The 121,896-nt window shown below is 49.9% G+C and overlaps 1 protein-coding gene and 1 long non-coding RNA gene across 2 annotated transcripts; one reads left to right on the top strand and one right to left on the bottom strand.

Moving 5' to 3' along the window:
* Positions 1 to 771: 771 nt before the first annotated feature.
* itpka (inositol-trisphosphate 3-kinase A) lies at positions 772 to 114,182 on the bottom strand. The gene is made up of 7 exons (XM_072486156.1): positions 113,653 to 114,182; positions 54,284 to 54,383; positions 51,043 to 51,256; positions 25,536 to 25,740; positions 11,470 to 11,571; positions 10,949 to 11,020; positions 772 to 7,918 (listed from the first exon to the last, which is right to left on the bottom strand). Exons 1-7 carry the CDS (start codon positions 114,142 to 114,144, stop codon positions 7,712 to 7,714), a joined length of 1,392 nt encoding a protein of 463 aa, XP_072342257.1. The 5' UTR covers positions 114,145 to 114,182; the 3' UTR covers positions 772 to 7,711.
* On the top strand, positions 89,645 to 92,996 carry LOC140397460 (uncharacterized). Its single transcript, XR_011936901.1, has 3 exons — positions 89,645 to 90,009; positions 90,720 to 90,885; positions 92,354 to 92,996. It is a non-coding gene; the product is annotated as an uncharacterized lncRNA (long non-coding RNA).
* Positions 114,183 to 121,896: the final 7,714 nt, after the last annotated feature.

The following is a 121,896-nucleotide window of genomic DNA, read 5'->3' as shown; positions in this document are numbered from 1 at the left end:
GGCAGCCCGCCGTTGGCCAGCGGTGGGATCTTCCGGTCCCACCTCATCAGTGGGATTTTCATCCCCCACGCCCACTAGGAAACCCGCGGCAGGGGTTCCGCTGTCAGTAAGACTGGAAGATCCCACTGTAGAGAACGGCCAGAAAATCCCCTCGTTCATTTTGTTCTCTCTCCACAGATGCTGCCTGACCGGCTGAGACTATTCCAGCATTTTTTGCTTTTTAAATTCTGGACTTAACGTTAGTAAAGAGAACAATACTGAGGTAGCTTGCAATGCCATTCCCAACTCAGAATCCAGGAGAATTCTGCCCACATTGGCAGTTGAAGTTGTCAGGATAACTGGATGGCTCAGTGTGGTAATGGGTAAAAGATTAAAACGGCCTAGAGTCGGCTAATCCTGCACAGGAGAGGGGAAGAGGAAATTTATTATGAGGGGAATTCAATATCAAAATAGGGAGGTTATGCTTCAGTCATACAGGCCACTTGTAAAGCCACATCTGGAGTACTGTGCACAGTATTGGTCATCTTATTTAAGGAAATATGTAAATGCATTAGAAACTGGGGCGAGATTCTCCGACCCCCTGCCGGGTCGGAGAATCGCCGGGGGCTGGCGTGAATCCCGCCCCCGCCGGTTGCCGCATTCTCCAGCACCAGATATTCGGCGGGGGCGGGAATCGCGCCGCGCCGGTTGGCGGCCCCCCCCCCCCCGCGATTATCCGGCCCGGATCGGCCGAAGTCCCGCCGCTAAAACGCCTGTCCCGCCGGCGTAGATTAAACCACCTACCTTACCGGCGGGACAAGGCAGCGCGGGCGGGTTCCGGGGTCCTGGGGGGGGCGCGGAGCGATCTGGCCCCGGGGGGTGCCCCCACGGTGGCCTGGCCCGCGATCGGGGCCCACCGATCCGCGGGTGGGCCTGTGCCGTGGGGGCACTCTTTCCCTCCCACCTCCGCCACGGTCTCCACCATGGCGGAGGCAGAAGAGACTCCCTCCAATGCGCATGCGCGGGAATGCCGTCAGCGGCCGCTTACGCTCCCGTGCATGCGCCGCCTGGAGATGTCATTTCCGCGCCAGCTGGCGGGGCACCAAAGGCCTTTTCCGCCAGCTGGCGGGGCGGAAATTCGTCCGGCGCCGACCTAGCCCCTTAAGGTTGGGGCTCGGCCCCCAAAGATGCGGAGCATTCCGCACCTTTGGGGCGGCGCGATGCCCGACTGATTTGCACCGTTTTGGGCGCTAGTCGGCGGACATCGCGCCGTTTCCGGAGAATTTTGCCCCAGTTTAGAGAAGGTTTACTAGACTAATACCAGGAATGGGCAGGTTCTCTTATGAGGGAAGGTCGGACATGCTGGTCTTGTATCCACTAGAATTCAGAAGCGTAAGAGACAACTTGATTGAAACCTTTAAAATCCTGAGGAGTCTTGACAGGGGGGATGCGGAGAGGATATTTCCTCTTGTGGGAGAATCTCGGTCTAGGGGTTACTGTTTAAAAATAAGACGGAGAAGTTGGGAATATTGTTCTGTCAGAAGACAGTGAGTCTTTGGAACTTCCTCCCTCAAAAGACAGTGGAAGCAGATGTCTTTGCATGTTTTCAAAAGCAGAGCTGGATAGATTATTGATAAACATGGGGATGAAAGGTTATCGGGGTAGCCGGGAGGCTATAATCAGATCAACCATGATTTCATTGAATGACAGAATAAGGCCCGAGAGGCTGAATGGCCTACTCCCATTCCGAATTCATATGTTCATATATATGTACATACGTATCCCCTTATGTGACTTTGTGCCAAATCTTGATTGATCGGAATCCTACGAAGTGCCTTGGGACTTTGTACTACTCTTCAGAAGATGAAGAGAATTTATTTCTCTCAGTCGGTCATAGTCTGACAATTCTGTTCTGCAATGGGCAATGGAGGCTGGATCATTGAATATACGTGACATAAATGAAAATACACTATATAAGTGCGAGTACATGTATTAAGAGGAATGTGAAAGTGAGATCTATCATAGTGTCACAGTGAGGGTTGTGGGGTATATCAGTGTTACAGTGCAGAGTGTGGGATGTATCAGTGTTACAGTGCAGGGTGTGGGGTATATCAGTGTTACAGTGCAGGGTGTGGGCTGTATCAGTGTTACAGTGAGGGGTGTGGGGTATATCAGAGAATGTGACAGTGAGGGGTGTGGGGTATATCAGTGTCACAGTGAGGAGTGTGGGTATATCAGTGTCACAGTGAGGGGTGTGGGGTATATCAGTGTCACGGTGCGGGGAATATCAGTGTTACAGTGAGGGGTGTGGGGTATATCAGTGTTACAGTGAGGGGTGTGGGGTATATCAGTGTTACAGTGAGGGGTGTGGGGTATATCAGTGTTACAGTGAGGGGTGTGGGGTATATCAGTGTCACAGTGAGGGGTGTGGGGTATATCAGTGTCACAGTGAGGGGTGTGGGGTATATCAGTGTTACAGTGAGGGGTGTGGGGTATATCAGTGTCACAGTGAGGGGTGTGGGGTATATCAGTGTCACAGCGAGGGGTGTGGGGTATATCAGTGTCACAGCGAGGGGTGTGGGGTATATCAGTGTTATAGTGAGGGGTGTGGGGTATATCAGTGTCACAGTGAGGGGTGTGGGCCGTATCAGTGTTACAGTGAGGGGCTGAGGTATATCAGTGTTACAGTGAGGGGTGAGGGGTATATCAGTGTCACAGTGAGGGGTGTGGGCCGTATCAGTGTTACAGTGAGGGGTGTGGGGTGTATCAGTGTGACAGTAAGGGGTGTGGGGTATATCAGTGTGACAGTGAGGGGTGTGGGGTATATCAGTGTCACAGTGAGGGGTGTGGGGTATATCAGTGTCACAGTGAGGGGTGTGGGGTATATCAGTGTCACAGTGAGGGGTGTGGGGTATATCAGTGTCACAGTGAGGGGTGTGGGGTATATCTGTGTCACAGTGAGGGGTGTGGGGTATATCGGTGTCACAGTGAGGGGTGTGGTGTATATCAGTGTCACAGTGAGGGGTGTGGGGTATATCAGTGTCACAGTGAGGGGTATATCAGTGTCACAGTGAGGGGTATATCTGTGTCACAGTGAGGGGTGTGGGGTATATCGGTGTCACAGTGAGGGGTGTGGTGTATATCAGTGTCACAGTGAGGGGTGTGGGGTATATCAGTGTCACAGTGAGGGGTATATCAGTGTCACAGTGAGGGGTATATCAGTGTCACAGTGAGGGGTGTGGGGTATATCAGTGTTACAGTGAGGGGTGTGGGGTATGTCAGTGTTACAGTGAGGGGTGTGGGGTATATCAGTGTTACAGTGAGGGGTTTGGGGTATATCAGTGTCACAGTGAGGGGTGTGGGGTATATCAGTGTTACAGTGAGGGGTGTGGGGTATATCAGTGTCACAGTGAGGGGTGTGGGGTATATCAGTGTCACAGTGAGGGGTGTGGGGTATATCAGTGTCACAGTGAGGGGTATATCAGTGTCACAGTGTGGGGTATATCAGTGTCACAGTGAGGGGTGTGGGGTATATCAGTGCCACAGTGAGGAGTGTGGGGTATATCAGTGCCACAGTGAGGAGTGTGGGGTATATCAGTGCCACAGTGAGGGGTGTGGGGTATATCAGTGTCACTGAGGGGTGTGGGGTATATCAGTGTTACAGTGAGGGGTGTGGGGTGTATCAGTGTTACAGTGAGGGGTGTGGGGTATATCAGTGTCACAGTGACGGGTGTGGGGTATATCAGTGTCACAGTGAGGGGTGTGGGGTATATCAGTGTTACAGTGAGGGGTGTGGTGTACATCAGTGTTACAGTGAGGGGTGTGGGGTATATCAGTGTCACAGTGAGGGGTGTGGAGTATATCAGCGTTACAGTGAAGATTATGGGGTATGTCAGTGTTACACTGAGGGGTGTGCGGTATATCAGTGTTACAGTGAGGGGTGTGGGGTATATCAGTGTCAGTGAGGGGTGTGGGTATATCAGTGTTACAGTGAGGCGTATATCAGTATCACAGTGAAGATTATGGGGTATGTCAGTGTTACAGTGAGGGGTGTGAGGTATATATGTGTTACAATGAGGGGTGTGGGGTATATCAGTGTCAGTGAGGGGTGTGGGGTATATCAGTGTTACAGTGAGGGGTATATCAGTGTCACAGTGAAGAATAAGGGGTATGTCAGTGTTACAATGAGGGGTGTGGGGTATATCAGTGTTACAGTGAGGGGTGTGGGGTATATCAGTGTTACAGTGAGGGATGTGGGGTATATCAGTGTCACAGTGAGGGGTGTGGGGTATATCAGTGTTACAGTGAGGGGTGTGGGGTATTTCAGTGTTACAGTGAGGGGTGTGGGGTATATCAGTTTTACAGTGAGGTGTGTGGGGTATATCTGTGTCACAGTGAGTGGTGTGGGGTATATCAGTGTTACAGTGAGGGGTGTGGGGTATATCAGTGTTACAGTGAGGGGTGTGGGGTATATCATTGTTTCAGTGAGGGGTGTGGGGTATATCAGTGTTACAGTGAGGGGTGTGGGGTATATCAGTGTCACAGTGAGGGGTGTGGGGTTTATCAGTGTAACAATGAGGAGTGTGGGGTATATCAGTGTCACAGTGAGGGGTGTGGGGTATATCAGTGTTACAATGAGCGGTGTGGAATATATCAGTGTCACAGTGCAGGGTGTGGGGTTTCTCGGAGAGCGTCACAGTGACGGGTGTGTGGTATATCAGTGTTACAGTGAGGAGTGTGGGGTATATCAGTGTTGCAGTGAGGGGTATATCAGTGTTGCAGTGAGTGGTGTAGGGTATATCAGTGTTACAGTGAGGGGTGTGGGGTATATCAGTGTTACAGTGAGGAGTGTGGGGTATATCATTGTTTCAGTGAGGGGTGTGGGGTATATCAGTGTTACAGTGAGGGGTGTGGTGTATATCAGTGTCACAGTGAGGGGTGTCGGGTATATCAGTGTCACAGTGAGGGGTGTGGGGTATATCAGTGTCACAGTGAGGGGTGTGGGGTATATCAGTGTAACAGTGAGGAGTGTGGTGTATATCAGTGTCACAGTGAGGGGTGTGTGGTATCTCAGTGTTACAGTGAGGAGTGTGGGGTATATCCGTGTTGCAGTGAGGGGTATATCAGTGTTGCAGTGAGTGGTGTAGGGTATATCAGTGTTACAGTGAGTGGTGTGGGGTATATTTTGAAGTGTATTGCATTCAGATATTTAACTCTTCAGTAAATGGTTGAAAGTGCCAGTATTATTGTTGATTACAAAAAGCACTCTTAATGATTTCAGAACAGAAGTATATTAATCTACATCTTTCTTCACTCTTCTCTAAGTTGCAAATGTTGCAGTAATAATTGAGAATTGAATTCATTTACTTTTTAAAACTTATATTGTATGCCTCTGCACCAGTTTCCACTCCAAAAGACAGGTCTACTTAATCAATGGACTTCCACCTGCAGCTTGATGAAACAAGTTACTCTTTATGCTAAACGTAGTTGTAAGGCTACAGCATCAACTGTGCAGAGGGCACCTTCAAACAGTGTTAGCCATGGCTCATAAGAAATAGGAGTAGGCCATTCGGCCCCTCGAGCCTGCTGCCCTATTCAAACTCCAGCTTCCTGCAATATCCTGATGTCTCTTAATTCCCTCAACACCCTTAAATTATTCGACCTCTTTCTTGAATGTATTCAATGAGTAAGCGTCAACAGTTCTTGGAAGGAAAGATTCAGAGCCCTTTAAGTGAGAAAGAATTCTCCTCAACTCAGTCCTAAATGGTCAACACCTTTGCCTGAGGCTTTGACCCCATGTTCTGGATTACTCAGGCAAAGGAAACTACCCTGTCAAGACACTTAATAATTTGTTTTTTCAATTATATCATCTCTTATTCTTCTAAATTCAGGGGAATATAGGTCTCGCCTACTGAATCTCTCCTCATTAGACAATCCCCTTATCCCAGGAATCAGTCTTTGGTGCACTCGCTTCTGCGAAGTATCTTCTTCCTTTGGTCAGCAGACCGAAACTATACATGTGGCCTCACCAATTCCTTTTATAAATAGTAATAAGACTTCTTTGCTCTTCTACTCCAATCACTTTGGAACAAAAGCTAATATATCATTTCCCTCCCCAATTGATTGCTGGCCAGTATGTTAACCTTCTGAGAGCCATGTCAAAGGACATGCAAAGCCTCTGAATACAAACTTTCCCAGTATCTCGCCATTTTGAAGATATTTTGCTTTTTTATTTTTTGCTTTCAAAGTGGATGGGCTTCATACTTCACTATGTTGTATTCCACCTGCCATATCCTTGCTACTCACCCAACCTGTCCATTGTATATCCCTCCGCAGGCTCTTTGAGCTGTCCTCACCACTTAAGTTCCCACCAGATTTGTATTGTCAGAAGTCTTGGATACACCACACTCAGTCCTGTCAACGGAGTCATTAATATAGATTGCAAATAGCTGAGACCCAAGTACTACTGATCCTGGTAGTACCCTCCAAAATACAAATGCCAACCTGAAAATGTCCTGTTTATTCCTACTCTCTGCTCCCTGTCCATTAGCCAATCTTCAATTCATGATCATGTTTTAGCACCAATTTGTACAATAACCTCTTGTATACAGCACCTGATCAGTAGCAGCACAAGTCAAAAAGTGTGGGTTTAAACCCCACTCTAGAGACTTGAACAGAAAATCTTGGCCGACTCTTCAGTAGTAGTACTGAGGGAGTGCTACACTGCCTTTTTTGGAAAAAAACAGGTTAATGAGAGACTTGGTCTGTCTTCTTGGGCGGTTATAAAAGATCTAGTGGCACAACTTTGAAATGACTGTGGGGGAGTTCTCCCTCTCCCCTGGCCAATATGTATCCCTTAACCCAAAACATCAAAACAGACAATCAGGACATGATCTCTTTGCCGTTTGTGGGATCTTGCAATCTGTAATAATAACTTAGGGGACGGAGTGTTGCGTGGTGGAAAACACAAACTAGTTGCTGTGTTTTCCCACATTATAACAGTGACCAGATTTCAGAAACAATTAATTGACTGGAAAGCACTTTGCGACACCCTGAAGTTTTGAAAAACATCATATTAAGGCTAAAGATTTCTTCAGGAGGGATCAGAGATGCTTTAAACCATATTAACTCATTTTCTTACTTTGTTCTGCAGCAGACACCATTCAGAGCTTAATGAAGGAGGGTGTGGGGTGATTTGGAGTGTGGGGGGTTGGGGAAGAAGACTGAGAACCTACTGCCATCTTTTGGCTCACTTCTGCTTTGAACCCAAGATTCAGGAGTGCAGCCTGGTGAGGGAAGCATCGTATCTGATAAGGAGGGCACCATATAAACGTTCTTCTTTAGTATTCGTATCATCCATCGGTAACATGTAATTGTAATTATTTTTAAAATGCATCTCAAAATCAATCCTAGAATAATAATTCCAAACTGTCTCGCAGTACTAGTCACTAAATTTCCCATTTGTTAAGAGTGTCGCCTCCACCACACATCTTCCTTTTGTGTATCCCTTTTGCTGTGGGGGTCCAATTAAAATTCAGAGTCACCCAAGAAAAAGCCTATTGTCAGTGGAGAAACCGCCATTTTGTCTCGCCATTGAGTTTTCTCTCTTCGTCTATTCTTCCCACTACTTTGAACAGCAGTGTCCTATCCAGGCTGGTAAGCAAAGGGCCGGAGAACCTTTCAGGTGCCCAATGGAAAACCCATGGCGACGAAGGAGCTTGCCCCAGGATCGTTAGTGCACTTCCAAGATGGCGAACATAATGTCAATCATGTTGTCAAGCCCCCAGAGGTAGCCATCTTCCCGGTTGCCTTCCTGCCACGGTAGACGGTGGTTAAGAGTCTTTCCACTCGGTAGTCTTGTGGTCTTACCAAAGTCGATCAGCCATACTTTCGCCACCTCGTTCTTGTCATGAATAAAGAGCAAGGAGCTACCGATAACCTGCATCAAGTAGGAGAAGGTTGAAAGTCAAAAACATGCTTGCAAGGTTGTCCAGTTCAGACCAGTATTCTTATTTCCCACTTTTCACTGATTTTCTTTTTCTTCTCGGTGAGAAAATAACCGTAGCATTTCCATATCCAGATAAAATTTACTTTCATCAAAATGATGTGGGGACTTGGAGACGTGAAATATTAGGACTGGATCCCGCCGGCGAGATCTTCTGGTCTCGCTGAAGGTGACCCCCTCTCCCCGCCCCCTAATAACATTCAAAATGAAATTGGTAAAGTATTGGAAATGAGGAATATAAAAGGATTAGAAAATGGAGGGCCAGCTGACATGCTAGCTCAAAGGGGAAGAAATGCCTCCATTTATAATGTATATTCTAGGAATCCAATAAAATCCCCTTAAATATAAATTTCTCAGCCTGTAAGGTAGGTTACATAATAATAATCTTTTATTGTCACAAGTATGAAGTTACTGTGAAAAGTCCCTAGTCGTCACATTCCGGCACCTGTTTGTGTAAGCTGGTACGGGAATTGAACCCGCGCTGCTGGCCTTGTTCTGCATCACAAACCAGCTGGCTAGCCCACCGAGCTAATTGACCCTTGGGTGGAGAGGGATTCAGTCCAATGTGGGATGGTGACCTTGCCATGAGTTTAGGGATTGGGGAAGTGGGGAGGGGAAGGGTCTTCATGTTGAGTCTCTGTTAACAGTGGTTCAGTGCGATTATATGGCTTCCGATTCCCGCCCCACAAGGAGGGCATCCCACACCGCCATCAGTTTTGCAGTTCCCTGCACACGCTCATGAAGGCTGCCAGTCAATCACGGCAAATCTGGCAAGACGGGGCGGAATTTAATCCAGGCTGGATAGCCAGTAAAGGCCCAGCAGCAGCTCCTTTGGAGAATTATCAGGAGCTGATCAGGCACTTCAATGACCAGCGAGGTCAAGGAACCCAGGGGAGGGATTACCTTCGCCAATAGCTGACAACCAAAAAGAGCGTGGCAGCTTTACTTTGCAGGCAGTGCCAGAGGAAGAATAGTGGCTGCAGGCAATGCCCAGGATTGACTAGAGATCCAGGACACAGGTAAGTGAGGGGGAGGAAGGGGTCGCTGGCTAAAGGAGGGAGGGGGATCAGAAGAAAGGGTAGTGTGGTGACTCAGCAGCACCCGCATTCCTTTTTTTAAAATATAAATTTAGAGTACCCAATTAAATGTTTCCAATTAAGGGGCAATTTAGCATGGCCAATCCTCCTACCCTGCACATCTTTGGGTTGTGGGAGTGAAACCCACGCAAACATGGGGAGAATGTGCAAACTCCACACAGACAGTGACCCGGGGCTGGGATCGAACCTGGGACCTCGGTGCCGTGAGGCAGCAGTGCTAACCACTGCGCCACCTGCATTCCTGAGGCCATGTCCCAGTGCCTGACAACCTACGAGCCCACGGTTTGCTTACGGGGCTCGCCGCATCTCAATTCCCCAGCCTGCTGCTGTGCGAATACCAGCAGCAGTGGAATGAGGCTCTTACATCGGCCTTAATTGCCCACTGAAGGATCTCAATGGGCACCAGTTCCGGGGGCGAGGGGATGGAATGAGGGGTGGGCAGGGAGAGAGAAGACTGTCCGCAGTGGACTTAAACAGGACAGAATAGGAAGATTGCGCGTGCTCCACCCTGCACCCTCTAACCTAAATAAATGCCCCCCCCCCCCCAACCTCCAAACTAGCCTTGTGTGAGGGCAATAACTTCCACCCCTGACTTCTTTGGTTCCCAATCCTTCCACCAATCCTGTATTAGCACCTGAGTGGCACCAGTATCTCGGGTCTTCATTTTAGAGTAAAGTTAAGGAAAAGTTGGATTGATATCTTCCAGAACTCAAGAGGGAGAAGCTCTCACTGGCCATGAGGTTATTTCAGGATTACCTTCATCGCATGACTTTGTAGTCAATATAATTTCTGGAATGTGAAAATCACAGGGTGGTATTTACCCAACAACGTGTTTTCCGACGGCGGAGGTGGCCTGCCAGGGGGCTCGACCGATCCGCCATTGTAAACGGGATTTCCCATTAACTGCACCCCTCTACACCGGGAAACCCGTGCGCTGGCATGGGGCCGGAATATCCTGCTGGCGTGAACAGCCGGTAAATCCCGCCCACAGTTATCCAATATTTACTCGTGTAGAGGCAGCAGAGATTCTCCTCTGAAGTAACTCCCTCCCAATACTCATTCCTTTGTTAGGCATACCTCCTCTTCCTCCCTACGGGACTCTCGCATCGTCACCAATCAGGGAGAGGACAGGTTAAAAAGGGAAAGACATTTATACAGCACCTTTCACAACCTCCGAATGCCCCAAAATGCTTTACAGCCAGCAAATGGCTTTTGGGGTCTATTCACAGTTGTAAATTCAGGAAAGATGGCAGCCAACATGTGCACAGTAAGATCCCACAAAGAGCAATAAGATAGTGGCCAGTTTTTTTTTTTGGGGGGGGTGGGGTTGTTGGTTAAGGGATAAACGTTGTCTGGGACATCAAGGGGAACTATGCTGTCTTCTTTCAAAACTGGGCGGTGAAATCCTTCACAGCCAGGCTTTCACTCAATTAAATATCTCATTGGAGATGCAGCAACTCAAACAGTGCAGCATTTTCACGGCTTATGTTACTTAAGTGCCTGGCGGGAAACATGAACCTACAACCTTTTAATTCAGAGGCAAACGTGCTTATGCTGAGCTTGGGTGAGCTTCCACTTGCTTGGCTGGGCCACTGGCACAACACCCACAGCCTACAAAGAAAGGTAGGTTATAAAGGCTGATATCTTTAGCCTGATTATCCCTCCTGCAGAGCAGGAGGCACCAGTCGGGAATAATCACAGGCTCACCGCATCCGATTTACTTCAATGATCTCAAAATCCATGAGAATTACCGGTCCCCGACTTGTGAGCTGGTGCTTCCAGAGAGTCAGTAGTGCCTGCTCAAGGGGATCACCCCCATAACCGCTCACCTCGTAAATCTCTGCACAGTCAGTTACCAGACACATACCTCGTGCTTTTTGAAGAACTCTGATGATTCCAGAGCTTTCCGGATCTTCTTCAGTCTCGTCAGGTAGGCTTCCTTCAGATTCAAACAAAGCAGAGATTTAGTTTAGGTGGTCAGTAAGTCAACGTGGGTTAAGGTCAAATCGACACAGTCCCTGGACTGGGCAGACCTCAGCTGGCCTGAGCCCTCGGCGGATGGGGGTTGCACATGACCCTTGTTTCCATGGACAAGGAATTGGGACTCAGCCAGAGTTCCCACTCCTGATCCACGAGGCACCCACAACACCCGCCTCCTGGAAACTGCGGGTGAGAGCCGGATATGATATTTCCAACATTCAAATAGCTCGGCAGCCCCCTCAGCCCAGGCTCATATCTAAAGAGCGACTAATTGCAAACCCAACAGGGACAGAAGTAAATTGCTGTGCAGCAGAGAACTAGTTGGTGCTATTTCTCTTTCCCAGTGTGACCTTCACATTGGTGCTCTTACCCAATATTTGGTGTTCTGACCCAGTTAGCGCGACTTACCACAATATCCTTGTTTCCATTGACAAAGTCAACAAAGACCTGGAGAATCTGTTCCTTCGTTTTGGTCCTTTTGAAGTTAGTGCTGCCTGTCCTGTCTGCTTTCTGTAACCAAGAGGGAAAACATAGTGACCATTAAAATCGGGAAGGGGTACAGAAACTAGACAGATTTCAAAGCCTCAATAGAAGATATAGAGGGCCCGACTTTATTAAAGACTCCAGACACAGCAGACATCCTCTCCCCTGTAGCACCCCATACCCTCCAATAATATCCTGTATTGTAATAACTGCTACTGTGGAATTACTCCTTGGGATATCTTTCATGTGATAACTGCCTCCCCTTCTAGCTGTTAAATCTGCCTTTAGAACACCTGTTGCCTGATGAATACCTCTCACTCTTCCTTGAAATATTCCGTCTTGTGCTGCTCCTAAATCTGTGCCTCTGACACTCCTTGTAGGACCACCTCTTTGGTCCTCTGGTGACACTCGAAGCCCCTTGGAAGTGCTCCTCTCAAGGTTAACTGTAAGGCTGGCCTGTAGGTAGTGCATATTCGAATTGTCAACACTCTTCCCAAAGTCCTGTCCTCGACTCCTACATGCTATGCTACAGACTCTTCTAGGGAGGCCCAGACACAGTCGAATTACCCTGAACAGCTTAAATTAAGGATGGTGCATTCCATTCATCAATGGAATGCAATTACTTTTAAACACTTGCTTTCGGTTTACAGTTCAGACGTTTTTAAGAAGAGGTCGAGTTTACTCATCTTTCAGAAAATCAACCTGACCAGAAGTGGCTTAAACTGCCCATCCCAGGTCAGAGTGGCAGTTGCTTCCCTCGAACTTTCCCCAATTCACAGTGCAGTTCCCTCCACCTCCACCCTATGGAAAGCTTCATTCACACAAATTGCACTTCCGGACTCAAGTCCTCTTTCCCACCCAGTCATCCACTCTTCATAAACTTCAAAACATCGAAAGCTCTTTTGGACTCTCCCCTCCTCGCCTTTGCCAGCTCTGTGACCCCCACCCCTCCCCGCTCATTCACACCTTCAAATCTCTCCATCCCATTAATTCTGGCTTGTAGTCAACCCTTTCCATAGAACATAGAACATGGAAAAATACAGCACAGAACAGGCCCTTCGGCCCACGATGTTGTGCCGAACCTTTGTCCTAGATTAATCATAGATTATCATTGAATTTACAGAGCAGAAGGAGGCCACCCGGCCCATCGAGTCTGCACCGGCTTTTGGAAAGAGCACCCTACCCAAGGTCAACACCTCCATCCTATCCCCACAACCCAGCAACCCCACCCAACACTAAGGGCAATTTTGGACACGAAGGGCAATTTATCACGGCCAATCCACCTAATCTGCACATCTTTGGACTGTGGGAGGAAACTGGAGCACCCGGAGGAAACCCACGCACACACGGGGAGGACGTGCAGACTCCGCACAGACAGTGACCCAAGCCGGGATCGAACCAGGGACCCTGGAGCTGTGAAGTAATTGTGCTATCCACAATGCCACCGTGCTGCCCTTGAGAACAAATAAATCTACACTATATCATTTTACCGTAATCCATGTACCTATCCAATAGCTGCTTGAAGGTCCCTAATGTTTCCGACTCAACTACTTCCACAGGCAGTGCATTCCATGCCCCTACTACTCTCTGGGTAAAGAACCTACCTCTGACATCCCCCCCTATATCTTCCACCATTCACCTTAATTTTATGTCCCCTTGTAATGGTTTGTTCCACCCGGGGAAAAAGTCTCTGACTGTCCACTCTATCTAGTCCCCTGATCACCTTATAAACCTCTAACAAGTCGCCCCTCATCCTTCTCCGTTCTAATGAGAAAAGGCCGAGCACCCTCAATCTTTCCTCGCAAGACCTACTCTCCATTCCAGGCAACATCCTGATAAATCTCCTTTGCACCTTTTCTAAAGCTTCCACATCCTTCCTAAAATGAGGCAACCAGAACTGTACACAGTACTCCAAATGTGGCCTTACCAAAGTTTTGTACAGCTGCATCATCACCTCACGGCTCTTAAATTCAATTCCTCAGTTAATGAATGCTAGCACACCATAGGCCTTCTTCACAGCTCTATCCACTTGAGTGGCAACTTTCAAAGATGTATGAACATAGACCCCAAGATCTCTCTGCTCCTCCACATTGCCAAGAACTCTACCGTTAACCCTGTATTCCACATTCATATTTGTCCTTCCAAAATGGACAACCTCACATTTTTCAGGGTTAAACTCCATCTGCCACTTCTCAGCCCAGCTCTGTATCCTATCTATATCTCTTTGCAGCCGACAACAGCCCTCCTCGCTATCCACAACTCCACCAATCTTCGTATCGTCTGCAAATTTACTGACCCACCCTTCAACTCCCTCATCCAAATCATTAATGAAAATCACAAACAGCAGAGGACCCAGAACTGATCCCTGCGGTACGCCACTGGTAACTGGGCTCCAGGCTGAATATTTGCCATCCACCACCACTCTCTGACTTCTATCGGTTAGCCAGTTCGTTATCCAACTGGCCAAATTTCCCACTATCCCATGCCTCCTTACTTTCTGCATAAGCCTAACATGGGGAACCTTATCAAATGCCTTACTAAAATCCATGTACACTACATCCACTGCTTTACCTTCATCCACATGCTTGGTCATCTCCTCAAAGAATGCAAGAAGACTTGTAAGGCAAGACCTACCCCTCACAAATCCGTGCTGACTATCCCTAATCAAGCAGTGTCTTTCCAGATGCTCAGAAATCCTATCCTTCAGTACCCTTTCCATTACTTTGCCTACCACCAAAGTAAGACTAACTGGCCTGTAATTCCCAGGGTTACCCCTAGTTCCTTTTTTGAACAGGGGCACGACATTCGCCACTCTCCAATCCCCTGGTACCACCCCTGTTGACAGTGCCGGACGAAAAGATCATTGCCAACGGCTCTGCAATTTCATCTCTTGCTTCCCATAGAATCCTTGGATATTTCCCGTCAGGCCCGGGGGACTTGTCTATCCTCAAGTTTTTCAAAATGCCCAACACATCTTCCTTCCTAACAAGTATTTCCTCGAGCTTACCAGTCTGTTTCACACTGTCCTCTCCAACAATATCGCCCCTCATTTGTAAATACAGAAGAAAAGTACTCGTTCAAGACCTCTCCTATCTCTTCAGACTCAATACACAATCTCCCGCTACTGTCCTTGATCGGACCTACCCTCGCTCTAGTCATTCTCATATTTCTCACATGTGTAAAAGGCCTTGGGGTTTTCCTTGATCCTACCCGCCAAAGATTGTTCATGCTCTCTCTTAGCTCTCCTAATCCCTTTCTTCAGTTCCCTCCTGGCTATCTTGTATCCCTCCAACACCATGTCTGAACCTTGTGTCCTCAGCCTTACACAAGTCTCCTTCTTCCTCTTAACAAGACATTCAACCTCTCTTGTCAACCATGGTTCCCTTCACTCCACCATTGGCATCTGTGCCCTCAACTGGTTGGGTCCTTCATCAAACTCATCCACTTCTGCACCCCTGAAAACCTCTCTAATCAAGCTTAACCCCTGAGCCCTAATCACTCCTTTGGCTCATTATTTCACAGAAATCCCTTGGGGATGTTTTCTAATGTCAAATGTTTTACACAGTCATGGAGTCGATCATAGAGATTACAGAACAGAAAAGGACCTTTGGCCTATTTATGTCTGAGATGGGCAAAATTAACCACCTAACTATTCTAATCCCGTTTTCCAGCACTTTGCCCATAGCCTTGTGTGCCTTGGCATCGCAAGTGCACATCGAAATACTTCTTAAATGTTATGAGAGTCTCTGCCTCCACCAACCTTTCAGGCAGTGAGTTCCAGACTCCCACCACCCTCTGGGTGAAAAATGTATTCCTCACATTCCCTCTAAACCTCCTGCCCTTACCTTAAATCTATGCCCTCTGGTCATTGATCCCTCCACCAGGAAAGTTTCTTCCTGTCTACTCTATCAATGCTCCTCATAATTTTATACATCTCAATCAGGTCTCCTCTGCTCCAAGGAAAACAACCCCAGTGTATCCAATCTCTCTTCTGTCATGTGAGAGTACCTTTCAGAAATGGGTGTTTATAAATGGGTGTGTATATAAGTATCTGTAGTCAGAGTACCTTTAAAAATGGGTGTTTATTACTGCAGTGATGTCAGAGAGTGGGTGGAGCTGGGCTGTCTGTCAGCTTTTTACTTTCGTTTTAGGCTGTTTGCTGCAGGGTATGTTTTAGTTTCGTTTTCAGAGCTGGATAGCTGCAGTCACAGCCAGAAGGTGTATTAGAATCTCTCTCTGTAACCAAAAGAATGTAAATCGATCCTTTGGTGATTTAAAACTAATAACTGCTCTTAGTAGTGACTTTAACCTGATGTGCTTCTGCTGAAAGGTTTTTGTTCTTAAGTCTTCTGGATGTTAAAAGGACAGCTTAAGAATTACTTAGCATTGTATTCTTTGGGGTTTGTATTTGAATTAATGGTTGTTAAGATGTTCACTGTATGTTGTAAAAAGATTAACTTGAGTTCATAGAATAAACATTGTTTTGCTTTAAAAAATACTTTTCCATTTCTGCTGTACCACACCTGTAGAGTGGGCCGTGTGCTCCCCATACCACAATCTAGTAAAAGTTGTGGGTCAGGTGAACTCCATGATACACTTTGGGATTCTCTGAACCCTGGCCCATAACACTTCATAACTGAAACTCTCCAAACCAGGCAAAATCCTGGTAAATCTCCTCTGCACCCTTTCCAGTGCCATCACATCCCTACTATAATAAGGATTCCAGAACTGCACACAATACTCTAGCTGTGGCCTAACCAATGTTTTATACAGTTATACATTATATAATGCAAGTCTTGTCCATCATGAACCCAGAAACCCTCAATTGTGGAAGCCAATGAGTCCAGCAGCACATTGAGAGCCGGGATAGAGAAGCAATGGTGAGAAGACGAACAGGATAAGTGCAGTGGCAATATTCCCATGCAGTTAGTTCCCTCAAGGCAACAAATCAGCCACGGACCCCTCAACTTCGCTAATTTGACACCTCAGTAAATAGTAACCGTGCACGTTTACACCCAATAAATAGACCAGGTTCCGTCTTCACGTGCGAATCTCATGTGAACTAGGTGGGGAACAGTTTGGTATTGGTCAGTGTTGAGGTTGGACTGTCAACACAATACTGGCATTGCTCAATGTCACTCAATGACTGGTGCAGAATGTGTGGTGCTCTTTTGGGGCATTGGGACCCCTGACACACGGAAGTGGTGGCAATACTCTGAATCTAGAATATACCAATCTTGAGTGCTGGAACTATCCCTGAAATGTGCACCATTTTAAATTGTTGAAGATAACATCCATCATTGAGACTGTAAGCAGTGTGTGTATATGTTTTATTAATATAAATTTTATTGGAGCTTTTCCAATTGTTATAAATAACACAATGAAATCCTCAACTGATATAGAATAAATGCTTCAAGCACGAGTACAGAAAAAGACAGGAGGACACCGATGGTTCAGCTTGATCATTAACCTTGGTACCTCCGTTTATACCAGAAAAGAATAATAATAATAATAATAATAATAATCGTTTATTGTCACAAGTAGGCTTCAATGAAGTTACTGGGAAAAGCCCGTGGACGCCACATTCAGGCGCCTGTTCGGGGAGTTGGTACGGGAATTGAACCCGCGCTGCTGGCATTGTTCTGCATTGCAAGCCAGCTATTTAGCCCACTATGCTCAACCAGCCGGTGAACAAATAAACTAGAGAATGAGGCAAAAAAGGATGAAGCCATGAAAACAGGGTAAAGTGGCACACACCATCAAGTGTATCAGAGGCACTGTTCAGTCCCCCCCCCCCCATCGCCGGAATGCCTAAACCACTCTCCATCAAGGAAACCCCACTGACAGGGAGAAGAGGAATCGTCCAGACAGCCATAAACAGGGTATCTCCTATAGGATAGGATCTCCGCGCTCATGTTCAGGCACACACCAAAACATATCTCACCCAACTCCAATTATACCGGGGCCACCAATGACACATTATAACATCTTCTCCTAGGATATAAGACCTGCCTGTACCTTTGCAGGAACCAGTTAAGGATTCCTTAACCACAAAATAAATAAAAGAAATGCAGGAAAAATTTGCAAAGACGTTCGGGCCTGGATTCTCCCTGCCCGCCCACCGCTGGTAGCGGGTTCCCCGATGCAGTGGAGAATCAAAAAATTAGGATTGGTGCCGGGTACTGATCCGAACGTGATGCTCCAGTCCCCCGCGCACCTGCGGGAGGATGCAAATGAATACAAATGGATCTGAATGACCAATTTGCATCCATTTAGTGGACCCGGCACCCTATTCTCTGACCCTCCGTGATTCTCTGGTCCCCGAACAGGAATAAAGTAGGCGGGTTTCCTACAGGTCTCGCCAAACGTGAGCCTGACATGGTTGACCTCGCGGTAGGCCAAGGGTTTAGCTCTTTAAAAGGAGTTTACCCCAAAGTCTATCCGAGGGCCACACTCTTTCCCCCCCCCCCCCCCATATGCACTACATGCCAACCCCTCCTCTACCAGACCCCCTCCCCCCAGGAAGCTGTTTAATAAGGAGTTCCCCCCCAGGGACTCCCTTAATAGGGAGACCACCCCCCAGCACCCACTAACTGAAGAACGCCCCCCCCCCCCCACAGGGACCCCCTAACTAAAGGAGCTCCCCAACAGGTATCCCCTACCTAAAGGAACTCCCCCCTAACCAAAGGGACCCCGGGACATCGGGAACCCCCCCCCCCCCACAGAGATCCCCTAACTAAAGGGACCCCCTGACTACAGGGACCCCCCACACGCCAACATAAAAGAGACCCCTATCTGGAAGCTAGAGAGTATCTAGACGGGGACAGTGAAAATAATTACAACTGCAACACTTATCTGGAAGCTCCACGTGTCCATTCCCTGAAGAAGAACCGCAGTGACTGGTGTTTAAATCCCTCTGATCCTGTAGCTGAAAGCAATTCATTCCTTTCTAGTATTGGGCTGTGATTGACAGCTTCCTCAAAACAGCTGCAGCCTTGATTAATGGATCCCCATGGATGAGTGACTCTTAAGTGCGGAAACTCTATTTTTACAAACATCAACCACATCAGAGCGGTAGAGTGCATTGCAATCTCACATAATCACATAGCCTGTTGAATCTCTTCTGCGCCTCTCTAGTGTAATCACATCCTTCCTATTGTGCGGTGACTGGAACTACACACAGTACTCCAGATGTGGCCTAACCAAAGTTTGATACAGGTCCAATAATAAACTCCTTTAAAGTGTCCCGTATGCCTTCTTAACTACTCTATTAACCTGTCCTGCTGCCTTCAGGGATCTGTGAACCAACACCCCAAGGTCCCTCCCTAGTGTCCTGCCATTCATTGAGTGCTCCCTTGTCATGTTACTCCTTGGAAAGGCCAAAGTCATGACAGGAATGTCGAGCAGCAACCAGGATTCATCCAGAGTTTCCCAAAGCTCTTGCACCTCCGCCATGTCATCATCCCGAAGCCCCGGCAATGGGACAGCTAGGCCCCGGTGGGCCGTCTCCAACCCCTTTTCGATGAACACCAAGGACAAGACAAAGTAACGCCAGTGGTCGGGACCTTCACCTGACCCCAGGCATCGAAGGTCAAATACAATTGATTCCACCAAACTCGAAACAACCAACCTTCAAACCGAGATTGTGAAAGCACAGCAACCAATTCTCAAATAAGGCCGGGAATTCATCCCCAGCTCCCCTCAGGACACTTGCTGTCTGGCCCCATCTCCCCAAATCGACCAGGATGTTCGACACACCATGCAGCAGGATTTCCAAGGGCTGAAGGCGAGTCCCCACAAAGGAGACTGCCCTACCGACCGAGAGGATTCTTCTTCCCTCATCCATTCCCTTCAGGATATCTCAGTTCATCGGTGTGAGCACCAATAACCTGTGCCAGGGAGCTGAGACTGTCATCTACGACCTCACTCACAATGGCAGCCATCATCTCAACGGCAATGCCGAAGTGTAAGCCCGCTCACCAGTGAAACCGCCACTGCAAACTGGGCTCCACCCCGGTAACCTCCCCCGCTCACCAGCGAAACCGCCACTGCAAACTGGGCTCCACCCCGGTAACCTCCCCGCTCACCAGCGAAACCGCCACTGCAAACTGGGCTCCACCCCGGTAACCTCCCCCGCTCACCAGTGAAACCGCCACTGCAAACTGGGCTCCACCCCGGTAACCTCCCCCGCTCACCAGCGAAACCGCCACCAAACTGGGCTCCACCCCGGTAACCTCCCCCGCTCACCAGCGAAACCGCCACTGCAAACTGGGCTCCACCCCGGTAACCTCCCCCGCTCACCAGCGAAACCGCCACTGCAAACTGGGCTCCACCCCGGTAACCTCCCCGCTCACCAGCGAAACCGCCACCAAACTGGGCTCCACCCCGGTAACCTCCCCCGCTCACCAGCGAAACCGCCACTGCAAACTGGGCTCCACCCCGGTAACCTCCCCCGCTCACCAGCGAAACCGCCACCAAACTGGGCTCCACCCCGGTAACCTCCCCCGCTCACCAGCGAAACCGCCACCAAACTGGGCTCCACCCCGGTAACCTCCCCCGCTCACCAGCGAAACCGCCACCAAACTGGGCTCCACCCCGGTAACCTCCCCCGCTCACCAGCGAAACCGCCACCAAACTGGGCTCCACCCCGGTAACCTCCCCGCTCACCAGCGAAACCGCCACTGCAAACTGGGCTCCACCCCGGTAACCTCCCCGCTCACCAGCGAAACCGCCACCAAACTGGGCTCCACCCCGGTAACCTCCCCGCTCACCAGCGAAACCGCCACTGCAAACTGGGCTCCACCCCGGTAATCTCCCCGCTCACCAGCGAAACCGCCACTGAAAACTGGGCTCCACCCCGGTAACCTCCCCGCTCACCAGCGAAACCGCCACTGCAAACTGGGCTCCACCCCGATAACCTCCCCCGCTCACCAGCGAAACCGCCACCAAATTGGGCTCCACCCCGGTAACCTCCCTGCTAACCAGGGAAACCGCCACCAAACTGGGCTCCACCCCGGTAACCTCCCCGCTCACCAGCGAAACCGCCACTGCAAACTGGGCTCCACCCCGGTAACCTCCCCCGCTCACCAGCGAAACCGCCACCAAACTGGGCTCCACCCTGGTAACCTCCCCCGCTCACCAGCGAAACCGCCACTGCAAACTGGGCTCCACCCCGGTAACCTCCCCCGCTCACCAGCGAAACCGCCACCAAACTGGGCTCCACCCCGGTAACCTCCCCCGCTCACCAGCGAAACCGCCACTGCAAACTGGGCTCCACCCCGGTAACCTCCCCCGCTCACCAGCGAAACCGCCACCAAACTGGGCTCCACCCCGGTAACCTCCCCCGCTCACCAGGGAAACCGCCACTGCAAACTGGGCTCCACCCCGGTAACCTCCCCTGCTCACCAGCGAAACCGCCACCAAACTGGGCTCCACCCCGGTAACCTCCCCCGCTCACCAGCGAAACCGCCACCGCAAACTGGGCTCCACCCCGGTAACCTCCCCCGCTCACCAGGGAAACCGCCACTGCAAACTGGGCTCCACTCCGGTAACCTCCCCCGTTCACCAGCGAAACCGCCACCAAACTGGGCTCCACCCCGGTAACCTCCCCCGTTCACCAGCGAAACCGCCACCAAACTGGGCTCCACCCCGGTAACCTCCCCCGCTCACCAGGGAAACCGCCACTGCAAACTGGGCTCCACCCCGGTAACCTCCCCCGCTCACCAGGGAAACCGCCACTGCAAACTGGGCTCCACCCCGGTAACCTCCCCCGCTCACGAGGAAAACCGCCACCAAACTGGGCTCCACCCCGGTAACATAGAACATAGAACAATACAGCGCAGTACAGGCCCTTCGGCCCACGATGTTGCACCGAAACAAAAGCCATCTACCCTACACTATGCCATTATCATCCATATGTTTATCCAATAAACTTTTAAATGCCCTCAATGTTGGCGAGTTCACTACTGTAGCAGGTAGGGCATTCCACGGCCTCACTACTCTTTGCGTAAAGAACCTACCTCTGACCTCTGTCCTATATCTATTACCCCTCAGTTTAAAGTTATGTCCCCTCGTGCCAGCCATTTCCATCTGCGGGAGAAGGCTCTCACTGTCCACCCTATCCAACCCCCTGATCATTTTGTATGCCTCTATTAAGTCTCCTCTTAACCTTCTTCTCTCCAACGAAAACAACCTCAAGTCCATCAGCCTTTCCTCATAAGATTTTCCCTCCATACCAGGCAACATCCTGGTAAATCTCCTCTGCACCCGCTCCAAAGCCTCCACGTCCTTCCTATAATGCGGTGACCAGAACTGTACGCAATACTCCAAAAGCGGCCGTACCAGAGTTCTGTACAGCTGCAACATGACCTCCTGACTCCGGAACTCAATCCCTCTACCAATAAAGGCCAACACTCCATAGGCCTTCTTCACAACCCTATCAACCTGGGTGGCAACTTTCAGGGATCTATGTACATGGACACCTAGATCCCTCTGCTCATCCACACTTTCAAGAACTTTACCATTAGCCAAATATTCCGCATTCCTGTTATTCCTTCCAAAGTGAATCACCTCACACTTCTCTACATTAAACTCCATTTGCCACCTCTCAGCCCAGCACTGCAGCTTATCTATATCCCTCTGTAACCTGCTACATCATTCCACACTATCGACAACACCACCGACTTTAGTATCGTCTGCAAATTTACTCACCCACCCTTCTGCGCCTTCCTCTAGGTCATTGATAAAAATGACAAACAGCAACGGCCCCAGAACAGATCCTTGTGGTACTCCACTTGTGACTGTACTCCATTCTGAACATTTCCCATCAACCACCACCCTCTGTCTTCTTTCAGCTAGCCAATTTCTGATCCACATCTCTAAATCACCCTCAATCCCCAGCCTCCGTATTTTTTGCAATAGCCTACCGTGGGGAACCTTATCAAACGCTTTGCTGAAATCCATATACACCACATCACCACATAACCTCCCCCGCTCACCAGGGAAACCGCCACCAAACTGGCCTCCACCCCGGTAACCTCCCCCGCTCACCAGGGAAACCGCCACCAAACTGGGCTCCACCCCGGTAACCTCCCCCGCTCACCAGCGAAACCGCCACTGCAAACTGGCCTCCACCCCGGTAACCTCCCCCGCTCACCAGCGAAACCGCCACTGCAAACTGGCCTCCACCCCGGTAACCTCCCCCGCTCACCAGCGAAACCGCCACTGCAAACTGGGCTCCACCCCGGTAACCTCCCCCGCTCACCAGCGAAACCGCCACCAAACTGGGCTCCACCCCGGTAACCTCCCCTGCTCACCAGGGAAACCGCCACCAAACTGGGCTCCACCCCGGTAACCTCCCCCGCTCACCAGCGAAACCGCCACCAACCTGGGCTCCACCCCGGTAACCTCGCCCGCTCACCAGCGAAACCGCCACCAAACTGGGCTCCACCCCGGTAACCTCCCCCGCTCACCAGCGAAACCGCCACTGCAAACTGGGCTCCACCCCGGTAACCTCCCCCGCTCACCAGCGAAACCGCCACCAAACTGGGCTCCACCCCGGTAACCACCCCCGCTCACCAGCGAAACCGCCACCAAACTGGGCTCCACCCCGGTAACTTCCCCCGCTCACCAGCGAAACCGCCACCAAACTGGGCTCCACCCCGGTAACCTCCCCCGTTCACCAGCGAAACCGCCACTGCAAACTGGCCTCCACCCCGGTAACCTCCCCCGCTCACCAGCGAAACCGCCACCGCAAACTGGGCTCCACCCCGGTAACCTCCCCCGCTCACCAGCGAAACCGCCACCAAACTGGCCTCCACCCCGGTAACCTCCCCCGCTAACCTGCGAAACCGCCACTGCAAACTGGGCTCCACCCCGGTAACCTCCCCCGCTCACCAGCGAAACCGCCACCAAACTGGGCTCCACCCCGGTAACCTCCAACTGCCTCAGTCAAACAAGGACTTTCTTGAGTCAACTCGTTTCCCATTGCTAAAATCTAGCCAGAATCTTCCAGGAACATAGTGCAGGACATGCACACCAGGATCAAATAATTATGGGTTGTGTATCAGGGTTCCAAAAAAAAGGATTAAAAGACAAGTTGCACTAGAGCTTGCGAAAATGCAGCCACTCCTGCGCCCACATCATGTCACCCCATGTCCATATTTTACATGTATACATGATCATGTATGTTTGTACATGTGCATATATTATTTATATATATATATATATATATATATATATATATATATATATATATATATATAAAATCATGTGTATATAAAATGAATGTGTCCCCACACATACTATGTAACACAATCGTAATCATGAGTTTATGCTGTTTTCCAAAATTCCTGCGATGTGCTGCCACTTTTCCTCAAACCACCAGGTGGCAGAATGCTCCAACATTTTACTCTGGATTGCAGAGCTCACTGCCCAGGCAGCTGAAGGGACGGTCTTCAAGGGAAAGAGGGGCGCACAAGGGGCCAGAGCTGAAGGAGCATTGAGATCCTAGAGGGGTTGCAAGGCCATGGAGGGGTTTGAATTTTAAAATTGGAGACATTGCTGCTGGACCTGGAGCCAATGTACATCAGTGAGCACAGGGCTGACATGGGTCGTGTTGGGTGTTCTGATGCACAAATGATCCAACACGGCTGTAGATGGTACAACTCTGTTTTATTATCTTAACAACGGTTACAACTAACTGCTGGCTTGGGTACGTGCTTCACCAGCTAACCTGTGGACCCAGCCCTTTCACTATCTTGGTGAGGCACTCAGCACATGGTCTATGCCTGAGTGGCACGCTGTGAGCTCTGTGCTCTGAGCTATCTCCTGGTAGAATGAGCTGGAACTGTGGTGTTCCCTGTTTTATAGTGCGTGTGCTCTCACTGGTGATTGGCTGTGATGTTGTGTGTGTATTGGTTGGTCCAACTGCCTGTCCATCAGTGTGTGTGTGATTGCACCATGATATACTGATGTGGATATCATGACAACATGTGGATGAGTGGAGGTCAGCCAAGAGAACATTGGAATAGTCAAGTTGAAAGATAACAAAGAGATGGATGAGGATTGCAGCGGTAGGCAAATTGAGGGAGAGCGGTGAATGGGTGATTTAACTGAGGCAATTTTTGTCAGAAGTCTTACAACACCAGGTTAAAGTCCAACAGGTTTGTTTCGAATCACTAACATTCGAAGCACTGCTCCTTCCTCAGGTGAAACTTTGTGACAGAGAGGCTGTGACATTGGAAGCTCAGCTCAGGGTTAAAAAATGTTCCCGCTAAGCTGCGTGTGTGCATGACTTTGTTACAGCCTGGAAGATAATGCGTAGACTTTGCTCCGTGTTAAATACGGTGCATGTGCGGCCACACAGAAAATGTAAAGGCGACAAATATTGAAAAAAAACTGGCTGGGCGCGATAATATTTCACAGGAAACTTTGGCATCAAACAGGACGCTAAAGCTGCGACAGTCTGCTGATTGCGACGAGGCGTCAGTCTCCCTAATATTTACTGAACGATGGACAAGCAGTCTTCTGGCAGCTCTGAGACAGTTCAGGAGGTTGAGAGGCACTGATGAGGGAGAGCTGGGTGTTCTAGAAGTGGAACTGGGCAGTATGTTTCCGGATGCCTGTTGCCCAGGAGCAGAACGCAGATGAGAAATAGGAGGAGGCTGGGGAGAGAACTGCGAGGAAGGCCAGGATAACGGCGGGGGAGCAGGAGGAGATGATATTGCAGGAGATGCTCAGACAGTGACAGGATAGATAGGAATGGGACCACTCAACTGAATGGCAGAGGCAAGGAGATGGGGAGGGGGAGGTGTTTTCAGAAGGTGGGAATATGGTCTCTGGAGCAGGATGAGATACCCATGGGCGAGATGGGCTTGAAGAGGTCATGAGAGGTAACGGGAGAGAATCTAGAGTAGGATGTACTTCCGTTTACCCCCACACAGAAGCACGGGTCACTGCGCATCAGGAACCCTTCCAAGACCAGATTGTACCTTAACCCCTTCAATACGAAATCCGAGTGTTGCTGAGGAACTGAGGGTTTCTCTCCACTGCATGTAACGTGGCTTGAGGACAGCTTGGAGTGTGTGCTCCTCTGACGTTGGAGCTTGAAGGTCAACTTCCACCATCTTCTTGTACATGTCCTTCCGCAATTTTGGCTTCTCTCGAGCTTTCATCAGCTCTTCTTCCAGATACGTCCTATTGGACAAGGAGACAGAAATACTGAACAATCAGAACAGTTTCCAGTGATTCCACACTCCTCACTGTACCACTGATATACCCCCCACTGTAACACTGATGTACCCCTCACTGTAACACTGATGTACCCCTCACTGTAACACTGATGTACCCCCCACTGTAACACTGATGTACCCCTCACTGTAACACTGATGTACCCCCCACTGTAACACTGATGTACCCCCCACTGTAACACTGATGTAACCCCCACTGTAACACTGATGTACCCCCCACTGTAACACTGATGTACCCCCCACTGTAACACTGATGTACCCCCCACTGTAACACTGATGTACCCCCCACTGTAACACTGATGTACCCCTCACTGTAACACTGATGTACCCCTCACTGTAACACTGATGTACCCCTCACTGTAACACTGATGTACCCCTCACTGTAACACTGATGTACCCCTCACTGTAACACTGATGTACCCCTCACTGTAACACTGATGTACCGCTCACTGTAACACTGATGTACCCCTCACTGTAACACTGTGCCCCTCACTGTAACAGTGATGTACCCCTCACTGTAACACTGATATACCCTACACCATGTAACACTGATATACCCTACACCATGTAACACTGATATACCCCATATTGTAACACTGATATACACCACACCCCTCACTGTAACACTGATGTACCGCTCACTGTAACACTGTACCCCTCACTGCAACACTGATATACCCCTCACTGTAACACTGATATACCCCTCACTGTAACACTGATGTACCCCTCACTGTAACACTGATGTACCCCTCACTGTAACACTGATGTACCCCTCACTGTAACACTGATGTACCCCTCACTGTAACACTGATGTACCCCTCACTGTAACACTGATGTACCCCTCACTGTAACACTGATGTACCCCTCACTGTAACACTGATACACCGCTCACTGTAACACTGTACCCCTCACTGTAACACTGATATACCGCTCACTAACACTGTACCCGTCACTGTAACCCTCACTGTAACACTGATATACCCTCACTGTAACACTGATATACCTCTCACTGTAACACGGATATACCGCGCACTGTAACACTGATATACCGCTCACTGTAACACTGTACCCCTCACTGTAACACTGTACCCCTCACTGTAACACTGATATACCCTACACCATGTAACACTGATATACCCCATATTGTAACACAGATATACCCCACACCACTCACTGTAACACTGATATACCGCTCACTGTAACACTGATGTACCCCTCACATTAACACTGTACCCCTCACTGTAACACTGTACCCCTCACTGACACTGTACCCCTCACTGACACTGTACCCCTCACTGACACTGTACCCCTCACTGTAACATTGTACCCCTCACTGTAAACCTGATGTACCCCTCACTGTAACACTGATGTACCCCTCACTGTAACACTGATGTACCCTCACTGTAACACTGATATAGCGCTCACTGTACCACTGATATAACCCACACCCCTCACTTTAGCACTGATATTCCGCTCACTGTAACACTGATGTACCCCTCACTGTAACACTGATACACCGCTCACTGTAACACTGATACACCGCTCACTGTAACACTGATACACCGCTCACTGTAACACTGATACACCGCTCACTGTAACACTGATACACCGCTCACTGTAACACTGTAACCCTCACTGTAACACTGATATACCGCTCACTGTAACACTGATATACCCTACACCATGTAACACTGATATACCCCATATTGTAACACAGATATACCCCACACCACTCATTGTAACACTGATATACCGCTCACTGTAACACTGATGTACCCCTCACTAACACTGTACCCCTCACTGTAACACTGTACCCCTCACTGTAACACTGTACCCCTCACTGTAACACTGTACCCCTCACTGTAACACTGTACCCCTCACTGTAACACTGTACCCCTCACTGTAACACTGTACCCCTCACTAACACTGTACCCCTCACTAACACTGTACCCCTCACTAACACTGTACCCCTCACTGTAACACTGTACCCATCACTGTAACACTGTACCCCTCACTGTAACACTGTACCCCTCACTGTAACACTGAACCCCTCACTAACACTGTACCCCTCACTGTAAACCTGATGTACCCCTCACTGTAACACTGATGTACCCTCACTGTACCACTGATATAACCCACACCCCCTCACTTTAACACTGATATTCCGCTCACTGTAACACTGTATCCCTCACTGTAACACTGTACCCCTCACTGTAACACTGATGTACCCTCACTATAACACTGATATAGCCCACACCCCTCACTGTACCACTGATATACCCCACACCCCTAACTATAACACTGATATACCGCTCACTGTAACACTGATGTACCCCTCACTGTAACACTGATGTACCCCTCACTGTAACACTGATGTACCCCTCACTGTAACAGTGATATACCGCTCACTGTAACACTGATACACCCCTCACTGTAACACTGATACACCGCTCACTGTAACACTGATGTACCGCTCACTGTAACACTGATGTACCGCTCACTGTAACACTGATGTACCCCTCACTGTAACACTGATGTACCCCTCACTGTAACACTGATATACCCCTCACTGTAACACTGATGTACCCCTCACTGTAACACTGATGTACCCCTCACTGTAACACTGATGTACCCCTCACTGTAACACTGATGTACCCCTCACTGTAACACTGATGTACCCCTCACTGTAACACTGATGTACCCCTCACTGTAACACTGATGTACCCCTCACTGTAACACTGATGTACCCCTCACTGTAACACTGATGTACCCCTCACTGTAACACTGATGTACCCCTCACTGTAACACTGATGTACCCCTCACTGTAACACTGATGTACCCCTCACTGTAACACTGATGTACCCCTCACTGTAACACTGATGTACCCCTCACTGTAACACTGATGTACCCCTCACTGTAACACTGATGTACCCCTCACTGTAACACTGATGTACCCCTCACTGTAACACAGATGTACCCCTCACTGTAACACAGATGTACCCCTCACTGTAACACAGATGTACCCCTCACTGTAACACAGATGTACCCCTCACTGTAACACAGATGTACCCCTCACTGTAACACAGATGTACCCCTCACTGTAACACAGATGTACCCCTCACTGTAACACAGATGTACCCCTCACTGTAACACAGATGTACCCCTCACTGTAACACAGATGTACCCCTCACTGTAACACTGATGTACCCCTCACTGTAACACTGTACCCCTCACTGTAACACTGATGTACCCCTCACTGCAACACTGATATAGCCCACACCCCTCACTGTACCACTGATATACCCCAGACCCCTCACTATAACACTGATATACCGCTCACTGTAACACTGATGTACCCCTCTCTGTAACACTGTACCCCTCACTGTAACACTGTAACCGTCACTGCAACTCTGATATACCGCTCACTGTAACACTGATGTACCCCTCACTGTAACACTGATGTACCCCACACTGTAACACTGATATACCCCACACTAACACTGATATACCCCTCACTGTACCACTGATATACCCCAGACCCCTCACTATAACACTGATATACCCCTCACTGTAACACTGTACCCCTCACTGTAACACTGTACCCCTCACTGTAACACTGTACCCCTCACTGTAACACTGTACCCCTCACTAACACTGTACCCCTCACTGTAACACTGTACCCGTCACTGTAACACTGTACCCGTCACTAACACTGTACCCGTCACTGTAACACTGATATACCCCTCACTGTAACAGATATACCCCTCATTGTAACACTGATATACCCCTCACTGTAACACTGATGTACCCCTCACTGTAACACTGTACCCGTCACTGTAACACTGTACACTCACTGTAACACTGTACCCCTCACTTTAACACTGTACCCCTCACTGCAACACTGATATACCGCTCACTGTAACACTGATATACCCCTCACTGTAACACTGATGTACCGCTCACTGTAACACTGATATACCCCTCACTGTAACACTGATGTACCCCTCACTGTAACACTGTACCCCTCACTGTAACACTGTACCCCTCACTGTAACACTGATGTACCCATCACTGTAACACTGTACCCCTCACTGTAACACTGATGTACCCATCACTGTAACACTGATGTACCCCTCACTGTAACACTGATGTACCCCTCACTAACACTGTACCCCTCACTGCAACACTGATATACCGCTCACTGTAACACTGATATACCGCTCACTGTAACACTGTACCCCTCACTGTAACACTGTACCCCTCACTGTAACACTGATGTACCCCACACTGTAACACTGATATACCCCTCACTGTAACACTGATGTACCCCACACTGTAACACTGATATACCCCTCACTGTACCACTGATATACCCCAGACCCCTCACTATAACACTGATATACCGCTCACTGTAACACGGATGTACCCCTCACTGTAACACGGATGTACCCCTCACTGTAACACTGATGTACCCCTCACTGTAACACTGATGTACCGCTCACTGTAACACTGATATACCCCTCACTGTAACACTGTACCCCTCACTGTAACACTGTACCCCTCACTGTAACACTGTACCCCTCACTGTAACACTGTACCCCTCACTAACACTGTACCCCTCACTGTAACACTGTACCCCTCACTAACACTGTACCCCTCACTGTAACACTGTATCCATCACTGTAACACTGATATACCCCTCACTGTAACACTGATGTACCCCTCACTATAACACTGATGTACCCCTCACTGTAACACTGATGTACCCCTCACTGTAACACTGTACCCGTCACTGTAACACTGTACCCGTCACTGTAACACTGTACACTCACTGTAACACTGTACCCCTCACTGTAACACTGTACCCCTCACTGCAACACTGATATACCGCTCACTGTAACACTGATATACCGCTCACTGTAACACTGATATACCCCTCACTGTAACACTGATATACCCCTCACTGTAACACTGATATACCCCTCACTGTAACACTGATATACCCCTCACTGTAACACTGATATACCCCTCACTGTAACACTGTACCGCTCACTGTAACACTGATATACCCCTCACTGTAACACAGATGTACCCCTCACTGTAACACTGATGTACCCCTCACTGTAACACTGTACCCCTCACTGTAACACTGTACCCCTCACTGTAACACTGTACCCCTCACTGTAACACTGTACCCCTCACTGTCACTGATGTACCCCTCACTGTAACACTGATGTACCCCTCACTGTAACACTGATGTATACCTCACTGTAACACTGTACCGCTCACTGTAACACTGATATACCCCTCACTGTAACACAGATGTACCCCTCACTGTAACACTGATGTACCCCTCACTGTAACACTGTACCCCTCACTGTAACACTGTACCCCTCACTGCAACACTGATATAGCCCACACCCCTCACTGTACCACTGATATATCCCAGACCCCTCACTATAACAATGATATACCGCTCACTGTAACACTGATGTACCCGTCACTGTAACACTGTACCCCTCACTAACACTGTACCCGTCACTGCAACACTGATATACCGCTCACTGTAACACGGATGTACCCCTCACTGTAACACTGATGTACCCCTCACTGTAACACTGATGTACCGCTCACTGTAACACTGATATACCCCTCACTGTAACACTGTACCCCTCACTGTAACACTGTACCCCTCACTGTAACACTGTACCCCTCACTGTAACACTGTACCCCTCACTAACACTGTACCCCTCACTAACACTGTACCCCTCACTGTAACACTGTACCCCTCACTAACACTGTACCCCTCACTGTAACACTGATATACCCCTCACTGTAACACTGATGTACCCCTCACTATAACACTGATGTACCCCTCACTATAACACTGATGTACCCCTCACTGTAACACTGATGTACCCCTCACTGTAACACTGTACCCGTCACTGTAACACTGTACACTCACTGTAACACTGTACCCCTCACTGTAACACTGTACCCCTCACTGCAACACTGATATACCGCTCACTGTAACACTGATATACCCCTCACTGTAACACTGATATACCCCTCACTGTAACACTGATATACCCCTCACTGTAACACTGATATACCCCTCACTGTAACACTGATATACCCCTCACTGTAACACTGATGTACCCCTCACTGTAACACTGTACCGCTCACTGTAACACTGATATACCCCTCACTGTAACACAGATGTACCCCTCACTGTAACACTGATGTACCCCTCACTGTAACACTGTACCCCTCACTGTAACACTGTACCCCTCACTGTCACTGATGTACCCCTCACTGTAACACTGATGTACCCCTCACTGTAACACTGATGTATACCTCACTGTAACACTGTACCCCTCACTGTAACACAGATGTACCCCTCACTGTAACACTGATGTACCCCTCACTGTAACACTGATGTACCCCTCACTGTAACACTGTACCCCTCACTGCAACACTGTACCCCTCACTGCAACACTGATATAGCCCACACCCCTCACTGTACCACTGATATATCCCAGACCCCTCACTATAACAATGATATACCGCTCACTGTAACACTGATGTACCCGTCACTGTAACACTGTACCCCTCACTAACACTGTACCCGTCACTGCAACACTGATATACCGCTCACTGTAACACTGATGTACCCCACACTGTAACACTGATATACCCCTCACTGTAACACTGTACCCCTCACTGTAACTGTACCCCTCACTGTAACACTGATATACTGCTCACTGTAACACTGATCTACCCCGCACTGTAACACTGTACCCCTCACTGTAACACTGATATACCCCTCACTGTAACACTGATGTACCCTCACTGCAACACTGATATAGCCCACACCCCTCACTATACCACTGATATACCCCAGACCCCTCACTATAACACTGATGTACCCCTCACTGTAACACTGTACCCCTCACTGTAACACTGTACCCCTCACTGTAACACTGATATACCGCTCACTGTAACACTGATATACCGCTCACTGTAACACTGATATACCCCTCACTGTAACACTGATGTACCCCTCACTGTAACACTGATGTACCCCTCACTGTAACACTGATGTACCACTCACTGTAACACTGATATACCCCTCACTGTAACACTGATGTACTCCTCACTGTAACACTGATGTACTCCTCACTGTAACACTGATGTACTCCTCACTGTAACACTGATGTACTCCTCACTGTAACACTGATGTACTCCTCACTGTAACACTGATGTACCCTCACTGCAACACTGATATAGCCCACACCCCTCACTGTACCACTGATATACACCAGACCCCTCACTGTAACACTGATATACCGCTCACTGTAACACTGATGTACCGCTCACTGTAACACTGATGTACCCCTCACTGTAACACTGTACCCCTCACTGTACCCCTCACTGTACCCCTCACTGTAACACTGATGTACCCTCACTGCAACACTGATATACCCCACACCCCTCACTGCAACACTGATATACCCCACACCCCTCACTGTGACACTGATATACCCCAGACCCCTCACTATAACACTGATATAACCCACACCCCTCACTGTAACACTGTACCCCTCACTGTAACACTGATGTACCGCTCACTGTAACACTGATGTACCCTCACTGCAACACTGATATAGCCCACACCCCTCACTGTACCACTGATATACCCCAGACCCCTCACTGTAACACTGATATACCGCTCACTGTAACACTGATGTACCGCTCACTGTAACACTGATGTACCCCTCACTGTAACACTGTACCCCTCACTGTAACACTGTACCCCTCACTGTAACACTGATATACCGCTCACTGTAACACTGATATACCGCTCACTGTAACACTGATATACCGCTCACTGTAACACTGATGTACCCTCACTGCAACACTGATATAGCCCACACCCCTCACTGTACCACTGATATACCCCAGACCCCTCACTGTAACACTGATGTACCGCTCACTGTAACACTGATGTACCGCTCACTGTAACACTGATGTACCGCTCACTGTAACACTGATGTACCCCTCACTGTAACACTGTACCCCTCACTGTAACACTGTACCCTTCACTGTAACACAGATATACCGCTCACTGTAACAGATATACCGCTCACTGTAACAGATACACCGCTCACTGTAACAGATATACCGCTCACTGTAACACTGATGTACCCTCACTGCAACACTGATAAAGCCCACACCCCTCACTGTACCACTGATATACCCCAGACCCCTCACTGTAACACTGTACCCCTCACTGTAACACTGATGTACCGCTCACTGTAACACTGATGTACCGCTCACTGTAACACTGATGTACGCCTCACTGTAACACTGATGTACCCCACACTGTAACACTGATGTACCCCACACTGTAACACTGTACCCCTCACTGTAACACTGATATACTGCTCACTGTAACACTGATATACCGCTCACTGTAACACTGATATACCGCTCACTGTAACACTGATATACCCCTCACTGTAACACTGTACCCCTCACTGTAACACTGATGTACCCTCACTGCAACACTGATATAGCCCACACCCCTCACTGTACCACTGATATACCCCAGACCCCTCACTATAACACTGATATACCGCTCACTGTAACACGGTACCCCTCACTGTAACACTGATGTACCCTCACTGCAACACTGATATAGCCCACACCCCTCACTGTACCACTGATATACCCCAGACCCCTCACTATAACACTGATATACCGCTCACTGTAACACTGTACCGCTCACTGTAACACTGTACCCCTCACTGTAACACTGTACCCCTCACTGTAACACTGTACCCCTCACTGTAACACTGTACCCCTCACTGTAACACTGTACCCCTCACTAACACTGTACCCCTCACTAACACTGTACCCCTCACTAACACTGTACCCCTCACTGTAACACTGATATACCGCTCACTGTAACACTGATATACCGCTCACTGTAACACTGATGTACCGCTCACTGTAACACTGATGTACCCCTCACTGTAACACTGATGTACCCCTCACTGTAACACTGATGTACCCCTCACTGTAACACTGATGTACCCCTCACTGTAACACTGTACCCCTCACTGCAACACTGATATAGCCCACACCCCTCACTGTACCACTGATATACCCCAGACCCCTCACTGTGACACTGATATACCCCAGACCCCTCACTATAACACTGATATAACCCACACCCCTCACTGTAACACTGTACCCCTCACTGTAACACTGTACCCCTCACTGTAACACTGATGTACCGCTCACTGTAACACTGATATACCCCTCACTGTAACACTGATGTACCCCTCACTGTAACACTGTACCCTTCACTGTAACACTGTACCCCTCACTGCAACATTGATATACCCCACACCCCTCACTGTGACACTGATATACCCCACACCCCTCACTGTGACACTGATACACCCCACACCCCTCACTGTACCACTGATATACCCCAGACCCCTCACTGTAACACTGATATACCGCTCACTGTAACACTGATGTACCCCTCACTGTAACACTGTACCCCTCACTGTAACACTGTACCACTCACTGTAACACTGATATACCGCTCACTGTAACACTGATGTACCCTCACTGCAACACTGATATAGCCCACACCCCTCACTGTACCACTGATATACCCCAGACCCCTCACTATAACACTGATATACCGCTCACTGTAACACTGATGTACCGCTCACTGTAACACTGATATACCCCTCACTGTAACACTGATGTACCCCTCACTGTAACACTGATGTACCCCTCACTGTAACACTGATGTACCCCTCACTGTAACACTGTACCCTTCACTGTAACACTGTACCCCTCACTGCAACACTGATATACTCCACACCCCTCACTGTACCACTGATATACCCCAGACCCCTCACTGTGGCACTGATATACCCCTCACTGTGACACTGATACACCCCACACCCCTCACTGTACCACTGATATACCCCAGACCCCTCACTGTAACACTGATATACCGCTCACTGTAACACTGTACCCCTCACTGTAACACTGATGTACCGCTCACTGTAACACTGTACCCCTCACTGTAACACTGTACCACTCACTGTAACACTGATATACCGCTCACTGTAACACTGATATACCGCTCACTGTAACACTGATGTACCCTCACTGCAACACTGATATAGCCCACACCCCTCACTGTACCACTGATATACCCCAGACCCCTCACTATAACACTGATATACCGCTCACTGTAACACTGATGTACCGCTCACTGTAACACTGTACCCCTCACTGTAACACTGATGTACCGCTCACTGTAACACTGATGTACCCCTCACTGTAACACTGTACCCCTCACTGTAACACTGTACCCCTCACTGTAACACTGATGTACCCTCACTGCAACACTGATATAGCCCACACCCCTCACTGTACCACTGATATACCCCTCACTGTAACAGATATACCGCTCACTGTAACACTGATATACCCCTCACTGTAGCACTGATGTACCCCTCACTGTAACACTGATATACCCCAGACCCCTCACTATAACACTAATATACCGCTCACTGTAACACTGATATACCCCCTCACTGTAACACTGATATACCCCCTCACTGTAACACTGATATACCCCCTCACTGTAACACTGATATACCCCCTCACTGTAGCACTGATGTACCCCTCACTGTAGCACTGATGTACCCCTCACTGTAGCACTGATATACCCCAGACCCCTCACTATAACACTGATATACCGCTCACTGTAACACTGATGTACCCCTCACTGTAACACTGATGTACCCCTCATTAACACTGTACCCCTCACTGTAACACTGATATACCGCTCACTGTAACATGGTACCCCTCACTGTAACACTGATATACTGCTCACTGTAACACTGATATACCCCACACTGTAACACTGATATACCCCACACCCCTCACTATAACACTGATGTACCCCTCACTGTAACACTACCCCTCTGATGTACCCCTCACTGTGAGGGGTACCCCTCACTGTGAGGGGTACCCCTCTGATGTACCCCTCACTGTGAGGGGTACATCAGAGGGGTACAGTGTTACAGTGAGGGGTAAGGGGTACCGTGTTACAGTGAGCGGTATATCAGTGTTACAGTGAGGGGTACATCAGTGTTACAGTGAGGGGTACATCAGTGTTACAGTAACTGTACCCCTCACTAACACTGTACCCCTCACTGTAACACTGATATACCGCTCACTGTAACACTGATATACCGCTCACTGTAACACTGATATACCGCTCACTGTAACACTGATGTACCCCTCACTGTAACACTGATGTACCCCTCACTGTAACACTGATGTACCCCTCACTGTAACACTGATGTACCACTCACTGTACCCCTCACTGTAACACTGATACAGTGAGTGGTACATCAGTGTTACAGTGAGGGGTACATCAGTGTTAGAGTGAGCGGTACATCAGTGTTACAGTGAGGGGTACAGATATACCCCTCACTGTAACACTGTACCCCTCACTGTAACACTGATGTACCGCTCACTGTAACATTGATGTACCCCTCACTGTAACACTCATGTACACTGGAACACTGATATAACCCGCCCTCACGAGAACACTGATTTACGCCTCACTGTAACACTGATTTACATCTGACTGCAACAGATACACCCCACACTCCTCTCTGTAACACAACATACCCCTCACTGTACCACTGATCTACCCTACACCATAACACTGATATACCCCACACCCCTCCCTGTAACACTGATATAGCCCACACCCCTCACTGTGACACTGATATACCCCACACCATAACACTGATATACCCCACACCCCTCACTGTAACACTGATATACCCCACACCCCTCACTGTGACACTGATATACCCCACACCCCTCACTGTAACGCCGATACACCCCACACCCCTCACTGTGACACTGATATACCCCACACCCCTCACTGTGACACTGATATACCCCACACCCCTCACTGTAACGCCGATACACCCCACACCCCTCACTGTGACACTGATATACCCCACACCCCTCCCTGTAACACTGATATACCCCACACCCTGCACAGTGACACTGTTACAGGGAGGGGTGTGGGATATATCAGTGTCACAGTGAGGGGTGTGGGGTATATCAGTGTCACAGTGAGGGGTGTGGGGTATATAAGTGTTACAGTGAGGGGTGTGGGGTATATCAGTGTCACAGTGAGGGGTGTGGGGTATATCAGTGTCACAGTGAGGGGTGTGGGATATATCAGTGTCACTGTGCAGGGTGTGGGGTATATCAGTGTTACAGGGAGGGGTGTGGGATATATCACTGATATACCCCACACCCTGCACAGTGACACTGATATATCCCACACCCCTCACTGTGACACTGATATACCCCTCACTCACACTGATATATACCCCACGCCCCTCACTGTAACACTGATATACCCCTCACCCCTCCACTATAACACTGATACAGCCCACGCCCCTCACTGTAACACTGATATACCCCTCACCCCTCCACTGTAACACTGATACAGCCCACACCCCTCACTGTAACACTGATATACCCCTCACCCCTCACTGTAACACTGATACAGCCCACACCCCTCACTGTAACACTGATATACCCCAAACCCCTCACTGTGACACTGATATACCCCACACCCCTCACTGTGACACTGATATACCCCACACCCCTCACTGTAACACTGATATACCCCACACCCCTCACTGTGACACTGATATACCCCACACCCCTCACTGTAACACTGATACGGCCCACACCCCTCACTGTAACACTGATATACCCCTCACTGTGACACTGATATACCCCACACCCCTCACTGTGACACTGATATACCCCACACCCCTCACTGTAACACTAATATACCCCACACACCTCACTGTGACACTGATATACCCCACACCCCTCACTGTGACACTGATATATACCCCACACCCCTCACTGCGACACTGATATACCCCACACCCCTCACTGTAACACTGATATACCCCACACCCCTCACTGTAACACTGATATACCCCACACCCCTCACTGTGACACTGATATATACCCCACACCCCTCACTGCGACACTGATATACCCCACACACCTCACTGTGACACTGATATACCCCACTCCCCTCACTGTAACACTGATATACCCCACACACCTCACTGTGACACTGATATATACCCCACACCCCTCACTGTGACACTGATATACCCCACACACCTCACTGTGACACTGATATACCCCACACCCCTCACTGTAACACTGATATACCCCACACCCCTCACTGTAACACTGATATACCCCACACCCCTCACTGTAACACTGATATACCCCACACCCCTCACTGTAACACTGATATACCCCACACCCCTCACTGTGACACTGATTATATACCCTACACCCCTCACTGTAACACTGATATACCCACACCCCTCACTGTAATACTGATACAGCCCACACCCCTCACTGTAATACTGATATACCCCTCACCCCTCACTGTGACACTGATATACCCCTCACTGTGACACTGATATACCCCACACCCCTCACTGTAACACTGATACAGCCCACACCCCTCACTGTAATACTGATACAGCCCACACCCCTCACTGTAATACTGATATACCCCTCACCCCTCACTGTGACACTGATATACCCCTCACTGCAACACTGATATACCCCACACCCCTCACTGTAATACTGATATACCCCTCACCCCTCAATGTGACACTGATATACCCCTCACTGTGACACTGATTATATACCCTACACACCTCACTGTGACACTGATATAACCCACACCCCTCACTGTGACACTGATATACCCCACACCCCTCACTGTAACACTGATATACCCCACACCCCTCACTGTGACACTGATATACCCCACACCCCTCACTGTAACACTGATACAGCCCACACCCCTCACTGTAATACTGATACAGCCCACACCCCTCACTGTAATACTGATATACCCCTCACCCCTCACTGTGACACTGATATACCCCTCACTGTAACACTGATATACCCCACACCCCTCACTGTAATACTGATATACCCCTTACCCCTCAATGTGACACTGATATACCCCACACCCCTCACTGTGACACTGATTATATACCCTACACCCCTCACTGTGACACTGATATACCCCATGCCCCTCACTGTAACACTGATATATCCCATACTCCTCTGTGCAACAAGACATCACCCGTCTCTACCCCTGCCTCAGTTCATCTGCTGCTGACGTTTTCATGCATTCTTATGTTGCCTCCAGGCGTGACTGTTCCACTGCACATCTGAACAGCTTCCTATCTTCCACCCTGCTCTGCTGCCTGTATCTGACAGCTTGCCAAGTCTCATTTCCCATCACCCAACTTCTCATTGACTCCAGGTGTGGCGGTGACTAAATTTTATAATCTGCATCCTTGTTGTCCAGTCTGCCCAGTGCCTCGCTCCTCCCTATTTTGAAACACTTCAATTGCTCCATCTGGTGTAATCACCATTTTAATTGCTGCATTCAAGTGCCTTTAGCTGCCTTGAGGCTGAGCTCGATAATTGCGTCTATAAACCCTCGGTCCCTCCCATTCTCTCTCAAACGTTTAGTCACCTGTCCTGTCCTAATTTATCATTCTGTAGTCTGGCATCAAAGTTTATATTAATAGCACTTGCGCCTTGGAACATTTTGCTATGTTAAATGCATGTTGTTATTGTTGTAACAGTCTCTGAAATAGCCTCCACCCCTCACTGTAACACTCTCTGATACAGATCACACTGCTTGCTGTTTTACCGCACATTCCTGACTGTAATATTCTCCACACTCCTCACTGCAACATACACTGATATAGCCCACACCGATCACTGTATTCTCAGATTATCCTCCACCCTCACTGAAATACTGTCGTATCCCACAATCCTCATTCTCTGATGGACCGAATATCATTAAATCTCCTCATTATCCCGTTGCTGCTTCTGGGACCTTGATTTGTGCTAATTGGGTGTTGCCATTCTGCCCATTACAATAGAGTCTATACTCATTATTTCATTGGCTGGCAAGTCCTTTCGGCTGTCCTGAGATCATGAAAGGGGGGGGAGGGGGGTTGCATTTATACAGCGCCTCTCAAGACAAAAGGGGGGGGGGTTGCATTTATACAGCGCCTCTCAAGACAAAAGGGTGCCCCAAAGCACTTTACAGCCGATGAAGTACTTTTGAGGAGTGGTCATGGTTCTAATGTGGAAGGACAGCAGAAAATCTGTGCACAGCAAGCTCTCATTAACAGCAACGTGATACTGACCAGATAATCTGCCTTTGTAATGTTGTGGAGGGCTGAATATTGAGAAGGATTCCAGAGACTCCTTCGGAATAGTGTCTGGGATCTTTTATGACTAACTAAGGGCGTAGACAGGGCCTCAGTTTAACCGCATCTGAAAGTCGGCACTCCCTCAGTGCTGCAATAGAATGTCAGCCTGGATTTTAATGGTCAAGTTTCTGGAGTGGGACTTGAACCTACAATCTTTTGACTCAGAGACGAGAGTCCAACACAGTTGACTCATAAAGTGTGAAGACTATTTAAGTCCTTTCTTTCTGGTGTTTTCGCTGGGTTTAACAGTGGTTAGATTCTAAATGTCATCTCAATTGAGAGTGCTCTTACAACCCAATACCGGAAATCGGCCCTGCAGATCATAACAAGGGAGTTATACGAACATACAAATTGGCACAGGAGTAGGCCACTCGGCCCCTCGAGCCCGTTTCGCCATTCAATAAAATCGTGGCTGATCAGATTGTAACCTCAATCCCAAATTCCCCCAATAACCATTCACCTCTTTGCTTATCAAATGACTGTCTATCTCTGCTTGAAAAGTATTCGAAGACTGGGCAGAATGTTCCTGCCTCCGTAAAGTATTTTTCCGAGAATGTCAATCCAGAACCGGAACAGAATGGTGGATGCGGTCCCTCTCCAGGCCTAGAAGAAGTAGGATTCAGGCCCACACAAAGGCCTTCCACATGAAGTAACAGATGAGGTCATGGAACAAACCATTTGTTCCCAGAATGGTAAGCCGCGATGTGGTTGGGTTGTGAAAGAGTTCCCATCTCACGGAGGTGAGAGTCTTGATGGATGTGGGATGAGGGACAGAACCTTCCTGGTCAAGCAGACGCATGGTATGAAGGTGGAACAGGAACCAAAATCCAGATGATCTTGTCAAAGGTGAGGTGGTCTTGGTGTCAGCTACCCGCCCGGCAGCAGCTGGTGGCTAGTTTTAAGCAACTAGGTCCCCACTTAGGGGCACATTGGTGATGTCCATTAGAATCTTACTGGCTCATGTCAAAGTGCAGAATGTGCCTGTAGGTGACCTCCCAGTGGCAGCAGCCAGGGGAGAGGGGACCATCTAGGTTTTCTTTAACTTTTCCCCCTCAAACCCCTGGAGCCACAGATACAAGAAGGCCACAGCCACGGCCATAGGTCACCCCCATGGAGAGGTTCTCCCTCTGCAATGATATTCTGGCAGTTCTGGTCACAGTTTACTCAGCCTTTTCTGAATTGCTCAGATGGTGCCTCCCATCTTGAGGCACACTCGCGGTCTCCCGCCTACATCAGCAAGGCCACTTTTTTCCGATTGGAGCTGCCAGTCGCCTCGAGCCTCAGGTACTCCCATTTGTCCTCGTGTCTGGACAGCCTGCCTGCCACTTTTAACTGGATGCGCCCCCGGAGGCAGCTGGTTAATTGGCCAACTCTCTTAAGACCTTGCAGGCGGGTGGCCCCCATGGGGCCAGGACCTGGAAATGGTCCCGTTCCTGTTTGAAAAAACCAAGGCAGTAAAGATCCATGCCATGATGTCACTGGGACTCTGTTCTGACCCAGGGCTCACTCCCAGTTCCTCTGCAGTTGTTGTGACAATGTAGCAGGAGTCAAGCTTAGCTCAGTGGGCCGCATCCTCGCCTCTGAGTCAAAGGTTCAAGCCTCACTCCAGGGGCTTGAGTGCATGATCCAGATTGACAGTGATTCTGCCATATTAAATCTGCCCTTTCAAATGCATGTAAAATCTCTAATAGAAAAACAGCAGGGGAGATTTCCCATTGCACTAACAATCACACAAAACAGATTAACTGTTGTTGTGCACATATTGACTGCTTCCTCCATCACAACAGTTCAGGTGTACGTCACGGCCCTCAAAGCTAAAAATTTCCCAGCACATTGGAGAGAGAGCCCCTGCTTTTGTTGAAATAGATGCCACGGGTATCGCACGTGCGGACCTGGGATGGGTGACTGGCCTAGGTTTAGCACCTCAGTCGAAAGAAAACACCATCAGTGGTGTAGTACTCTCTTGGTGCTGCATTCTCTCTTTCCCCCCCGCCCCCCCCCCTCCCCCCAAGGTGCCGCACTCCCCTCTGTGCCGCACTGGAGTGCCAGTCTGGATTATGGGCTCAAGCCTCTGGGGTGGGCCCGGGATCCCACAACCGCTGACTCTAAGGTTGAGAGCGACTGAGCTGCTGGGTAGGGCTGAAAGTTGAGGCAGAGGTCCAGGTGAATTGCTTCTCTCGCACACTTTACTGAACCTCTAGTAGTGATCAGAGTTTGCTGAACCTTACATGTCACTTGGGCTTCCAAATATTCCACACAGGCCACCATGTTTTTGAATGTGTTTCAGACGCTGGCCACGTGAATATATCAGAAATCAGACTGTTCTCGCACTCTGCCTTGCACCGTACTTACAACATAAAAATGTGAAAACTCAAAAATAACTATAACAGTGAGGCTAGGGGGGGGGGGGCAATAGCAGCAAACAAGCTTGATACTATTCTTGTGGTTTCCAAGCAGTGGAGTCCTAGAGGGGAAACACAGATCCGGTGTTGATAAAAATCTACATCGTTGTCAGCTACACTCCTCTTATCGCTGCTTGGTGAGCTAGCATTCTACAAACCAGCCAATCAGAGATTGGAGGCTGCAGTACAAAAACAGCATTGCAGGTTGCATGTGGTTCTGTGTGGGGCGGGGGTGATCACAGATTTAAGAAACTGAACCATTTGTGATTGCTTCTTCAGTCCATTTTGTTACAGTAGAATGAGGAGACTTGTAAATACTCAGACAGCTTTGAAACACACTGAAAACGTAAGTGATTGGCCGTAAATGAAAGCCTTGCTGATTGAATTGTGCGCTCTGGTATCGTTTGCAGCACAGCAAGTTACTTTGACAGTCGGGTTACATCTTGCCCATATACAATTGCTGATCATTATATAGATCCCACTCCAGTTAGTCACCCTACCGGTCCCAGTCTAGATGGTCGTTGGTCTGCCCTAGTCCAATGGTTCAAAGAACCAGAGAATTCCTACAGTGCAGAAGGGAGCCATTCGGCCCATCGAGTCTGCACCGATCCTCTGAAAGAGTATCTTACTTGGGTCCATTCCCCCGCCTGATGCCCGCAACCCCATAACCCCACTTAAGCTGTACCTCTTTGGACACTAAGGGGCAATTTAGCATGGCCAGTGCACCTAACCTGCATATCTTTGGGCAGTGGGAGGAAATCCACGCAGATACGAGAAAACATACAAACTCCACAGAGTCACCCTGGTGCTGTGAGACAGCAGTGCTAACCATTGTGCCGCCCACCGTTCACTAGGCGGTCCCAGTTCAACAACAATAACTTGCATTTATGTCGCACTTTTAACATAGTAAACCCCCCAAGATGCTTCACAGGCCCATAAATCAAACAAACTGAGAGAGGGCCACATAAGGAAATTCATAGGACAGATGTGGGATAAGAGATAGGTTTTAAGGAATGTCCTAAAGGTTTTAAGGAATGTCCTAAATGACGAGCGAATTAGAGAATCAAAAACGTTTAAAGAGGAAAATCTAGAGCTTGGGGTCCAGGTTACTGAAGGCACGGCCACCAATGGTGGACAGGTGGCCAATGGGAGGCTCAAGATCAAGGCCATAATTGGAGGAGCACAGCTATCTCGAGAGCTGTGGAGTCAGATGTGGTTACAGAGATAGGAATGTGTCAGTCCACTGAGGAATTCGAACACTCGGCTGAATAGGAAACCTGACTTGCTCCTAGATGACACAATAAAGCAGAGTTTCAGCCTGTTCATGTTATGGCAGGTGGAAGGTGGGAGACTGGCCAGGCGAGCACTGGGATAATCAATTTTCTTTTTTTTTTAAAATATTTTATTGAAAATTTTTGGCCAACCATCACAGTACATTGTGTATCCTTTACACAGTAATATAACAATATAAATAACAATGGCCAGTTTTATAAACAAGAAATAAATAATATATAAACAAAAACAAAACTAAATGGCAACTGCCTTGTCCCAGATAAATATTCTCCAAAAATATGTTTTAACAGTCCAATATACAATTATCTATAACAACAACCTATACATATTATACTTATATATTAACATCCCTGAGAATCCCTCTGGTTCCTCCACCCCGCCCCCCCCCCCCCCCCCCTCTCCCGGGCTGCTGCTGCTGTCTTCTTCTTTTCCATTCCCTCTATCTTTCTGTGAGGTATTCGACGAATGGTTGCCACCGCCTGGTGAACCCTTGAGCCGATCCCCTTAGGACGAACTTAATCTGTTCCAGCTTTATAAACCCTGCCATGTCATTTATCCAGGTCTCCACACCCGGGGGCTTGGCTTCCTTCCACATCAACAGTATCCTGCGCCGGGCTACGAGGGACGCAAAGGCCAAAACATCAGCCTCTCTCGCCTCCTGCACTCCCGGCTCTTCTGCAACCCCAAATATAGCTAACCCCCAGCTTGGTTCGACCCGGACCCCCACTACCTTCGAAAGCACCTTTGTCACCCCCACCCAAAACCCCTGTAGTGCCGGACATGACCAGAACATGTGGGTGTGATTCGCTGGGCTTTTCGAGCATCTCGCACACCTATCCTCTACTCCAAAAAATTTGCTAAGCCGTGTTCCAGTCATATGCGCCCTGTGTAACGCCTTAAATTGTATCAGGCTTAGCCTGGCACACGAGGACGATGAGTTTACCCTACTTAGGGCATCAGCCCACAGCTCCTCCTCAATCTCCTCCCCCAGCTCTTCTTCCCATTTCCCTTTCAGCTCGTCTACCATAATCTCCCCCTCGTCTCTCATCTCCCTATATATGTCTGACACCTTACCGTCCCCCACCCATGTCTTTGAGATCACTCTGTCCTGCACCTCCTGCGTCAGGAGCTGCGGGAATTCCCTCACCTGTTGCCTCGTAAAAGCCCTCAGTTGCATATACCGGAATGCATTCCCTTGGGGCAACCCATATTTTTCGATCAGCGCTCCCAGACTTGCAAACGTCCCATCTACAAACAGATCTCTCAATTGTGTTACTCCTGCTCTTTGCCATGTTCCAAATCCCCCATCCATTCTCCCCGGAGCAAACCTATGATTATTTCTTATCGGGGACCACACCGAGGCTCCCGTCTTTCCCCTATGCCGTCTCCATTGCCCCCAAATTTTCAGAGTAGCCACCACCACCGGGCTTGTGGTGTATTTCTTCGGTGAGAACGGCAACGGCGCCGTCACCATGGCTTGTAGGCAAGTCGCCATACAGGACGCCTTCTCCAATCTCTTCCACGCCGCTCCCTCCTCTTCTCCCATCCACTTACATACCATTGAGATATTGGCGGCCCAGTAGTACTCACTCAGGCTCGGTTGCGCCAGCCCCCCCCTATCCCTACTACGCTGCAAAAATCCCTTCCTCACTCTCGGGGTCTTCCCGTCCCACACAAAACTCATGATACTCTTCTCAATCCTTTTGAAAAAAGCCTTCGTGATCACCACCGGGAGGCACTGAAACACAAAGAGGAATCTCGGGAGGACCACCATTTTAACCGCTTGTACCCTCCCTGCCAATGACAGGGATACCATGTCCCATCTCTTGATGTCCTCCTCCATCTGTTCCACCAACCGCGTTAAATTTAACCTATGCAATGTACCCCAATTCTTGGCTATCTGGATCCCCAAGTAGCAAAAGTCCCTTGTTACCTTCCTCAACGGTAAGTCCTCTATTTCTCTGCTCTGCTCCCCTGGATGCACCACAAACAGCTCACTTTTCCCCATGTTCAGCTTATATCCTGAAAATTCTCCAAACTCCCCAAGTATCCGCATTACCTCTGGCATCCCCTCCGCCGGGTCTGCCACATACACCAATAAATCGCCCGCGTAAAGAGATACCCGGTGTTCCTCTCCTCCCCTGAGTACTCCCCTCCACTTCCTGGAACCCCTTAATGCTATTGCCAGGGGCTCAATCGCCAGTGCAAACAATAATGGAGACAGAGGACATCCCTGCCTCGTCCCTCTATGGAGCCGAAAATACGCAGACCCCCGTCCATTTGTGACCACGCTCGCCATCGGGGCCCTATACAGCAGCTGTACCCATCCAATATACTCATCTCCAAAGCCAAATCTCCTCAACACCTCCCACAAATAATCCCACTCCACTCTATCAAATGCTTTCTCGGCATCCATCGCCACCACTATCTCCGCTTCCTCCTCTGGTGGGGGCATCATCATTACCCCTAGCAGCCTCCGTATATTCGTATTCAGCTGTCTCCCCTTCACAAACCCAGTTTGGTCCTCATGGACTACCCCCGGGACACAATCCTCTATCCTCATTGCCATTACCTTGGCCAGAATCTTAGCGTCTACATTTAGGAGGGAAATAGGTCTATAAGACCCGCATTGCAGCGGGTCTTTTTCTTTCTTTAGGAGAAGCGATATCGTTGCCTCCGACATAGTCGGGGGCAGCTGTCCCCTTTCCTTCGCCTCATTAAAGGGTCTCATCAGTATCGGGGCAAGCAAGTCCACATATTTCCTATAAAATTCGACTGGAAATCCATCCGGTCCCGGAGCCTTCCCCGCCTGCATACTCCTAATTCCTTTCACTACTTCCTCTATCTCGATCTGTGCTCCCAGTCCCACCTCTCCTGCTCCTCCACCTGAGGAAATTCCAGCCGGTCCAGGAAGCACATCATTCTCTCCTTTCCATCCGGGGGCCGAGCTTCGTATAATCTTTTATAGAATGCCTTGAACACTCCATTCACTCTCTCCGCTCCCCGCTCTATCTCTCCTTCCTCATCCCTCACTCCCCCTATTTCCCTCGCTGCTCCCCTTTTCCTCAATTGATGGGCCAGCAACCTGCTCGCCTTCTCCCCATACTCATACTGTACACCCTGTGCCTTCCTCCACTGTGCTTCTGCAGTACCTGTTGTCAGCAAGTCATATTCTACATGTAACCTTTGCCTTTCCCAGTACAGTCCCTCCTCCAGTGCCTCCGCATATTGCCTGTCCACCCTCAGAAGTTCTTGCAGCAACCGCTCCCGTTCCCTACTCTCCTGCTTTCCTTTATGTGCCCTTATTGATATCAGCTCCCCTCTAACCACTGCCTTCAGCGCCTCCCAGACCACTCCCACCTGGACCTCCCCGTTATCATTGAGTTCCAAGTATTTTTCAATGCACCCCCTCACCCTTAGACTTACCCCTTCATCTGCCATTAGTCCCATGTCCATTCTCCAGGGTGGACGCCCTTCTGTTTCCTCCCCTATCTCCAAGTCTACCCAATGTGGAGCGTGATCCGAAATGGCTATAGCCATATACTCCGTCCCCCTCACCTTCGGGATCAACGCCCTTCCCAAAACAAAAAAGCCTATTCGCGAATAAACTTTGTGGACATAGGAGAAAAACGAAAACTCCTTACTCCTAGGTCTACTAAATCTCCACGGGTCTACTCCTCCCGTCTGCTCCATAAAATCTTTAAGCACCTTGGCTGCAGCCGGCCTCCTTCCAGTCCTGGATCTCGACCTGTCCAGCCCTGGCTCCAGCACCGTATTAAAATCTCCCCCAATTACCAACTTTCCCACCTCTAGGTCCGGGATGCGTCCTAGCATGCGCCTCATAAAATTGGCATCATCCCAGTTCGGGGCATATACGTTTACCAAGACCACCGCCTCCCCCTGTAATTTGCCACTCACCATCACGTATCTGCCCCTGCTATCCGCCACTATGGTCTTTGCCTCAAACATAACCCGCTTCCCCACTAGTATAGCCACCCCCCTGTTTTTCGCATCTAGCCCCGAATGAAACACCTGCCCCACCCATCCTTTGCGTAGTCTAACCTGGTCTACAAGTTTCAAGTGCGTCTCTTGTAACATAACCACGCCTGCCTTAAGTTTCTTAAGGTGTGCGAGTACTCATGCCCTCTTTATCGGCCCGTTCAGCCCTCTCACATTCCACATGATCAACCGGGTTGGGGGGCTTTTTACACCCCCCCCTTGTCGATTAGCCATCCCCTTTTTCCAGCTCCTCACCCGGTTCCCACGCAGCTGTGTCCACCCCACCCCATTCCGGCTCCCCCCTCTCCCCAGCAGCAGCAACCCAGTAGCTCCCCCCCCCCACCCCCCCCCACCCCCCCCCGCTAGACCCCCCCACTGGCGTAGTTACACCCCCCATGTTGCTCCCAGAAGTCAGCAAACTCTGGCCGACCTCGGCTTCCCCCCGTGACCTCGGCTCGCACCGTGCGACGCCCCCTCCTTCCTGCTTCCCTATTCCCGCCATGATTATCATAGCGCGGGAACAAAGCCCGCGCTTCCCTTTTGGCCCCGCCCCCCATGGCCAACGCCCCATCTCCTCCACCTCCCTTCCTCCCTCCACCACCACCTGTGGACGAGAGAAAAGTTACCGCATCGCAGGATTAATAACATAAACCTCATCTTTCCCCCCCTTTTTCCCCCCCTCTTCGCCCCCCATACTCGCCCCACCACTTTGTTTCAAACGTTCTTTCTTAATAACCCGCTTATTCCAGTTTTTCTTCCACAATAAAAGTCCACGCCTCATCCGCCATCTCAAAGTAGTGGTGCCTCCCTCGATATGTGACCCACAGTCTTGCCGGTTGCAGCATTCCAAATTTTATCTTCTTTTTGTGAAGCACCGCCTTGGCCTGATTAAAGCTCGCCCTCCTTCTCGCCACCTCCGCACTCCAGTCTTGATATACGCGGATCACCGCGTTCTCCCACCTACTGCTCCGAGTTTTCTGTGCCCATCTAAGTCTTTGTCCTTAAAACGGAGGAATCTCACCACTATGGCTCTAGGAATTTCTCCTGCTCTCGGTCCTCGCGCCATCACTCGGTATGCTCCCTCCACCTCCAGCGGACCCACCGGGGCCTCCGCTCCCATTAACGAGTGCAGCATCGTGCTCACATATGCCCCGACGTCTGCTCCTTCTGCACCTTCAGGAAGACCAAGAATCCTTAAATTATTCCTCCTCGCGTTATTCTCCAGCACCTCCAATCTTTCCACACATCGTTTATGGTGTGCCTCGTGCATCTCCGTCTTCACCACCAGGCCCTGTATATCGTCCTCGTTCTCGGCAGCCTTTGCCTTCACGACCCGAAGCTCCCGCTCCTGGGTCTTTTGCTCATCCTTTAGCCCTTCGATCGCCTGTAATATCGGGGCCAACAGCCCCTTCTTCATTTCCTTTTTAAGTTCTTCCATGCAACATTTCAAAAACTCTTGTTGTTCAGGGCCCCATGTTAAACTGCCACCTTCTGTCGCCATCTTGGTTCTTGCTTGCCTTCCTTGCCGCTGCTCCAAAGGATCCACTGCAATCTGGCCATTTCCCGCTCCTTTTTCCATCCGTTTCCAGGGGGGATTCCCTTCTGGTTTACCGCACAGTGCTTCTAGCCGTTAAAATTGCCGTTGGGGCTCTTATTAAGAGCCCAAAAGTCCGTTCCACCGGGAGCTGCCGAAACGTGCGACTTAGCTGGTCATCGCCGCACCCGGAAGTCGGATAATCAATTTTCAATGGTCACTTCAGATGGTCTCTGCTTTGCTCCCAGTTTACCAGTTGTCCTGCTGCGTGTCAAGAATGATCGAGAATAAGCATACACGTTGGCCATTGCCCTTGCGAAGAAACAGAAATTGTGCCTGCACTATGAACCTTGACTTTTCACCCAAGTTTGTTGATGAATAAAAACCTTGATGCTCAGTCTACCACAGAATTTAGGTGTAGTCCTATCAGCAAAGCACCTGTCATATTTTAACAGTCACTACCCTACAGTTCAAAAGCATTTATTTGGCTGTAAAGTCCTAGGAAAGATGGTATATAACTGCTAGTTCCCTTCATGGCATGAGGTCGATTGCAGTTAATCAGAAATACCTATGCAGATTACACAGATATTGTCACCTACCTTATTCCCATTTTACAGTCCATGACACATGGACAGTCAAACTCAGCCAATAAATCATCCAGCTGAATATACTGCTCTCCTTCTTCACCCGTAACGCCATGGTACTGGGGCACAAAGGGAGCCAGCGAATCCAGTTTTAATTGTTCAAAGCACATCTTCTCATTCTCACAGTACTTCTTCAGGATCTTCCCACCATCACCTGCCTTGAAACTACCTAAGTGACAAACAGAACAAGGCACCGTGTTAGCATTTGTGTGGCATTCTTGGGTGTCTCGGAGGAGTGCAAGAATACTCTATTCTTGCTTGTGATCCTGTCAAAGATCATTATCAGAACCTCCTTGTCTCCCCCAAAGATGACATTACCCCCAAGGTGATCCCTGACCAAATCGCCCCCCCCTGTTTTCATTCATCATAATTTGTCCACATTGCATGAAACAGTTTGGGTGCGATTCGCCGAGCCCCACGCCGGGGCGGGGAATCTCCACAACCGCGCCACGCCACCCCAATGCTCGCGCGCGATTCTCAGAAATGCGGAGAATCGGCGGCATTTGCGCCGACGTGTTTGGCGCGGCGCCAGTCGCAGGCCGCTGTCCGTGTCCGTGCCGCCGATTCGCCGGCCTGGATGGGCCGAGTGGCCACGCGGAAACGGCAGAGTTCCGCCGGCGCCATTCACCCCTGGTCGCTGTTGGCGGGAACTCTACGTGAAGGGTCGGGGGCAGCCTGTGGGGCGGGGGAAAGCGCTCCTTCACCGGTGGGGGGCCTCTGATGGGGTCTGGCCCGCGATCGGGGCTCACCGATCGGCGTGGGGGCCTCTTTCCCCCCCCACCCTCCTCCCCCCCCCCCCCCACCCTCCGCATGCGCGGGTTGGCGCGGCCCAAATGCGCATGCGCGGGTTGGCGCGGCCCAAATGCGCATGCGCGGGTTGGCGCGGCCCAAATGCGCATGCGCGGGTTGGCGCGGCCCAAATGCGCATGCGCGGGTTGGCGCGGCCCAAATGCGCATGCGCGGGTTGGCGCGGCCCAAATGCGCATGCACGGGTTGGCGCGGCCCAAATGCGCATGCACGGGTTGGCGCAGCGCCCATTTGGCGCCGGGAAGGGTGGCTGGAGTGGCGTGAACCACTCCAGCGCCATGCTGGCCCCCTGTGGGGGACAGAATCGGTAGTCCCCACGCCCGTTTCGCGCTGACAGCGCGAACACTTAGTCTCCATTTTGGAGAATCTCGCCCTTCGTTCTGTATTTCCCGTGGATGACACTGGGGGGAAACAAAGGTTAAATTCTGAGGACAGGTATCCTGGGCCAAGATTTGCTTTAACGCCCCTCCCACCTCTTCCGCAGATGGGATTTTCTGCTCCTGCCCAAGGCAACCCCCGAAGGCGGGTTTCCCGGTGGCACAGTCGATGAGCCACACAAATGGCCTCTGACCTCGGCAGGACCAGAAAAGTCCACCAGTGACAAATAGTGTGCAGGAGGGTGGGGATCCCGGCCCTAGAGTAGGCTTGTGTTCCCTTGACGATAGAAGATTAAGGGATGGTCTAATTGAGGTGCTTAATAAGGTTAAAAGATTCAATAGGTACAATAGTGTTGACGCCGTCGTAAATGCCGTCGCGTTTCATGACGGCGCCAACACGCCCTCAGGAGCAGCGATTCTGAGCCCTACAGGGGGCCAGCACGGCAGCTGGAACGACCCACGCCACTCCAGCTGCCGATGCCGGCGTCAGATGGGCGCCGCGGGTCTGCGCATGCGCGGTGGCTTCCTTCTCCGCGCCGGCCCCAACTCAACATGGCATAGGGCTACAGGGGCCGGCGCGGAGCAAAAGAGGCCCCCCCCCCCCCCACCAGGCCGTCCCCGGATGGATGCACACCGAGGTCCCGCCGGGTAAGACCACACGTGGACGGCGCCGGCGGGACGCGGATTTTTTGTGCGGCCGCTCGGCCCATACCGGGCGGTGAATCGCCGGGTGGGCCACGTAGTGCGGTCCCCAGACACGCGCCGCGCCGGCGCCAATTCCCCGCTCTCCGGAGAATCGGCGGACCGCCGTCGGTGCAGCGTCGCACGATTCGCAACCAGCCCGATGTGGGCTGAGAGAATCCCGCCCAGGATTCCTTAAACCGCCAGCAGGAGATGCCGTGCTGGCCCCCTGTAGGGGTCAGAATCGCTGCTCCTGAGGGCATGTTGGCTCCGTTAACAAGGTTGAGCAGCACTTAAGCTGCACTTGCTCAGCCAACCCCTGCCAGCTCGCAACAATGGCACCAAGGAGATCAGCCCCAAGATTCAGGGATGCTGTCCTGGGGAGGCTCCTGGACACTGTGGAGGCCAGGACAGGTGTCCTGTTCCCCTGAGGGTGAGCCAGACGGGATGAGGTGATGGCAGTGTCGGCTCGGGGTGTGTGACCAGGAGGACTGGCCTCCAGTGCTGGAAAAAAAGTCAACGACCTACACCGGGCAGCATGAGTGAGTAGACACCAACGCCCCCACCGCCCCCAAGGGAGCATCCACCCCCCAACTCCCCATGCGGCCCCCAACCTGCACATCTTGGACTGTGAGAAGAAACCAGAGCACCCAGAGGAAATTCATGCAGACACGGGTAGAAAGTGCAAACTCCACACAAACAGCCACCCAAGGCCGGAATCGAACCTGGGTCTCTGGCACTGTGAGGCAGCAGTGCTAACCACTGAGCCACTGTGAAGCACTGTAGGATCTCCTAACTTGGTGAAAACCACCATATGAATGAAAGTTCATTCTTTGATTACAACAGAAATGTATTTCTTTAATTACGATAGCAAATTCAAAGGGGGCAATGAGAAGACTGTCATTCTCAAATGAAAGTTACTTCTGGATTAACAAGGGCGAGATGGAGGTGTAGTGGGAATGACACTGGATTAGTAATTGAGAGTCCCAGATTAATGCTCTGGGGGTATGGGTTCGAACCCTACTGTGGCAGCTAGCAAAATTCAAATTCAATTCAGTGAAAGCGAGTCTCCGTAATGGTGACATAGTGCTAGCATTGGTTGTCACAAAAACCCATCTGGTTCACATATGCCCCATTTAGGAAAGAAAAACCTGCCGTCCTTACCTGGTCTGGCCTCCATGTGACTCCAGACCACACCAATGTGGCTGACTCTGAAATGGCCATGCAAGCCACTTGGTTGAAGGACAGTTATGGAAGGGTAACAAATATTGGCCTTGCCAGTGATGTCCACACCCCATGAAAGAATAAATTTGAAAATAAAGGTCAGTTACCTGAATGACCAGCCAGTTGAATCCATGAGTATTGTTTCTTGAAGGAGACCACGAAAGGTGAGCAGCGCACTATTGTTTTAGCTTTCCTCCAGGGTTTATGCTGCAAGAACAGAGATGAGAGAAATTGAGGCCTCTTCTCCTTCAGAGCTCTCAGCATCATTGGACAACAGCACCATTGACATAGCATTGTGTGTCGGATATGTGAACATGAGGAACAAAATGAGGAAAGAGGGATGGAAGAGACAGACAACGGGTGACATGCAGTCTGCAGCTCATGATGTCCTTCCATTCATCACAACAGACAACGTAAACATAGGTTCGCCAGCCTGATTCCTGGGATGAAGGGGGTTGACTGATGAAGAAAGGTTGAGCCGGTTGGACCTGTAATGGAGTTTAGAAGGATGAGAGGTGATCTTTTTGAAACATATACATTTCTGAGGGGGCTCGACAGGTTAGACGCCCGAGAAACTTTCCCCTTGTGGAGGGATCGAGAACTAGGAGCACAGTTTCAGAATAAGGGGTCTCCCATTTAAGATGGAGATGAGGAGGAAGTTCTTCTATGAGGGTTGCTAGCCTTTGGAATTCTCTACCACAGCAAGCAGGGGAGACTGAGTCATGGAAATCTCCACGGCTGAGATAGAGAGATTCCTGAACTAGTCAACGTTTATGGGGAGCAGGCAGGAAAATGGAGTCAAAGCCAAAATCAGATACATGTGAGGCAGTAAATGTTCATAGGAAGAAAGGGGAGGTTACTTTTTAACTTATTAAAGATTATTGACTTGTTAAAGATGTGTGGCTTAGACTTCCTGTGGCGGCACATAGGTGGAAGCCGCATGTTGGGTGGCTCCTGCTCGAGGCTCTGGTGTTTGGAGTTTAATGCCTGGTTCCAGGGACAGTGTTTGGATAAGCTGGTGAAGGAAGACATAAGGAAGGTGGGGAATGTCGAAGACCCAGAAAAACACTGCTGGGAAGAAGGGGGCGAGAAGTTTGACGTCGAGTGAACGGGTCAGCCCGGCAGCAGGATTGATGGCGGAGACTGGATCACTGGGTTGGATCACTGGGTGGGGCCAGGCCCTTCCCAAGTGAAAACTCTGACCGAGGTGATGGCTGGAGAATTTGAGAGGCAGTTCGCCAAACACATGGAAGCGACGTGTAAGGCTGCGATGAAGGGGTTGGTGGAGGAGGTGACGGCGGCGGTGTTGAAGACATCGGCTGAGGCAAGCAGAGAAGTTGAAGGGGGTGGAGGAAGCTCTGTCACAACATAGTGACCAGCTCACCTCGATGGGTGAGGAGCTGCGAAGGGTGAGGAGCTGCGAAGGGTGAGGAGCTGCGAAGGGTGAGGAGCTGCGAAGGATGGTGGAGGTCAACAAAGGAATAAAAGCCAAGGTGGAGGACCTGGAAAACAGGTCAAGGGAGCAGAATTTGAGAATTGCGGGCTTGCCTGATGGGTTGGAGGTCCCGAGGCCGACTGAGTACTTTGCAAATATGTTGGCAGAGTTGTTGGGGGAGGGGGAAGATCCCTCCCTGTACGAACTGGACAGGGCTCATCGTCGCTCAGGCCCAAACCGAAAGCAAACGAGCCGCCAAGGGCAGTCATAATTTGTTTCCACAAATTCCATGTCAAGAAGGTCCTAAGTTGGGCAAACAAAGGCGTGAGATGCAGTGGGAAGGAGCTGGTATTCGTATATCCCAGGACTTAACTGTGGAGCTGGGTGAAGGTGGCGCTCTACAGTAATGGTGTGAGGTTCAGCATGGTTTACACGGCAAAGCTGAGGGTGACCAATAATTCGAGGGATTTCTACTTTGAGATGGTAGAGGCAGCGGAGGCGTTTGTGATGGTCGAAGGACTGGGGTTAAAATGAAAGATGGGAATGGGGTTTTGATCCGGACTGAAGGAAAGGGGGGGTTGAAATGCTGTGTATAGCCTTATCTCTTGTTTTAGGATGTTTATTTGCTTTGTATTTTATGGGGGGGGGGAAACAGTTGGGGGTTTGGTTTTTGGGTTGGTTGATGGGGGAAGGGTAGTTTATCCTCTGCTATGGGGTTTCAGAGGGTATGAGAATCTTGGGCTTCGGGGTTATGGTGCTTTTTCTGGGGTGTGGTCTTTGCGCACTGGATATGTTTGAGCGTCTTTGTTTTCCAGGGATTGGATCATGGAGGCGGGGACTGTGAGGACGAGGGGCTGGGCAGGGCCTCCACACTAGCATGCGAAGGTTGGCTAATGAATGGGAGTGTGGTGGGGAGAGGGGTCGCGGTCATTCAAACCAGGCCGAACAGGTTTTGATGGGCGTGGGAGGTATGAAAGGTGGGGGGATAGGATCAATACTGGGAGAGGTGTTTTCAAGAGGAAGTAGATGGGGGGATTCTGGGAGGTGGGGGGGAGGTTTGACGGCAACAAAGGGACGGGATGCGTCAGGCCCGAAGGGCGGAGCTTGGGGCTATGACAATGGCTTATAGGAGGGGCAAGGGATGGGGGGGTGAGACCCCCGGTCAGAATAGTAATGTGGAACATGAGGGTATAAGTGGGACCGGTGAAGAGGTCGAGGGCGTTTGCACATTTAAAGAGTCTAAAGGCCAACGTGGTGATGCTGAAGGAGTCACATCGGAGGGTGAAATGAAATGAAAATGAAAATCACTTATTGTCACAAGTAGACTTCAAATGAAGTTACTGTAAAAAGCCCCTAAGAACAGATGAGGCTTAGGAAGGGTTGGGTGAGCCAGGTTTTCCATTCGGGGTTTGATAGCAGGGGCGAGGGATAGCGGTATTGGTGGGCAAGAGGGTGAGGTTTCCGAAGGAGATTGTGGTGGCAGACTAGGGGGGGAAGATACGTGATTGTGACGGGGGCATTAGCGGGGAGGTTGGTGGCACTGGCGAGCGTATATGGCCCCAACTGCAGGGTTGTGAAGAGGGTGTTGGGTTCCATCCTGGATTTCCATCCACGAGTTAATAGTGGGGGGGGGGGTTTGCGTGGGTTTCGCCCCCAAAAATGTGCAGGGTAGGTGGATTGGCCACGCTAAATTGCCCCTTAATTGGAAAAAATGAATTGGGTACTCTAAATTTGAACTGGAATAGGAATATGGTGCAAGAGCTGGAGGTGGATAGGTCTCAGCCGCGCTCGCTGGTCCAGCGGGGGGAGGGCCAGGTCGTGACTGGACCCATGAGAGAGATGGGAGGAGTTGTCTCGTGGATGTTCCTGCACCCGAGGGAGAGAGTGTATTCGTTTTTCTCCCCGCTACATAAAGTGTACTCGAGAATAGACATTTTTATGGTGGGGCAGGCATTATTGGCCAGGGTCAAAGGATCAGAGTATTCAGCGAGAGTGATTTCGGACCATGCTCTGCATTGGTTGGATGTGGTTCTGGAGAAGGGGGTGGCTCAGAGGCCGGGGTGGAGAATGGACGTGGGGCTGTTAACGGACCAGAGCTTTTGTGATAAGATTGGGAAGGTGATTGAGGAATATGTGGGGTTTAATTGCACAGGGGAGGTTTCGCAGTCGGTGGTTTGGTAAGCTCTGAACGCAATAGTAAGGGGGGAGCTGATCTCATTTAAGGCTAAGGTTGACAAGGTGCGCCAAAAATTGATAGAGGAGATGCTGTAGGTGGATAGGAGGTATGCAGGGGACCCAGACCTGTCAATTTTGGCCAAGGCAAAGGAGCTTCAGGTGAAGTTCGACCAGTTGTCCACAGTGATGCGCCAGTTGAGAAGGGTGAGGGGGCGGTTTATGAATACGGGGAAAAGGCAATGCGTATGTTGGCTGGCCAGCTCTTGAGGGAGGCGGCGGCAAGAGAGATAGTTTAGGTGTGGGATAAGACGGGAAGCTGGTGGTGCCCCCGGAGCAGGTCAATAAAGTTTTTGAAGAATTCTAGAAGAATAGGACGGGGCCACCGGGACAGGAGCAAGAGGTGAGGGAGTTCCTGGAGGAGTTGGAGTACTGTGGTTGGGGGAAGAGGACAGTGCAGGGTTGCAGGGGCTGGTGGGGGAGCAGGAGGTGAAGGAGGCAATTGGGAGGATGCAGTCAGGGAAGGCAGCAGGATCGGACGGGTTCACAGTGGAATACTATAAGACGTTTAAGGATAAGTTGGCGCCGCTGATGGTGGGAGTGTTTGAAGATGCAATAGGTAGAGAGGGTCTTGCAACAGACGTTGGGGCAGGCTTCGATCTCTCTGCTGTGAAACAAGGATAAGGACCTAGTGGAATGCGAGTCATATAGGCCCATATCCCTATTGAATGTTGATGCCAAGATATTGACGAGGGTTCTGGCGGCAAGGTTGGAGGCACGTCTCCCAAAGGTGATAGGAGAGGATCAGTCAGGGTTCGAGAAGGGAAAGCAGTTTTTGAATGTGAGAAGGTTGTTAAATGTGATCATGGCCTTGGTGGAGGGAAAGGAAATGGAGGTGGTGGTGGAGGCACGGGACGCAGAGAAGGCATTTGATCAGGTAGAGTGGGGTTATTTGTTGGCGGTATTGAAAAGATATGGATTTGGGCTGAGGTTTGCAGCGTGGGTACGACTGCTGTAAACGGGGCCGATGACGAGGGTTTGCACTAATAATTTGAATTTGGGGTACTTTGCTCTGCATCGGGGTGCAAGGCAAGGGTTTTCTATGTTCCCCCTGCTGTTTGCACTGGCTATACAGCCTTTGGTCATCACGCTAAGAAGCTTGAGGTTATGGAAAGGGATAGTTGGGGGGGGGTGGAGCATAGGGTGTCCTTGTATGCTAACCATCTGTTACTGTACATGTTGGAGTCGATGGGGAGTATAATGGGGCTGCTCAAAAGATTTGGGTCGCTCTCGGGGTATGAAGTGAACGTGGCAAGAGCGAGTATTGTATGGTCTCCCAGCCGGGAGTGGAGGCGGGGGGTGGGGGGCTGCCATTTTGTCTGGTGGCAAACCACTTTTGGTACTTGGGGTGCAGGTAGCTCGGGACTGGGGTGCACGCCAAAGGTATAATTTTACTAGTTTTGGGGGGGGGGGGGGGGGGGGTTGAAGGTCGGTTTGGCAAGGTGGGACAACCTCCTTCTGTTGTTGGCGGACCGGGTGCAGGCAGTTAAAATGAATGCGGTCCTGCGATTTTTGTTGCTATTTCAGTGCTTGCTGGTCTTTCTACCAAAATCCTTCAAGGTGGACAAACTGATCTCCTTGATTATCTGGGGGGGGAGGCGGGGGGGGGGGGGGGGGCTAGGATTAGGAGGGTGGTCTTGCAGAGAGGGCTACAAGTGGGGTTAAGATGGAGGAGGGCTCATGTAGGGGATTGGGGTTGCGAGCTCTGGCAACGCCGCTGCTCCCGATGGCACCAGGTAAGTACTCGGTGACTCTGATGGTGGTGGCCACTTTGAAGATCTGTAGACAGTTTGGGCAACATTTTAAGCTGAGGGAATGGTCAAGGGGGATGCCGATTAGGGGGCATCATGGGTTCGAGCCGGGGAGGATGGATGGGAGGTTTCGTAGATGGGACGAGAGGGGGATTAAGGAAAGAGAAGTACGGGTTGGCGCAGGGAGAAGGGTTTAGATACCTGCAAGTTTGAGATTTTGCAGGGAAGGTTTTCCCGACCGTCCCGATAGCGCCGGCCTCTTCGATGTTGGAGGCGGTGCAATCAGCGGGGGAGTTGGAGAATCAGCGATTTACAGGAGGATACGGTGTCCATGGAGGGGGTTAAGGTGAAGTGGGAGGAAGAGCTGGGGCGATGGAAGAGGGACTTTGGTGTTAGGTGCTGCAAACGGTGAACACCCCAACCTCGTGTGCAAGGTTGGGGCTCAGACAATTGAAGGTAGCATTTAGGGCGCATCTCACAAAATCAAATGAGCCAGCTGTTTTGAGGGGGTGGAGGATGTCTGTGAGTGATGTGGGAGAGGCCGCGCAAAGCATCTTCATATATTTTGGTCCTGCCCGAAGCTTGAAAGGTATTGGCGGCAGGTATTTGGCACTCTCCGGGGTTGTGCATTTGGATGTGGAGCTTGGTCCCCTCGAAGACATCTTCGGGGTGTCAGACCGGCCCGGATTGCAGGCGGATGCGGGGGCAGGCGTTTTAGCCTTTGCCTTGCTGATCGCTCGTAGGCGGGTCTTGTTGGGGTGGAGGTCAACTTCTCCACCCTGTGCCTCAGGGTGGCGGGTGGACCTGCTGAGTTTTTGACCCTGCAGAAGGTGCATTTTGAGTTGAGGGGGGTGAAGGATGCGTTCTACAATTCTTGGGGTTTGTTCATCATGCATTCGGGAGTTGGTTGCCGTTGAATGCTTGGTGGGGGGGGAGGGGGGGGAGGGGGGAAGAGAGTTGTTTTGTTTTTGTTCTTTGAGTCTATGTTTAAGGTTTTTTGTTGTTGGGATTGTTCTGTTTTTATTTTCTTTCTTTGGATGGCGAAAAAGATGAAAAATTTGGCGAATAAAAGTATATATTTTTTTAAAAGGTGTGCGGGTTAGGTGGATTGGCCATGCTAAATTGTCCCAAAGTGTCGAAAGATGTGTAGGTTAGGTGGGATTATGGGGTTACAGAGATGGGACGTGGGAGTGGGCCTAGGCAGGGTGCTCTTTCAGCGGGTCAGTGCACACTCGATGGGCTGAATGGCCTCCTTCTGCACTGTAGAAATTCTGTGGTTCTATTCTGTGGTTGTATTCTACTTGGACGGTGCAACTTTAGGCAGGGTACAGGAATAAAGGGATCTCAGGGATACATGAATCACTAACAGTTGTACCATAGGTTAGCAAAGCCATAAAATAAAAAGCAAACCCAATACTAGGCTTTGAGGGATGAAAGTGAAAAGTGGGGAGGTTATGCTGAATCTCCATTGAACCTTGGTAGGACCACATTCGGAGTCGTTCTGCTCACCATATTATCAAAATGATCTGGAGCACCAGGGAAGGGGCAGGGGATGGAGTTATTTGAAATTATGAAGATTCTGATAGAACAGATACAGAGGGTGGGATTCTCCAATCCCGCGGCAGAGTGTCCACGCCATCGTAAACACCGTCGCGTTTTACGACGACGTGAACGGGCCGCTCCCACGACTGATTCTGGCCCCTCCAGCTGCAGATCCTGGTGCGAACTGTGCGCCGCGGGATCCACGCATGTGCAGCTGCACTGGCACCAATGAAGACATGCGCAGTGGCACCGGTGCCAACGTGCGCAGGCGCAGTGGCCTCCATTAACACGCCGGCCCCGACGCAACATGGCACAGGACTACAGGGGCCGGCGTGTAGGAAAGGAGGTCCCCAGCCACAGAGGCCGGCCCGCCGATTGGTGGGCCCCGATCATGTGCCAGGCAACATCGGAGGCCCACCCTGGAGTCGGACCCCCCCCCTCCCCCCCCAAAGCCGCCACCCGACCCTTACACGGCGAGGACCTGCCGGCCCGGAGCAGGTTAGAATGGCGCCGGCGGGACTCGGCTCTTTTCTTACGGCCACTCGGCCCATCTGGGCCGGAGAATCACGGAGGGAGGGGGCCCCCGTAGAGCAGCTCACGACTGGCGCTGCGCCAACCACGCCGGCGTCGGGGTGGCGTAGCGCGGCCCGCCGGCGATTCCCTGACCTGGCGCGGGGTCGGAGAATCCCGCCCAGAATGTTTCCTCCCTTCAGGAAGAGGCCATCAATGTAAGGTGGTCACCAAGCAATCCAACAAGGAATTCAGAAGAAGCATCGTCACACAAAGAGTGGTGAGAATGGGGGACTCGCAGGCAGTGAGTGATGTGAATAGTAGGGCTTCTTTTAAGGGGAAAATAGAAAAGCATTATAGCTTTCAATGATAGATTGAAATGAGGAACGATAGGAGGCTAGAGTGGAGCATGATCACCGTCAGGGATTAGATGGACTGAATGGGCTGGTTCTGTGCGTGGGTCTCACCCCCACAATCCAAAGATGTGCAGGGTAGGTGGATTGGCCACGCTAAATTGCCCCTTGATTGGAAACTTAAATAAAATAAAATAAATAAAGTAATCTTTTTAGGCTGCTAACAAACTCTTCAGACAAGAAGTAGGTATAGTAAGCGAGTGGAATGTTTGTGACAGTAAGATTAATTTGCCGTCAATACCTGCCGCATAGATTTTAGTTGTAAAGAAAGGACGATGAATAAAAGCCGGAATTCTCCAGCCGTTGCAATTCACTTTTCCCACCGGCAGTGCACCCACCACCTGGGGATCTCCCGGTGGCGTGGGGTGGCTTCAATGGGAAATCCCATTGATAAGCGGCAGGAGTAGAGAATCCTGCAGCCGAGAAACACATGGCTGGGGGAGCGGAGAATCCGGCCCCAAGACTCCGCCCCATTGCTTCCATCGACATACCAGAATGCAAACCTCAGCACATTTACTTCACTAGAAATATTTTAGCATGTTTTAAATAAGACCGTTTTGTAGTATATAGTGAGCAGCTTTAGGCTGGGATTTCCCCAAGCACAAGAAACTCACCATCAAGATTTCCATCCCATGATCTTCCACAGGATTTAAACACCAAAGGTCCTTTCGTTGCCAATATATTTTTATTGACGTTTTACATTTTATACACTATACATTCGGTAAGGATAAATGCCCGGTTACAATGTGCACGTTGTTTTCCTGTGCCGATTCATCCACCCCCCGCCCGCTCATTCATTGTTTCAGGATCCTTTCCTGGGTCCCTCACTGTACAATGGGCAGTTAATCTGCTATTTACATGTGCTCTCCCCTTTCCCCCCCCCCCCCCCTTTTCTCCACTCTCCCTATCCTGTTCTCAGCCTTTCCTTGGGGATTCCTTTTCTTGTGCCTTGTTCTAGACCCTCTGGCCTCTGTATTGGTCATTTTCCGGCCTCCCCCCCCACCCCTTCATCCCTGCCCCTTTTTGAAAGCCATCCTCTGTCCCTCGGATGGGTGTATTTGATTTTCTCTATTTGGAGAAATTCCGATAGGTCTGCCATCCAGTCTGCAGCTATGGGTGGTGCTGTTGATCGTCAGCCGAGCAGGATTCTCCGGCCGGCGATTAGGGAAGCAAAGGCAAGGGTGCCGGCCCTCTTCCCCATATGTTGTTCTGGCTGATCCGCTACCCCAAAGACTGCCACTCTCGGGCACTGCTCCACCCTCACCGCCACAACCTTGGGCATTGCCTCAAAGGCGGCTGTCCAGAAGCCGTAAGCCTGGGGCAGTCCCAGAACATGTGGGCGTGGGTAGCCGGGCCTCCCTGGCACCGTTCACATTTGTCCTCCACCTCCGGGAAGAACCTGCTCATTCGGGTTCTTGTCTGGTGTGCTCTGTGCACCACCTTCAGCTGCATGAGGCTTAGGAGGAGATGGAGTTGGCCTGGCACAGTGCATCGCTCCAGATACCCAACCCTATTTGCGTCCCTACCTCTTCCGCCCATTTTTTCCCGTGTCTCGTCAAGTGAGGAGCATGTCCTTTCTAAGAGTTACCTTTACAGGTCCCCACAGTTTCCCTTCCCCAGACTGTCCATGTCCAGTAACTCTTCCAGCATTGTGCTTCTCGAGATTCGTGGGTATGCTGTCGTCTCCTTGCGGAGAATGTTTTCGATCTGCAGATGTTGGGGTTTTCCTCCCGTTTGATAGTTCCAGTCTCTCCGTCAGTTCCTCTAAGTCGCTAGGCTGTCCCCCATGTAAAAGTCCCTAACCATTAGTATCACCCCGTCCTGTCTCCACCTCTAAAAAGGTAGAGTCTAGCATGACTGGTGAAAACCTGTGGTCGCTGCAGATGGGGGCCATGATGGACATTTCGATCAGACCAAAGTGCTGCCTCACCTGGTTCCAAGCTCTCATGGTAGTTACTACCACTGGGCTTGTTGAGTGTTTTGCTGGTGGGGATGGGAACGCTGCCGTGGCGAGGGTCATTCCAGTACAGGGGGACTCCTCCATCCTCCCCATTCAGTGTCTGGGTCCTTCACCCATCCTATCACTCTTTCCACCGTGGCTGCCCAGTGGTAGTATTGCAAGTTCAGGAGGGCCAGGCCCAGGCCCCATGTTTCTTCTTCTTTGTAGTACTGTTTTGGAAATTCTTGGAATCCTCCCCCACCCCAAAACACAAACGGCATAATCATCTTGTCTATTGAATGGCAAAAAACCCTTGGGGATGTTGATCGGTATGGATCTGAACAGGGCGAGGAACCTGGGCAGCACGTTCACCTTGATCGTCTGCACCCTCCTCGCCAGGGAAAGCGGGAGTGCATCCCATCTCTGTAGGTCCTTTATAACTTCCTCCACCAGACTGGTCAGGTTCCACCTGTGATCGTTGTCAATGTTTAGAAAGTGTTGGAATGGATTGGTTGGTGAAATATAAATGAGTGGAAGCTATGTTGCAGCTTTATAATGCTCTGGTTAGACCCCATTAGAGCACTGAACATTTCTGGTCACTGCATCTCAACAGGAAGTTGTTTTTCCATTTCTTTTTTTTAATGTTTTGATTGAGAAAAAATGTTCAATATAGCACCGTAAACCATATTACACAACAAATACAATTCCAGACTTAATCCCCCACCCCAAGAAAGAAAAACAACAGTGACAAAACCTGAAATAAAACAAATCCCCCCCCCCCCCCCTAACATCTGACAGTGACCAGCTCCCTGAAATAGGAAATGACAGGCCATCTCGAGTAGAACCCTTCTGCTGACCCCCTCGTGATTTTCTTGACCTTTTCTAAGTGCAAAAGCTCCATAAGGTTACTCACCAGGATGAAGCACTGGGTGGAACCGGAGTCCACCACCCAAACGGAACTTGCCTTCAAACTATTAGCGAGGCAAAGACAAGAGCATCCGCCTTAACTCCGTCTGCAGCTCCACCAGTGAGTCTGAGACCCCAAAGACAGCCACTGATGGGCAAGTCTCCAACTCAATCCCAAGAATCTCTGACATGATGCTGAGGAAAGTGACCCAAAAGTTCACAGGTTTAGGACAAGACCAGAACATATGCATATGATTCAGCGGACCCCGTGATCAAAGCTCGTACCTATCCTCAACTCCCAGATAAAGCCCACTGATCTGCCCTCAGATGTACCTGATGCACCACCTTGAGCTGCATCAAGCTGAGCATAGCACATGAGGAGGTGGAGCTGACTCTGTGAGGAGCCTCGTTCCACACCTCCCCATCAACAACCTGACCCAGCTCCCCCTCCCACTTCTCTTTTACCTCATCCAATAGAGCTTGCTCCATCAATACAAGCTGACTATAAATGTCCGATACCCCCCTCCCCAAGCTCAACCACTGAAAGAACTCTATCTATCAACGAGGTTGAGAGTGCCAAGGGGAAGGAAGGACTCTCCTTATGCCAAAAGTTATGCACCTGTTAATACCAAAACAGATTAGCCCTCGGGAGCTGGAATTTACCCAACCACTCCTCAAAACCAGTCCCTTCCCTTCTATAAACATGGGAGACTCCAGCTTAAAACCGACAAGAGCATATTTAAGTGAGGATTTAAATATGCGACTCGAGATCACGTCCTCGCTGGACATGAACCAGATTACGTCGGGGCAAGGGGCGGGAAGAATCCCAAAGGAGGTTCTCCCCGGAGCTTAACGAGTCATGGCCTTTCGCCTGCGATCCTCCGACCCCGCGCAATCTGCACATAAACACATGGGACCAGAGAACCCAGCTCCCGGCCTCTCCTCAAGATCTGGGCAGCTAGCTTCCAAAGTCGCTGCTCCAGCACTGATGCCATTAATTTCACCAATCACCAAATGTAATTTGCAATGTAGAAAAACAAAATACAGCTGATGCTGGAAATCTGAAATAAAAAGAGAAAGTGCTGGAAATGCTCAGCAGGTCTGGCAGCATCTGTGGAGGGAGCAACAGAACTAACGTTCTGAGTCAAATCGGATTCCTCTTCAAAAGCGACACTCCTTAAGAAGATATGTTCGACTCGAAAGGTTAACTGCGTCTCTCTCCACAGATTCTGCCAGACCTGCTGGGGATTTCAGCACTTTCTGTATCTAAAGGATACATTCCCAAAATAATGCAGAGGGATATTCGTGGGAAACTATGTTTAAGGTTTTGTCTGAAATTCCCCTCCAGACTATTTTATAATCAACCAGATAATGCCACTGCAGCAATCAGACTGTGACAGAAAATTGATGTGTTTAATGTTCTGTGCAAGTGGTCGATAAATTCATACTGGTTCCCAAATTAAACCAGAACGCAGCATGTTTAAATGCAGCTGCATTAGCGGTTTAGCAAAGTTAGTCAAACACTCCGGCAGTAGGCGCAGTAGATGCTCACTCTGTGCCCGCGCCTCTCATGCCACCTGAGGCTTGAGCTGCCAGTTTGTTTTTCTGTTACAACTTCCTCCAGACATGTTAAATGCAAATACTGTGGTAGCTCAGTTGCTGAGCCCCACAAATGTCACTCCATTCAAATCAGGAACTCGCTGTGCGAGTACTTCAGAACTAAACAGAAAAGGTCATATGTGTTTCAATTGTGAAACAGCCACCTTCTTTACTACACGTGTGCCACCAACAGCTCTCCTGGGTCACGGTTTGACTAGCCTCTAAAAAACCAAACAGGCATTTTTATTGCACGGCACTGTACAAACAGATGCAATATTTGCAACCTCGCAATATGTAATGATAAAGGTGGCCATCAAGCTGCATAATGAGAAGCCCAAGTCAAAGTAAATCTACAGGAAGGAACGCCATGCAGTTAGACAATAAACAATCCTTACTGTGTTGAATAAACACCAACTCCATATGGATCAACAGTAAACAATCCTTGTTACGTTGAATAAACACAAACTCCATATGGTTAAACAATAAATAATCTCCACGATGCTGAATAAACACCATCTCTGCACAGAAAAACAGTAAATCATTCTGAATAAACACATCCTCCATGCGGTTAAATAGGAAACAATTCTTACTCAGATCAAAGCAAATGACTGTGAATGCTGAAATCAACAAAAACAAAATACTGGACAACCTCAGCAGGTCTGACAGCATCTGTGGCGCGAAAAGGGAGATTTATACTGTAGTGGGGGGTGCGTGGAGCAGTGGGGCCGGATAGAGGGCCAGCGATAGGTGGATAGACAAAGTTGTCATGGACAAAAAAGACAAAAGGGAATGTAAATGGTGGTGATAATGACTGAGAAGGGTTCTTACTGTGGCACATTAAGAGATCAGAATGTGTTAATGGCAGAACATAGGTGAGCATTATGTCAAGGGACAACTTGGAACAGGGAACTACGGTAGCGGACTGGTTGCATTGCAAACTGTTTGGCGCCTGGCGCGGTTCTTGTTTTCTATCTCTTCCGCTATTCACCGGCCTCGTTTCGCTTGGGCGGGAGTGCAAAAATGTCGGAGAATTGTGCCCTATGTGTCGGTGGTGGAGGGAGGGAATGTTGAAGTTGGTGAATGGGTGCCAATTAAGCAGACTGTTTTGTTGAGCCTCATGAACTTTGAGCAAGGGTCTGAAGGTTCTTCAAAGAGTGTGTTCTGGCAGAAACTGATGTCAAGCCAAAGAAACAGGCTTTAGGACAATTAACCAAAAGCTTTGTCAAGAGCTAAAGAGCATCTTGGAGAAGATATAGAGAGGCTTGTGATACTTGACTTGATCCTGGTGCACATTTCATATTTGTCTTTTCCTTGGAACATGTGTCTTGCACTACGTCCTTGAAGGATCCTGATCGGTGTTTTGTGAAGAGCCGAGATAAATCATAGAGAATCCTCGTTTGACCGTGGCAGTCGGAGTGGGCTGGGGTGGTGCCAGCTTGCAATGGCGTTGTTGCTGGTGAGTGTGCGTCCACCTCGGTGCTGCCATGTGCATCGGGATGATGGCTGCCAGTGAGAATGTTGTTCTGGATGAAGGTCTCTGCTCTGTGGTGCAGGCCTTTAAAGCTCACTTTGAAGATTTGCGAGGTATCCTTGGGAAAATGGTGGAGGCGCATTTGGAAGACCACTTTCCCTAGCAAGGGCCATCTTTGACTCATTGAGATCCTGCTGCATGACGTGTCGTTTACAGGTTCGGGAGGGAGGGGCTGGGCAAGGTGGTCCTGGCGAGAAGTTGGAGGCAAGTTACCAATTGAGTTTGAAAATGGCTGCCATGCTTTGGTAATTTTGATTTGGAGGCTGGTTGCATGAGGTTCAATGGAGCACAGAGTATCCAATCTTAGAGGCCTGGGGGTCGGCTGGGCTCCCCGACCACTGGCCCAATATTATCCCATTCTCGATGCTCACCATGAAAGGTTGGAGGCCACTGAGCAGGTTGAGTCACCCCCCCCCCCCCCCCCCCCCGGGCAGGGGCCTAGGCTGTGGACCGCTTGGGCATTGAAGCAGTGGCATGATGGAAGTGAAGATGCTTCGCTCAATGGAATTCTTGAGAGAGCATCAGGGGTGTTCACGGACCCTGTCATCGTTTTGGCCTTTTCGAGCAACATAGATGGTGTCATGACCCTGCAATTCTGGATGTTACTCCTTGTGATTATGATTATGCTTTTGATTATTTATTTACTGGTAAGTATAGCCCTAGGGTGGTGCGGGACATGTCCAGACAATGCCTTGGCACTGCCCCCTTGGCAATGGGTGCTTGGCAAGTGACACCCTAGTGGTGCCAACTAGAGGCAGGCTGTCCAGGGAGACCCATTGAGAGAGGGGAGTGGGTTCCCCCTTGTGTGGTGGGGAGTGGGGATGTACCCCAATGTCTATCTTGGGTGGGGAAGGGATCACCCAAGTGCTTGAGGGGCAGTTTTCAGTGTCCATGGGGAGATGAAGGGAGTTTAGTTTTGGCGTAGTTCGAGGCACCCTATGAGGATGGCGTCCCGATCTCTGTGGAGCCAGCCTTGCCGACTCTATGAAGCCCCGTCCTGCTAGAGTGATGGCACAAATCATGTCCCCCAGACTCTTTGTGTGCTGAGTGCCAGAAAATCTGAGTGAAAACTCGGTTGTGCATCCGGAGATACACACCGATTTTCAGTCTAAACCTGACAGTGACAAATTTTGAGACGGTTCCACCCTAAATTTTAAGAGTGCCTTGATCGCATTGGACCAAGGTCCAAACTCCAGGTACTGAAATTACTAGTTAACTCACCACAATGTTTGTCCACAGATTCTGATCTGGATAGATATTGCCCTACATTAGTAAGCACCATTATTATAAATCTAATGTTGCAACATGACTTCCCTTTCTTTTCCATTCACACCCATGCTGTAGAACTGAAGCAGTTAGCACCCAAAACAAATAAAGGCCAAAAGGAGCAGGGCGTGCCCAAACACACCACTTCTGTTTCTCACTGCTTGCTTAGTCCAGCAGGAAAGGGATGCTGAGTCTACAAAAGCAGCAAAGAGGGGAGTTTGCAATTTCACTTACTTTTCATGAATTTAGAGTTGGCCAAAGTGCTTTGCAGCCACTGAAGTACTTTGAATTGTAGTCACTGTTATAAATGCAAAACATGACAGTCAATTTGCACACAAACAGCTAGTTCTGACAAATGGCAGTATGACAATGGCCAATTTGTTTTAGTCATGGTGGCTGAGGGGTAAATATCAGTCAGGACATCACAGAGAACTCCCTGACTCTTACAAAGAATCATAACACCATAGAACGTTAGCAATGAATGAGGCTATTTGGCCCATCGAAGCTTTGCCAGATAAAAATGGCACTTTGAACGCATATCCAAGCACTTTATAAATGGGGGATGGTTTCTGCCTCTGCCACCCTTTCAAACAGTGAGTTCCAAATACCCACCATCCTCTGGGATAAATAATACTCCAACTCCTCTCTAATTCTTCTGCCAAATTGCTACCCATTGAGCCAAAGCAGAAGCAGTTCAGAAATCCTGACTACAGGAGAAAAAGTAATGCACTGAAAATGAACATTATTCCATTTTGAGATATTGAAATGCCATCTTTATCGACTACGTTGCATGTGAACACATAGATGCAGGCACCTTACACTTGTGTGCAAAATATTTGCGCAAACATTTAACTTATTTAATACAAATAGTTTAGCAGATATCTAAAAGTAACACATGTAAGCTGAGCTGATGGTCATTTGACCCTGAGCTGATCTTCTGACCCTATATCCTCTCCATCAACAAAGCCTATTTCCAACTCCAAAAGTATTGACCACCTCCACTCTTGCCTCAGTGAACTAGGTGCTGCTGAAACCCTTCCATCATTTTGTTTCCTCTAAACCGACTATCGAAAATGGTGTCATGACCGGACCCCCAAACTTCCATCCTCTTAAGCTCATCGCACCAAGTTCCATTCACTTATGTATCGCAGTGCTTGCTGGCCTACATTGACTTCTCGCTTAGGCAATGCCTCCGTTTTAAAATACCCATACAGATTCAGACATTCACCACTTGGTCCATTTGCCTTCTCAGGTAAACATAAGAGAAGCGATCTCACGATTCAAATTCAAGCACAAGAGTTCACCTCGGTATCCTGGTCACTTGTTCTCCCTTAACCAACATCACTAAAAACAGTTAATTTGCTCATTATCATTTTGCTGCCTGTGGGAGTTTGCTTGAGTGCAAATTGGCTGCCGTATTTCCTACATTACAACAGTGACGACACTTCAAGAGTGCTACTTATGAGTTATGGTTGAGCAGGTGGCACGGTGGCTCAGTGGTTAGCACTGCTACCTCGCAGCGCTAGAGACCCGGATTCAATTTCAGCCTTGGGTGACTGTGTGGAGTTTGTATGTTCTCCCTGTGGCTGCGTGGGTTTCCTCCGGGTGCTCCGGTTTCCTCCCACAGTCCAAAGATGTGCAGGTTAGGTGGATTGGCCATGCTAAATTGCCCCTTAGTGTTCAAAGATGTGCAGGTTAGGTGGGGTTATAGGGCGGAGAATTGGGCTTGGGTAGGATGTTCTTTCATTGGTTGGTGCAGAATCAATGGGCCGAATGGCCTCCTTCTGCACTGTAGGGATTCTATGATTCTATGAGGTTGGGCCTGTATTCATTTGCGTTTAGAAGAATGAGAGGTGATCTCATTGAAACATAAGAGTTAGAGATATGGTAGATGTGGAGAAGATGTTCCCCCCTCGTGGGGAATGTAGAACTGGCGACATAGTTTCAGAATAAGGGGTCTCCCATTTAAGTCGGAGGTAAGGAAGAATTTTTATTTTTATTTTTTTAAAGCGAGCCGTGAATCTTTTGGGTAGAGAAGGCCGGGTCATTGAATATATTCAAGGCTGAGATAAAGAGATTCTTGAACGAAAGGGGAGTTCAAGGCTAATGGGGAACAGGCAGGAAAGTGACTTTGAGGCCAAAATCAGATCAGCTATAATCTTATTGAATGGCAGGCCAAGCTCAAGGGGCCGACTGGCCTATTCATGCTCCTATTTCTTATATTCTTAATATGTTAAGTGCTTTGGGACATGAGATCATGAAGGGTGCTACAGAAATACAAATCTCTTTCCTTCTTCCTTCCTTTCTTTCTTTGTCAAATTCTTGTACTATTTTTATATGCTCTGGGTTCTTTCCTTAACAAAGACCTTTTTAGATGGCCAGGCTGTTAGCCTGATGTACAGCTGCTTACCAGACAAAATGGCTTGATGAGCTGGGGGAGTTGTCATGGCAAGCGTGCTTCCATCTTGTAATTGCAAAGGGTGTTTGGGTAATGCCTGGGAAGCCCCGTACCAGGCAGATAACAGTGGAGGCAGGTACTGATGGAGTGTGGCACACCAAGCTCTTGTTTGATGGTTGGGGAACTGGAAATGGTTTTGCAGGGTGGTTCACACTCCAAAGCATGCAAGTAAAGGGGAATTCCCACTGTTGCAATATAAGGAACACCCCTCTGTGCTATATACATGATGATGCAGAACCTTCTGAATTATATATACTATATGCATTACTGTACAGACCCCTCTGAAAGATGGATAAATCTGTTCATGTGGATGTGTCTGTATTTGTGAGCAGGTTTGAGAGGTTGGGCGGGATCGAACAGCTATCCATGCTGCGCAACGTGGCCACTAGAAGCTGGGAGACCCTGCACCCGGGATCTACCCGGCTCGCAACGCCTCGGGAGATTTAACGTGATCGGGGGACTGATGTAAATCCCGCCAATTGTGGACGGGATCACCTTTTGACAAATCTGCGTATTAGAACGAGACAGCTAGTCTCGTTGTAATATGCAGTTTCCCGAGGCACCCAAGGCTTTGTGATCTATCCTCTTTGCCTCGGAGAACTTGGGCAAGTGCCATTTAGTACTGGTCTCCACAAACAGGGACCAGACCGAACGGCACTAGTGGGGGTCCCCCAGAGGATCGGAGACCCCAGGTGCATGCACTTTGGGCAGGGTGGTACCCTGGTACTGCTGGCACCACCTGGGCACCCTGGCAGTGCCACCTGGGTTCCAGCCTGGCACTGCCATGGTGCCCAGGTGGCACTGGCAGGAGCACTTGCAGGGTACCAGGTTGGCACTGCAAAGGTGCCAAGCTGAATTTTTGCGCAGTGCCGATTGGATTGGGGGTGCACTGTACGGGTGTTGTCGTGTTGTGGGCTCCAGAGATCTAGGGCCCGATTCTCCCAAATATTTCATAGTTAATTTGTGATGGTTTTTTCAGGGAATTTCCCACAGGCTCTACCGGTGAGTTCCCCACTGTTATTCAATGACACTTAGTCACTTCTTTGGGCCCTTGGTAGTTTCTCACAGGTTTAGCCCACACAATTATTTTTTTGCACTGGGGTGCAGAACACAGTGATCTGCCGCCATGTTGAAAGGATGCCCCGATCTCGAAGTGAGCTTGTGGGTCCCCCACTCATGGGCAATGTCACCTCCCCACACACATGGACACTACCTCACACCCCCCAAGTGAGGACACCCTGCTATGGGGTCCCTGGGGGTTCCCCTTCTTAAGGCCCTCTCAATCCCTCTTACAGCACACCCTTCCTTCGAGGAACTCTACCCATCAGCCACCCAACCTGCCGGAGGCCCCTACTTACCTGCCCTGCACACCCCCCACCCTTCAAACCCCCGTCCACCCTCATTTCATGGGTATGGCCCCCCGATCCTTGGCAGTGCTCCCCTTTCACTCAGTCAGTGCTCCTGCTGGCTTGGCAGTGCCACCTGAATACATCGGTAGTGCCAGAGTGGCAGTGCCAAGCTGCCAGGGTGGCAGTGTCAAGGTGCCCATGTTACAGGGGAGGGCCAGGGAGCCACCCTGCACTTACCTTGTCCACTCTGGGGTCTCCGGTGTCCCAGGAGATCCTCTGAGTGCTGCTCCATCTGGTCCACGTTTGTGTGGACCAGCACTGATAGGACGCCCGGCTGCAGTCTTGCTGGGGAGGCTGAGGAATCGTGGGAGGCCGCTGGATCCCTCGCAGGTAGGTCGTAAGTCTACTTACGACCTACTTCATTTGGGTCGGGGTTCTGATCTCTCGTGGGATGCGGGCACGTGGGATTCTCTTTGGAGAATCCCGGGATGCGGGCACGCTGTCAGGAAGCTCGCTGCAGACCTCTCCTGGCATTCTCCGGCCACGTTGCACTCAAGCGAGAGCCCACGCAGCTGGGCGTTCGCACCCCTAATCTCTCGCTACACTAAGGGTTCCAGCAAGCGGAGCTCCTCAGTGCAGAAAACGGGGCTATGTGCTGCCTCAGCCACGCTTTCCCGTGAGGACACCAACTAACCTGAATGCTGTTCGATAGTGTTGTGTTTCTTGCCTCTGCGAGCGCCGGGAAACACACGGCTAAACGCGTTCACTATGGGCCATTGTTCCCATTTAGTCAGCTCGTGCCCATTGTGTTTGAACATGTGTGTTTTTTTTTTTAATTTTAAAGGACCCAATTATTTTTTTTCCAATTAAGGGGCAATTTAGCGTGGCCAATCCACCTAACCTGCACATCTTTGTGTTGTGGGGGTGAAACCCATGCAGACACGGAGAGAATGTGCAAACTCCACACGGACAGTGTCCCGGGCCGGGATCGAACCCAGGTCCTCAGCACCATAGGCAGCAGTGCCGTGTCCCACCTTGAACGTGTGTTAATGTGTGTGTTTGTATGAGTGTGAGCATGTTTGTGGGATTGTGTTTGAGCGTGTGTATGAGTGTTTGTGTTTGAGCATATCGGTGGGATTCTTTGGCCGCGCCCACCCGCCGACCAGCAATTCCCACCAAGGTCAACGGATCTTTACATGGTCCCATCACGTCCAAGGCAATCTTGAGGCGGACGCGGCGGAAGAATCCAGCCGTGTATTTGAGATTGTGTAATGTATGCGTGCGTGTGTGAGCAGGCTTGTGAGATTGTGTTTGAGCGTGCATGTGAGATTGTGTTTTCCTTTGTACTGTTCCTTCAAACGCTGTCCAAACCCAAAGTATCAATTGTTCACACCTCTTAGGGAGGTTGTTTGCCTACTGAATGACTCCAGCATTCTCTGTGTTTGATTCAGATTTCTTTTTTTTTTATAAATATTTTATTGAAAATTTTTGGTCAACCTTTACACAATATTATGACAACACAAATAACAATGACCTATTTTATAAACAAAAAATGAATCAATAATAAATAACAAAAATGAAAACTAACCCTAATTGGCAACTGCCTTATCACAATTAACACTCTCCAAAAATATAATTTAACAGTCCAATATATAATTATCTGTCGCAACGACCTATACAGATTATACAGTATATATTAACAACCCTGAGAGTCCTTCTGGTTCCTCCTCCCCCCCACCCCCCCCCCCCCGATCCTGGGCTGCTGCTGCTGCCTTCTTTTTTCCATTCCATCTATTTTTCTGCGAGGTATTCGACGAACGGTTGCCACCGCCTGGTGAACCCTTGAGCCGACCCCCTTAGAACGAACTTAATCCGCTCTAGCTTTATAAACCCTGCCATGTCATTTATCCAGGTCTCCACCCCCGGGGGCTTGGCTTCTTTCCACATTAACAATATCCTGCGCCGGGCTACTAGGGACGCAAAGGCCAAAACATCGGCCTCTCTCGCCTCCTGCACTCCCGGCTCTTGTGCAACCCCAAATATAGCCAACCCCCAGCTTGGTTCGACCCGGACTCCCACTACTTTTGAAAGCACCTTTGTCACCCCCATCCAAAACCCCTGTAGTGCCGAGCATGACCAAAACATATGGGTATGATTCGCTGGGCTTCTCGAGCACCTCGCATACCTATCCTCCACCCCAAAAAATTTACTGAGCCGTGCTCCAGTCATATGCGCCCTGTGTAATACCTTAAACTGAATCAGGCTTAGCCTGGCACACGAGGACGACGAGTTTACCCTGCTTAGGGCATCTGCCCACAGCCCCTCCTCGATCTCCTCCCCCAGCTCTTCTTCCCATTTCCCTTTTAGTTCATCTACCATAGTCTCCCCTTCGTCCCTCATTTCCCTATATATATCTGACACCTTACCATCCCCCACCCATGTCTTTGAGATCACTCTGTCCTGCACCTCTTGTGTCGGGAGCTGCGGGAATTCCCTCACCTGTTGCCTCGCAAAAGCCCTCAGTTGCATATACCTGAATGCATTTCCTTGGGGCAACCCATATTTCTCGGTCAGCGCTCCCAGACTCGCGAACTTCCCATCCACAAACAGATCTTTCAGTTGCGTTATTTCTGCTCTTTGCCACATTCCATATCCCCCATCCATTCCCCCCGGGGCAAACCTATGGTTGTTTCTTATCGGGGACCCCCCCCCCCCAAGGCTCCAGTCTTTCCCCTATGCCGTCTCCACTGTCCCCAAATCTTCAGTGTAGCCACCACCACCGGGCTTGTGGTGTAGTTCCTCGGTGAGAACGGCAATGGGGCTGTCACCATAGCCTGTAGGCTAGTCCCCCTACAGGACGCCCTCTCTGGTAGTGCCAGCCCCCCCCCCTATCCCTGCTACGCTGTAAGAATCCCTTCCTCACTCTCGGGGTCTTCCCGGCCCACACAAAACCCATGATGCTCTTTTCAATCCTTTTAAAAAAAGCCTTCGTGATCACCACCGGGAGGCACTGAAACACAAAGAGGAATCTCGGGAGGACCACCATCTTAACCGCCTGCACCCTCCCTGCCAGTGACAGGGATACCATATCCCATCTCTTGAAATCCTCCTCCATTTGTTCCACCAACCGCGTTAAATTTAACCTATGCAATGTGCCCCAATTCTTGGCTATCTGGATCCCCAGGTAACGAAAGTCCCTTGTTACCTTCCTCAACGGTAGGTCCTCTATTTCTCTACTCTGCTCCCCTGGATGCACCACAAACAACTCACTTTTCCCCATGTTCAATTTATACCCTGAAAAATCCCCAAACTCCCCAAGTATCCGCATTATTTCTGGCATCCCCTCCGCCGGGTCTGCCACGTATAGTAGCAAATCGTCCGCATACAAAGATACCCGGTGTTCTTCTCCTCCTCTAAGTACTCCCCTCCACTTCTTGGAACCCTTCAATGCTATCGCCAGGGGCTCAATCGCCAGTGCAAACAATAATGGGGACAGAGGGCATCCCTGCCTTGTCCCTCTATGGAGCCGAAAATATGCCGATCCCCGTCCATTCGTGACCACGCTCGCCATCGGGGCCCTATACAACAGCTGCACCCATCTAACATACCCCTCTCCAAAACCAAATCTCCTCAACACCTCCCACAAATAATCCCACTCCACTCTATCAAATGCTTTCTCGGCATCCATCGCCACTACTATCTCCGTTTCCCCCTCTGGTGGGGCCATCATCATTACCCCTAACAGCCTCCGTATATTTGTGTTCAGCTGTCTCCCCTTCACAAACCCAGTTTGGTCCTCGTGGACCACCCCCGGGACACATTCCTCTATTCTCATTGCCATTACCTTGGCCAGGATCTACATTTAGGAGGGAAATAGGTCTATAGGACCCGCATTGAAGCGGGTCCTTTTCCTTCTTTAAGAGAAGCGATATCGTTGCTTCAGACATAGTCGGGGGCAGTTGTCCCCTTTCCTTTGCCTCATTAAAGGTCCTCGTCAATACCGGGGAGAGCAGGTCCACATATTTTCTACAGAATTCGACTGGGAATCCATCCGGTCCCGGGGCCTTTCCCGCCTGCCTGCTCCTAATTCCTTTCACCACTTCTTCTACCTCGATCTGTGCTCCCAGTCCCACCCTTTCCTGCTCTTCCACCTTGGGAAATTCCAGCCGATCCAAAAAGCCCATCATTCTCTCCCTCCTATCCGCGGGTTGAGCTTCATATAATTTTTTATAAAATGTCTTGAACACTCCATTCACTCTCTCCGCTCCCCGCTCCATCTCTCCTTCCTCATCCCTCACTCCCCCTATTTCCCTCGCTGCTCCCCTTTTCCTCAATTGGTGTGCCAGCAACCTGCTCGCCTTCTCCCCATATTCGTACTGTACACCCTGTGCCTTCCTCCATTGTGCCTCTGCAGTGCCCGTAGTCAGCAAGTCAAATTCTACATGTAGCCTTTGCCTTTCCCTGTACAGTCCCTCCTCCGGTGCCTCCGCATATTGTCTGTCCACCCTCAAAAGTTCTTGCAGCAACCGCTCCAGTTCCTTACTCTCCTGCTTCCCTTTATGTGACCTTATTGATATCAGCTCCCCTCTAACCACTGCCTTCAATGCCTCCCAGACCACTCCCACCTGGACCTCCCCATTATCATTGAGTTCCAAGTACTTTTCAATGCACCCCCTCACCCTTAGGCACACACCCTCATCTGCCATTAGTCCCATGTCCATTCTCCAGGGTGGGCGCCCTCCTGTTTCCTCCCCTATCTCCAAGTCTACCCAGTGTGGAGCGTGATCCGAAATGGCTATAGCCGTATACTCCGTTCCCCTCACCTTCGGGATCAACGCCCTTCCCAAAACAAAAAAGTCTATTCGCGAGTAGACTTTATGGACATAGGAGAAAAACGAGAACTCCTTACTCCTAGGTCTGCTAAATCTCCACGGGTCTACACCTCCCATCTGCTCCATAAAATCTTTAAGTACCTTGGCTGCTGCCGGCCTCCTTCCAGTCCTGGACTTCGACCTATCCAGCCCTGGTTCCAACACCGTATTAAAATCTCCCCCCATTATCAGCTTTCCCATCTCTAGGTCCGGAATGCGTCCTAGCATCCGCCTCATAAAATTGGCATCATCCCAGTTCGGGGCATATACGTTTACCAAAACCACCGTCTCCCCCTGCAGTTTGCCACTCACCATCACGTATCTGCCCCCGTTATCCGCCACTATAGTCTTTGCCTCGAACATTACCCGCTTCCCCACTAATATAGCCACCCCCCTGTTTTTCGCATCTAGCCCCGAATGGAACACCTGCCCCACCCATCCTTTGCGTAGCCTAACCTGGTCTATCAGTTTCAGGTGCGTTTCCTGTAACATAACCACATCTGCCTTAAGTTTCTTAAGGTGTGCGAGTACCCGTGCCCTCTTTATCGGCCCGTTCAGCCCTCTCACGTTCCACGTGATCAGCCGGGTTGGGGGGCTTCCTACCCACCCCCCTTGTCGATTAGCCATCCCCTTTTTCCAGCTCCTCACCCGGTTCCCACGCAGCTGTATCTCCCCCAGGCGGTGCCCACCCCCTCCCATACCAGCTCCCCCCTCTCCCCAGCAGCAGCAACCCAGTAATTCCCCCCCCCCCGCTAGATCCCCCGCTAGCGTAATTACTCCCCCCATGTTGCTCCCAGAAGTCAGCAAACTCTGGCCGACCTCGGCTTCCCCCCGTGACCTCGGCTCGCACCGTGCGACGCCCCCTCCTTCCTGCTTCTCTATTCCCGCCATGATTATCATAGCGCGGGAACCAAGCCCGCGCTTCTCCCTTGGCCCCGCCCCCAATGGCCAACGCCCCATCTCCTCCACCTCCCCTCCTCCCCCATCACCACCTGTGGAAGAGAGAAAAGTTACCACATCGCAGGATTAGTACATAAAACTCCTCTTTGCCCCCTTTTTAACCCCCCTCTTCGCCCCCCACATTCGCCCCACCACTTTGTTCAAACGTTCTTTTTAATAACCCGCTCATTCCAGTTTTTCTTCCACAATAAAAGTCCATGCTTCATCCGCCGTCTCAAAGTAGTGGTGCCTCCCTCGATATGTGACCCACAGTCTTGCCGGTTGCAGCATTCCAAATTTTATCTTCTTTTTATGAAGCACCGCCTTGGCCCGATTAAAGCTCGCCCTCCTTCTCGCCACCTCCGCACTCCAGTCTTGATAAACGCGGATCACCGCGTTCTCCCATTTACTGCTCCGAGTTTTCTTTGCCCATCTAAGGACCATTTCTCTATCCTTAAAACGGAGGAATCTCACCACTATGGCTCTGGGAATTTCTCCTGCTCTCGGTCCTCGCGCCATCACTCGGTATGCTCCCTCCACCTCCAACGGACCCGCCGGGGCCTCCGCTCCCATTAACGAGTGCAGCATCGTGCTCACATATGCCCCGTCGTCCGCTCCCTCCGCACCTTCAGGAAGACCAAGAATCCTCAGGTTGTTCCTCCTTGCGTTGTTCTCCAGTGCCTCCAACCTTTCCACACACGTTTCTGATGTGCCTCATGCGTCTCCGTCTTCACCACCAGGCCCTGTATGTCGTCCTCATTCTCGGCTGCCTTTGCCTTCACGACCCGAAGCTCCCGCTCCTGGGTCTTTTGTTCCTTCTTTAGCCCTTTGATCGCCTGTAGTATCGGGGCCAACAGCTCTTTCTTCATTTCCTTTTTGAGCTCTTCCACACAGCATTTCAAGAGCTCTTGTTGTTCAGGGCCCCATGTTAAACTGCCACCTTCCGACGCCATCTTGGTTTTTGTTTGCCTTCCTTGCCGCTGTTCTAAAGGATCCACTGCAATCCGGCCACTTTCTCCTCCTTTTTTCATCCGTATCCAGGGGGTATTCCCTTCTGGTTTACCGCACAGTGTTTTTAGCCGTCAAAATTGCCGTTGGGGCTCCTATCAAGAGCCCAAAAGTCCGTTTCACCGGGAGCTGCCGAAACGTGCGACTCAGCTGGTCATCGCCGCACCCGGAAGTTCTTGATTCAGATTTCTAACACGCAGTTATTACACTTATCGCTTATGTTTCCTTCAACTTCAAATGCGGGCAAGTGGGACTAGCTTAGTGACAGAAACTGGGCGGCATGGACAAGTTGGGCCGAAGGGCCTGTTTCCATGCCGTAAACATCTGTGACACTAAGTGCACTTTGCCTCATGCAGCATTGTTCCTGGGAGTGGAAAGCAGTGTGGACACCACAACCGGTGTTGCAATGCTAAGTTTACAATTTTTTTTAAAAATCAGCGCAAGAAATAAAGCAGGAAATTTCTCACCATTGGTTCCTCAAGTCCTCAATAAACACAGATTGGACATCTTATGAAGTGATATCAAGTGTAGTAGATGCTGCAGAAGCCCTGCGATGCGCCAAGCAGCTTGTCATGATATGCAGACATGCAGACAATGATATACAAACAGACACAGACAGGCAGCTAATGAACACAGAGAACAGGACATGACCAATGAGCAGGCAGGACACTCAGGGGTGGTATCTCACTATAAAAGGCACGAGGCACTCACACACCACCTCTTTCCACTGATGAACATCTACAGGGTGAGTCAGGGTGTATGTACAGTATCACACCTCCAGCACATGGCTAAGAGCTAGTCTGGTTCAGTCAGACAGAGTAACCGCACTTAGGTTAGCAGAGAGTCGAACTCATGGAGAACTGTGCGAACTGTGCTAACTGTGCTACTGGTTCGATAAATCAGATTGAACTAACTTCAAGGTCTGGAGTATATTTTGGTGAAAGCTGCATCCAGTTGCAGCCTGTGTTATCCCAGAGTACATAACACATCACAGCTCATAGGTGTGTGTTTGGAAGGCTGTGACCTTGCTCTGTGCGACTGAATTAGGGCTGAAATAGTTCTGCACTGCACTGTGATTTGTACAGTTACTGCATCGCTCCATCTGTGTGCAATCTGAAAACCCCAATACCACAGTGAAAGTGCAGATGATAGACAAAACCAGTGAGAGAGTATTTGGTGAATATGGAGGGCGAGCTGACAGTCCCACTGCAAAGACTGCTGTATGGTTCGATTAGAAAAATCTAACACTGGACAGTCTCTGGAGTTTCCAATTAAAGATTAATCTCCTGAAGTGACCCAACGAGAAAAATAAAAATGGGCAATGAATACCAGATTGCTGGTAGCATTCAGTTTTACCAAGGTGGGTAAAGGGACTTTAAATATTAAATCACCAACAAGTGTAGGTAATCGGTTGCTTTCCTCTTCTGCCTGATGATTCACACCCCTCTATCCTCCCACGGAGACAGGTGTGACCCCAGAAAATCCCCCAGTCAAAGACGGGGATTTCTCCCCCAACCCCCCATGGCATGTTTTGGAGATGTGGCGGAGGCAGCTTGCCAGCCGGCACTTCCAGACCTGCCAACATCTCCTGCCCAGAGTATGGCTCACCCACCCCGCTGCCAGGGAAGCCCAGATGGGACCAGGAGACTCAGCAGCGGGAAAGGCTGAAAGATCTCGCCCAAAGTCCATGACAAAATGTGGGAGAGCAGAGCCCCCACATAATCAGTACATTCTGCCAAAGTGCTACTGGGATGACTACTTGCCTCATTCAAAGTCCATAGTATTTCATTTCAACAACAGACTTCAATATTATAAACCTTCTATTTATATCGCACCTTTAACATAGCAAAACACTTCACAGGGGTATAATCCGACTAAATTTGACACCAGCAGCACAAGTGGATAGCACTGTGGCTTCACAGCGCCAGGGTACCAGGTTCAATTCCCCGCTGGGTTTCCTCCGGGTGCTCCGGTTTCCTCCCAGTCCAAAGACTTGCAGTTAGGTGGATTGGCCGTGATAAATTGCCCTTAATGAGCAAAAAGGTCAGGAGGGGCTATTGGGTTACAGGGATAGGGTGGAAGTGAGGGTTTAAGTAGGTCGGTGCAGACTCAATGGGCCGAATGGCCTCCTTCTGCACTGTATGTTCTATGTTCTAAGCCACATTAGAGGTATAAGGACAGGAGACTATAAGCTTTGTCAAAGGGGTGGGTTTTTACAGAGCATGTTAACTGAATGAGGGAGAGGTAGAAAGAAGGGGAATTATTGGAATGACAGAGTTAGGGTCAATGGTGGAGTGATTAAAATTTGGAACTTCCAAAAAGACAGAATGGAGAAACGTAGATATTTTGAAGGGTAGCACGGTGGCACAGTGGTTAGCACCGCTGCCTCACAGTGTCAGGAACCAGGGGCGAGATTCTCCGACCCCCCAGCGGGTCAGAGAATCGCCCTGGGCCGTCGTGAATTCCGCCCCCGCCAAATTCGCCGAAGGGAGAAAAGTCGGCAGGGCGTCAATCGCGCCGCACGCCTCGGAGAATGGCACGGGTGGGCGCGAGGCAATGGATTTCGGGGCTGCCAATATTCTCCCATCCGGATGGGCCTAAGTCCCGCTGACGTGACCATGGGTCACGTCGGCGTAAATCAAAACACCTTTAAATCGGTGTCAACCAGTGCTCATGGTTGACGCCAACCAGCGTGGAGGTGGGTGACAGCCTGGGGGGTTGGCCGCTGGAGAGGTGATGGCGTAGCCGCAGTCTGTATGCGTGGGGGAGAGGTGTGTGTAGGGTTGTGTGTGTGTGCGGCGGGGGGGGGGGGTTAGAGTGGGGTGGGCTCCGGGGGAGTGCAGGGAGGGGGATGAGTGCCGGGGACGGGAGGATGACTGCCGGGGAGGGGGTCCGTGCCGGGGAGGGGTGCGGGGAGGTGCGTGCCGGGGAGGGGGACGGGGAGGTGCGTGCCGGGGAGGGGGACGGGGACGTGCGTGCCGGGGAGGGGGGACGGGGAGGTGCGTGCCGGGGAGGGGGGGGGGGGTCCGTGCCGGGGAGGTGCGTGCCGGGGAGGGGGGATGCGAGGGCAAGTGAGTTGGTCCACCAGGCCAGGTGCCAGCCTCCAACAGTCGGACACATGCGGTCCATGCCACCTGGCTGGGGGGAGGGGGGGTATGGGCAATGATGACATGTCGTCGTTCCCCCCCCGCCACCCCTCACCCACCCACAGGCCGTCATGTTTTCCGGTGTGCCAGCGATGTTGGCTGCCGTGGCGGCAGCCGCTAATGTCCATGTTGTTCTGGATGAGGAGGAGCGTGCCAGAGAGGCGGCGCAGGCTGCCGCAGAGGGGCAGGCGGCAGCCGCCCAGGCTGGAGGGACACCCGCCCGACAGGACGAAGAGGGGGAGGAGGATGTCGCGGCCCCACGGCAACGGAGGCACCCGAGGGCGCCCCGTGTGTACCGGCCCCGGCAGTCATACCAGGACCTCACGGACCGGGAATGCAGGAGGAGACTCCAGATGAGCCGGGAAACCGTGGCACACATCTGCCACCTGCTGGCACACCTGTCACCGCGTGGCACTAGCGGGGGGGACCCTGTGCCCGTGTCCGTCAAGGTTACGGTGGCCCTGAACTTTTATGCAACGGGGTCATTCCAGGCACCGAGTGGGGACCTGTCCGGCATATCGCAGACATCGGTGCACCGGTGCATCCGGGCAGTGACAGGCGCCCTATATGCCATTGCGCACCGCTACATCCGCTTCCCTGTGGACTGGGCCAGCCAAGATGCCCGGGCCGTGGGCTTCTCTGCGTGGCCGGGTTCCCCATGGTCCAGGGCGCGATTGATGGGATGCACGTCGCCGTGCGGCCACCTGCAGATAACAGGGCCGTGTTCACCAATAGGAAGGGGACCTATTCGATGAACATACAGGTGGTCTTTGACCATCGCATGATGATCCTGCACGTCTGCGCCCGTTACCCGGGCAGTGTACACGACTCATACGTGTTGTTGCAGTCATACATCCCCAGCATGTACGAGGGACGCCATCCCCGGCTGAGGGGCTGGTTGCTGGGCGACAGGGGCTACCCATTACGATCGTGGCTGATGACGCCTATACGGAGGCCACGCAATGAGGCAGAGAACGGCTACAATGATGCCCATGTAGCGACAAGGGGAGTGATAGAGAGGTGCTTTGGCGTGCTGAAGATGCGTTTCAGGTGCCTGGACCACTCTGGGGGCGCCCTCCAGTATCGGTCAGATAGGGTCGGCCGCATCATTGTGGTGTGCTGCGTCCTGCACAATATAGCCCAGCAGAGGGGCGATGTGCCGCAGGCAGAGGACGGCGGAGTGGAGGAGCAGCAGGAAGAGGCGCAGTCCTCCCCAGATGAGTGGGATGGGGGCAATGGTCAGGGCAGACGGGCTAGACATGGGCGGGTGGCTGTCCACCGTTACCGGCTGGGCCAGCGGGCACGGGACAGGCTGATTGACGCCCGCTTCACTGACTAGATGGGCGTGGGGATCGGGTAGTATGGCCACAGACCGCACACCATGGCAACACCCGACCACCCATAGCCCCCACCCATCCACCCACCCAGCACCCTCACCCCCCTCCCCAACCCCACCCACCCCACCCGCATGCACACCACCCCCCCACATTGCCGATCCACCTGCGGCACAACGGCCGGGCTCACACAGTTGCCGGTGGACGCGTGTCTATTGCAGGCCATGGAGGATGATGACAACCCGCCCTGCGATGAGTTCCTGGCTCCACATCGTTGGACGATGTCTGACCCATGGCCACAGTACCACCATCCACCCGGACCATCCCTGCATGCGGCTGTGACACTGCAGCGCACGGTCCCGTCCTCCGCCCGGGGGGATGTTGATGGTGGCCCAGGGGGAAGGGGGCAGACTCACCTGGGGCTGAGGTAAGACCACCCCTCACACACACACTGGCGCTCCACGTACATGACACCCCCGCACGCTTTGGAGAGAGCACAAAGGCAGCTTCTGTAGGTGTAACATTGACTTTAATAACAAAAGGAGTTCATGCACGTGCCCTAGCCCCTAAAACTCATCTGTGCCCTGCACCCGTGCCAACTTACTCAGTGTCTAATTGTTTGGCCTTACGGGCCCTTTGACTACGTCTACGTGGTTCCCCAGACGGTACAGCAGAACTGGAGGTGGACTCCTGTGATTCCTGCCCTCTGACACTGGATCCCTTTGGCGGCCGTTTCCTGGGGCGTCCTGGCCTAGATGGGCCAGGCTGCGGCCCGGGCGACTGGGATGGCAAGCTGCCAGACTGTCCTGCCCGTTGCCCACCCGATGCACCTGGGACGCAAGGGGGGGAGCCCGAGGTGTTGAGGTGTTCCGGGACCTCCCCTACAATGGGACCTGAAACGGGCCCCAGCACCTCCTCCTCCCTCGGGCCCCCAGGCCTCTACATGGGTGGGGGATGCGAACGGACTGGCCATCCGACGCCCCCCCGACTTCTGGCGCTGCCAGTCCTGGAGGCCCGTGCTGGTATCGACAGGGGTCTGCAGGTTTGCAGCCATGGAGCTCAGGGGGTTGGCAATCCCTGTCTATGACTGTGCGACGCCGGCTCGCACATGGGCAATGGTGCCGATGCCCTCAGCGATGGCCTGCTGAGACTGGGACATGGCCTGCTGAGACTGGGCCATGGCCTGCTGAGACTGGGCCATGGCCTGCTGAGACTGGACCATGGCCTTCAGAGACTGTGCCACGGAGTTGAGCCCCTCTGCCATCTGCCGCTGGCTCATGGCCTCCTGTGAGAGGGCAGCCATGTCCTGGGCCACAGACGCCGCCTGCAACGAAAGCCCCAGGCCTCGCAAACCGTTCCCCATGTCTGACACCGTCGCACCCATTGCCTCCACCGCGGACGCCACCCGTGCGGTGTCGGCCTGCGTGGCACGCATGACCGGCACCACTGCCAGCTCCTGGACGCGGGTGGACTCTTCCACCTGCAACTGCAGCCGCCGCAAGCTGGCGGTCACCCTCTTTGCTCGTCCCAGTTTCGGTGGTTGCATCGGACCTATGGGTGGGTGTGGTAACTCCAGGAACCCGGGATCCATCTGGGCGGCAGATGTTCGCATGCGCCGGGCTGCCCTCCGACCACCCGGCCCCTCTGCTGCTCCTACCTCCACCTGCTGTACAGGGACAGCTGTGTTGTGCGCACCAGTGAGTGTACCAGACGCCTCATCACTAAAGTGCCCAACCGAGGTGAGCGTCTCTGCGATGGTGGAGGGTGTTGGTGACAGCAGTGGCGTTGTGTCGTGCTCTTCGTCCCACTCTGAGTCCATGGCACTTTAGGGTGGCGGTTCGTCTCCACCCATCCAATCTGTGTCACTGTCCTGTATGTCGGTTTCCTGGGTAGGGGTGTCCTGGGTTGTGGTTTCGTGGCTCGGCTGTGACGGGGGCCTTTGGCTGCCCCTCTCGTCGCTGGATGGCACACGCCTGCGTCGCCGCACCTGCATGAGACGGGGGCGCCGTCTCCCTGTTGCTCCAGGTCTCTCCGTCTCCCGTGGTCTCCGAGGGGCATCGTGCGGGCGTCGCATGCCAGAGGATCCGAGTCTCTCCGTCTCCCGTGGTCTCCGAGGGGCATTGTGCGGGCGTCGCATGCCAGAGGATCTGGGTCTCTCCGTCTCCCGTGGTCTCCGAGGGGCATCGTGCGGGCGTCGCATGCCAGAGGATCCGGGTCTCTCCGTCTCCCGTGGTCTCCAAGGGGCATCATGCGGGCGGTCTGCATCTGCGGGGATGGGTGCCTCGACGTTTGCTCCTGCGATACACAATGAAGCATGCATGGTTAGACACGCAGGCAATGATCAGGTGATATGGGGGAGGGGGATGCGGGGATATGGGGGAGGGGGGATATGGGGGATGAGGGATATGGGGAGGGGATGAGGGATATCGGGAAGGGGAGATGGGGGATATCGGGAGGGGGAGATGGGGGATATCAGGAGGGGGAGGGGTGATAGGGTGGGATATGGGGGAGGGGCGATTTGGGGGAGGGGGGATATGGGGGATATGGGGGAGGGGGGGATATGGGATGGGGGGATATAGGGGATATAGATATCGGGCGGGGGGGGGGCTCACCTTGGCTGCCCTGACGAGGTCGTTCACCTTCTTGTGGCACTGGGTGCCTGTCCGTGGCGTCAGGGCCACAGCGCTGACGGCCTCTGCCACCTCCCTCCACAGATGCCGGCTGTGGCGTGGGGCGACTCTGCGGCTGTGTCCGGGATACAGGGCCTCCCTCCTCTGCTCCACTGCGTCCAGGAGTGCCTCAATGTCGCGGGACTGGAACCTCGGGGCTGAGCGGCGGGCGGCCATCCGGTCGGGTCTTCTGGTCGGGTGGGGGGAGCAGCGCGTCTTATGAGCCGTCACGCCACGGCGTGAACCACGTGAGCCAGCGCGGATAGCGTCACATCGCTGCTAGTCCATTCCGGGCCGGAGAATTAGCGACGTTTGGGGCGGCGTGATGCAGGTGGGATTTGCGCCGTTTCTGGCGCCGGTCGGCGGACATCGCGCCGATAACGGAGAATTTCGCCCCTTATACTCCAATATTCAGGGTCACGATGCACTTCACGTGAAATACCAGACAAACTATGGTCAAGCACGCCACATTCCAAAGTAAATTACAGATGCAACCAAAGTAAATGTTTTCTTTATAAATGTTTTTTTATTGGGTTTTTGAACATAGTATATTTACTATGCGCCGTTTTGGGCGCCGGTCGGTGGACATCGCGCCGATACCGGAGAAGTTCGCCCCAGGGTTCAATTCCGACCTCGGGTGACTGCATGTAGTTTGCACATTCTCCCCATGTCTGCGTGGGCATCCTCCAGATGTTCCGGTTTACACCCACAATCCTAAAATGTGGTTAGGTGGATTGACTATTCTAAATTTCCCCTTAATTTCCAAAGATGTGCAGGTTAGGTGGGGTTATGGGGAAAGGGTGGGGGAGTGGGTGGAGTGCTCTTTCAGAGGGTTGGTGCAGACCCGATGGGCTAAATGGCCTCCTTCTACACTGTGGGGATTGTAACATTGTGGGGCTGGAGGAGGTTATGGAAATAAGAGGAATGAGGCCATGGAAGAATTTGAACAAGAGAGCTTAAGAATTTTAAACCCCAGGTGTTGCTTGGAGCTGTTTCGGTCAGTGAGCACCGAGGTATTGAATGCAGGGGACTTGGTGTCAGTTGGGATATGGGGAGGAGTGTTTTAGATGGGCTTAAGGATAGAAACTGGGAGGGAGAATGGGCAGCAGCACTCAGGGAGCTTTTAGCCTGGGTGTTGCTTATGGATACTCTCCTCTGATCACTTTTCAGTTTAACGCTCTCCGTGGATTCCCACTCTTGTGTCGTGTTGTTCACCCTGGGGTAACACGGATTGCACACGATGCAATTAACTGATCAAGTATACACCAAACGAAGGCTTTGGTTCAATAAAAGATTTATTGAACTCTCGCAACGAAACACACATCTGCCTGTCGGTTGACTCTCTACTACCCTAAGTAAACTAAAGCTAACTATCCAGACCAGGCTAGCTCTGATCCACGTGTTGGAGGTGTTGAATGATTTGTACACCCTGACTATCACCATAGCTATCACCAGTGGAAAGAGGCAGAGTGCTGATGCCACCTGTGTTTTATAGGTGTAAGCCCCCCTTTGGTGTCCTGTCTTGTGATTGGTCGTGTTCTGTTCTGTACATTGATTGGCTCACCTGGGTGTCTGTCACTGCCTGCTTTTACCTCATGATGTGCATGGGTGCATATTATGACATCTTGTTTCCTGTCAATTTGTTCAACACATTCCCCCACCTGCAAGGTGATCCACTACCTAATATGTAGGTTCTTTACGCAGAGAGTAGTGAGGCCGTGGAATGCCCTACCTGCTACAGTAGTGAACTCGCCAAATTTGAGGGCATTTAAAAGTTTATTGGATAAACATATGGATGATAATGGCATAGTGTAGGTTAGATGGCTTTTGTTTCGGTGCAACATCGTGGGCCATAGGGCCTGTACTGCGCTGTATCATCGTTCTATGTTCTATGTAACTGCTGTGTTCCCTGGAATTTCCCACACAAGTGCCTGTTCCAGACTCTGGAATCAACCGGGCGTCTCTCACATTACAGGTTTCCCCCATTGCCTCCCCATCCCGTACTTAACTAATGTATATACTTTCATACACCAGCTAAAATCCTGTGATTGAAACTCCCATGTTTAATCGCTAACTGGGAAAAAACTTATCGGTCAAAATAAAGTATGTATTTCTTTCCCTTTCAATGTCTCCCTCTCCGAGTCCCGAGACAGACAGGGCGAGGAGGCGGCTGGGGACCCTGCCCTTGCGTGGTGGGTTCCCAATTCAACTGAACGCCCACTTAGATCCAAGTGAAGGAGGCGGACTGCGATCTTCCAGTCAACTCAGGTTCCCGCCAAGCCGCAGTTTAGCGAGCTGGGGGTGGAGACAGCCCTGGCTGCAAAGACCATTATCGATTTGAAGTTTTAAAAATTGGAAATGGGCCATCTCTTCCTCACTTACTTGCTGTGTCAATCCTGCTGCTGCTTTCAAGCTGGAAGGCCCTTGATCGGCTCTTCGGCTTGTCGAGTCCAGCCGGGTGTCGAGCAGGACTTTTTTTTTTGGGTGGGGGGGGGGGGGGACTTTTGGACTAAACAAGAAGATCAATTAAGCAGCCTGGTTTAATAGGTTTGCAGGCAGAGGTTGAATTCTGACAAAAAGAGTGACTGAGACAAATCGGGAGGAGGCAAATAGGTGGATTTGTTTTCTGAAGGCAGCCAGCTTTGTTGATAATTGATGGTCTATTCCTGTTCCTACAGCTCAATGTTCAGTCAGTTGATTATTCATTGCAACAGAGACAGGAGGCGTGGGAAGGCAACTAAACATTTGGATGAACGCTTGCACCCCCATAGACGGGCACTGTGCTTCTCTTACAGGTCTGTCTTCACAGCCCAGTTTAACATCATTTATGGGGAAGTTACTGGGACAATTTCCCGTCAGTTGTTGAGACCTGCTGGAATCTACCGTCTGAGACAGAGCGACTGAGCATTTGATCAAGTATGAGCGGATCAAAAAAGTGAGTCAGCGTGGAATTGTCAAGGGTGGTCATGTACGACTAGTCTTGTGTAATGTTTTGAGGATGTCATAAGGATGGATGGCGGGCAGGGTGGGGCGAGGGGAAGAGTATCTACAGACGTTGTCTATCCGGATAAAATTCCACCCAAGAGATTGCCCCTCAACCCACCCTCCGCAAAAGAATATAGCCCAAGCTGACGCAAGCTGCCTTCACCCTTTAAGCTCTGCTATTTAATTTTGTTTTTCGGATTTTGAAGCAAATTGACAGCGTACCTGGAGAACGTTTTCTGGTGCTGGGGATGGGTCCATGGTAAGGGGGCATAGCCTTAAAATCAGAGTCAGGCCATTCTGGGGAGAAGTTAGGAAATGCTTCTTCACACAAGTGTGGAACTCCCTGACACAAAAAGCAGTAGATTCCAGCTGATTTAACAATTTCCAATCCAAGATCAACAGATGTTTGTTGGACAAAGGTGTTAATGAATATGGATAAGACTCAGATCACTATGGTCTAATTGAATAGCACAATAGGCTCGAATGGCTGAATGGCCTACTTTTGTTCATGTGTGTCATTTTGGTTAAACTGCCTTGTCCCCTCTCGAAAGCCAATGTACTTCCTGCGGCCTGGTGCCTATAGCTGAATGTTAACTCCGTATGGAGCCTTCCCAAGGTTCTGTACAACTAAAGTGTCCCATCTTCCCTTTTGTATTCCAGACCTGCTGTGATGAAGGCCGGCATTTCATTAGCCTCTTCCAACTACTTTTTGCACCATTCATTAGCTTCTGACGATTTCGATACCTGGACACCCGATTCCCTTTGTCCTTGCACAGTTGCTGATAACAGCACACTGTTCTGTCATCAGGAGTGAAATGAACCTGTAGTAAGTGCAAGGAGAGCATCTGCAATGGCTCAGAGAAGGTGAGGAGAATGGGACACAAGTGTTCGGAGTTGAGATAGTCCTGAAGCAGAGATATTTGACAGCTTTTGTTGGAGCACCATCTAAATTGAACCAAAATCGCCTCCGTTCCCAACAACTTCTATATGCATTGCTCCTTTAACACAAGGAAACATCTCGGGCCGCTCCACAGACACATTATAGAACAATACGGCACTGAGCAACAGAACAAGATGCTAAGTCAGTGGACTAGAAGCTTGGTCAAAGGGGTAGGTTAGAAGGAACATTTTAAAAGGAGGAAACACAGAAATCACCATTATCCCTATATCCCCTGCTGTGGCTCAAATCAATTCCCAAAGGTCCAACTTCTGTCAGCCCAGCACCTTGCTCATCAAATGAACAGTTCTGATATCATGGCTGCAAGTACTGCAGGTGCGCTAAATTTTGTCATCAAGTTCCCCCATCAGAGGTCACAAGGTATTTATTTTTTTATACATTTAGTGTACCTAATTCCATTTTTTCCAATTAAGGGGCAATTTAGCATGTCCAATCCACCTACCCTGCACATCTTTGTGTTGTGGGGGAGAATCCCAAGCAAACACGGGGAGAATGTGCAAACTCCACACGGACAGTGACCCAGAGCCGGGATCGAACCTAGGACCTCGGCGCCGTGAGACTGCAGTGCTAACCACTATGCCACCATGCTGCCTCCGTCACAAGGTATTTATGGTTCGGGAAGGCCAGTCAATCCATCAGTTCAGCTAGTGAGAAAAGTCATTCCCCTGAATTCACTCACTGGATTGAATCATTTATTAAATGATTCCAGGGTTTTCACCTCCACTGCTCTATCTTGAAGTCCATGCTTAATCGGTGCGACGGTTAGCACTGCTGCCTCACAGCGCCAGAGACCAGGTTCGATTCCCACCTTGGGTGACTGTCTGTGTGGAGTTTGCAGGTTCTCCCCGTGTCTGTATGGGTTTCCTGTGGGTTTCCTTCCGGTGCTCCGGTTTCCTTCCACAGTCCAAAGCTGTGCAGGTTAGGTGGATTGGCCATGCTAAATTGCCTCTTAAGGTGAGGTTACAGGGCGGGGGATTGGGCCTAAGTAGGGTGGTCTTTCAAAGGGTGAGTGCAGACTTGATGGGCCAAATGACCTCTTTCTATACTTCAGGGATTCTGTGATTCTATAATTTTAAGGATTGTCTGTCAGCAATCTTAAATTTGCTTTACCTTGTGGCTGTTGATCTTGCTCTTATGCTTTAAAGTAATTTTCCAAATTAATTTTCCAAATTTGCCTTTTTCCATAACATTTACTACCTTCTACATTTCTATCAGACCACTTCTCAAGGGCCTACTTCAAAGCATGAAAATCCAAAATCTCTCCAAAACTTTCCAAATAGCACAGATCTTTGATATTAAAGGTCAGTCTAATGGCTCTTCTCTTCCCTGTCTCCAGGGCTTGAATATTTTCCTTGGTGACCCTACCATGCTGAAAGAGATACAATGGATTCGCAATGTTCTGAAAGCAGCATTCAGATGTACATAACTCCGGTGCAGCACCATTGCTGGAACTTGGCAGCTGAGGATGGCCTCAGGATGATCCTCAAATCCATTTCTTACTATTTCTGCACTTAGTTCTTCTCACTTGTCAGGTGCTTCACTCAGTATGCCCGCCTCTGACTCTTCTGGGGTGGGGATCCCTGAGCATATGTCGACTGCGGAAACACCACAGTGTGCAGGAAAGAATAAACTTGGACTGTATTCCTTTCACAGCGCTCCACATTTGTAATCCAACATGCAATCTTAGCATGCAAATTGCTCCAAATGGGTTCGATCAACTTTGGAGTTGACTGGAAATTTCTGAAGTGTGAGATAGTCCGAGCTTTAAAACAAAGTGTCACTGTTTCATTTACAGCAAGAACAAAGCCTCTGGAATTTCTAAATCACTCCACAATTCTCTCTGTCTTCAAGATGCTCGTCCAAACGTTTTTGATCAAGCCTTGTCCTAATATCCTGCTTTTGGTTGAGTGTCAAATTTTGGTCTAATTATGTTCCTGTGAAGCAGCTTGGGGTGTTTTGTTATGTTAAAAGATGTTATCTAAATGCAAATTGTGTAAAAAAAGTGTTATTTCTGTAAGGGCTGGTTCAGCTACGGGCTGGTTTAGCTCAGTGGGCTAGTCAGCTGGTTTGTGATGTGAACAAGGGGTTCAATTCCCGTACCAGCTTACCTGAACAGGCGCCGGAATGTGGTGACTAGGGGATTTTCACAGTAACTTCATACTTGTGACAATAAAAGGTTATTATTAAGAAGACAATAAAGAGAAGGAAACTTGTATTTATCTACCTCTTTTCCCAATCTCAGGAAGTCCCAAAGCATTTTGCGGCAATGAAGTTCTTTGGAAGTGTAGTGCCTGTTGCAATAAGGAATTGAGACGGCAGCCAATTCGCACACAGAAAGATCCCAAAAGCAGCTAAGTGATAATGACCAGAAAGTGGAGTTGAGGTAGAAGATCAGGGGCTGTATTCTCTATTTCTACAGCCGTGAGATTTTCGGCGGCATGCCATTCGCTGGCGGTGGGATTCTATACCCTCGCCGCTTGTCAATGGGATTTCTCATTGAAGCCACCCCACCCTACCGGGAAATCCGCAGGCAGGGGTGTGCTGGCGATGGGAAAGGTGAATCGCAATGGCCAGAGAAATCCGGTGTGTTTGGTGGGGCAGAGTGTAAAGGGAGCTGTACTCTGTAAAATACCCAAGAAGAGACCTTGAAGTGTTAGATACGGGCACTAGGGTGCTTGTAGCAGAAAGCGCTCTATTCTGGAGTACTAACATCCCTCATTTTGACAAGCAAAATGCTCAGAAGGGAGAAAAACACAAAATTTAATCAGGGTGGAGGCGAACTCTGTGTGTACGTGTTAGAACTTTTTCACACAAGATTAGCTCTGTACTGAACAACATTTCTGTTCCTTCACATCCCCAGCAAAAAGAGAAATCACAAAATCAAAACAGTGCAGAATTTTCATTAGCTCCTCCTCCGTGATGTAGGTGTGATCTAGTATGATTCTAAGAGTAGGCCCCATGCACCCTGAAGCCTGCCCTGCCATTCAATATCATCTCTGATCTTTGACCTCAACTCCACTTTCTGGTCATTATCACTTAGCTATTGGTGGGCTCTTGCTGTGTGCGAATTGGCTGCTGACCCACTTCCAGATTTTAACAGTGGCTGCACAGAACTTCAAAATGCTTTGGGACTTCCCGAGATTGTGAAAGGCGATATGTAAATACGAGTACTCTTTCTTTTTTCATGCAGAACAGAAACACATCAGATTACTGTCCTGATAGGAGTCCTTTGCCCTTTTGAATTTCATCGCACTTTTGGCTCAGTGCCAGTCCTTGATTAAAATTCCAGTGCTTGGAAAATAAAGCATGAAAGATAGGCCATGGGCGTCTGCTTGATTTGGCTGGGGATACGATTCTGAACTAGGTTGATGGCATTTAGGAGGCAACGTGCAAGTCGAGAGCTCCAGGAATGGCGCTAACACCTGGAAAAATAAAAGCAAGCTAAGAATTTGGGGCTCATAGCTGGGTGTGAAATTGAGGATATGATAAACAGTGACACCAAAGTCACCCAGAGTGTCAGGATAACACCATAGGAACAGCCCCAAACATTTAAACTGAAGCGCAATAAGAGGGGGCGGGGGTGGGGGGGCTGAATGACATGGGAGAAAAATAAATTGCTTCAGCACATGGTGGGGAAGCCAGTGCAATTTACAAGCAAGTATTAAAGGTAACCTCCCAATAATTAATTTTTATAAATTTAGAGTATCCAATTTTTTTTCCCAATTAAGAGGTAATTTAGCGTGGCCAATCCACCTACCCTGCACATCTTTGGGTTGTGGGGGCGAAACCCACGCAAACACGGGGAGAATGTGCAAACTCCGCACGGACAGTGACCCCGAGCCGGGATCGAACCTGGGACCTCAGCGCCTTGAGGCAGCAATGCTACCCACTGTGCCACCGTGTTGCCCTGGTTAAACAATGTTGGCCTTTCCACCGATGATCACATAGCAAGAACAAATAAAGATAAATAGAGTAGTTTATGCATGGCTGCATCTCGGGGGTAGCTGGGTAAAAATGTACATGAAGGAGGAGACTGGAGCAGAAAGATGATAGGATAAGGTGAAATAAAGTGGGAAGAAGCTTGTGTAGTGCATAAACACTGCCATAGACAATTTGGATTGAATGGCCTGTTCATTTTCTGTAATCCCATGCAATTATGGAGAAACAGCTTTCAAAACTTGTAGGTAAATGAAAGAATCTCCATGGAGCAGGCAGTAGGCTGCGTGGCGAGGGCAGTCCTTTCACCGTGATGTGACATGGTATCCCAAAATCGGCATGGAGTCCCGTGCCAGCTGTAAGTGGTCTTATGCAAGGACATTTGGAAGCATTGCTGGAACTTGGAAATCCTGGGTCTTTTTCAGAATGCTCCTGTATCGGAAAGTCTGGAGAGGAACTATAATGGTAATGAGGCAATGACTCTAATCAGTGCATTGTTGATCTAAGATGGCAAGAGCAGATAGAATGTCTGGTATGTGTGGTTAACATAATCACGCTGCAAGGATTGTCATTGCTCATTATCTGATTCACACAGCTTACACTTACTTACTGCTGAGGGCATCTTTGACTAGTTACAGATACTATACCAATATGCAACGTTACTAATTAACTGTTTGTTGACATGCAATGCTATTGGTTATTCAGGAACAAGTTTGAACGTAATTCAACAGGGAGATGCAGGTAAGCACAAGTGAAGTATGTAGTGATGAGGGTCTGTGAACTGGTAATACCACAGTGCAAGACAGTAAGTCACCCGGCTTAACTGATTTGCATCGCCATTTTTGGTTTTACAATATCTGGCCCCGTTCCTTTCCGCACTGTACTCGAGGCCAGCCGCCACCATGTTCTGGTGCTCGAGCCACCACCAGAGAATGAGGGGAGAGAATTAAAAAAAAAAATATCCACCAACCCCCAAACAACAGCTCGCATGTTAACATAAACAAAAAAAGTGATCAGGAATCACCCATAGTCCCCCTCCCCCCAGCCCTCCCAACACCCCCCCCCCCCCCTAATGTTCGATGTAATCCAATTCTCGAAAGTGCATTATGACTAACGCCCATGAATTGTAGAACCCCTCCATCCTTTCCCTCAGTTCAAACTTAACCTTTTCAAGAGTCAAGAATTCCAGCAGGTCCCCCCCGCCATGCCAGGGCACAGGATGGCGAGGTTGATCTCCATCCCAACAGGATCCGCCTTCGGGCAATCAACGAGGCGAAGGCTACAACATCTGCCTCTGCACCCCTTTCCAACCCCAGCTAGTCTGACACCCCGAATATGGCCTCCCAAGGGCCCAGGTCCAGTTTCACGTGCACCACTTTAAAGATTACCCTAAAGACCTCTTTCCAGTAATCCTCCAGCTTTGGACAGTTCCAAAACATATGAACCTGATTCATGGGGCTCCCCCCCGCAACGTTCACATACATCTTCTACTCCCTCAAAGAGCTGGCTCATCATCGCCCTTGTGAGGTGTGCTCTATATACCACCTTCAGCTGTATCAGCCCCAACCTCGCACACGAGGTGGAGGCGTTGACTCTCCGGAGCATCTCACACCAGAACCCCTCCTCCATACTCTCTCCCAACTCTTCCTCCCACTTGCTTTGATCCCTTCCAGCGGTGCCTTCTCCTCTTCCAAAATAGCCCTGTAAACCACCGACATTACCCCCTTCATTCCCCTGTTGTCAGCACTTCCTCCAGCAATGTGGAGGCCGGCTCCACCGGGAAGCTCTGTATCTTCTTCTCAACAAAGTCTTGAACCTGCATGTATCTAAACGTTTCCACCTGCTCCAGCCCATACTTCATTCCCAGCTCCCTCAATCCTGCAAACCGACTCCCAAGAAACAAATCTTTTAGTGTCTGATTTAGAGCCACTTCCCTGACTCAAATCTGTGGTTCCCCCGAATCGGCATTTCCCTTGACCCTGCCCCCAACCTTGGGGTTGGCAGTGGGCTAAACAGCTGGCTTGTAATGCAGAACAAGGCAGCAGCGCAGGTTCAATTCCCGTATGGGCCTCCCCGAACAGGCGCCGGAATGTGGCGACTAGGGGCTTTTCATTGGACAAAGAAAAATTACAGCACAGGAACAGGCCCTTTGGCCCTCCAAGCCTGCGTTGATCCAGATCCTCTATCTAAAACTGTCGCCAATTTTCGAAGAATCTGTATCCCTCTGCTCCCTGCCCATTCATGTATCTGTCCAGATACCTCTTAAATTACGCTATCGTGCCCGCCTCTACCACCTCCGCCGGCAATGCGTTCCAGGCACCCACCACCCTCTGCGTAAAGAACTTTCCATGCATATCTCCCTTAAACTTTTCCCGTCTCACCTTGAACTCGTGACCCCTAGTAATTGAGTCCCCCACTCTGGGGAAAAAGCTTCTTGCTATCCACCCTGTCTATACCTCTCATGATTTTGTAGACCCCAATGAGGTTCCCCCTCAACCTCCGTCTTTCTAATGAAAATAATCCTAATCTACTCAACTTCTCTTCATAGCTAGCGCCTTCCACACCAGGCAATATCCTGGTGAACCTTCTCCAAAGCATCCACATCCTTTTGGTAATGTGGCGACCAGAACTGTACGCAGTATTCCAAATGTGGCCAAACCAAAGTCTTATACAACTGTAACATGACCTGCCAACTCTTGTACTCAATACCCCTTCCGATGAAGGAAAGCATGCCGTATGCCTTCTTGACCACTCTATCGACCTGCGCAGCCACTTTCAGGGTACAATGGATCTGAACACCCAGATCTCTCTGTATATCAATTTTCCCCAGGGCTTTTTCATTTACCGTATAGTTCGCTCTTGAATTGGGTCTTCCAAAATGCATCACCTCGCATTTGCCCGGATTGAACTCCATTGGCCATTTCTCCGCTCAACTCTCCAATCTATCTATATTCTGCTGTATTCTCTGACAGTCCCCTTCACTATCTGCTACTCCACCAATCTTAGTGTCATCTGCAAGCTTGCTAATCAGACCACCTATACCTTCCTCCAGATCATTTATGTATATCACAAACAACAATGGTCCCAGCATGGATCCCTGTGGAACACCAGTAGTCACAGTTCTCCATTTTGAGAAACTCCCTTCCACTACTACTCTCTGCCTCCTGTTGCCCAGCCAGTTCTTTATCCATCTAGCTAGTACACCCTGGACCCCATGAGACTTCACTTTCTCCATCAGCCTTATCAAATGCCTTACTGAAGTCCATGTATATGACATCTACAGCCCTTCCCTCATTAATCAACTTTGTCACTTCCTCAAAGAATTCTATTAAGTTGGTAAGACATGACCTTCCCTGCACTAAACCATGTTGCCTATCACTGATAAGCCCATTTTCTTCCAAATGGGAATAGATCCTATCCCTCAGTCTCTTCTCCAGCAGCTTCCCTACCACTGACGTCAGGCTCACCAGCCTATAATTACCTGGATTATCCCTGCTACCCTTCTTAAACAAGGGGACAACATTAGCAATTCTCCAGTCCTCCGGTGCCTCATCCATGTTCAAGGATGCTGCAAAGATATCTGTTAAGGCCCCAGCGATTTCCTCTCTCACTTCCCTCAGTAACCTGGGATAGATCCCATCCAGACCTGGGACTTGTCCACCTTAATACCTTTTAGAATACCCAACACATCCTCCCTCCTTATGCCGACTTGACTTAGAGTAATCAAACATCTATCCCTAACCTCAACATCCGTCATGTCCCTCTCCTCGGTGAATACCGATGCAAAGTACTCGTTAAGAACCTCACCCATTTTCTCTGACTCCACTCATAACGTTCCTCCTTTGTCCTTGAGTGGGCCAACCCTTTCTCTAGTTACCCTCTTGCTCCTTATATATGAATAAAAGGCTTTGGGATTTTCCTTAACCCTTTTTGCTAAAGATATTTCATGACCCCTTTTAGCCCTCTTGATTCCTCGTTTCAGATTGGTCCTACATTCCCGATATTCTTCCAAAGCTTCTCTGTCTTCAGTCGCCTAGACCTTATGTATGCTTCCTGTTTCCTTTTAGCTGGTCTCACAATTTCACCTGTCATCCATGGTTCCCTAATCTTGCCATTTCTATCCCTCATTTTCACAAGGACATGTCTGTCCTGCACCTCTCTTTAAAAGCCTCCCACATATCAAATGTAGATTTACCTTCAAGCAGCTGCTCCCAATCCACATTTCCCAGCTCCTGCCGAATTTTGGTACAGTTGGCCTTCCCCCAATTTAGCACTCTTCCTTTAGGACCACTCTCGTCTTTGTCCATGAGTATTCTACTGAAGTCTACTTGTGACAATAAGCGATTATTATTAAGTGCTGGCGAAACTGCCTCCAAATTCTCAACGAACCTATTACTACCGGACTCCCCGAATATTTCCCCGGAGCAATCGGGAGCGGCACTGTTGTTAGCGCCTTCAATCCCGACCCCCTACCCAAACTCTCCTCCATTCTGACCCATTGGGAGTCAACCCCTCTTACCCAGCTCCGCACCTTCTCCACATTCGCCGCCCAGTAATAATACATCAGGTTCGGAAGACCCAAACCCCCTGCCTGCCTTCACCTCTGTAGCAGCACCTTTCTAACTCTGGCCACCTTCCCTCCCCATATGAACGAGGTAATCATTCCTTCAATTTCTCTAAAAAATGCCTTTAGTTTGGAAAATAAAAAGAAATCACGGCAGCACATTCATTTTAACCACCTGTACCCGACCCGGCAGTGACAAAGGGACACCATCCCACCTTGCCAGATCAGCTGACTGTGGGGAGAGAATCCAAGCGCAGGAGGGGAAGTTGCTGGCCTCCGGAATCAGGTGGTGAAGTGTGAGTAACCTGGAAGGGGAGGGAGCTGGACCTTGAGCTCAGCTCCCTGAAGACTAAGAAAGAGGCCCTGGCTCTGGGCTCATGTGTAGCTTTTGGACTGAGAGATGTCCAGAGCCACGGATTGTTCAGTCACTTCTCAGTGCTGGGATGGGGCGAGGATGAGGAGAATGGGCGTGAAACAGAGTTGGAAAGTTCTTTAATTCTTTACTCAGATCTGTCCTGCTCTAAACTTTGCACTCGTTCCTTCTAAGCCCTTAAAAGTTATTTTTCTTCCTTATACCATCATTCTGATATAACCAAGACCCATCACACCATCTACTAAGACACTAGAATAATATCAAAGCCCGCCACAAGAGCGCAATAATATCATGGATAAAACTCCTCAAGGTGTACCTGATATCTCTATTCATTGCCAGATCTAACTGTTGGTTAATGGGTGTTGTAAGAAGCTTGAGGGCCCTTCAGGAACAAACTGTGCTCCTTAAAACATACCTATTTGATTAGACATTTAATTGCCTATCGTAATGTTTCTTTCTTTGTCTTGGTATCAAATTATGCCAGACTGCACTCCTGTGAATTGCTTTGGGATATTAAAGGTGCTAAATTAGGGCAAGGTTTTAAAAATAAATTTAGAGTAATCAATTCTTTTTTCCAATTAAAGGGCTAAATAATTTAACGTTGCCAATCCACCTATCCTGCACATATTTGGATTTTGGGGATGAGACCCACACAGACACGGGGAGAATGTGCGAACTCCACACGGGCAGTGACCTGGGGCCCGGATCGAAACCCGGGTTATCGGTGCCGTGAGGCAGCAGTGCTAACCATTGTGCTGCCGCTAAATTAGAGCCAGTTGTTGTAATGGTGTAGATCTTCTAATTTCATACAGCATGAACTATTCCCAGGTGTGTTTTCCAAAATATTGCTTTTTGTATTTGAAAAATGGTTTCAGAAACTCACCTAATTAGTGCACAAGGCGTAAATTCACCAATCCCCATTGCCCGTGAGCTATAATCATAGAATCGTATAGTGCAGAAGGAGGGCATTTGACTCATCGAGTCGGCACCGACCCTTGGAAAGAGCACCTACTTAAGCCCACGCCTCCACCCTATCTCCGTAACCCAATAACCCTACTAATTTGTGTTTTCCGAAGATTTTTAACCCTTGACTACCTCAATGAGTTACAGAGAGGTTTAGAAGTAAAAACTAACAAACTGTTTATTAATAACAAGAATAAAAACTGAGCATATAAAGAAATAACAGCACAATGGTTTACCAGGCTACCTCATCCCAGAACCCCTTCCCACCCTCCACCTAGACACACACAAGACAGACACATGGTAAGGGTAGGACTAAAAATAAAACGTGAATTAAAGTACTCAAAGGGAGAACGGTTTGGATATAGGGCTGCAGCGTCACTCTTTGTCCAGTGCCCCCTGTAAACATGGCTCCGAGCTGGGAGTGGGTGAACTTATTCAATCAATGGAAGTGATACAGAGAATTTGATCTTGTTACTTCAAACTAATAGTCCATTTTAAATAGATTCAATGAGTGTATTTTGAGTGATTACATCAGATTGTACAAGTGACAGCTGTATCCTCTAGATTGAGGCGCACATGTCCGAAGAACTGAGTTAAGATTCGTCCAAAGTAATTTCACATTGGGTTCAACAGCAAGGCTTGCACTCTGGATTGGTTTTGAACCTGTATTCCCGCAACAAATGCACAATCACCCAAACCTTACTGTAACAATCAGCTGGCTACATAGTACTGCTTCTTGAATTACAGACACACCGCACCAATCTAACCAGAATGCACCTCGTTGGGATATCATTGTAATGGTTTGTCAGTTTTGCACACATTCATGTGCAACATCACAATTTAATATGCTAAGATTGTACTATCCCATTAGATTTTTAAAAATTCTTTGAAGGGTTGTGGGCATCACTGACAAGGTCAACATTTGTTACCCGTCCCTAATTGCCACTGGATTGAGTGGCTTACTAATAAAATCAACCAGCTTACTATGGCACTGGAGCCACATGTCGGCCAGACCAGGTCAAGATGGCAGATTTCCTTCCCTAAAGGGGATTTAGTGAAGCAGATGGGTTTTTACGACAATTGGTGATAGTTTTATGGTTATCACTAGCTTTTCAATTACAGATTGACTAGCTTTTCAATTACAGATTTTATTAATTGAACTTAAATTCCACCCAATGCCATTGTGGGATTTAAACACATGTCCCCAGAGAATTAGCCTGCATCTCTGGATTACAAGATCAACAACATGACCACTACAGTGACACAGTGGTTAGCATTGCTGCCTCACAGCACCAGGGACCCAGATTTGATTAGGCCCTGGGATTCTCCCCGTGTCTGCTTGGGTTTCCTCCGGCTGCTCCGGTTTCCTCCTACAGTCCAATGATGTGCACCTTAGGTGGATTGGCATGATCAATGCGCGGGTCACCGGGATAGGGCGAGGGTACGGCCTAGGTAGGATGCTCTTTCGGAGGATTGATGCAGACCTGGTGGGCCGAATGGACTGTCTTCTGCACTGTAGGGATTCTGTGTTCTGTGTACCCCACTGTCTCCCCTTACAATACGTGTAAATGCTCCAACTTTGATTGCTGGCCCATTCTGATTGAAGCCAGGAAGAGAGGCAATGATTGAGCTCAGTAGTCCTAATGTAGGAAGATGAAAACACACACCAAGGCATCACCTCTTGATTATGGATAGGTGAAAGTTGTAGATAAGATTAGATTGTGTTTGAGTGACATTCCCTGTATCTATCCTGTTGAGCCTCAATGTTTACGCTCATGCAATTATAATGGATGCCTGCGTGAGACAAAAACATAGGGACAAAGGCCATTCAGCCCCTCTCAACCTGTTCCACCATTCAATGCTGATCTCCAACTTACCTGCCTTAGCGTCAAATCCTTTCAACCCCTCCGCTCACAAAAATAAATCCATTAATCTCAGATTTACAATATTAACTGAGCTAGCATCTGCTGCCTTTTGTGGGAGAGAGTTCCATATTTCCACCAGTCTTTTCATGAGGAAGAGTTTCTTAACCTCTCTTCTGAATGGCAGGGCTCTGATTTTAAGATTCTACTTGTCCTCGATTCCCCACCCGCCAGTGGGAAACATTTCTCTCTAACTACCTTATCAATTCATTTCAACATCTGAAAATCCTCAATCAAATCAGCTCTTGATCTTCTATATTACAGGCAGTTTATGTAATCTTTCCTCATAATTGAACCCTTGGCGCTCTGGTTGCATCTTGATGATTCTGCACTGCACCCTTTCCAGAATAAAGCTGTGCTTTATAAGGCACAGTAACCAGTACTTCAGATGTGGTCTATCCAGGGTTTGGTATAGGTGTAGCTAAATTTCATCCCTTTGTATTCTAGACCACTATTTATAAAGGCTAACAGTTCAATAGTCTTTTGGATTATGGTTTGTACCTAGCTACTGTATCTTAGTGATCTGTGTACAAAACCTAGAAATCCTTTGTTGGACCTCCACTCTTCATTCTCACGACCTTTGCTTCATTTATACAATACTCAGATAAATCCGTTGTTAGTCCAAGATGGATGACCTCACACAATTCCATCAATGTCACTTTGTAATTCCGTGATTCCATCTACATTACGTTCCGGCTCGGCACGGCGGCACAGTGATTAGCACTGCTGCCTCAGCACCACAGACCCGGGTTTAACTACAGCTTTGAGTGGCTGTGGAGTTTGCACGTTCTCCCAGTGTCTGCATGCATTTCCTCCTGGTGCTCCAGGTTCCTCCCACAGTCCAAGGATGAACAGGTTAGTTGGAGTGGCCATGCTAAAATTGCCCCTTAGTGTCAAAAGGTGTGCAGGTTGGGTGGGGTTATTGGCATAGGGCAGGGGGGTGGGCCTGATGTGGTGCTTTTTCAGAGGGTCAGTGCAAACTCGATGGGACGAATATCCTGCTTCTGCACTGTAGTGATTCTATGGATTCTACATACCATATCACCAATCTTTGTGTCATCAGCAAACTTGGATATATTGCTTCTTCTAAGTTATTAATAATTACAGTGAATTTGAGCCCAAACATAGATCCTTGTTGAGACACCACTCGTCACTTCCTTCCAATGTGACTACGTACCCCTATTATCACCACTCTATCTTCAACGGCCTAACCAATCTTCCAACAGGTCAACAATTTCATGAGCTTTAATTTGACACAACAGTCTCTTATATGGAACCTTATTGAATGTCTCCTGGAAGTCCCTATAAAATACATCCATAGATGTTTCCTTGTCTACGTTTTAGTTTTTTTCTCAGAAAATTCAATGAGGTTTGTTAGATACACAGAACTGGCAATGCCCATGAAACTATTACAGGAGAAAAGGGCCAGATAGCTTAGGGGGGTAAAAAAAGTGCTACAGGAAGAATCCAGGAGGTGAAAGACAAGCAAATACTTACAGTACCTCGCCTTTCTACCAAAGCAGAATTTCTACCGCTTTGATGCTGATCGCTGAACTGTTGGCCAAACTGCCCATTCGCTCATTCACAAAGAATGTGTTTTCTGGGAGTGGAGGAACAGATATCATCTGTAAACAGTGGTTAACATTTCAAGGAGTGTGTATCACATGGCAAGCAAACAACACTTGTCAAGTTAGAATGAAAAAAATGTCATTGGTCATATTTAGATTGACACAAGAATAGCAGGGGCAGTGGGTAGAGGCTTTATCCTCCAGACACAGGAGTCTATTCCTGTCAAACGGCACTGCCAACTTAATTCCAGGATGGAGAGGGGGGTGGGGAGGGTGTGAAGGGAGGAGTGGGTTCAAGAAATGATGGACACTATTTAGATTATAGCGTGGTGCAGGAGTAAGGGAGATAGCCTTGAAAGGAGGTGAAGCAAATCCATCTACATTTCTGGAAGTTTATTTAAAAAAATTTAGAGTGTCCAATTCATTCTTTATTTTCCAATAAGGGACAATTTAGCGTGGCCAATGCACCTACCCTGCACATCTTTGGATTGTGGGGGTGAAACCCACGCAAACACGGGGAGAATGTGCAAACTCCACACAGAGCCGGGATCGAATCTGGGGCCTCGGTGCCGTGAGGCAGCAGTGCTATCCAGTGCGCCACCGTACTGCCCTAGTTTCTGGACGTTTTTAAGCTTTGAGGGAACTGAATGACAATTTAGGGGTGTTGTCTCTCAGGAAGAATCCGAAGCAGACAGCTAATAAAGAGAATGTTCTCTCCTCCAGATAGTAAGGTGCTGAAACAGCCCGGGCAAGTTTAAACTAATCCCCCCAAAAAGGTGACAGGGTGTAGAGAAGCAACAGAGATAGACACTGCAAGTGAGTCATTTTTACCGATAGCAATCTGGCAATTGTTTGAAACGCTTCCAAATATATACTGGACATGAAGCATTTCAAGCTTAGCCCCAGCCATGGTTTGGTGACGTGATTCCCAGCTGGATATATCACAGTCAATAGCTGGTGATCTATGCAATAAGAATGAATTGGCAATATTTGCTTTGGGTGTGTTGACGATGCTGACAATGTTAATTGTTAAGAAATAAGATGGACATTCCGATACAGGATATTGAGTCTTTTGTAGCTGGTACAAGGTAAATGTTTAATCTGGGTGTTCCGTTTGCCTTGTAGGCCCTGGAGCAAGAAAGTCCACAGCCAAAAGAAATTTAATAATTGTCTGAACTGTTGACTATGTTAACGTTTTCGCGATCAGCATCAAAGCGGTAGAAATTCTGCTTTGGTAGAAAGGCGAGGTACTGTAAGATTCAACAATACTTGGGTGGGGTAGTTTCTTGAATGGAACAGAGCCAGACAGAATAAGTGGAAAGAAAAAACTTGCATTTTAATACATCTTTCACCATCTCAGGCTGTTTTTCTGCATTAAAAGGCTCTATATATATTGAAGTATGTGCCCAAACCATGCTCCTCACATTCCCCACATGTGTAACAGTTCAAAGGCTTATGCCTCCATGAAGCCAGACAACAGTGGAGTTGACAGGAGTTCTTCCCCATGAACAGATGAGAGTCTGAAACTGCAAAACATGAGCTTGTCACATTATAATTAATGACATACTGCCAGGGGACCCCCTGTCCTAGCTCCTGACAGGCACTGTCAACTGCCCAAAGATAAAACAGTTCAGTACTCTCTTTACCCAGAGAGTACTTGGAGTATGGAACCTATGATCATAAGAGACAATTGGCATAGATACATTGAAGGGGAAGTTAGATAGTTACATGGGGAAGGAATAGAAAAATAGCCCAATTGGGTGAGATGAAGTAGGCTGGGAGGAGGCTTATGTGGAGCATAAACGTCAACATAGACTTGCCAGACTGAATGGTCGGTTTGTTTCTATGTACGATTTATTCAGCTACAGGAATTGAAGTAAAGCCCTAACAAACCAACAGATGCAGGAAAATCCAGAATTCAAGCTGCCTGGGTTTCTGGATTTTAGGCAGCACGGTAGCACAGTGGTTAGCACTGCTGCCTCACAGCACCAGGGACCCGAGTTCGATTCCGGCCTTGGTCGACTGTCTGTGTGGAGTTTGCACGTTCGTCCCGTGTCTGCGTGAGTTTCCTCTGGGTGTTCAGGTTTCCTTCCACAATCCAAAGGTGTACAGGTAGGTGGATTGGCCATGCTAAAGTTGTCCCTTAAGTGTCCAATGATGTGCAATTACATGGGATTACAGGGTGGAGGAGTGGGCCTAGGTAGGGTGCTCTTTCTGAGCAGTGGTGCAGACTTGATGGGTCGAATCGACTCCTTCTGCACTGTAGGGATTTAAAGCCGACACTATGCAGTAGGTTAAGGGCAATCTGGAGTTAAGTGGGCCATAAAGTCACAGCCTTGTCTTTCTACATCGCACCGTTCAGAACCACAGGCACCCTTTACAACCAACGAAAGCATTTTGGATGTGTAGTCATGTTGGGAAGTAGGGAACACGGCAGCCAAATTACATAGCAAGATTCCATAAAGAATAACGGAATAATGAACAGATTTCTGTTTAGAAGTGATGTTGGTCAAAGGATTAACCATGGTGAGAAGAGCTGCGAAAACGCTCCTTCAAAGTGGTACATGGGTTCTTTTGTCCACCTGGAAGGGCAGGCTCAAGATGTGAACGTTTGAATGCATTTGGGGCAAAGGAAATGGCAAATAGACTGTCGGTGAAGTCCATTTCTTTTAAATATATTGTATCATGCGACAGAAATATTGAAATACATTTTCATTGAATTCACAACTGTGTCATTGGGCAGAATCCTCAGGCCTGAAGGTGGGACCAGGAGGAAATGCGGGTATATTAGTGCTGGATCATGGGATCAGCATGTTCTCGTGTCAGGGCGATCTTCCCGGAAACGGGTTTTTACCATTTGTGGACTGATTGGCAAGCCACTGGGATTTCCCTAGTGACTGAGGGGTCCATCCCCCCCACTGAGGGCACAGCCTAGCATGGATCAGCAGGTCAGCCAGTGGAGGGGTAGCCTGGCAGCTGTGGACAGAGTTTTTTTTTTAAAAGGTTCAAACTTTTTCAGAAGGCACCTTAAGGTGGAGGCTGCCTCAGGGTGTCTCCTTCCTGCAGCAGCAGTGCCCACCACTGGCGGTGGAGCTACCATCCATTCAAGGCCGCTGGCCTTCTGACTGTACTTGTAGCCTCGGGAACATGTCCGGCATCCTTAACGTGACAGACAACTAAGGATGGCACACTCTGGTGCAGCCTCATAATTCGTTGCCACCAAGATGATCTCCCAGGCATTGACAGCCAGTGTGGAATTGGGTTTTGGAAATAGTTCTGACAGGCAATTATATTTAAAGGGGACCTGATTCTACAAAGCTGGTCCGAAAGAACATACAAAATGTACAGAAGGGCTGATTTTGCTGGAAGTGTATTAAAAAATGTGGAAAACTGTGAGGTTATGCACTTTGGTAGGAAAAATAGAGGCATAGACTACTTTGCAAGTGGAGAAAGGCTTAGAAAATCTGAAGCACAAAAGGGATTTAGGAGCCCTAGTTCAGGATTCTCTTAAAGTTAACATGCAGGTTCAGTTGGCAGTTAAGATGACAAATGCAATGTTAGCATTCATGTCGAGAGGACAAGAATACAAGAGCAGAGATGTACTGTTGAGGCAGTATAAGGCTCTGGTCAGACCCCATTTGGAATATTGTGAGCAGTTTTGGGCCCCATATCTAAGGAAGGATGTCCTACCCTTGGAGGGGGTCCAAAGGAGGTTCACAAGAATGATGCCTGGAATGAAGAGCTTGTCGTATGAGGAACGGTTGAGAACTCTGCGTCTGTACTGTACGGAGTTCAGAAGGATGAGGGAGAATCTTATTGAAACTTACAGAATACCGAGAGGCCTGGATAGAGTGTGCAGGAGATGTTTCCACGAGTAGGAGAGACTAGAACCTGAGGGCACAACCTCAGACTGAAGGGATGATCCTTTAAAACTGAGAGGAGGAGGAATGTCTTCAGCCAGAGGGTGGTGAATCTGTGGAACGCATTGTCACAGAAGGCTGTTGAGGCAAAATCACTGAGTGTCTTTAAGACAGAGATAGATAGGTTCTTGATTAATAACGAGATCAGGGGTTATGGGGAGAAGGCAGGAGAATGGGATGAGAAACATATCAGTCATGGCGGAACAGGCTCAATGGGCTGAATGGTCTAATTCTGCTTTCTGCTCCTATGTCTTATGGTCTGAAAACATTGAAAGTTGAAAAATAGTTTTGCTAATGTTATAACCCGCAAGTATCTTACGGAGTGGGAACAATTAACTTCCTTGTGAATCTTGCAGAATACAAGTTCCCCATTCAGGGACAGAGGACCTCTAAACAATGTTTAGTTGTATGATATATAAAGCCGGCCAGATAGGCACCGGCAAGGCAGACCCAGTTGGGATCTACTGTGTGATGTATACAATAGTTATTGTAAATAAACTAAGTTTCTTTGAACTACTTGGTGTGGCCTTGTAAAAGCTAATTTGACCCATGTGCTATGAAGAAATTGCTACCAGGATCAGCAATTCTCCAATGCCTTCCCGATGTTTTATCAAGTCTTCCAAAGTTTTCTTAAGCACTTCAATTCCTTCTTCACCTGAAACTCTGTTCCTGAACCCTGACTCACAGTCAGTCTCATTTCCCTATAACTCCAGTGCTTACTAACCCACGTTGGTTACCTGGTCGGCAACGACTTGACTTTTCAATTCAAAACCTTGTCTTCAAATCCATCCATGGCCTCACCTTCCATGTTCTCTGTAGTATATTCTAGCCCTATAATCCTCCAAAACATCTGCACTCCTCTACTTTTGGCTTTGTCTGTACTTGTGCATCTGAATGTGTGTGTCAGCATTCAGGTGTAGGTATTTGCATGTGTGTATGTCTGTGCAAGACTGTGTGGATGTTTGTGTGTTTATGTGTGAGTTGTCAGTGTAGACATGCCTCTATGTATATGCATCTGAATTTGTATGTTTGTATTAGTGTTTCGGTGTTTATTGGTGTGTTTTTGTGTGTGTACATATGAATGTGTCCTGTGTGTCAGCGTTTGTGTTTTTGTGTGTGTGAGGTTGGCTATCTGCATGTATGTTTGCACATGTGCGTGTGTCTGTATGAGTCAGTTTGTTTGAGTATGTATCATTATGTGTGTGCCTATGCTCACCTGTGTTTGTGTGGGAAATGTATTAAAGCAGTTGTTACACTATTTCCAATGAACAAACAGACCAAATTCCTCCGTGAAACCACATTATGGAACAGTTAGTCATTCCTACTCCAGGCTTTAGGAAGGAATTTTCTTCATTTAATTCACATTGCACCTGACATGTCCGAACGGATTCTCACAGTATTTGAGTGGGTAATAAACACAAGGTCACCATTTGCTGTTCTGTTCACGAAAGTAAAGCAAAAATGTCTGGAAATACTCAACAGGTCAGACAGTATCGGTGGAGAAATATAAGTTAGCCAAACTTTGAGTTCTTAAGACCTGGAGCAGTGAGTGAGCACAGAGGCTTTGATTTTCTTTTCACCTTTCCAATACTGTAAGTCCGCAGTTAAAATTGTGCTCGCATTCTGGAAAATGATAACCAAGTGAAACAAGTTTGTGTGAATCATAGGTTCGCACAGGAATCAATTTTAAAACTGGAGTTAGATTCCTTTGAATATTTTTCCTCCGGGAACAACCAATATACAAGGTGAAATTCTGTACCACATATGTGCAGCGCTGTGCATTCTTAGCAGGAATAACTTGCAAAATAAAAAACATCACTGAATATGAGAAATACTGCATAATTTCAAATTAGATAACACTAAATCACCCAAACAAACCAAGTAGCATAGCTTCCGTCTCTCACGCACAGCACTCCTGAAACTTAGCACAACTGTTTGTTTGCTTTCCTCTGCTGTCTCCCTCTCTCTCCTTTTTTACTCTCTCTCTCTTTTTACCCTGTCTCTCTCTCCCCCTTTTCTGCTCTCTTTTTCTAGCTCTCTCCTTTTCCACTCTTGCGCTCTCTCTCCTTTTCAACTCTCTAATTCCGAATCATGTAACCAACATAAACAGCATGGCACCATCGGTTTTGTTGGGAGAAATTTGTGCATGTGCGCACCTTAAAGCGGGAGGTATGATAATTCCATTTGCAAATTGAAGCTGTTCTCACTGAGGTTATGGTCATTTTATTTTTCTTCATTTACGGGTGTGGGTGTCACTGCTTGGCAGCATTTATATCCACGCTTTCTCTCTCCTTTTCCACTCTCTCCCTCTATCTTTCTCCATCGCCTTTCCGCTCTCTCACTCCCTCCTTTTCCGCTCTCTCTCTCCTGGGGGCATTCTGGCTAAGTTTGCCAATGATACAAAGATAGGTGGAGGGGCAGGTAGTATGGAGGAGGTGGGGAGGCTGCAGAAAGATTTAGACAGTTTAGGAGAGTGGTCCAAGAAAAGGCTGATGAAATTCAACGTGGGCAAGTGCGAGGTCTTGCACTTTGGAAAAAAGAATAGAGGCGTGGACTATTTTCTAAACGGTGACAAAATTCATAATGCTGAAGTGCAAAGGGACTTGGGAGTCCTAGTCCAGGATTCTCTAAAGGTAAACTTGCAGGTTGAGTCCGTAATTAAGAAAGCAAATGCAATGTTGTCATTTGTCTCAAGAGGCTTGGAACATATAAGCAGGGATGTACTTCTGAAGCTTTATAAAGCATTAGTTAGGCCCCATTTAGAATACTGTGAGCAATTTTGGGCCCCACACCTCAGGAAGGACATACTGGCACTGGAGCGGGTCCAGCGGAGATTCACACGGATGATCCCAGGAATGGTAGGCCTAACATACGATGAACGTCTGAGGATACTGGGATTATATTCATTGGAGTTTAGGAGATTGAGGGGCGATCTAATAGAAATTTACATGATAATGAATGACTTAGATAGGGTGGATGTAGGGAAGTTGTTTCCATTAACAGGGGAGACTAGGCCCCGGGGGCACAGCCTTAGAATAAAAGGGAGTCACTTTAGAACAGAGATGAGGAGAAATTTCTTCAGCCAGAGAGTGGTGGGTCTGTGGAATTCATTGCCACAGAGAGCGGTGGAGGCCGGGACGTTGACTGTCTTTAAGACAGGAGTTGATAAATTCTTGATTTCTCGAGGAATTAAGGGCTATGGAGAGAGAGCGGGTAAATGGAGTTTAAATCAGCCATGATTGAATGGTGGAGTGGACTCGATGGGCCGAATGGCCTTACTTCCGCTCCTATGTCTTATGGTCTGTCTTATGGTCCTCTCCCTTTCTACTTTCTTGCTTTCTTTTTCCTCGCTCCTTTTCTGCTCTCTCACTATCTTTCGCCATCTCCTTTCTGCTCTCTTACTCCCTTTCTACATTCTCGCTTTCTTTTTCTCGCTCCTTTTCCACTCTCTCTTATTTTCTTCTCTCTCTCCTTTTCTGTGTTCTCTCTCCCCTTCCCTGCTCTGTCTCTCTCTCTCTCTCTCTCCCCTTCCCTGCTTTGACTCTCTCTCTCTCCTTTCCCACTCTGTCTCTCTCTCTCCTTTTCTGTGCTCTCTCTCCCCCTTCCCCACTGTCTCTCTCTCTGTCTCTCCTTTGCTGCTCTGTCTCTCTCCTTTCCCGGTCTGTTTCGCTCTCTCCTTTTGTGCTCTGTCTCACTCTCTCTCTCCTTTCCCACTTTGTCTCTCTCTCTCCCTCCTTTCCCATTGTCTATTTCTCCTTCCTTTCGAGGTCTGCCTCTTGCTCTCCTTTCCTGCTCTGTCTCTCTCTCTGACTCCTTTCTCACTCAGTTTCTATCTCCCTCCAGAGCTTGGACCCCTTCCTGACAGTCTGCAACAGCCGAGCCTCTGTCCCATTGGGAGCTGGGGTGTGGGGGCAAGGGAGTGGGTAGTGGAATGGATCCAGGTTGGAGCCACCAAAGGATACTGTGAAAATCCTCTAGTCGCCACACTCCGGCGCCTGTTCGGGTACACAGAGGGAGAATTCAGAATGTCCAAGTCACCTAACAGCACATCTTTCGGGACTTGTGGGAGGAAATCAGTACACCCGGAGGAAACCCACGTGGACATGGGGAGAATGTATAGACTCCGCACAGACAGTGACCCAAGCGGGAATCGAACTGGGACCCTGGCACTGTGAAGCAACAGTGATAGCCACTGTGCTACCATGCCTGGGAAGGGGGTGGAGGCACATCCTCCCTATGCATGTTCCCCTCCTCACCAAGTTCCTCACACCTGATTGGCAGCTTCCCACTCCTGCCTTGTGCTCCTGCTCCCAGTCCTTGGGCCTTGCTCCCTCAGTGCAGTTTGAGCTCCTGGTAACTGCGGCGGCAGCTCCAGCATCAAAACATGGCGGCCACCGGCTCAGAGCACAGGCAGTATAGAACAGAAAATGGCGACATAAATCAAAAGAAAAGGTCCCAAAGAGTAAACAATGGTAAAACAAAATGACTTCAAGTGGGGCCATAGGGTCATGGTGGTCTACAACACAGAATAGGCCCTTTGGCACCTGTGCCGGTGAAAAAACCCCACCTAACTATTCTAATCCAGTTTTCCAGCACTTTGCCCATAGCCTTGTGTGCCTTGGCATCGCAAGTGCACATCGAAATACTTCTTAAATGTTATGAGGGTCTCTGCCTCCACCAACCTTTCAGGCAGTGAGTTCCCGACTCCCAATACCCACTGGGTGAAAAGGTTGTTCCCTCCATCCCCTCTAATCTCCTGCCCCTCACCGTAAATCTATATCCCCTGGGCACTGATCCTTTCCAAGGGTTTCTCCTGGTCTGCCCCTCAGAACTGTATATATCTAAATCATGTCCCCCCTCAGTCTCCTCTGCTCATTGTAAGTGAGGACTTACTGTGGAGCACAGGAGGAACCATCTGACCTATTGTGTCAGTGTCGGGCTCCCCCAATCACTCTTTCCCCAGGCCCTGCAAATGTGATATTTTTAAATATTTATCCAATTCCCTTTGAAAATAACTATTGAATTCGCACCTTTTTCAGACGGTGCATCCCAGATCTTAACAATTTGCCAGATAAGAAGAAAAGTTCTCATCTCTGCTTTTTTTTGTTGTTAATTAATGTCTATCCTCTGGTTCCCATTCTTCCAGCCAGTGGTACTGCCCGCTCTCTTCGAAACCCTTGATGATTTTGAACACCTCTATTAAACCTGCCCACTGGGAATAATGGGATAGCTCTGTTCCTCCGGTAGGACAATCCCAGCTTTTCCAGCCCCCCCCCCCCCATCAAGTCTCTCATCACCCCTGTAATCATTCTCCCATATCCCCCTCTGAGACCCCTGACTTGCCCCCTCCCTGTGCAATGAAGTGAAAGTTGGGCACATTTGCACTCACCAGAATCTCCTCTTGCTCCCCGGCCTCTTTGTTGTGGATGTCAGTGTCGGCGAGGAGGTCATCCTCAGACTCTTCGAAGAGAGAAGAGCCCGTCGACGAGAGGGAGGAGCTGGAGAGCTTGCGGCACACTTTGATGTTGGAGTCCAGCTCCAGATCCAAGTCCAGGCTGTCCTGGGTCGTCCCCTCGTCCGAGGTGATGGTGAGCTGTGGGACACTGGGGAGAAGGTGGAGGGCGGGTTCCAGCTCGACCCCGGCCAGCCTGCAGACCGAGTTCTCCCCCGGCAGCGCCAGCTGCCTGCTCGCTGCACCGGCGGAAGTATTGACAGCGGAGCCCAGCTCCACCATGCTGAACCTGTCCTGCGGTGCCTGGGGGCTGCAGTTCCTCTTTGCCCGCGGCGTCTCGGTCACTGTGTACGACTTGCGGTGGAGCATCGTGCGATGCTTCTCATGGGTGACCGGCGAACTCAGAAGCAGAGCAAGGCAGCGCTGCATGGAGCTGCTTCTCGATAACACTCCTAACTCTCTCTCTCTCTCTCTGTCTGCTGCAACTGCTGCCACATACGGAAGTTTGATGTCAGCAAACATCTCGCATTGTGCACAGCAGCTGACTCGCTCACTTTCACTCACTCATAGAACATAGAACAATACAGCGCAGTACAGGCCCTTCGGCCCACGATGTTGCACCGAAACAAAAGCCATCTAACCTACACTATACCATTATCATCCATATGTTTATCCAATAAACTTTTAAATGCCCTCAATGTTGGCGAGTTCACTACTGTAGCAGGTAGGGCATTCCATACTCTTTGCGTAAAGAACCTACCCCTGACCTCTGTCCTATATCTATTACCCCTCAGTTTAAGGCTATGTCCCCTCGTGCTAGCCATTTCCATCCGCGGGAGAAGGCTCTCACTGTCCACCCTATCTAACCCTCTGATCATTTTGTATGCCTCTATTAAGTCTCCTCTTAACCTTCTTCTCTCTAACGAAAACAACCTCAAGTTCATCAGCCTTTCCTCATAAGATTTTCCCTCCATACCAGGCAACATCCTGGTAAATCTCCTCTGCACCCGTTCCAAAGCTTCCACGTCCTTCCTATAATGCGGTGACCAGAACTGTACGCAATACTCCAAATGCGGCCGTACCAGAGTTCTGTACAGCTGCAACATGACCTCCTGACTCCGGAACTCAATCCCTCTACCAATAAAGGCCAACACTCCATAGGCCTTCTTCACCACCCTATCAACCTGGGTGGCAACTTTCAGGGATCTATGTACATGGACACCTAGATCCCTCTGCTCATCCACACTTTCAAGAACTTTTCCATTAGCCAAATATTCCACATTCCTGTTTTTCCTTCCAAAGTGAATCACCTCACACTTCTCGACATTAAACTCCATTTGCCACCTCTCAGCCCAGCACTGCAGCTTATCTATATCCCTCTGTAACCTGCTACTTCCTTCCACACTATCGACAACACCACCGACTTTAGTATCGTCTGCAAATTTACTCACCCACCCTTCTGCGCCTTCCTCTAGGTCATTGATAAAAATGACAAACAGCAACGGCCCCAGAACAGATCCTTGTGGTACTCCACTTGTGACAGAACTCCATTCTGAACATTTCCCATCAACCACCACCCTCTGTCTTCTTTCAGCTAGCCAATTTCTGATCCACATCTCTAAATCACCCTCAATCCCCTGCCTCCGTATTTTCTGCAATAGCCTACCGTGGGGAACCTTATCAAACGCTTTGCTGAAATCCATATACACCACATCAACTGCTCTACCCTCGTCTACCTGTTCAGTCACCTTCTCAAAGAACTCGATAAGGTTTGTGAGGCATGACCTACCCTTCACAAAGCCATGCTGACTATCCCTGATCATATTATTCCTATCTAGATGATTATAAATCTTGTCTCTTATAATCCCCTCCAAGACTTAATCCACTACAGACGTGAGGCTCACCGGTCTATAGTTGCCGGGGTTGTCTCTGCTCCCCTTTTTGAACAAAGGGACCACATTTGCTATCCTCCAGTCCTCTGGCACTATTCCTGTAGCCAATGATGACATAAAAATCAAAGCCAATGGTCCAGCAATCTCTTCCCTGGCCTCCCAGAGAATCCTAGGATAAATCCCATCAGGTCCCGGGGACTTATCTATTTTCAGCCTGTCCAGAATTGCCAACACCTCTTCCCTACGTACCTCAATGCCATCTAATCTATTTACCTGGAGCTCAGCATTCTCCTCCACAACATTATCTTTTTCCTGAGTGAATACTGACGAAAAATATTCATTTAGTATCTCGCCTATCTCTTCAGACTCTACACACAACTTCCCATCCCTGTCCTTGACTGGTCCTACTCTGTCCCTAGTCATTCGCTTATTCCTGACATACCTATAGAAAGCTTTTGGGTTTTCCTTGATCCTTCCTGCCAAATACTTCTCATGTCCCCTCTCATGTCCCCTCCTTGCTCGTCATAGCTCTCTCTTTAGATCCTTCCTCGCTACCTTGTAACTATCCATCGCCCCAACTGAAACTTCACACCTCATCTTCACATGGCCTCTGCCACTCATAGCTGCTATGTCTGTCTACTTCCAAAACAATCGCCAGTCCTGTCACCTACCTGGAAAATAAAGCAGTTAGCAGCAGCATTCTCCATGACATTTTTTTGCAAAGCCCTTCCGAAAAGTATAATAATCTTTATTGTCATAAAGAGGCTTACATTAACACTGCAATGAAGTTACTGAGAAAATCCCCGAGGCGCCACATTCCAGCGCCTGTTCGGGTACATAGAGGGAGAATTCAGGATGTCCAATATGCCCAACATGCACGTCTTTCGGAACTTGAGAGGAAACCGGAGCACCCGGAGGAAACCCACGCAGACACGGGGAGAACGTGCAGACTCCGCACAATCAGTGACCCAAGCCGGGAATCGAACCTGGAACCCTGGAGCTGTGAAGCAACAGAGCCAACCATTGTGCTACCATGCCGTTCATATATGTGCCAATTTTATTAAAGATCCATTGAGTGGAATATTCACTTGCATATGCATTCAGATAGATCCATATAATATTAGATCAAGACGTTGAAGGAGTACTCCAATCCAGGGACTGACAGTAGATGTCCATCAGCAGTAATTGTGCATCTCTTACATGCTGGGCGGGAATTCTCCGTTTCTGAGGCTAAGTGTTGACGCCAACGCAGAATTCGTGGACTTTCACGACAGGAAAACAAGCACCACACCTGAACCGATTCCGTTACCTCGCCGGCGCCATATGGAACAAATCGATTTCAATGAGAAATGGTGCTGGATTCGCCAGTTTCGCAAATCCCACTGGTGAGGCTGACAAGCTGCAGCCACATATACACACACCACTCCCCACACACACCATCCCAGCCAACAAGATGGCAGCGAGGAGAGGAGGCCCAAGATTCACAGATACCGAGCTGGAGACCCTCTTGGACTCGGTGGAGGTGCAGAGGATGTTGAGAGTTTTTCCAGGACTGCTGATTCATCCAGATGGTGTTGCTGATGGCCTCTGCCACCTGTACTCCGGCATGGGAAGGAGACTGCCAGCTGCCGATGAGGTGGCAAAGACCGTGGGCATCACCATCCAGATGAGTCAGCAGTCCTGGAAAAACTCAAAGCCTCCTCAAGACGACCAAGGTGAGTGGGCAGCTCTGTGCCCCTGGCATTAACCCACATCCCACACACCTGTAATCCGATGCCCCCCACTAGGAGGACGGCCGAACCCCCACCCTGCCCCACAGGCCGGTACCCATACCGGCCGCCATGGCCAAGTGCCCTGGCCACAGAGGCCATCAGCTGGCCACCCCCTGGGCTGCATGCGTCGGACTGTCTAACACTGTCGCTTTCTGTTTCCTACCCCCCCCCCCTCCCAACCACCTCCGACTCCCCCCCCCCCCTGAAGAAGGCCACCCACAATCACCGGGAGCAGAAGAAGACTGGTGGGGGACCACCGGGCCTGCGGCCCCTCACTGTGGCTGGGCAGAGGGCCCTCGACGTGGTTGGTGGCCCGAAGGAAAGGGAGGTCACCGAGGTGGAACTCGGCCATGGGTGAGGAAGTGAGACCCTGCTGAGTTGCAGTTCCCCATGACACGTCTGTCAACCCCCCAACTCACACTGCCCTCACCCACACACCACCCTCATCCCCACAACACCACCCCCAACCCACATGCCCACCACCACTCCCCTCCTGCCCTCTGTCTAATCATGCGTCTTGTCTTGTGTCTTGCAGGACCTGATGGTGATGAGGCGGGTCCATCTGGCATCCCCCACCCCCAGCCAGTGCCACAGCTGGAGCTCCCCTGTGAGCCGAACACTGTAGAGGAGAGCAGTTTGGACATCAGCCTAACTCCAGAGACTCAGGAGACCCCGGAGCTCGAGTCCGAGGATGACACTGACTTCCCGTCACAGCTGTCTCGAACACCCTACACCATCCCAGATACACACAGCTCGATTGGGCAGTTTAGTGAAGAGGCTTCTGGGACACTGTCTGGTGTGCATCACACAGCTGCTCCGGTACAGCAGGTGGAGGTAGGAGCACCTGAGGGGGCAGGTGGTCGGAGGGACTAGCTGCCATCATGATGGGTCTCGAGTTTCTGGAACAAACATTCCCATCCACAGTAGAGATGCAGTCGCACAGTCAGGGACCACATGAGCAGTTGTCAGCGAGCATCCAGTACCTGCAGGAGCAGTTGGAGGAGTGCGGGCGGTGCGACAATGGTGCCACCCAGTTCAACACCGTAATTCTCCGTCACCTCGACAGAGGCATCAATTCATTCCAGACCACATGCACAGTAAACACTGTTTGCATGTCATTAGCGAGCCCACCAGTATTTATTTTAATATAAATTTAAAGTACCCAATTAATTTTTTTTTTTGGAATAATTTTTATTAAAGGTTTTCATAAAATATCAATAACAAAATGAGAAAGAAAAAAGAACCCAACAGGGTTAAGTACAAAACACAATCTAAAAAAGCAACCCCCCCAAACCCCTCCCCCCCGTACCTAAATAATAAATTAACATTAACACCCCGACTTAAGACAACAGTTGTATACACCCCCTCAGACCCTCCAGTGTAAATAACATAACAAAAATAAAGTACCCCCCCCCCACCACCATCACCCCCGCCCCCCGCCCCCCCCCCCCCCCCCCCCCCCTCCCGAGCTGCTGCTGCCATTGACCAATGTCTATTGTTCTGCCAGAAAGTCTAAGAACGGTTGCCACCGCCTAAAGAACCCTTGTACCGACCCTCTCGAGGCGAATTTCACCCTCTCCAATTTAATGAACTCTGCCATATCGCTGATCCAGGGTTCCACGCTTGGGGGCCTCGCATCTTTCCACTGAAGGAGAATCCTTCGCCGGGCTACCAGGGACGCAAAGGCCAGAATTCCGGCCTCTTTTGCCTCCTGCACTCCCGGCTCCTCTGCCACCCCAAATATTGCGAGCCCCCAGCCCGGTTTGACCCTGGCTCCTACCACCCTCGACACCGTCCTCGCTACGCCCTTCCAAAATTCCTCCAGCGCTGGGCATGCCCAGAACATATGGGTGTGATTTGCTGGGCTCCCTGAGCACCTAACACACCTGTCCTCACCCCCAAAGAACCTGCCCATCCTTGTCCCGGTCATGTGTGACCTGTGCAGCACCTTAAACTGTATGAGGCTGAGCCTCGCGCATGAAGAGGAAGAATTCACCCTCCGTAGGGCATCTGCCCACGTCCCCTCTTCGATCTCCTCTCCCAACTCCTCCTCCCACTTACCTTTCAACTCCACCACCGAGGCCTCCTCCTCCTCCTGCATCACCTGGTAAGTTTCCGAGAACTTCCCCACTCCCACCCACCCCCCCTGAGAGCACCCTGTCCTGTACTGTGTGTGGCAGGAGCCGTGGGAATTCCACCACCTGCCATCTGGCAAACGCTCTTACCTGTAAGTACCTGAAGGTATTCCCCGGGGAGAGCCCGTACTTCTCCTCCAGCTCACCCAGGCTCGCGAACTTCCCGTCCACAAACAGGTCCCCCAACTTTCGTATCCCTGCCCTGTGCCACCCCGAAAACCCTCCACCTGTTCTTCCTGGGGCGAACCGGTGGTTCCCCCGTAATGGGGTCCACGCCGAGGCCCTAACTTCCCCCCTATGCCGCCTCCACTGCCCCCAAATTTTGAGGGCCGCCACCACCACCGGGCTCGTGGTATACCACCTTGGAGGGAGCATCAGCGGCGCCGTTGCCAGCGCCTCCAGACTCGTACCCACACAGGACACCGTCTCCAGCCTCTTCCATGCAGCCCCCTCCCCCTCCATCACCCACTTGCGCACCATTGTCGCATTGGCGGCCCAGTAGTACCCACAGAGGTTGGGCAGCACCAGCCCCCCCCTATCTCTACTCCGCTCCAGGAACACCCTTCTCTCCCTCAGAGTCCCTCGCGCCCACACAAACCCCATTATACTCCTGTTAACCCGCCTGAATAAAGCCTTCGGGATAAACACGGGGAGGCACTGGAACAGGAACAAAAACCTTGGGAGCACCATCATTTTGGTGCCACAGACACCATGGCAACGCGTCCCACCTCTTGAACTCCTCCTCCATTTGCTCCACCAGCCTTGTAAAGTTAAGCCTATGCAGGGCCCCCCAGCTCCTGGCCACCTGGACCCCCAAATATCTGAAGCTCCTCTCCGCCCTTTTTAGTGGGAGCTCGCCAATCCCCCTCTCCTGGTCCCCTAGCTGAACTACGAACAGCTCGCTCTTCCCCATTTTGAGCTTGTAGCCCGAAAAGTCCTCGAATTCCCTAAGGATCCTCATTACCTCTGGCATTCCTCCCACCGGGTCCGCCACATACAGCAGCAGGTTGTCCGCATAAAGCGACACCTCCTCCCCACCCCGCACCAACCCCCTCCAGTTCCTCGACTCTCTCAGTGCCATAGCCAGGGGTTCAATCGCCAGTGCGAAGAGCAGGGGGTACAGGGGACACCCCTGTCTCGTCCCTCGGTGCAACCGAAAGTATTCGGACCTCCTCCTATTTGTGGCCACACTCGCCATCGGGACCTCATATAACAGCTTAACCCACCTGACAAACCCCTCCCCAAACCCAAACCTCTTCAGCACCTCCCACAGGTACCCCCACTCTACCCTATCGAAGGCTTTCTCAGCGTCCATCGCCAACACTATCTCCGCCTCCCCCTCCTTCGCCGGCATCACGATAACGTTCAAAAGCCTCCGCACATTCGCGTTCAACTGTCTCCCCTTCACAAACCCCGTCTGGTCTTCATGGATGATCTGTGGCACACAATCCTCAATCCTCGTGGCTAAGACCTTCGCCAGCATCTTGGCATCTACATTTAGCAAGGAAATCGGTCTGTAAGACCCACATTGCAGGGGATCCTTGTCCCGCTTCAGGATCAAGGCGATCAGTGCCCGGGACATCGTCGGGGGTAAAGCCCCCCCCTCCCTTGCCTCATTCAAGGTCCTAACTAACAGCAGGCCCAACAGGTCCATATATTTTTTATTGAACTCAACCGGGAAACCGTCCGGCCCCGGTGCCTTCCCCGTCTGCATGCTTCCTATCCCTTTGATCAGCTCCTCCAGCCCAATCGGGTCCCCCAGACCCGCCACCAGTCCCTCTTCCACCATTGGAAACCTCAATTGGGCCAGGAAACGGCCCATCCCTCCCTCCTCCCGTGGGGGCTCGGATCGGTACAATTCCTCATAGAAGTCCCTGAAGACCCCATTGATGCCAACCCCACTCTGCACCACGCTCCCTCCCCTGTCCTTAACTCCCCCGATCTCCCTTGCTGCGTCCCGCTTCCGAAGCTGATGCGCCAGCATCCGGCTTGCCTTTTCCCCATACTCGTAGACCGCCCCCTGGGCCTTCCTCCACTGCACCTCCGCCTTCCTGGTGGTCACCAGGTCGAATTCGGCCTGGAGGCTGCGCCTCTTCCTCAACAAACCTTCCTCAGGTTCTTCCGCATACCTCCTGTCAACCTCACCATCTCCCCCACCAGCCTCTCCCTCTCCCCCCCGCTCCCTCCGCTCCTTGTGGGCCCTGATGGAGATCAGCTCTCCCCTCACCACCGCCTTCAGTGCCTCCCATACCATCCCCACTCGGACCTCCCCGTTGTCGTTGGTCTCCAAGTACCTCTATACTTCCTCGGACCCGCTCGCTCACCTCCTCGTCCGCCAACAGCCCCACCTCCAAGCGTCACAGCGGGCGCTGGTCCCTCTCC

The sequence above is a fragment of the Scyliorhinus torazame genome, chromosome 2 (assembly GCF_047496885.1).
Source record: "Scyliorhinus torazame isolate Kashiwa2021f chromosome 2, sScyTor2.1, whole genome shotgun sequence".
Taxonomy (NCBI): domain Eukaryota; kingdom Metazoa; phylum Chordata; class Chondrichthyes; order Carcharhiniformes; family Scyliorhinidae; genus Scyliorhinus; species Scyliorhinus torazame.
Note: the sequence above shows the minus strand (reverse complement) of the source record. Positions and strands in the feature narration are given on the sequence as shown.

Bases quoted from the DNA above. Each gene is read 5' to 3' on its own strand.
- itpka (XM_072486156.1), bottom strand. From the start codon at position 114,144: ATGCAGCGCTGCCTTGCTCTGCTTCTGAGTTCGCCGGTCACCCATGAG. The intron at 25,741-51,042 runs GTAGGTGACAAT...CTTGTCCAATAG, and splicing joins GACTGTAAAATGGGAATAAG to GACGTATCTGGAAGAAGAGC. The intron at 11,572-25,535 runs GTACAATCTGGT...TCTTGGTTACAG, and splicing joins TTCGTATTGAAGGGGTTAAG to AAAGCAGACAGGACAGGCAG.